The sequence below is a fragment of the Rhinolophus sinicus genome, linkage group LG06 (genome assembly GCF_036562045.2).
Source record: "Rhinolophus sinicus isolate RSC01 linkage group LG06, ASM3656204v1, whole genome shotgun sequence".
In the NCBI taxonomy this organism is placed as follows: Eukaryota; Metazoa; Chordata; class Mammalia; order Chiroptera; family Rhinolophidae; genus Rhinolophus; species Rhinolophus sinicus.
In genome coordinates this window covers 7,257,178-7,368,933 of record NC_133756.1, presented here as the reverse complement: position 1 = coordinate 7,368,933, position 111,756 = coordinate 7,257,178, and the positions used below count along the sequence as shown (strand labels likewise).

The following is a 111,756-nucleotide window of genomic DNA, read 5'->3' as shown; positions in this document are numbered from 1 at the left end:
CCAGGGAGAGCCGTTGTTCACAAACTAGCTGTAGGGGACCCAGCTCACTGGCCTATGTGGGAATCGAACCGGCGATCTCGGCTTTAGGAGCACAGCGCTCCAACCACCTGAGCCACTCAGCCGCCCCCTGGGGGATGGCGAACAATGTATTCCATTGGGGGAAGAACTTTCCCCATTCATTCATCCCTGGTGATAGTGCACTGGCTGGAAACGCACCTTTCATATGCAAACCAGCCAATCCAGGCCCATCCCCACCTCTACTGGGCTCTCACACCCCAGCCCAGTAACTCTCTGTGGTCACACAGCAGCCTAGCTGTCTGTCCCCCCCAGCCTTTCCCTAAGGAAAGAAGAAGTTGTGGGACTGTGCCTGTCTGGGATTGAGTTTATAATATCCTGAGTCTCTCCATCTGGTCTTCAAGAGAAGGGTCTGCGGTCAGTGATGAGTAAGATTCCTCGCGGGAGGGACAACTCAAGACAGACGGGACCCCGTAGAGACCCCAATGAGCTGTTATAAGAAATAATAGGAGGGAGCCTTGCCCCTCCTTCTTGTTCTTGTGGGAAGCTGCTGCTGGCCCCTGCCACTCCCTCTCACCTTATTGTGAGAGAGGCCCATTAGAGGATAAGATCAAGCTCTTTCTGCTCAGCTCATGGGACAGTTTCACCGCGAGAGACTCTCCCCCAGGGTGGTGCATACCGCACCTTAGTCATCTTGGGATGACATGCTTCGGCTGCTTTGGGACAAATAATTGGGTATTGAAATCATTTTTTTGAAATGGTGTAAGAGTTTCACAGACCCTGCCTCTAATCATGTGATGCTCATTGTTTGTAATCAATAAATACTGTCAGTGACCCGATTCGGGGCTCCAGTCTCTTGAGGCTGCGAGTCCCTTGGTCCTCTGTGATTTAACTGTATATGAGTCTCTGTCTCTTTATTATAGTTTAACCCTCGCCGCCTCCCTCGCCTTCCCACGGCTTGTGTTGTGCAGGTCGCAACATCTGGCGCCCAACGTGGGGCTCGAGGAGAGACTAATGACTAAGAGTCGTAGGGTCTGCAGATACGATTGAAGGGCCTCTGAGCATCCGTCGCGACAGCTACCTGGGGTGAGGAGGTAGTTTTTGGACTTGGAGAATTAAACCGAGGTAATTCAGAGAAGTCAACAGAGAACAAAATTACTAACATTTTCGTGTGGAAGAGTGTGACTGTGTGTGTGGATGCTTATAGCCCCACGATCTTCGTGATTAAGGGACTTGAGTGGGCTCGTCACCACGGTACCGTCACCATGTCATAAGGCGTAATGGCGACTTGGGGGTCTCCCCAACCAGGACTGGGGTTTATACAGTTGCGCCTTTGCCAAGACGGGTGCTAAGCTCCCGCGAGGGGAACGGCCGGCCGAGCCTCTGAGTGCCATTGAGTGAAAGTCCTTCCTTTTCCTTCCTGCTCCTTAACTAGCGTGGGTAATGCAGAAAGCAAGTATAGACCTTATGTTTGCCTGCTTAAGCAGCTCCTTAAAAAGGGGAAACATAAGACCTCAGAAAAAAGGTTAGAAGCACTCCTTAAAGTCACTGAGACTCACTGTTCCTGGTTTCCTAACCTAGGAACGTTAGATTTAGAAAAATGGGATGCGGTTGGCCGGGATCTCCGTGATTTACATGCCAACGGGACGTCCTTTCCCGGCTCAATCTGGGAGACGTTTGAACAGGTCCGGTCAGTCTTGGAACCACTCCAAACAGATTCAGAAGAAAAGGAAGACAGAGAAGGCAGTAAAGCTTCTCCCCAAAGGGTAAAGAAGGAGTTAGATGAGGATGAGGGGTCTGAGTCAAACTCCACAATTATTCCTAGAAACCTTCATCCTGACCTGGAGGAGTGTTTCGAGGAGGAATCTCCTCCCCTCCTCCGATTCACTGGCCCCCACCGCAGCCTTGCGGAGACCAGGCGTGGAATCCTCCAAAAACTTCGTATAGTCCTAAAAATCCTTTTAAAAAGGAACCTCCTCAGATAACAGTCAAACAATTCAGTTTTTAATTGTCAGCCTTAGAACAAGGCATACGTCAGGCTAAGTTAGAAGGAGATGTGGACGCTCTTCATTGTCCTGTGATTGTCAGGCAGGTGGAAGCACCTGATGCTGACCATCCTGAGGGGATTCATGAGGCGGCCTATGAACCTTTTCCTTTCAACCTACTCAAGGGACTAACACAGGCAGTGCTGCAGTTTGGGACCACTTCTCCCTATACTGTTGGCCTCGTAAAGGGTATTGCCAACGGCAACAGAATGATCCCAGCTGATTGGAATGCTTTGGCAAAGACGCGTCTCACCTCTGCTCAATTCCTCCAATTTAAAACCTGGTGGATTGAAGGTGCAGAAAATTTAGAAAGACAAAATCAGATTCGTAATATAAACATTACCGCTGATCAATTATTGGAAAAAGGAATTTGGGCGGCAACTCGTGATCAGCTAGATATGGAAGAATTGGCTATTGGACAATTAAAGCAAATCTGCCTGACAGCATGGGAAAAGATCGAGGTAGAGGGCAAAACCCATTCCTCCTTTCAAAAGATCCTTCAAGGACCTCAGGAACCTTATGCTGATTTCTTGGCGGGCCTACAGGAAGCTATTAATAAACAGATAAATAATGCTGTGGCCGCTGATGTTATTTTACAAATTATGGCCTTTGAAAATGCTAATAAAGATTGTCAGAGAGTTATTGGAGCTCAAAAAGGGAAAGACAGATGCCATGGGCTATTTACGTTTGTGCCAAGAAGTAGGGACAGAAGATCATAAGGCAGCGCTGTTAGCTAACGCTATTACAGGAGCCTTTCAGAAAAAACGATAAATTTTCTGGCACTTGCCATAGTTGTGGAAAGACAGGACATACTAAAAAAAGCTGCAGAGTCAAAAATAAAAATAATTTTCAGCCTCAACAGCCTGCTCCTCCCCAAGGCGTTAGACAGTCTGGGTTGTGTCCACACTTTCAAAAAGGAAATCATTGGGCATCAGCATGTAGATCCAAATATCGTAAGGATGGAACTCGCTTCAGGGAAACGGGAAGCAGGGGCAGCCCCAGGCCCAGACAACAACCGGGGCGTTGCGTTTGTGAGTCAGCCGGTCCCTCAACTGGGAATGTTTGCCAACCCGGCGGTGCCACAGAATTATCAGTCAGTGCCACCTCCTCAAAGTTATCAGTTGAGCAACTAACCTCTGTGTCATGCGGGAGACCCTGCTCGCTGCGCCATTTGTCGTGCAGGGAGGCCTGCGGGGTCTCTGGTCCCGCTCCCCATACAAGAACGCAGGATATGGTGAGGCCAAAAAGGAACACCCACGGAGCCATAGGTAGGGGAGTCACACCACTATATTCTCTCTGGCGGCACTATACTCTCACTGGAGGCTGGATCCACACTGTCCGCAAACCGCCATCCACGCTTGCCAGCCCAGCCGCCATCTTCTTGCTAGCCCCCATTTTCTCTCTCTTCTCTGCTAGCGTAGCCACAGCAGTTATATTAGTGGCCAATGGCTCACTGGTTACAGCTGACGGCCAACTAGCCACAGCTGATGGCCATGCAATCACAGTTGGCCATTTACTACCTGAGCCAGCACCTGTCTATGTGAGGCCGAGAGCCTGGAAACTGCTTTCTGGGGCTCTGCCCCCACACTCTGCCACTGAAGAAAGCGCTACAGTTGATGTGTGTACTGCTCAGGGTATGTTATTGCTTCCAGGAGAAACACCTCTCCGTGTGCCCACAGGCATAGTTGGACCAATTCCTAAAAATGCAGTTGGACTTCTCCTTGGTCGTTCAAACTTAACATCAAAAGGAGTTACAGTCCACACTGGAATAGTAGACCCAGATTTTAAAGGAGAAATTCAGACTGTTATGTCCTCCTCAGTTCCTTGGTCAGCAAAAAAGGGAGAGAGAGTTGCTCAGCTTCCTTTAATTCCTTACATTCCACCCAATTTACGAGGGACTCAAACAAGAACTGGAGGATTTGGAAGTACCGGCTCTGCAGGCACTTTCCTAGCAGAAAAAATTTCTAATATTCGCCCAATGTGCCATGTTAAATTTCAGGATAGAAAATTCTTGGGACTTATGGATACTGGTGCTGATAGTGTTGGGACGGTTTTTCCTGCAGGCCCCCCTAAGAGCTCAATCTCCCCCTTATTGGAGATGTCCCCGGCAAACTCCCCCTAAGAGCTCTGTCCCCCCCCTCCTCCCACACCTTATCAGAGATGACTCCTGCAGGCACCATAGTTAGAGGCCTCCCTGTCAAAACAAAGTTGAGGGATCACAGCTGCTAGGGGTGGCTCTCCCTGGCACCCCGGCCAGACTTCCCCCCTTCAACCAGAGGCCTAAGCATATAAAAGTAAAGCCCCTGACCCCTGTCAGTGCTCAGTTCTTTGGGAAATATCCCACTGGGCCCACTAGTGTAATAAAGCTGAGTTCTCCTTGCCCTCTGGGTGCCGCTTGTGTCTCTCGGTCCACGCCGTTTTTTGCAACTTTTGGTTCCCTGACCGGGAAACCCAACCATGATGGCCCCTTGCGCGACTGGTGTGGGGTGAGAGGCGGGCCGTGGGGCAACGGGAGGCCCGAGAAGGGTGTAGGTGCGCCCTGCCGATTTTGGCGGACCCCGGACTGGGCTTCCCCGGGCAGTCGTGGCCTGCGCCTCCCCAGCTAGACCGGCAGAGAGGGACCGAGGACAACCAGCCGGATCCACCCGTGGGACCAGGTAAGCCTCGAGGCCATTGTCCGGAGCCAGTCCTGTCCCATGTGACAGAAGCGGAGCCTGATCACCTCCTTGTAGGTTCTTATAACCTACCAGTCAGGGACACCCATGGAAGGGTGTCAATCCGGTGTGTGAGTGATTGTGTGTCTGTTTGTCTGATTCCATTGCTTTGGCTATGGAAACCTGGATATGCTTCGCCCTGATTCTCAAAGAGCGTCATTTGGCATAACGGTGATTCACTCTACGGAGTGGCCTGGTCTGTGAAATTATTCACAATACACTGTAGCCAAAAAAAATGCTCCTAAGTTCCCGCAAGGGACGCCGGCAGGGCAGCACCTGAGTAACTCCCCCTCCCCCATCTGCGACATCGTACACTACGGGAGGAGAGCAAAGTAAGCCTGCAGTCCTAGACTGCATGTTAAAGAATTTTAGAAAGGGTTTTTGCGGAAATTATGGAGTCTGCATGACCCCAGGAAAAATTAAGAACCCTCTGTGAATTAGAATAGCCCACTTTTAATGTAGGCTGGCAGTCAGAGGGAACCCTAGACCTGGCCGTCATCCATCATCCGGCGTGTTTACATTGTAGTGACCGGCAATCCTGCACCAAGTCAGTTTCCATACGTTAACTCCTGGTTGGAAATTGTCTAAGATCCTTGCACTTTGGGGTACGGTTCTGCCCTAGTAAAAGGGACAGTGCAGGATTCTGGTAACCCAGGCTCCGAAAGAAACTCCTAACGCCCCTCCCACAAAGCCCCTTCACCAAGAGCACACAAGAAAACTCCACTGAATGTTTGAGGACAGACGTCTGAGTGCCAGAAAAACATTTCGGGAGCCGCGATCCACTGTGTTTGGGGACAGTGCGAGTTGCAGCGCGAGCGGGAGCGCTGAGACGCGCCTCTGGAACGTAGAGTAACAATCACAACCCCGCATCCGGGGCGAGTGCGAGCGGGAGGGGAAGCGGCCCAAGGGCTGCGTGAGCGCCCTGCAGCCAACATAGAAGCCGGCAGCCGGTGGGGTGCCAGCCAGGCCTGGGGCGGCAAGAGCCTGCCTGTGCGCAGCTTTTCTCTGCTTTCGCGCGTCCTGGAAGCAACAGCCACAGCGGCTCCCTCCGGGCCTGCAAACCCAGGCCTCCAGGGGAGACTGTAATATAATGGAAGAGAGGTTTGTCTCTCGGCTGTCCCTCCCTACCCCAGTCCTGGGAAGCAGAGGTTTCGGTGAGACTGGATCCGGGCACCGGGTGGTGCTACACCCTCTGGCCTTTGCCCCAGGGAGCCTGGCGGAGAGCGGACGCAGCTCGTAGGGGGCGGGGGTGGGTGGGGGCAGAGGAGAAGGAAAGACAGCCCCTTTCGCGCTGCCACGCACCAGCCTCTCCGGGGAGAGGGCCAAAGCCAACGGCGGTCAGCACCCGCACTCCCCGCCCCTCTCCCCGGTCCTGAAGCTTTCAGCGGCGGCTCTCGGGTCCCTGGTCCCTGCTCCCTGCTCGGTCGCCGCTGAAGCAGCCCGGGGGCTTTCCCCCCACGGCCGCGCCCGCGCGCGCGCTCCCGTATTTGTCCCATAAACAAAGCCTCGGCCTGACAGCAGAGTCTCTGGCAGAGCCGTCTCAGTTCGGCTTGGGAACCCGGAACACCCTGGCGGCCACCCCAGCTGCCCCCACGCGCTCCGCCAGCGCAGCCTGGGCCTTGCCCAGCCCCCACACTACAAAAAAACCACAACAACCAATTTTGCTTGAGTAATGCGAGAGAAAAATAAATAAATAGAAAGAAAGAAAGAAAAAGGACGTCAAAGGAAGGCCCCGCCCAGCTTCCTACCTCTGGATTTCCCCTTCTTTAACGTTGCCACAATTGGGGCTCCCCTAGTAATGCAGCAGTAGAATTCTTGCCCGCTAAGCAGGAGACCCAAGTTTAATTCCCAGTTTAAACTTGGCGTACAAGTTAACTTTTAATTTTCGTATGAGGCGTTTTCTGCTTACAAACTCTGCAACAGGAATACCACTTTTTCTTGCTCAGGGATTAATTTTAGCAATGCGTGTGGCCTCTCCGTGATACATGGGTTGTTTGCCATAGTGAAAAGAGCCCAATGCTGTGAGTTGCTACAGCTTCTCTGTACTTGAAAAGGTGACAACGGCTCTGGATCTCATCTTCCCCACTTGTAATATGAATGTTAGGCTTCGTCAATGGTTTTCAAACCTCTTAGCCATGGAAACCTTCCTTTAAGTAAAGTATTGTGAGAACGTCTAAAATGCAAACTAGGTAGAGGTGGAGCTGCTCTGGCTAAGGTGGTAGGTAGCCCAGACCCCATCAGCTCCCCCCAAGTGCTAGGCCATGAGCAGTTCCTTGGAACTTGGAGAGCCAAACTAAACCAGACGGAGATCATCCCTAAGTGGATGAGTATTGACATGTATTTAAAATATTTACTTTGCCCATTGTTAAGATGTCTAGGATTGATTTTAAACACTTTAGCATAGACAGTGTGATATTTTATATGTGCAGGTTGGTTTAAACTCTGGGGAACTCTATTGCTCTAATTGGGATTTCATCATCCTGGGGTGGTTAGGTGATAAAATATCACTAAGACCACATTCCCGAGATTGTTATATCAAGTACTTCTGTTAGCCATAGCTCCGCCAACACGTGAGGCCTTGATGTTTGAAGAAATGTCAACAATAGGTGAAATAATGGGATGGACATTAGAAATAGCTTTTACTGATGGAATTAGAGGTGGTTAAAATATATAGATTGGTTAAAATATTTTAGAGACAATCCTCCACAAGTACAACTGGCCAAAGCCATGTTTACTTTAAATTTTTGAATTATTTTGGCTCTAGTAATAATACAGAGCCACACCTTGGGCACACAGCTACAAAAAGACATTTTAATAATCTCCATAGTCCTAAGGCTTTGGAGAATGTACCCATTTGGTAAAAAGACATAATCAATGACATCTAAAAACTTTACTAATGTGGGAAAGAGGCTTTGCTTGTATTTCTCCAGGTCCTGAAAAAAAACCTTTGTAGATTCCTGGTCGGTGTTAAACCATACCATGAGCAACAGCCCACAGAAGAGAAGACATCTATAAATACCTGTCCAAGCCCCTCGAGTGTGGGACGGCTCTCCCACTGTTCATATTGTTCTTCAATTGCTTCATAAGATATTACATAGAACTGAAAGATTTGTAGGATTGCTAATCACTGTTATTATGGGTAAAATTGCTATAACCACTGTCGCTGCTGTTTCTGGTGTTGCTCTACATCAAACTGTTCAAACCACTGAATTTGTACAAAAATGGCATGAAAATGCTAGTAAAACCTGGAATCAACAAGTTAAGATAGATCAAGAGATTAATGTCACATTAACTGATTTAGAAACAACTGTTGTTCTTCTGGGTGATCAATTGGAAAATCTGTGTATTATGATTACTCTTAAATGTGATTGGAATGTATCTACTTATTGTGTAACCCCATTTTCATATAATCAAACACGTATGCCTTGGAATGAGGTCCGCGCTCACCTTTTAGGACATATGCCTGATCTCACTGTAGACATTGTTCAGTTACAAGAGGAAGTTGATCAAATGTCTAGTGCTAAGCTCCAACTTCTCCCAGGAGAAGATATCCTGTCTGCTGCTGCAGAGAGACTTTCCACCTTAAACCCTGTTAATTGGGTAAAAAATTGGGGTGGTGGGTTTATTGGTATTATTGCTGTATTAATTGTTATATTTTGTTTGTTTCGTTTAGTCCTCGGATGCGGACAGGCCTCCCTCCGAAGGGCATTAAATGAAGAGACGGCACGGTCTGTGTTTCTTACACTACAAAAACAAAAAGGGGGAGATGTGGTCACACAGCAGCCTGGCCGTCTGTCCCCCCAAACCTTTCCCTAAGGAAAGAAGAAGTTGTGGGACTGTGCCTCTCTGGGGTTGAGTTTATAATATCCTGAGTCTCTCCATCTGGTCTTCAAGAGAAGGGTCTGCGGTCAAAGACGAGTAAGATTCCTCGCGGGAGGGACAACTCAAGCCAGATGGGACCCCGTTGAGACCCCAGTGAGCTGTTATAAGAAATAATAGCAGGGAGCCTTGCCCCTCCTTCCTGTGGTTCTTGTGGGAAGCTGCTGCTGGCCTCTGCCTCTCCCTCTCACCTTATTGTGAGAGAGGCCCATTAGAGCGATAAGATGTAGCTCTTACTGCTCAGCTCACGGGACAGTTTCACCGAGAGACTCTCCCCCAGGGTGGTGCGTACCACGCACCTTAGTCATCTTGGGACGACATGCTTCGGCTGCTTTGGGACAAATAATTGGGTATTGAAATCATTTTTTTGAAATGGCGTAAGAGTTTCACAGACCCTGCCTCTAATCATGTGATGCTCATTGTTTGTAATCAATAAATACTGTCAGTGACCCGATTCAGGGCTCCAGTCTCTTGAGGCTGCGAGTCCCTTGGTCCTCTGTGATTTAACTGTATATGAGTCTCTGTCTCTTCCCATGGCTTGTGTTGTGCAGGTCGCAACAACTCTCTGCCCTAATCACCCAGGGCCTACTGCCCAGAGCCCAGCTGCAATGATTCCTACTAGCCAGTCCTGGGTCTCGCCACCCGTCCCTGCCTTTCCCACAGAAAGCACAAGCAAGGCTCTTGCCCAAGTGTCCTCCTCCGTCTGCCTCCTGACTGGCCCTGGGCTTCCCCCAGTGGGGTGCCCCGCCCACACTGGGAGCTGTGAGCACCGAACTTTTCAGTGGCCGTTGTCTCCTGACCTGCTGTCCACATCATACCTGAATAATGGTAAAACTCAGGTTTTAAAACAAGGAGTGCTGCGTCTCACAACTGGGTGAAGGGCCCTGGAGGGACAGGGGCTGGGCTGCGGGCCACAGTGCCAGCTTCTGGGCCTGGGGACATGTGGCCACCCGCTGGGACTGGCAGCTCAGTTCCCTGAGAAGGAGCCTGGGATGGAGGTTGGGACCGTGGGTGGATGCTGACTCGTCCATCACTTCCTGGTGTGTCTTCCTGGTGTGTCACCGGCCTTGAATGGGTGTGTCCTCATGCACCGGGCCCTGGGTTGGAACTGACAGGGGCTGCCCCTTCCTGCTAAACAAGCCACTTCGCCCAGGGCAGGACGCAGCTACTGGTGCTACAGTGGTCAGCCCCCAGCCCATCACAGCACCAGACCCTTCCCCCAAGTCCTCCCAGAAGTGAAATTAGGTAGTGGCCCCAGGATTTTGGTGCCAGAGACTGCCCAGGAGGGGCTCCAGGTCAGCCTGGGCAGGGCGTCCAGCTATCAGCTCAGGAGCAGTGGTTCCCGTGGCTCCTGGGTCTGGTGAAGGCCTGATAGGGACCTTGCCGGGGCCTATGGGGTTGGATACACACTCAGGGTTGGGACCGGTCTGATTAGACCAAAGCCACCATGTTTAATTTGTTCTACAACCTCAGAGATAAAGGAGTCCGTGGGGGTGCCATGCCCATCCCATGGGCTGGGGGTACACACGTGATGTGGAAGTCAGGGGGCCGTGGGTACGGTTGACTCCCCCAGGCACTCCCCGTCTGGGCACCAGGGGTGGGTGGGCTGCCTTTCTCGAACTCCCCCTCCCCCACACCTGCCTCTTAGGGCACCAGGTGTGTGTGTGTGTGTGGGGAAGCTGCTCCCATAGTCCCCAGCTCTGGGGGTGGCTGTGTTTCTGGAAAGACCCAATGGGGAGAACCCCTTCTGGACAGGAAGACTGGGGTTTGGTTCTGAGAAGTTTTCACCATGAGACCCTGGGCAAGGTCATGTCTCTTTCTGAGGCCTAATTTCCCCATCTATAACATAAAAGTAAAAACCACCCAGCCCCATGACCTCCTGGACAGATGGGGTTGTGAACGCATGCGTGGGGGGAGCCTCCCTGTGTAGTCAAGGATGACGGAACGCCCCCCGCCCGCACCCCCACAGGGGCTCAGGGTGCTGTGGGAACAGTGGCCTTGAGCACAGCCAAGCTCCGAATGTGAAGGTGGAAACAGTCCAGCCAGCCCTCCAGGTAGCAGTGGGGACCCAGCAGAACCACACTGCCTGAAAGCGAGGTGTCACGCAGGGTGTCAGGCAGGGTCTCTAGTCTCGCTCCCCGCACAAGAACGCAAGATATGGCGAGGCCGTAAAGGAACATCCACGGAGCCACAGATAGGGGAGTCACACCACTATAGTCTCGCTGGCGGCTGGGTTGGAGCCACAGGAAGCAGGAGCCACATGATCCGCAAACTGCAGTCCACTTGTCTCTGCCAACCAACCTCACTTGCTAACTGCAATCCGCCTCTCTGCAATCCGCAATCCACACTCCTCTGCTTGCTAGCTCAGCCACCACTTCTTGCTAGCCCACATTTGCTGCTAGCGTAGCCACAGCAGTTGTATTAGTGGCCAATGGCTCACTGGTTACAGCTGACAGCCAACTAGCCACAGCTGATGGCCATCCAATCACAGTTGAGGGCCATTTACTACCTGAGCCAGCACCTTTCCCTGAGAGCCTGGAAATTGCACTCCTGGCTCTGTCCCTACACTCCACCCTTATAGGGTCTCGCCTCACAATCTACGCGACAAGCTTCTTCCGTGAGGGGCCCTGTGTGAGGAGCCGGGAAGTGAATGCAATATCCAGGACACAGCCAGGCTCTCATGGCACAGCCAGGCTTTCTCAGGGCACCACCGGTTCTGGGCACAGCCAGACTTCCTGGGCTTCTTAGGGTACCACCAGTCTCCCCGGGCACAGCCAGGGTTTCACAGGGCATCACCAGTTCTTCTGGGCACAGCCAGACTTCCTGGGCTTCCTAGGGACCTCTCAGGGCACTGCCACTCTCTCTGGGCACAGCCAGACTTCCTGGACACAGCCAGGGCTCTCAGGATACCGCCAGTCTTTCTGGACACAGCCAGTCTTCCTGGGCACAACTACGGTTTCTCAGGGTACCGCCAGCCCTCCAGCCCTGGACACAGCCGTGGCACAGCCAGAACCCATGGACACAGCCAGGGTCTCTCACATGTTCTCGATGGCAGCCAGTCCAAACACAAAAGCAAACATCTGCTAGTTCCACTACATGGTGGTACATCCCCAAGCAAACACTCAAGGGGTCCATTAAATTAGGGATGGAAGGCAATTCCCTATAGTCCATAGTCATTCGCCAGGGCTGTGCATTGGCCCCACAACCTGTGCCCACGCCGCAGGGCGAGGGCTCCAAGTCCTCCCCAACCGGGGGGTGAGGGCCTCAGCAAGCACTTCCCTGGCCACAGGGCATAGCGACCTTTGCTTTCAACGGCCTGTGCTGGTTGGCGAACCATCCATGTCCTCCCACCCTCCACAAGGGTCCAGCTCTCTGGCAGCTGCTCCTCCTGGTCTTCCTGAGACTGAGTGTTCATACGCACAAACTGCTCCACCGTCCTTCGGGGAGCTTTGGCCGGCACCGTAACCTGCTCGCTGCTTCATTTGTCACGCAGGGTGTCATGTGGGGTGCTGGTCCCACTCCCCACATAAGAACGCAGGACATGGTGAGGCCGAAAAGGAACACCCACGGACCCACAGATAGGGAAGTCATACCACTATAGTCTCACTGGAGGCTGGGTTGGGGACATAGGAAGCAGGAGCCACATGATCTGCAACCTGCCATCCACTTCTCTGCCAACCAACCAACCCCACTTGCTAGCTGCAATCCGCCGTTGCTAGCTCAGCCATCATCTTCTTTCTAGCCCCCATTTTCTGCTAGTGTAGCCACAACAGTTATATTAGCGGCCAATGGCCATTCACTACCTGAGCCAGCACCTTTCCATGTGAGGCTGAGAGCCTGGAAACTGCACTCCTGGCTCTGTCCCCGAACGAGGTTTCTCTGGATGGGACTGTTACCCCATTTCTGTAGCTGCTGACACAGGTGACAGGAAGCCAGGGAGGGCTTTGTGCTAGGGAGCAGCAGGCGGGCTCTCAGGGGAAGTGCAGCTGCCATTTGGGGCACCCACTTCTACTGGAAACTCAAGGGGGGGCTGCTACTGGACAGGAGGGGCCAGGGGAACTGCTGGGTCAGACGCTGGGCTCACCCACTGGGACAGGGGGGTCGGTGAGGAAGGCTGTGCTGCAGGCCCCACCTCTGAATTCAGCCTTTATTCCCATGGCCCACCCCCTGCCCCCACTTTGCCTGGTCATCTCCTGGGTCCAGAGAGCCCAGCCTGACATGGTGAGCTCCTGGGCAGCTGTGCTCTGGAGGAAAGAGTTGCTACCTCTGATCCTCACAATGAGTTTCTCTTTCACTTTCTCTTCTAGGAAGTTAGAGCACAGGAAGACCAAGTCACTCTCTTGCTGGCAGGGGTCCTGGGACCGGGGCCAGGGAATGAGGAATTCTGAGGAGGGACATGGAACTGCTGCCAGGCTGGGGGCCGCCCACCTGGAGCCCCGCATCCAAGGCCGAATCCTGAGTCTGGTGAGTCCTGTGAACCTCGTCTGTCCCCCCGGCCCGTTCCTGTCACCTGAGTGTGCCCAGGTCTCCCCCTCCTGCCCAGTGTCTGCCCTGGGCTGTGCCCCCGTCCCATCCACATACCAGACTTTGCCCCAGCTGCCCAGCTACTTGGGCTGTCCTAGCCTGGCACATGCAGTTCCTTGGTCACAGGCAGGAAAGCCATTCTCAACCACAGGAACTCCCCATCGGCAGCCCCCTTTCAGGGCAGAAGGCCAGGGACCTGCCATTGGCTGGGAGCCTGGCAGGGGCTGATCCCTCCCCACCGCCTGCAGCCTGTCCTGGGACTCGATCATCTCCAATGTCTGTGCATTGGGGTGACGCTCCTGGCCGGCGGTCACCCCCTCAACCCCCTCCCGCACGCCCCCCTGACTGCCAGGGCCCCCAGCACGGCCTCCTTCGCCTGTGTGCTGCAGGGCAAGAGAGACCCTGGGCGCTGTCCCTGCCAGCTCCGAGGGCTCAGGGGACCAGCACGGGGCAGCAGGGAGGCCCAGAGGCTGTCCAGGCCAGAGGAGGTCTGGCCTTCCCGGGTGTGGGGACCCCTCTGGTGAGCAGGGGCCCGAGTGGGGAGCTGGGCAGTCCCCACCCCAGGCTCTTAGGGTCGTTCGTGGACAAGAGACCATTCCCAGAGCTTGTCCTGGGCCCACCTTGACACCCCTGCAGGGCACTGCTGCCACAGGGACCCTGGGACTGAGCCTGGGGCCCCCCTGGCAGCTCCTGCCCCAACACCCTGTCCTCTGCTCCCTTAGGCTCTCTACTTCCTGCTCCTGGGGTCCCCCCACTGCACTGAGACGATGCCCCCATGCAAAGAGGAGGAATACCCAGTGGGGGACGAGTGCTGCCCCAAGTGCCGCCCAGGTGGGTGCTGCCCTGCTGGGACCCCTGTGGGGGCAGGGCTGTGGTCCAGGGACACCTGTGCAGGTACTAGGGACAGGGCAGGCACTCCTGCCCCCTCCCTGGCCTGGAACCCCTGTGTTCAGAGAACCCACCACCATGGGAAGCATGGAGCTTCTGGGGCACAGAGGAGGGTGGGGCCTTGAACCCCAGGATGGCCCCTGCGGCTTCCACGCTTTCCCACGAGGCCCCCACTACACTGCACAGAGGTGGGGCTGTGGGATGTGGCCAATCCATTTGCGGCCAAAGGACTGGGGTTCAGACAGGGCACCACATCAGAGCCAGGTCTCCATGTCCCGGGAGACCCCACATTGTGCCAGAAAATTCCCACTTACCCCAAGCTGGCTCACTGGTGTGGTGGGAGACAGCTTAGCAAAACGCATGGCCTGGGGGCCTCCCAGGTGCCTTTCAGTCCCTGTGGGAGGTGTCACACCTGCCTCCAGGTGGCAGTGATGTGAGAGCTCCTGAGGGCCCGCCCCCATCCTGACTGTGGGAACCCTCTGGGCTGCAGGTTACTATTTGAAGCAGGCTTGTGGGGAGTTCACGGGCACATTGTGTGCTCCCTGCACCCCGGGAACCTACACTGCCCACGTCAATGGCCTGAGTGAGTGTCTGCAGTGCCGTGTCTGTGACCCAGGTAAGACCTGAAATCCCACTGTCCCAGCACACAGAGCTGTCCTGGGCCAGGCCCCGCCACATCTCCCAGCGGTGCTCCTTGCGGGGGACCCTTCAAAGGAGCCTCAGGCCCATGGTCCCTCCTGCCTCTTCCTGAGAGGGTCTGGAGCGTCTCCCCCCATCACCCCACCACCTAGGCATTCCGGAGCTCAGGGACCCTATCCCAAAGCTAGGGCACCCCAGCTTGGGGCAAACCCTGACTTAGCAGAGGGTTACACCCGCCTCTGCCATCCTGTGGGTCCCCTGCACCTGCAGTGTGCAGGTTCTCAGGACCCTCAGCTCCCCCCACCCCCCCAACACACACACCCTAGGACCCTCCTAGGGCTGAGCACTGGAGCCTGGGCCCTCTTCCTGCCCACGGCGGGTGGTCTGGAGGGCGTTTCCCAGGAGGAAGGGCAGCACAGAGATGGAGGCCAGAATGCTTTGGGCTTCAGCGAGGTGGGGCTGAGGGGCTCTGAGCCTGGCGCTGCACCCACAGATCTTTCTGAAGAAAGCACCTGCCTGACGGGGCCGAGGTGGGGGCAGGGGTCACTGAGGTGTCCCTTAGGAGGGTTCAGGGTGGACCAGGCCCCCCTTGCTACCCTAACCCCCACCAGCTGAGGGTGGCTCTGCGTCCTGTCAGTGCCATCTGACTAGCCTGGTTTGCAGGATGGGAACCTGTCTGAGGGTCAGGTCTTCAGGGTTGGGTGGCCTGCGCTGGCACCCGCCTCCTCGCCCGCCCCCGTGCTGACTTGTTCTCACTTCCTGTCTGGGCCTAAGCTGGGAGGACTTCTCACTTTTCCCAGAGGCCTGACCCACCTAGAAGACCCTCCTGCCGTCACCCCTTCCCCTTGAGTCTGGGCCTTCCCTTCCTGCTGCTGCTCATGTCCCTCAGAGCCCCTTTGGGACTCACCCCCTGTGTCTGGCACCTCTGGGCCTGTGTTTCAGCTGAGCTGGGGGTGCACTTGGCAGGGACCCAGACACCCCCCCCAGGGCTGCACAGCTGGGCTGGGGTCCTGTCACCCAGTGCACTCACCAAACCCCGGGCAGGAGCCCTCAGGCCTGCAGGTGCTGTGCAGCCCTCAGCTTGGTTTCCTCCAGTGACGGGGCACTCACCACCACCATGGCAGTCCTTGATGCTGCTCTCGGCTCCTTCTCTTGCATCCCAGCCATGGGCCTGGTGACCCGGCGGAAGTGCTCCAGCACGGAGAACGCTGTGTGCAGCTGCGACCAAGGCCACTTCTGCACGACGGAGGACGGGGACGACTGTGCCTCATGCAGGCCCCACAGTGTCTGCAGGCCAGGCCAGAGGGTGCAGGAAAGAGGTGAGCCACAGGCTGGGCCCTCCCCCAGCTCCCTCTGCCTGGTGCCCAGCGTCAGTGAAGAGACAGACCCCAGACCCGAACCCAAGGGGTGGGGGAAGCCCAGCTCCCCTCCAGGCCTGGGCCCCGAGGCCCCCTCTGCCCGCCCCTCTTGTTTCTCAGGCACCGAGCGGCAGGACACAAAGTGTGCAGACTGCCCGCCCGGGACCTTCTCTCTCAACGGAAGCCTGGCAGAGTGTCAGCCCTGGACCAAGTAGGTGATCCCGGTGGTGTGAGCCCTGTGTCCCCAGGAGGGGGCTCCTCAGTCTTTCCCTGGGAGATAAGGGCCCTCCCCCATCAGAGAGACGCTGGGCCAGCCCTGGCCACACCTACTAGAACCCTGTGGCTTTCATACAACATGCCACGTTGGCCAAGAGCCCGTGTCAGCTCCTCATAGTTCCCAGAGTGAGAACGAGCTTTCCTGGAGGAGGGTGGGCTGCTGCTGCCAGAGCCCCCCAATCCTGTGCTCTGGGTGTCCCCCAGTGTCAGGGCAAAGAGGCTACCCTGTGATGCTGGAGTCAGGAGAGGCTATAAGCGGGGCTCTCAAAGTGAGCACCCCACGCGCCCAGCAGCAGGACCCCCGAAAGCAGATCCCTGGGTCCCAGCCCTGACCTGAGTGCTCAGATCCTGGCAGGAGCCTGGGGTGACCATATGGCAGGAGCCTGGGGTGACCATATGGCAGGAGCCTGGGTCCTCACTGCCACACTGGTCCTCTGTCTCCACCCTCCCCTGCCCCTCCTGTCCCCTCCCCAGGTCTGTCCCTCTGTCCCCACCCTCCTCCCTCCTCCCTGTCCCCTCCCAGGTCTGTACTGGCTTTAGCAGTTTTCTGTCCCTGACACCAGGCCTGCCTTCGTACTCTGTCTCCTTTGCTGCTCCTCTCTGTGCCCGGGGTCTCTAGCTGTCTCTGTCTTCTCTCCCTCTCCCCTGTCATGTGTCCCTGTTCCATCCTGGTTCTCCTTCCTCTTCCTCCCCCGCCCTATCTCCCCGTAGCTGGGGGACATGGGGAGTCAGACAGACCCACGATGGCCCCGAGAGCTGCCCTGTCGCTGGGCCAGCCTGGCTGTGCAGCGGGCCCCTCGTGGGTCCTGTGATCGTGGCCAGCCTGGTGCCTGTGTTGCTGCCTGCGTCCCTACCACCCCTCTGTCCTAGGTGCAGCGGCCTGCTGCAGGTGGAAACAAACCCCGGGACCAGCAGCACAGATGCCACCTGCTCCTCCTGGCGATTGTGGGTCTTGCTCTGTGTCCTCATCCTGGTTCCCGTTCTTCTGCTCCTTTGCTACATCGGGGTGAAAGCCAGAAAGTCATGTGGTGAGCAATGGCTCAGGTCCCAGCACTCTCATCCCAGACACCGTCCCTGGCTCTGTCCCTCACATTCAGGGGCCTGGGTACCGGCTGCCTGGGAGGGCAGGACCTCCTGGAGCGTTGGGCCACCCCAGTGCCCGCTGACTGCCGCTGAGCTCCCGTCTGCCTTTAGGGGACAGAGAAGCAAGGGGAGGGCTGAAGTCAGCTGGGAAGGCACCGGGTCACCAAGTGGCGATATCATTCATCCCTACATTCACTCGCTCGTGCAGTGTCCACCCTACTCTGGGCTCTTTGTCTGGGCCACGCCCCAGCTGGTCACCAGGATCGAGCTGTATAGACCCACCACCTCTGGCCTTGGGGAGCCCGAGAAGGCCCAAGGGGGAGCAAGCCCTGAGCAAAGACATGCAAAGGGGAGAGGTCAGCAAGGTCCTTGGGGTGCTGTCAGCACAGCTGTCCTGTGTCCTCACCTTGTGCCCCAGGCTGCAGGCAGGTCTCAGGGTCCCAGGCTGTGAGAAAGCTGGGCAGTGGCTCGTGTCCCTTACCTCCCAGTTCTGGGGCACCTGCTCCTTGAGGGGTGGGGGACCGTCCTCTGTGAAGTGCTCACACCTCTGATGGGTTGATGGTCAAATGGGGTGAGTGAGGGACGGGTTTGGTAGCTGAGGAGGTGGTGCCCCCACGTCATTTCACCTGTCCTGGCGCCCTGGTCAGGCCTGGCAAGGAGCCCTGTCCACATCAGTCTCGCCAGCCTCGGAGAGGGTCAGTCTCTGGGCAAAGGTCGCACTGCCAGAAGCAGGAACCCTGGGTCTCCCCACTGCTGTGTGGCTCCTCCCTGACACGTGTGTCTCTGTTTTGCAGGAGGACACACCAAATGTGAATATCTCCTCACGTAGGTTGCTGTTCCCCACGTCGGAGGTGATGCTGCTGAGCCGGGTGGGAGCCCCAGTTCCCTGAGGGTGCCGAGTCCTTAGGCCACAGCCGTGCTCACTTGGGAGGGAGGCCACAGCCCCTCCCCCTGGGGACCGGTTGCCCCTGAGCATCATGGGCCCACAGTGTTCATGCTAAATGTACCCGGCAGCTGAAGAGACAGCGGGCAGAAGGGAACGCCGCAGCCGTCCAGATGCTGCCAACATCACAGCTCCTGCCAGACGTCACTACGGTGGCCGTGGAGGAGTCAGCATCCATGTCTTTGAATCTATGACCTTTAGAAGGGACCGACGAACTGATAAATGGCTCCAGGACAGACATACACATGACTGAGCAATCTCCACTGTGCCTGTTGAAAGCTGCCAGGCCCCCGAGGACCAAATGTGGGTGCCAAAGGAGCTGGTGGGACCCACTCCTGGAGTAGAGGAAGAGGAAGAGACGTGGCCACAGCACGAGGTTGGGGGGGAGGTTGGGAGGGTCCCCGATGGAGGGCACCTCTCCCCTCCCTGGACACCAAGACCCCTGCCCTCGGCAACCAGAGCTGTGTGATGGGAGCATGCATTCCACCGAGGCAGCCCTGGGGACCAGCCAACCCACGCAGCTCCCTGTGCCCCAGGGGGAGCAGCTGCCCTGGAAATGGACCAAGGATGGCGGAGACCCCACACGCCTCCCCATTAAACTCCCAGCGAGTCCCCGTGACTCCTGGCAGCCAGCGTCTGCCAACCGCTCACGGCAGCACAGCTCCAGGGAGAGCCGTTGTTCACAAACTAGCTGTAGGGGACCCAGCTCACTGGCCTATGTGGGAATCGAACCGGCGACCTCGGCTTTAGGAGCACAGAGCTCCAACCACCTGAGCCACTCAGCTGCCCCCTGGGGGATGGCGAACAATGTATTCCATTGGGGGGAAGAACTTTCCCCATTCATTCATCCCTGGTGATAGTGCACTGGCCTGGAAACGCACCTTTCATATGCAAACCAGCCAATGCAGGCCCATCTCCACCTCTACTGGGCTCTCACACCTCAGCCCAGTAACTCTCTGCCCTAATCACCCAGGGCCTACTGCCCATTGCCCAGCTGGAATGATTCCTACTAGCCAGTCCTCGGTCTGCTGGCCACCTGTCCCTGCCTTTCCCACAGAAAGCACAAGCAAGGCTCTTGCCCAAGTGTCCTCCTCCGTCTGCCTCCTGACTGGCCTGAGGCTTCCCCAAGTGGGGTGCCCACCCCTCGCTGGGACCTGTGAGCACCAAACTCTTCAGTGGCCGTTGTCTCCTGACCTACTGGCCACATCCTACCTGAATAATGGTAAAACCCATGTTTTAAAACAAGGAGTGTTGGGCCGGCTCGGTGGCTCAGGTGGGTAGAGCTCCATGATCCTAACTCCGAAGGCTGCCGGTTCGATTCCCACATGGGCCAGTGGGCTCTCAACCACAAGTGTTGCCAGTTCAACTCCTCGAGTCCCTCAAGGGATGGTGGGCAGCGCCCCCTGCAACTAGCAACAGCAACTGGACCTGGAGCTGAGCTGTGCCCTCCACAACTAAGACTGAAAGGACAACAGCTTGACTTGGAAAAAAGTCCTGGAAGTACACACTGTTCCCCAATAAAGTCCTGTTCCCCTTCCTTAATAAAATCTTATATAGAAAAATAAAATAAGCAGTGCTGCGTCTACAGCTGGGTGAAGGGCCCTGAAGGGACAGGGATAGGGGCTGGGCTGGGGGCCACAGGGCCAGCTTTTGGGCCTGGGGATGCTCGGCGTCCCGCTGGGACGGGCAGCTCAGTTCCCTGAGAAGGAGCCCGGGATGGAGGTTGGGACCATGGGGGGACTCTGACCCGTCCACTCTGCATCACTTCCTGGTGTGTCAACGGCCTTGCCTGGGTGTATCCTCATGCTCTGGGCCCTGGGTGGCAGCTGACAGGGGCTGCCCCTTCCTGCTCAACGAGGCCCCTTCGCTGAGGGCAGGACACAGCTGCTGGTGCTGGCTGGGGGCATCACCTGCTTCGAGTTCTGAGCCTGGGGCAGCTCCTGGGGTTGATGTGGGCCACCCGGGCTGGCGACCTTGCCTTCTGCCTGCTGGGTCAAGGAGAGTTCTAGAACTTTACTGCGAGGGTGCCTGTCTGCTATCTGCCACAGCTGGACCTGGAGTTCCAAGAGCTGCCCTGAGGACCTGGGGGGCAGGGAGACTCTCTTGGATCAGGGTCCGGGACACTCCCCAGGACTGAGACTGCCCTCCAGCTACTGGTCTTTTTGCAAGAGGAGACCCACGTGATCAGCTGGTGGCCACAGGACGAGGTTGGGAGGGTCGCCAGTGGTGGGCCCCTCTCCCTGCCCTGGGCACCAGGACCCCTACCCTCAGCAACCAGAGCTGCGTGATGGGAACATGCATTCCACCGAGGCAGCCCTGGGGACCAGCCAACCCACGCAGCTCACTGTGCCCCAGGGGGAGCAGCTGCCCTGGAAATGGACCAAGGATGGGGAAGACCCTCCAGAGTGGAGGCCTGGGTCCAGGGGAGACAGCCCGCCCAGTAAGGAGTACAGCTCTGTGGGGGGGTGGGGGGACCCAGGACTCAGCCAGGCACGAATGAGCTGGGACATCAGGCCCCAGTGACACTGGCTGCAGATTCCCAATGGGTGGCAGCTCCAGAGTCGGGGCTCTTGCCTGGAGGTGCCTGGCCTATGTGCTGGTCAGCCTCCTATCCCCAGAAACTCAGCTGCACAGACTGACCCCCAGCCAGAAGGTGCCCATGACCCCAGGCCGCCTGCTGCTGGAAGGGGGCGTGCTGCTAGCAGGTGGCACCCAGGGCCTGTCCCTCTCCCTCAGGACACTGGGTGGGGGAAGTGGCCTGGAGGAGACAGAGGCAGGAACACAAAGAGCTTGCTACAATCAAGAAATGAGGAGGGGTAGGGTTTGGAGATTAGGAGTGGGCTCAGGTCTGCTGGGTGGGCAGCCACTGGAGGGCTCAGGGTGGGGATAAGGGGTGAGGCCCCTCCACCCTGAGTAGGGAGCCCTTCTCCACTGCGCCCATAGATGGGCCTGCCTTGTCCTGTCCCATGACCTCCCTCAGGACACCCCATAACCAGTTGTACCCCTGGATTGAAAAAGGAGTGCCACATCACAGAAGCACAAAATAAATACATCAATTCAAGAGCCCGTGGGTACCTCTGTCACAGGAGATGTGGGCGCTGCAGACCGGTCCAGCGGGCACTGCCCACACAGTGGGTTTTCACTGCTGCTGACGTCACTGGGCTGAGGACCCGTCCCCTCTTCCCCTCTATCCCCTTCCCCCATATACCTGAGCTCCTGGCACAGACCCTGAGCTTCAGGTGTCCAGGCAACCTGTGTGCTGCAGCTCAAACCCTGGTCTGTATTTGTATAAAAGAAGTCCCTAGGAGAGTTTGGGGTCTTGTGAAACTGGTTTGAGATGTTTCGTTTTGGCCTTTGTGGTGCTCTCGGAGGTTTCACAGTTGTTGTATCCAGCACGATGAGGATTGTGGGGAGGGAGAAGGGTGGCGCAGGGTTAACAAAAGACAATAGCCATGAATTGAATTGGAGCGCGGGTCAAGGGGATCAGTCTCAGGGACTGACCTCTGAATTGGGCCAATGTGTAGTTTTTATTGGTAAACTTCTAAAGAGGTAAAAGATTGTTAATCTCAAGATCTGTGTGTTGGTAGCCTGCTGGCTGTTTTTCCAAAAGTTCCCATCGTGTTCTAGCTTGTATTTTGCCTTCAAACTGGCAAATCTGCAAGGAATCCATTGATATAATTCCATCCGGCCTCAGTTTGCTGAAGCACTCCCTTGAGAAATCCTGGGAAGAGTGCAGGTGAACAAACAGTTTGGCAGCTCTAAGGCAACACAGAGTGACTGTGATGTGTCCATTTCTCACTGTAGACCTGATGCCTTCTTGGCTGGAAAATAAGTCTCCGTCTTGGTGGCCTTGGCCCTCACCCACACTGGTGAGCCCAACAGTGTTGGGGACCTGCCAGCCTGGACAAGCATGTTCAAGCAGCACCGGGAGGCTGGCAACCCGATCCCTGTGACAGGCAAAGGAAAACTGTCTGCTACACAGTCAAGAACTGGGTGTTTCTGCTCCAAGGGCATTTAAAGCTCTGGGCATCGGATCGGCAGGGAGGGGCCCAGGCAGCTCTGCTTCATGGCAGGCGATGAGGAGCGAGGCCGAGAAGCGAGCCCTGAGGGCTGGGGTTGATCCAGCACCTTCACCCACCCCCACTAGACCTAACCCCACCTAGAAGGAACGGGGACCCTTGTCCCCTGAGGGGGTCATGCACAGGTCAAGGTATGCTGGGATTTGATGGTGACTCCTGGCTGCCCAAGGTTGCTTCCTTCTGCACTTGGGGAGGAGGCACTGTCCTGGCAGGCGGGAAAGTAACATACGTGAATTTGAACGTGATTCTCAGGTTGGGTATAGATGGACGGGACGTTGTGGGGGTACTTTTTGGGGCCCACACACAGAGAGGTGTTGAGTTGTGAGCGCCACCCTTGGACGTTAGGACCTGGACCCCGGACCCACCACTTATCCAAGGAGTCCTGGCTGTTTTGATGAAGGATGGTTTTAGAGGCCACCGTGTGCTGCCGGAGTACTCATTGTCACTGGGATGGCATGCTTTGAGTGTCTCTTGGTGGACATGGTAGGGAATGTGGATCACAAAGTGAGTGAAGGCTGTCTTGTGAGACACATCTGGGACAATTTTAGCACCAAAATAAATGACGATAGCCATGGATTAGAGCCACTGAATAAAGTGAGAAATCATGAGGCCGACTAACTACAATGGAGAGAGAGCAAACTGTGTCACCCTTGGGTGGCCCAGTAGTCACTGTCCAGGTAATATCATCAATGGGGGACGGTGGTGGCTAGTCTCAAAGCATCTTTCCAAAATACAGTTTGTTTTAGATGAAGCATGTGAATGTTTCATTTATCCTTAGATCCCAGCTCCCAGGGGGTGACAGCCACAGGTCTTGTAGAGGCAGCACCCCCCCACCCCACCATCATGACCCATCCTGGCCTCCGGAGCCTGCACTCCTGGGCTCTTCCCCTCTCTTCCTCCCTCCAAGGTGGGCAACGGCCCCTGGGCTATTAATTTCTGGGTGGCCTCCCCTTCCTCTTTTTGCTTTCCCTGCATTCAAAACCCCAGGAGATGAACTCCCTCTTTTTAACCCAGGGACTCGGTTCTGGTCTGGTACCTGGACCTTCAGCGCTACCCATAGGCTGAGGCGGCAGCAGGAAAACAGAGGGCTGGGGCCTTCTCTACTGTGGGTGCCGTGCAACGCAGTGTGGGCTCTCCCTCCCCAAAGCCAGGGCTGGGGGCCGCCTTTCCTCCTCCAGCCTGCTACAGGCCCTGGAGTGGTGCGCGGACCCTGGGAGGCAGGCCACGACCCTGCAGGAGGGCGGGGCACGTCCAGATGGGACGCCACTGTCTGTCACGTCGGGCTCCACCCTCTTGGCTTGGGCCTCCACCTGAGGGCCTGGGGCCCTCAGCAGTAAGGGGGGGTCACACTGGTGTCACAGGGCTGTCGTGAGGAATAAACAAGGCAAACTCCTTAGGCACCGAGTAGCTGCTGCTATCTCCTTCGGATTCTTTTTACCCTAAGTTGGGGGTTAAAGGCAGATATTTAGCTGGCATGAAATTGATAGAATTTTATGGTTAAAGAGAACACCGACGTGTAGTTGAGAAAGCGCTGCATTCCATAGCCTCCTGGCCTCCACACTCGCGATACGGGGGCTCACACTGCTCGCCTTCACTCTGTCCTGCAAACCACGTACTACGACGCTGTCTCTACTTCCTCTGCTTTGGTTCGAGACCCCGGGACACAAGCTCCGCCCCTCCGCACGCATCCCACCAGGACTCGCCGGCCCAGAACCGGCGCAGCACTGCACCGGCGCAGGCCTGCAGTCCGCCGTCAAGCTCCGCCCGCCGCCAGCGCTGTGGCGCCATTGGTCGAATGGCTTATGCATATGCAAACTAGGTGACTGAACGCAGGTTTTGCGGTAATAGGGGCGGGGAAGCGTTCTGGGGACTTGGACTGCGCGGAGAGGAGGCGATCTGAATCTGGACCTGGGCGGAGAGAAGGTCTAGGGGCGGGGAGGCGGTCTGGGGGCGTGGCCGGGGCGTGGCCCTGCCTGGAGCCCGGCTCCCGCGGATACCTCAGGTGGAGCGCGGCGGGTCGGGAGCGCTCACTGCAGCAGGAGGCCGAAGCGAGCGGCCGTCATGAACTCCGTAGATCTTGCCCGCGTGGGCGCGTGTGTCCTGAAGCATGCGGTGACTGGGGAGGTGCGGTCCGATGGGTGCAGGGCGGTGGGCGTCCCCCCAATACCTGCCCGGGAGCCCCGGCAGCGGCACCTGGGGCTGCCGTTGGGGCGTCGTGGGTAGGTCGTAGGGGGCGGAGGTTGTGCGGGCCCAGTTATGGCCGCTGGGCCCGGGCGCGGGGTCGGCTCCGGCCCGAGCAGGTCACCGAGCTGAACACGGTGGGGGCGGGGCTGGGGGCGCGGACGATGCGGAGGTCGGGCAGTGGTCCCGCGGCTCCCCTTATTCGTCCCCGCGCAGGCCGTGGAGCTGCGGAGCCTGTGGCAGGAGCAGGCGTGCGTGGTGGTCGGTCTGCGGCGCTTCGGCTGCATCGTGTGTCGCTGGATCGCCCGGGACCTCAGCAGCCTCAAGGGACTCCTGGACCTGCACGGCGTGCGCCTGGTGGGCGTGGGGCCCGAGGCCCGGGGCCTGCAGGAATTCCTGGACGGGGGCTACTTTTCCGGAGGTGCCTGCGATGCCGCCCCTCCCACCCCAGAGCCTCCCCCTCAGCCTCTCCCTTGCCCTGTCCCCACACTCAGGGCATTGGGACCCCCCTCCGTGCCCAGCCCCTTCTCTCTCCAGGTGGGCCTTGCTTCTGTTTCAGTTCTCCTCATCTCTCCTGCTCCCTGCAGCTGTGGCTCTCATCTGCACCCCCTGCCCTGATGTCCCTCCCACTGTGGACGACAGAGTAGCAGGTCCCAGTGGTGACTCTGGCCTGATCAGGACCAAGGGTCTTTAGTGGGTCAGCTGCGAATCTCTTCCCCACCTCCCCCCTCTGGTCACTGTAGATGAGACACTGAACTTCCCAGATGCCCCCTCTGCAGGAGAAGCCAGGACAAGAGCCTAGGCTGAGCTGCCCCACTTCTGTGTCCCAGGACCCCTCCCCGGGCACCCAGGATGTGCCCTCGCAGAGCCCTGAGCACAGTGGCAGAGTCCAGGCCACTCCTGCTCCTCCCTTTCCGCCTGTCCCTTCTGGGCTTCAGCCCTGCTCTGCACCTCCCCACCCCGGGTGGGCAAGCTGGGAACTGAGGGTGGAGTGAAGGCTGGATGCAGGAGGGCGCCTGGCGGTGGTGTGGGCCTGGGGCACATACCTGTGGCCTCTGCTTTCAGAGCTCTACCTGGATGAGAGCAAGCAGTTCTACAAGCAGCTGAGCTTCAAGCGGTGAGGGGGCGATGGGCCCATTGCTGATTGTTCCTCTCCCTGGGCAAGTGGGCTCCGGGAGCAGCCACCGCTCTGACCAGCCTTTCTGCCGGGCTCTCTCGGGTACTGTCTCTCATGGGCTGTGGGTCTGTCTTCTCACCCAAGACCTACCCCCCACAGGCTGCAGAAGTGGCTGGGAGCCTAGAGCCCCGTAGGGCCACTCCAGTCACACAGGCTGGCTAACCCTCGTGATTGATGGTGCCAGCTAAGCCAGATCCCCAGACTTACACAGGCTGGGGCCCTGTCCATGCTCCCAGCACCCTCTGCCGGATGGCAGCTCGTCAGCCCCTGGCTGGGTGCCCCAGGGCTCCAGCAACTGCTGCTCGCTGGGCAGGTGCTTCTGTGGACCCGCACGGCTGGTTGCTGGCCGGGCTGCTCTGTGCCTCCTCTGAGCGCCTGTTGAGATGGGGTGGGGTCTGCTTGTGAGAACTGGTCTGTGCATCCTGTGGAGACTGGGGGCAGGCGCTGGGGCTCAGTGTCCCCTAAGCATCAGAGCCTGGACAAGCCGGCTGTGTCTTCGCAGGTACAACAGCTTGAGCATCCTGCCAGCCGCCCTGCAGAAGCCAGTGCGTGATGTGGCCTTGAAGGTCTGTGACAGCCAGGGTCCCTGGGGATTGGGCGTGGCCTCCTGAGGGCTCCTGTCTAGGGCTGACCTGGGCCTGCTCCCCTCCCTCCAGGCCATGGCTGTCGGCATCTGGGGGAACCTGTCTGGGGACCTGCTGCAGAGCGGAGGCCTTTTGGTGGTCAGCAAAGGTGGGATGGGGCTGAGGGATGTCAGGGGCCAATGCCTGGTCACGTGGGTGCCAGGGCCACATCCTCAGGGAGAAAGTCTTGGTGAGCTTGGTGACCATGCGTGATCCCCCCTCCCTCTGGCTGTCAGCCTGGTGGCAGCTCTTCCTCTATGGTGTGGCCTGGCTCCAAGTGTGGGCTTAGATGGGTGGGGTGTGGCAGAACAGCTCACTCGAGTCAGCAAGCAGGTGGGGTCGTGGCTGGAGGCTGCGTCCCTCCTCCTGGCACCAGGGGCACCCTGACCACCCCCTGTTGCTGCAGGTGGTAACAAAGTGCTGCTACACTTCATCCAGAAGTCCGTAGGCAACTACGTTCCCCAGGAGAGTGTCCTGAAGGCCCTGGGCATCTCTGCGGAGGTCTGTGCCAGCAAGCCGCCCCAGGTGAGTTCCGACCTGGGCAGGCTCTACCTGCTAAGAAAACCCCACCACACACGCACCCAACTCTCCTGGGTCGAGCGCTTGGCATGCTCAGGGGCTGAGCTGGATCCTGAGGGCTTTAGGTCACCCCAGGATGTTAATGTCACCACACTTCGTAGAGGAGAAACAGGCTGAGAGCAGGGAACATCAGGGGCAGGGTGGCTGGATGGCAGACACAGCAGGGCCACACAGAGGGCGGTGACTGCCTGGCCTGCAGGCCTGTCTACCCGTCCTCTCAGCCTTAGGAGGGTTGGGTTTGTCCAAGGTGACTAGCTGGCATTAGGGTGGTCCTGGTGGCTGATGTCCTGTGTCCCAAATGGAGAAGAGTGGCCAGCACGCTCCTTCCTCTACTTGGGCCAGAGATGGCCGTGGGTGGCCCCAGGTGCTCTTGGCCCTGGGGAGTGGCTGGCCTGATGGGGTTTCTGCTGCCTCCACAGTGTGAAGAGGAGACGGGCTCGAGGCAAAGGCCCCAGGCTTCTGAGGATGTGGGAGGCATCTGCTGTGCTGGGCACAATGGAAGTTGGATGTGAAGAATTGTTCTGCAATTTCTGGCCTGGCATGCTGCACCCTGCGTGGGCAGCGGGTAACTGAGCATTACACTGCGGTTTCTGTTACTGGGCAGTGTTTTCTTCATCCGCTGGGAGCCTGCGTCCTCAAGGCCAGTGGGGCTGCCTCCTTGGAGACCTCAGGCCTTTGGTCAGGGGTCGGGAAACTCCCCAGGACCTGGACGGGAGCCCTGCCCCGTGTCTGACGGGGGCTAAATGGGTTTCACGGAGGACATGGTCTCCATTGCTCCACTGGAATTGGGCAGAAAATCAGAGACTTTGTGGGGAAGGGCTGGTCTGCCCCAAGGACCTTCCCTGATGTGAGAATTGTCATTTGCTCCCTGCTAGGAAGGGAGGCTGGGTGGGGCCGTCTTGGCTGGTACATCCGGCCCCCCACACACACTCCTTCCCTTAGGGGTGCAACAAGCACCTGGAACCCAACCGGTCCAAAGCAGAACGCTGCCCGCACCTCCTCTCGGGCGCTCTCTGGTCTGAGTGGGTTCAGATGACCTTCTCAGGTCCTCCCTTGCACCCCTCTGGTCTGAGCCTCGACGACCACAGTGGCCTCTTAGCTGGCGGTCCTGCTTACCTCCACCTCCCTCCTGGATCCAGTCCTCCTCCTCAGTGGTCATTTAGAGGCCCAGGGCAGGTGACAATGGCCCCTTGTGGTTTAACCTCTCCACTGGCTTCTAATTCCATAAAACCCCAAATCTAGATTCTGTGCTCTGGCCCTGGGTCCCCTCCCCCCACCCCTGACCTGGGCCCCTTCCTGTCAGTAGCCCCTCCCCACATCTGAATGTGTGGTCCTGGAGGGCGGGCATTTGGTGGCATCCTGGTCACTGCTGTGCCCCCAGCACAGAGACCCTGGGGGGACGGGCGTGTGAGGAATGCCCCTCCTTCTCCAGTAGCCCTGCAGTTTCCCCACGTGGCCGCTGTCTTGCCCAAGGCCGGCAGTTGTCAGCGGCAGAACCAGATGCAGTGGCTGGACAGAGGGCGCTTACGTTCTGGTCCCTGCTACCGGACGCCTGCCCCGCCTGCTGGACAGACAAGGCAGCGGACTTCTTTGCAGTGTTTACTTAGCTCAAGTCGGAAGCTCATGGACATCTGACAAAGACGCACTTTGGCTGGGCGGATGACAGTTAAACGTGTCTACAGGGCTTCGACAGGGCCGCGTGGACCCTAGCGAACGGATGTGGAGGGGGCTCCACTCACTCCCCGGTTCCCCAGGGCAGCGGCTGCATTCGGGCAGGTTGTGGAGGCTGGGCGTGGCGCGGCTCCGGCGCAATTCCCCACTGGCTGCACTGTCTCCGCGGAAGCCTAGGGCGGCGGGTGGTTGTGGGCCGCACAGCGCGGCTCAGCCTGGGCTACCAGACGCGGCATCGCACCTGTGGGTGCATGGGGGTGCCCCGGGCGCAGTGGAATGCGTTCGCGAAGGCGGCTAAATTCTGCAGCGAGCCCAGCACCCTGTGGGAGGAAGAAGGGGTCTGAGAAGGCGCTGGCCCGAGCGGGGGACGCGGGGGACGGGAGACGCAGAGGCTACTTGCCTGTACTTCAGGGGACTGTGAACGTCAGTCTTGATGGACTGGACTGCGAACTCGGGCCGATAAGATCCGCACCAAACCTGTGGGTGCGCGAGGGGCGTGGCTGCGGGACTCGGGAGGGGAGGGCCTGGGGGGAGAGGGTCGGGTCTTGGGGATGGGACGAGGAATAAGGGGGACCTGAGCGGATCAAGGAGGGGGGCGGCCATGGTAGCGGGGAAGGGCAGTGTGGTGTCATTTCTCTCCAGGCAGGAAGGAGTCCTGCTAGCCTCCCGCTCCTTCTTGGGTGGACGGAGGGAAGCCCGCAGGCTCCGCCCCTTCCTCCCGGTAGCAGTCTGGGCAGGTTATTTCTGATTCTGCCTGGTTTGCGGCCCACGGTGTCCCTGGAGACACCCCACAGTGGGAGCGCTCCACAGATGTGAGTGGGGAGCCAGGCTGGTGGGAAGGGGCCTCAGGGCTCCTACCTGGGCATAGTTGATAAAGAACAGCTGGTCGTAGGTCATCTTCAGTCCTGGCAGCTGCTGATTCTTGCCGCCGTCTGCCACCCACTTTCGGTAAGCCTGCAAGCACCAAGCGGGGGCTGGGCCTGCACCTGCCCTCCTCCTGGGACAGCACCGCCCTGGCAGACGGAGGTCCTGCCTCTGCAGCTTAGGGCCCTTGGAGCACCCTGGGGGCAAGGGGTGCTCGCCACCTTACTCGGTGGCTATCTAGATGCCTACACTGGCTGGGCTCCCTTCCCAGGTATCCCCCCTACACGGCGCCCAACTAGAATGGGCTTCTGCCTCCCAATGCTTGAGGCTGTGGTGATTTCACTGTCTTGGAGGTGGACAGTGCCTCCCTAAGTGTGGAAGCCTCAGCTAAGGTTGGGGTGAAATGTGGGCAGAGCAGCCACCGTGCCTGCCCACCTACGGCTAGGCGGGCCCCCACAGGGCACTGCTGCCTCCCAGTGCAGACGGTGAAGGGTCGGTCCCAGGAAGCACCTTGGCTGGGCGGGGGGCAGTCCCTGCCATGCTGAGGCCCCCACCCCACCTCCTCCACCCACCTTGTACGCCTGCCGCACCCCTCCATTGTCAGCGATGTTCTCCCCAAGAGTGCTGAAGCCGTTCACCTGCACACAGGAGATGGCATGGCTGGGCCGCGCCCTGCACCTCCCCCCGCTGGGGCACGGTCCTGGGTGGGGGGCGAGTGGCTGCACTGCTGACGGCTCGCTCACATGTTGCCCCTCAGCCAGGTCCCAGGAGTAGTTCGCATACTGGTAGACCATGCACTCCGACTGCTTCCGGAAGTGCTGGGCGGAGAAGTCACTCCACCAGTCCAGCATGTTGCCGTCCTTGTCGAAATTCCGGCCTGGGGGAGGGACGGGGGCAGAGGTGGGCTGTCTGAGTGGCCCTGCCTGCCCAGCGCCCCAGCGTCCTGCAGGAACCCGAGAGTCTGGAGCTCATGTTTGTTAGCAGAGAATGGGCCCTGCTCACAGGTGTTGGCACGTTGTCACAGACAATGGCTCAGGCCCCAGGAGAGAGAGGGCTTAGGTGGTCTTTCATGCCACTCCCGAGCTTAGGACCTGGGGTCTCAGGTCCCAGAGGCACTGTGGTTCAATGACACTTCTTGATGTGCAGACACTTTAAACCCTGAGTGAGGGTGGGTGCGGTCCCTGGAGACATGGGGCTGCCCTCGGAAAGTGCCCATGGTCAAGCTTTATGGGAGAAGCAGCCTCCCTGGGTTGCAGCTGAGTCCGTGCCTGGTCACAGGCCACTAGAACCAGGCAGGATATCGTCACCCAGACGTGGGAAGCGAGAATGTCCGGTCAGTACAAGCCTAGGCTGGAGGCTGCTAGCTGACCTGGAATACACTGGGCCAGGCTCCCATGCCAGCCCAGGACACGGAGCTTCACTGTGCTCCAACAGTGTCGCTGTCCCCATTGCACAGGCGCAGGGAGGGGACTGGCCAGTTAATGCAGTGGAGTCAGGATCAGGTGCTGGAGCCCTTGGGCCCCCTCCTCCCTCCCTCTGCCCGGAGCCGGAGCACCGACCAGGGGTGCTCTGCCACTGTAGCTCCTCTGGGGACCCGGCAAGTCCTTTCCATGCTCTGGGCCTCAGTGTCCCCTCCTAAATCACAAAGAGGTTGGATGGATAGCCCCAGGGCCCCTTCCTGGCGGCCTGACTTGGCGCTCAGTCCCCTTTCAGGGCTGCTGCTTGGTGCAGGGGGGCACGTGACTTGGAGGTACAGTTCTGACCCCCCAGCAGCCCCCTACCATTGTCGTCAAAGCCGTGGGTGATCTCGTGCCCGATCACCATGCCGATGCCTCCGAAATTCAGGGCCTGTGGCTGCTCCTTGCTGAAGAACGGGGGCTGCAGGATCCCGGCAGGAAACACTGCCCCGGGGCAGGCATGCGGGGACAAGGACAGCTGTGAGTGGCACACCTCCTGTGTGCCGGGACCTCTAGGGATCCTGCCACTTCATCCCACAGCCCGGGAGGTAGAGGTCAGGACACACCCCCATGTCACAGCTGAGAAAGCTCCGAGCCTGGGGGCAGGGCTCGGGTGGGGCAGGTCCAGGTTCTCTCCACCTTTCTGTGCTGCCTTCTGGGGGGAATAGTCTTTGCTGCCCCCCCCCCCCGCCCTGATCACAGACACAGGAGGGGGACTTCCCTGAGGGTGGGGTGAGGGCGTGAAGTTCCTACAGGTGTGAGAGGTGGTACCTTCACCCCTTCCAAGAACAGGCTGCGGGTGACCTCAGGAGGAAGGGTGGGGGCTGCTCAATGCAGGCTTACCTTTGGCACTGGAGGGGTGGGGGTGGACGGGGAGGGGGTGGACATACCAATCTGGTTCCGGTTTGGGGAGTAGAATGCGTTGACCACGGCGGCCCCAATGATCCAGCTGGGATAAATGAGTGGGTCATTTGCAGCCTGCACCTTTGGGACCCACCCCCTGGGCTCCCTACCTGGCTGACCAAAGCCCACCCTGAGGACCCATGCTACTGTGGCCACACCACGGGACCAGTGCTGCCGACAGCCACGGCAGGGTCTGGGCCAGTCCAGAGACCTGCCTTCTGCCTGAGCACCCCTTGCAAGTGGTGTGGCGGGGGTGGGCTCTGAGTCAGACCCAGCTGCCCTCCCCAGCTGCCCCCATGTGCCCCACTTACAGGTTCTGGTCCACCTTTTCCCGCAGTTTCTTGAGGCTCCGCTGGGCACCAGCCTTGAGGTTCTGCAGGCCATTCTCAAAGTACAGGTCCTCCGAGAAGTTCAGCTACAGGAGAGGGGAAGTCACTGCCAGGCGTGTGGGTGCATCTTCAAGGGGCCCGGAGAGGGGGAAGCCCAAGGGCAGATGGGGACTGGCCTCGCTGGGCAGGCTGACTGTGACTAACAGCTCTGGGTGCAGAGAGACTGGGCTGGGCGTCAAACGTGGCTCTGCACATTTACGTGACTCTGAGCAGGTTCCTTCATTCCCCTGGACTCAGTTTCCCCATCCATAACAGAGGGTAATGCTAGAGTCTCCCCAGCACATGGTGACGTGGCCAAGTTAGTGACAGAGCACCCCTCCCCACCCCAGGTAACCAAGAGCCCTTGGTCCACAGGGGCTGGTTCAGGGGCAGATCGGTTTGGGAGAGGTGACACGCGGGGCTCTTGAGTGCCCCTTGGCTGGGGGAGGGGCTCACATTGGAATATTCCTCATCCAGGTGCTTGTTCCTCTCCTCCAAGATATAGTCGGGGTACCCAATCTGCTCCCGGATGCTCATGGCCTGGGGAGGAGAGGGCGCCAGGCCCTGTTGCCCCACTGTGGGCATCCTGGCTCTGCCCTCCACCATGTGGGTAAAGGACTAGGGGACTCACACCCCCTTGCAGGCTGCGGGGGCATTTAATGGGTGCAGAATGTGGAGTGACTCGGCTCCAGGCCACCTTTGCACTGACAGGCAGCCTGGGATCTGGTGGGGTGACGGCCAGGCAGAGTCACTTGGCTTCTGTTTGTCACACTGGCCTAGAGGGGCTCCTGGTAGGTCCTGAGCTCAATGCTGGGTGCCCTGCTCCCTGAGGCCATAGCCGCCCCCCCCCATTTCTGGGGTGCTGGAGGGTCTCCCAGGCTTAGCTTCCAGTCCTGTCTCCGCCCACACTTCCCTCCGGAGCCAGCCACCTCCAGCCTCACTGTCCTCACTCTAAGGGGGTGTGGTGGTGATCACCCCGGGGGCTGCCCTCTGCTGGTGGGAGGCCCTGATCTCGACACTCCAGGGCCCGCCCACCTTCTCCTGGGCCTTCTTCTTGGATGCCGTGTCCATCCAGCTCAGCTCGTCCAGGGTCTCCACAAACACTGCCCGCACCTTGTCAATGAGCTCTCTGACCTGGGGGAGCACATGGCCCTTGTACCTGGATGACCAGCATTGGGGTCTCTGCAGGAGTCTGGTCCAAAACACAGCTCCCAGCTGCGGGCTGCTCCGGGTGGGGTTGGGATGAATGACCCCCCCGGGACAGGGTCCCTGCTGCTGCTCTCTGTCTTAGGGGGCCTCCCACCCCAGGACTCACACTTGTACCCTTTCCCAGGCAGTCTGCAGAGTCAGGGTAGGGGGCTGATGCCTGGCTGGGAGCCAGAGGCCCCGGATGGGCAGGGCTTCCCCTGGCCTCCCCTGTGTGATGGGGCACAGGGCAAATGTGAGCTCCCCACTCCAATCCCTGTGCCACTGAGTGCACATGTGCTGCTGGGGGGCGAGCAGGGCCCCCTCCAGGAGCCTGGAGTCACAGTGCCTGATGGTAGTGATTGGGCCTGTGCCCGACCCGTCTGGCCGTCCCCTGCGGGTTGCCTGGCCATGTCCGAGTACCGAGCGAGCACCCACCACGTTCTTGCTTTCTCCGGGGAAGGCCTCCTTGACGTACAGGGATCCCACGGCGCTCTCCATGTTGCTATTAACATAGCTGACACACTCCCGCCAGCGTACCTCCTCCACGGTGATGCCGTACAGCGCCTGGCGGGCATTCATTCATTCATTCATTCATTCCATCACACCTACCGACATCTACTTCCCCAGCCTCGGCCTCAGGCGGCCCCGGGGCTGGTAGGGGACACAGGATGAACTCAGAGATGTGCCTTTGAATGCCGGGTGTGGGCATGGCGAGGACGGAGTGTGCAGTTTTGAGGTGGGGCCCTGACCCAGGCAGGGCGTTGGGCCATCACCCCAGAGGGTGGTAGGGGCCCCAACCAGTGTCAAGCTCCTCCTCGTCCATTCTCTGTCCTCGCCACCCTGGCCTGGCTATCTGGCCGGACTCTGCCCTCCAAGACTCCAGCCCCTCCCCAAAGCACACTTGGCACTAATTCCAGAGTGGCCCTAGGGACCACGTCCAGCTCGGCCACTGGCTGTCTGGGCCCCTGTTTTCTCTCATTACCCAAGTGACAATGAAAACACCTGCCCATCTGTCCCCAGGAGTACAAGGGCACAAGATGGAAATACGTTTCCATCAGATTCCTGGCCCCAAATCGGCCAGCCCAGAGCTCCGCCCGGCGATGGGCTACACCTTCCTGGGCTGTGGGGTTTCCTGCCCCCCAAGAAGTCAGCGTGACTCTTTTCCTTTCCCCAGAGCTCTGGGAATCAGCTCCCTCCCCAATGTTTGGCTAGTGCATGTCTCCAGCCCAATGTGCAGGAGCCTGGATGTGCCCCAACCTGCTCTGCCCAGTGCCCCATCGCAGTGGAGGGCATCCACCCAGCCTATTTGCCTGCAGAGACCCTCGCAGTCCCCCTGACGCTTGCGTCCCTTGTCCCCCGTATTGGGTATACATGCCTCGCCCGTCTGTCAGCAGCATCTCAAGCCTCTCCTGAAGCCATGCACCACCCACACCCTGGTCCAGCCCATCATCCCACTGGATGATTGCACCAGCCTCCACTCTGCCTCCACTCCAACGCCACAGCCCACAGCTCATTGTTCCAGAACAGACACCATGACCACAGGGCCTCCAGGCGGGTCCCCTGCCTCTACCCTGTGACCCCAGCAGGCAGCCAGACCACACAAGCAGCACTTCAGACTGTGGTTCCCACTCTTAACACCCGGCGGCTTCCATGCATGGGGGTCGGCGCTCTGCATGGCCCTGGTGGCAGCCCCTGCCTCCTTCCCTGACCTGCCTCCTTCCCCGAGCTGGCCCGGGGCGCCCTGCTGCCAAACCTCTGTGCTGGCTGTTTCTGCTGCCGGGGAATCTGCCCCAGTCTCTTCACGCCCGCATCACCTTTTCCTTAAGGTCTCTGGCATCACCTCCATGGAAAGGTCGCCCCTGCCCTCACCCCTGCCCTTACCCCCACCCTCATGGCATACTGGTTGGTTCTAAAAGAGTGACTCTCTGGTTTGTTCCCTTCCTGTTGTCCACCGGCCTCGTCCATGGCTCTGACCCCGTGGCCATAGTGCCTGCCTGCCCACAGCCGTGCTCAGTATCATGAACCGTATGCATGAGGGAATGACGGCCGCCTCTGCGGGGTCTCACGCACCTTGCGATAATTGGCGCGTGCGTCCTTGAACCGCTGGCTCAGGCTGCTGAGACGATCCAGCACCAGACGCCAGACCAGGTAGTTCTGCACGGTCCTGCAGGCGGGAGCAGACGGCAGAGCGCTGGCTCAGGGAGGGTATGCAGCGCCCGGCCCTGGCCAGCAGGTGCTGCTCCAAGCAGGGAGGGCAGGTGCCAGAGAAAACCTCCACAACAGCCCCCAGGCAGAGCCTGTCTACCCCGGAATGCTTGCAGTGCCTCAGGAGGGGCTCACATCTCCAAGGGAAGGCTCCACTGGCCAGTAGTACTTATCTCTCCACGTCCCTCATGCCTTAGAGTCAGTGCTCTGTGGGGCCCTCTCCTGAGAGGAGGAGCTATTGGGGAGGGGACAGCAGGGGCAGAGACGCTGAGGCTTCCTGCGACCCTCCCTGGGCCTCACCTGGCTGAGTAGATATCAATGATCTCTTCAAGATTCTGCAGGTAGGGGATGCCATAGACCACCACTTCCTCATCTGGCAGCAGCTCGATTGCGACAGAAGATAGCACAGATTGTATGAAGAGGGTCCAGTTAAATCCCTGGGAAAAGAGGGAGTGTGTGTGTGTGTGTGTGTGTGTGTGTGTGTGTGTGTGAGAGAGAGAGAGAGAGACAGAGAGAGACAGAGAGACAGAGAGAGAGGCAGTGCCTGGGCATCCAAGAAACCCAGCCCCACAAAAGACTATTCAAGAAATCAGGCACAAATAACTAGAATGAGGGAAAATGTGGGTGACATCACTACAGAGCCAACAGACCATGAAATGATAAGATTAGGCCAATATATTTGAAAAATGTACTGGAAAGATTCCTAGAAAAACACAACTTACCAAAAATGACTAAAGAAGAAATAGAAAATATAGTCTTATGTGCAATAAACTGGATCTTTAATTTGAAATATTCCCATGTAGAAATTTCTAGACGCATCTGGCTTTCCAGTGGGTACTACCATGTTTTCCCGAAAATAAGACCAGGTCTTATATTAAGGTTTGCTCCAAAAGACACATTAGGGCTTATGTTCAGGGTATGTCATCCTGAAAAGTCATGCTAGGGCTTGTTTTCTGATTAGGTCTTATTTTCGGGGAAACATGGTATCTGATGTTCAAGGAAGACATACTGCCAATCTTACTCAAACTTTCCAGAGAAGAATAAAAACTCTTCTCAACTTACGTTATGGGGCCAAGAATAACATATACCAAGCTAAGGATATTACAAGAGAAGAAAATAATAGGCCAGTCTCATGATCATAAATAACAAAAATGTAAGCAAAATATCAGCAACTAGAATCCATCCATACCTATGGATGGATGACACATCACAGCCAAATTAGATTTATTCAAGGAATTCAATTTGGTGCAACATTTGGAAAATCAAATCAATATATTCTGAATAAAGGAGGGAAATCTTTTTTGATAACTGAATAAAGGAAGAAAATCATATGATAATTTCAAAAGCTGCAGAAAGTCCTTTAATACCAGTTGTCAGCTATTCATGGTAACACCTCTTATCGGATTAGAAATAGAAGATAAATTTCATAATCTGACACAGGGCGTCTACATAGCAGCAGCAACAAACATACACACGAGCTTTTCTTTTGAGATCAGGAAGGAAACAAGATGTCAGCACTAAGCTGAACTTTCTAGCCAGTTCAGTAAGAGAAGTAAACGAAATGAGGTCAGTAAGTCTTGAAAGGGAAGAAATAAAACTTTTCCTTTGCACAAAGGACATGATTTTGTATTCATAAAATCTGAAAGGATCTACAAAGTGTTAGAACTAATACGTGCATTGAATTAAACTGCTGTATCCAAGGTCAGTATTTCTGTATACTATCAACAAAGAGGAAGGTAAATTATAAAACACCATTTACAACAATACATTTAAAAAAGAAACTAGGACTAAATCTAATGAAAGATATATAAGGCCTTGAAATAGAAAACTATAAAACTATAAAAAGAGAAATGAAAGAAAATGTAAATATGTGCGTGTATATGTTTCATGGATTGGAAAGCTCAACACTAAAGACGCTGATTTTCCCCACACTGATACTAGATTCCAAGCCATGCCTATGGACATCGTGGCAGGTTTCTGTGTGGCATTGGCAAGCTGACTCTGAGTTCTGTGAGAAAATGCAAAAGATGAGGAATCAAGACGACCCAGAAGGACCACTTGGTAGACTTACTCTGGCTAGTGAGACTTATCCTAAAGCTGCAATGAGGGAGAGCATTCACACACAGGTGCACACACAATCACACACACACACACACACACACACACACACACACACACACACAGAGACGTGGAGACACACCACACGACACACAAACATGTGATTTTTTAAAACAGAGGTGACCTGCCAAGCAGCGTCGAGCGGAAGTCTTTTCAAGAAATGGTGCTGTGTCACCCAGACACCCTCATCTGGACATTCGTAGGGAAGAAAGGAAATGATTCCTACATTGTTCCTTAAAAAAATTAACTCGAGGCTGATCGAAGACCTAGTGACCTTGAGGGAGGCAACGATTCCTCACCCAGAACACAAAGGACACTAGCCATGAAGAAAAGATGGATCTGTCTTTGCTAAGTCAATACGTTGGATTATTTTAAACCTGCCTTCTTCCGTCTCACCTTGAGTCTGTCCCCACCTGTGCCCTCCTCCCTCTGACTTTGGCCCCATCTCCACCCATGCCCTCCACCCTCTGTGTGGCCACAGTTGGTGGAGGCAAGAGCAGTCTTTCTGCCCCTCCTTTTGCAGGAGGAGGCTGCTCCACGAGGCCGGCCCATCAGGACTCAGTCCCTGTGTGTAAGGTCTGGACACAGGGAGGGAAGAGCCCGAGGGCCTGGTCGTGGGGGGTGGTCCTCAGTCAGGGACTGGCAGAATGGTGGGCACAGCCGTGCTGCGGTTCTGAGCAGGACCTGAGCCCTGGGTGGGGGTTTCCAAGACAAGGTCGCATCAGCAACCCCTCCCAGCCTGTTTCCTATTCAGAAAACGGGTCATCACAGCAGTCACCTCACTGATGGAGTGGCCGCCCCCCATTCCCAGACAACCCAGTTGACATCTGCTGTCTGGTGGGAAGTGTCCCTGTTTGGGTGACCAATTACATGGCACCCTTGCTATTTCTGAGGCTTAAATGAGAAAGGCAGAAAGTATGGGGTGGGCGGAGGCCAGGGTCTGCCCCATAGGTGGCCTCCTTCCGCCAATGCCTGGTACCACAGGGATGCCCGGCCTTACCTTCAGGTGAAACTTATTCTGGAGCTCGGCCACCTCCATCCTGTGGTACAGGGCGGTGACATCGTGCCTCTCCTCCTGGGGGACCGTGGCCTGTACCAGGGCGGGGTGTGGTCACAAGGGGTGGGTGGCCAGGGCCCCGGTCCCGCCCTCTGTCCGCGGACCAGGCCTCACATTCGCCAGCTGCGTCTCCAGGTTCAGCACCTGTGCCATGTCCTCCCACACCAGGTAACTGTTCTCAGAGAGGTTCATGTCCGCCCGCAGCATCGTGGCCACCGACACCATGAACTGCAGGTAGGCGTCCCGCACCTGGGCCAAAGGACACAGGATGGAGCTGGGCGGCCTGAGCATCCTTGGCCCTCGTCAAGCTGTCTGTGGGGGTGGGGTGGGCGTACAACAGAGCAGGCTTCCAGGACGCTCAGCGGCCAACCTGGGCCAGCAGGCGTTGGCTGTCCCGGTGGGGGCGCTGGGAGGGGCATGTCAGACGGCCACGCCCTCCCAGGCCAGGCCCTCAGCTGTCACTCACACTCCCTGATAAGCCTGCCCCTGGGTGGACTGTGCCCGGTTCCCAGACCCATGCTGGAGGCCCACGTGGAGGCCACGCCCACACAGCGCAGGCGTGAGCATCCCGCTTCAGCCCTTCCAGGGCATGACCCCGTGCCCCTGAGCTTCTGCATGACCAGGAGTCTTATTTTGCTGGACTGCGTGGCCACACACGGTGCTGGCCAAGGTCCAGGGCCCCAGGGCCATCAGGTGCCAGGGTTACATCAGGGTGGGCTGCTCTAGCCAGGCTGGCCTCAGCCCAGGGATCAGGACTGGGTCCTGAGGACGTGACATATGCCCTGCCTGGGCCCGCCGCCGTCGTGCTCCATGGTGGGGGCTCCTTGTTGCGGCAGGAGCCACAGAGGCATGACCGCTGCCTGGCCTGACCCATGGCCGCTGGGCGGGAGCCCTTCCAGAGGGCCCAGGCCTGGCTGCTGAGTGCGCTCCCTTGGTCTGGTTCCCCGCCCATGGCGCCTTCTTTTTGCCACAATCGCCTTTCCTCCTGGCTTACCCATCCTCCACAGCCTCGCTCCTGGCTACCTCTGCCAGGAGGCCCACTTGTTGCTCCCCGCGAGCCTGTGGGTCATTTCACACCTCCTGCTCTTCCTTCCCAACTCTCCCTCCACCCCCGGCTGGCCCTGGTCCTGCCTGCTTTGCCACTGCTTGGTTTCTCTCCTCCCTGGATGCAGAATGGCTAAGGGAGCAGGTCCAGGGGCCGGGCACGTGCATCCACGTTTCTATGGGCCCCACACAGAAAACTGGCAGTGTGGACCGCAGTCCTGATGGTGAGATGGGCCTGGCAGGGTGTGTTCCTCTGAGCCGCTGGGCTGAGCTGAGCTGATCCCCGAGGGTTTGGGGACAATCCCTACGAAGGTTACAAAGCTCGTCCTCAGCCGTCAGCGCCAGGCTCCCCTCATCCAGGTGCTCACAAAGGCGAGCTGTGGGGGCCAGGGCCAAGCAGTACACATGGGGATTGGGCCCCAGTGGACCCTGAAGTGATGGGAAGAGGGGCCCAGAACAGAGGGGGCAGGCAGGACAGGGGCTGGGGGCAGGGGCTCTGCCCAGACTCACCTTCTGGTTGCTGCCCTTGTTGAAATAGTACTCTCGGGACGGCATGCCCAAGGTGGGCTGGTCTATCTGGAGACACAGAGGCTGTGAACCTGGGCCAGGCACCAGGGGTCCCCACAGCCTGGCTGAGGCGGGCAGCAGCCCTCTCCCCTCCCCCTAGGATCTAGAAGGGGGTGATGCTGGGGTGCATACAGGTACCCTGGTGCCCAAGCCCTGGTTGGTGAGTGACGGGCAGAGGGCCACCGGGGACGGGCTGAGGGGGTGTGGGCATCTGCAGGGTCAAGGAGCACATTCGCCACAGGGTTCCCTTTGGCTTTCCAGCTATGGCAGTGGTGGCTCTTTGAGGTCAGGCTTCCTGCCTGGGCACCAAAGGCCTGGACGGCTGGTCCTGAGAACCAGCTCAGCACATGGACCTCTGATCAGGACACGGGGCCTTGGCAGCTGGTTCCCCACACCACAGCCATGGACCAGCGCAGGGGCCTGGGAGCATACCCAGGTCTCGCCTGCCCCTCTGGCCATGGCCCTGGCCATCTCCCCACTGTGCTGGGGGAGCCCAGCCCGACAGGGGGACCCGGCACCCTCCCCATGGTGCAGCTCATACGTAGATGATGTGCCGGCTGGAGTTCTGGTCATCGTTCCAGATGAAGAGGTCGATGAGGACACGCCTGTTGAACTGCGTGTTCATCACAGCGAGCTGCTCCTCCAGCGCCCAGGTGGGGCCTGGGGAGACAGTGCCAGCGCTGGGGACCGGCCGGGCCCCTGGGTCCCAGCCCAGCCCCTCGTCCGACAGTGGATCCCAGCCTCCTAAGCCCAGACCTCGGAGGGCAGAGGAGCACATGGGGGTGCACTTCCCCACAGTCCACAGGGAACAACAGGGTCCTGAGAGCAGCATGTGTGCCGGGGGCTGCCCGCTGTGGGTGCCTGGCCCCTGACTTGGAGCGGAGCCAGAATGCAGAGCCCACACCCAGAGCTGGGAGCCCTGGGTCCCCGGGCTCAGGGCCCCCTGTCTGTGAAAGGCTGCCCAGGCCCTGGCCTTACCTACAGTGTCATTCCACGCGTCCATGGCCACCGGCCAGCCTCCCACCTCCTCTAAGATACGCAGCAGCGGCTGAGAGTCTCGTTTCTCTATCACACCTCGGGGGAGGAACAGTGGGTGGTCAGCCCCCCCCCCCCCACACACACACACAGACGTGCAGGAAGTCCACACGCCAAGCCAAAGCCCGACCCTCCCGTCAGACTATAGGACACGGAAGGGCCTGGAAAGAGCAGAGATGAGACCCAGACGTCAAGGGCGGCTTGGGCACTGATAAAAGCACGGCACCCCCAGGACAAAGAGGGCAGGAAAGGAGGACAGGCCTGGGGCTAATAGCAGGTGAGTGGGTTGGGGGGTGAGCCAGCCTGAGAGGGGCCTGGGGGCCAGGAGTGGAGACGCTCAGAGCCGCCCAGGGAATACAGTGGGTGGCCTAGAAGGGGGTGAGGGGTCAGTCTGGGTAGGAGTGCCAGCATGGGGCAGAGTGTAAAACATCACGCCTCCAGGGCCGTGACGATCTGGCAAGAAGCGTGGGAGAACTTGACCGGAAGACTAAGTGAATGTGCGAACACAGTGGGGAAACAAAGTGAGATGCCCAAATGAGAAAAGCAGGGACATCAGGGCGGGCAGCAGAGGGGGAGAACCTCACTGGGGGAGAAAGGGGCTCTAGGAGAGCCCTGATGGAGATGCAGTCGGGGGGCTGAGTGTGTGGCTTGGGGAGCTGGGGGGTGTGGTCTGTGATCTGGGGCGTGGCCTGTGGGGCTGGGGTGTGGCCTGTGGTCTGGGGAACTGGGGGTGTGGCCTGGGATGCTGAGGGTGTGGCCTGTGGTCTGGGGCGTGGCCTGGGGTGTGGCCTGGGGAACTGGAAGCATTGGCTAGAAGCGGGTGTCCCACGTGATGGGTTGTGGGCACCCTTGGCTCCTCTGGCTGGTCCTGGATTGAAAGTGGGGACAGCACTCAGGAAGCTGCCATCTTGGGCCCATTGTTAGAGGGCTATGTTTGGCTGCCTGGGCTGGATCCCAGAGAGGATGGGTTGGCTTCCTGGTGGAGGTCTTGGATCAGAGTTGTCTTTTAATATCCGGTTTTGCCATTGTCCTTTCGTATAGTCAGTCTCTCAGGCCAGAAATGCCATACAAGTGGGAGCACAGGAAGTCCCCTGGGTGCTGGCCAGTCTGGATAACTGAACTTCTGTGTCCATTGGGAGGAGAGGAGACAAGCCTGGGTGTGTGCAAGCCGTGGGGCTCATGGAGGCGTCCCCTTATAGCTGGAGTCCCAACGAGCCCTGCTGTCAGTACATGACAAACAAATCTCATCCTCCAGGAGACCCCTGGGAAAACAGCCGGCCTGAACCTTGGCGCTAAGGAGGGGCACCAGTTCCCCAGAGCAGCTGACCCACAGACTGGGTTTGCAAGCCCCCATGCAGGGACAGAGGAGCAGACAGGCCAGGTTTCCCAAGTGTGTAAGTCCTCTTAATAGAAACTAAAGCACCGAGAAATCCTGCAACACCCTCCCCACAGCGCGCACACACACACACACACACTCTTTTTTGACCAGACTTTACTCAGGCCTGTGCACTTCCTTATAAAACCCAGTTTTAACAAGAACCCTGCGGAGTCAGTTTAACCAGAACTCCCACCCTCCATATCTGGTCAGGGTCCTCATCCCTCCCCCCCCCCAGGTGACTTCTGACCACCTGGTTCGCCTTCAGTAAGACTTCTGTTGGGGTGGATTAGCCAGAATCCCTCCTCAGCCCTGAGGTTTCCTCTGGGTAATTTTCCATCCACTGACTCCACCTGCCCCTTGGCTATAAGGTCCCCGCTTATCCGGGCTGTACTTGGGGTTGAGCCCATGTCTGTCCCCCAAGGCAAAACCCCATCCCAGTGGTTCCCACACCTACTGAGATGGCCCTGAGGAAACTCTGCCTCACCAATTTTAACAAGGGTCAGGAATCATTTTTTCTTTAACACACACATTTATACACATATGCACTCATACATAGACACACATATACACATGCACACACACATACATATACACACAGACACTTTTCTTGGGGCCCCCAGCAGGCCTCTCACTGTCTTCCTCTTACCTGAACAGTGTGCTCTGTGCTGGGGGCATGGGCAGCTGGCTGTAAGTCTGTGTGCTTTGGGGGGCCTGGACCAGTGGCCGGGTGGGGGGCACAGCACACAGCTCTCTGGCCTGAGTCCTGAGGGGCACCCATTCCTCCATGCTCTGCTGCAGGGGCCAGCTCCCAGGCCCCCCACGCTCACTTTCATTAATGCATACCCCCCCCACATACACTCACTGTGGTTCATGCGTATACCCCCACGCCTACTCTCGTTCATGCCTCCTGCCTCCCCAGCCCCCCACACTCACCCTCATTCATGCAGGAGCGGTACAGCATCTTCGCCTTCTGCACGGCCGGCCGGTCCTTGCTGGTGGAATTCTCCAGCAACCCTGTGGGCCGAGGAGAAAGCTGGACAGAGGCCTGGGTGGCTGATGGGGGGCCAAGTCGAAGATCTCCACACTCAGTGAGAGATGGTCCCTCTGTTCCAGCCAGGCCTTTATCTCAGGGGATCCTCTCTCCCCTGTGCCCACTGGACAGAGGGCTCAGCAGACTGTCCCCATGGGCCCCAAGTCTGCCCTCTTGTGGGGCAGACACATAGCCTCACCAGGTGCACCCCCAGGTGGCAGCCGGCTCACCTTTGAGGATGACCTCCAGCTTGTCCCGCAGGATGTCGAAGACGCTGTACCGGGAGTTGGTCTCAGGGATCACGTGGCGCCATAACCAGCCTCCGCACGCGTACTGGTAGAAGTCGTCACAGGGTTCCTGGGACAGGTCCATGTTCTGGAGGATCCTGGCGGCTGCACACCCCCAAGTTGGCAAGGAAGAAGGGGGACCCAGCTGTGGATGCCTGAAGGGCTGTCCAACATTCAATTGTAGCTGTGTGCCCTTGGGAGTGTTAATCACTCTCTCTGAGCCTCAGTGGGGTCAGAAGCAGGGGATTCAACTTCTAGGGCCACCATATATCAGCCACATGACCTGGATCCCCATGACCTCTCTGATCCTCCATGTCTCCCTCTGCAAATCCAGGAAGCCAGCAGTCTGACAAGCGTGCCAAGGGAATGGGCCGAGGCTGCAGGCTCACAGGAGGTGCTCGTCTGGTGGCCCTGCTCTGTCAGCTCCTGGTTAGGGCCTTCTGCCCAGACTCTGTCCTTGGGGTGGTGGTGGTGGTGGGGGTGGCTCTCACCCACCACATGGGGGTTGCTTTCTGTCACAGGGCATGGCTTTGCCGCAGAACCTTGAGCATGCAGGGCCAGTGGGAGCCAGTTCCTGGCTGAATGCTCTCAGGGGAGTTGGTGGGCTGCCCCCCCAGGTCCGCCAGGCCCCCCAGGGCCCCCGTGCCTTCTAATCCACTTGGTTGGGATCTCAAAGGAAGTACCACCACAACTACCCACAACCCCAATGTGGGCAGAAAGACCGTATGTCTGAGTTTTGTCACTAGTATTTCCTCACACTAGTTCCACTTTTTTTTTTTTTTTTAAATCTGCAAGTAGCAGCATAGGGCCCCCAATTTTAAGACGAATTCCTGGGAGGAAACTTGATTAAGGATGTTCATTTGTGTGGCTTTTCTTTCTGTGAATGCAGAGGAGACCCTGGGGTTGGGTGAAGACAGGGACCTGAGCAGGTGGGAGGGTCCGGGGGGTCCAGGTTTGTGTATGTGACAAATGGGAGCAGAACCCGCTTTCTTCACCCACTGCAGTCCCGCCAGCCTGCAGGGCCAAGGCCTGCCCACCGGCCGCAATGCCCCTTGGCCTCAGGCAGGGCTGTGGGAGGTGTGGAGGGGCGGGGCTTACCTGCTATCACACAACCTGGGGTGGTGCAGATGTCACCCTTCTCCACCGGCTCCTTGATGGCTGTAGGCAAGGAGCAGACTGAGCACATAGAGGCAGATGGCACAGGTGAGGTGGGGGGGCAGGACAGGGGTGGGGCCCAGGGTGGAACAGTTGGGGCCTGGTCTCCACACCATCTCCAGCCCCCATGGGCCTCCCCATGGGACCCTGAGGGCCAGTCTGGAGGGCTGTCACACGGTGGCCCAGGCCTGAGGCCTTGATGTGGGTGAACCTCATTCTGTCTTGACTCCTGCAGTGACATGGATGCTCCTTTACACCCTCTGCCTCCACTGACCCCACAGCTGCCCCAGGCCCCCAGGGTGGAAGCTGGCCACGGTGCCCTCCTGCTGTCTGTCCAGCCAGCTCTCACCTCATCGGGGGCCAGCTCCTCCAGGCAGCCTGCCTGTACTGCCTGGCTCAGCACACCCCCTTGTGCAAATGAGCACCTGCCAGGCTCAGCAGCAGTGCCTGAGCCTGGGGGACAGTGTGACTTGTGCGACGGCTGCATCCCTGCCACTGTCCTCTGTTCCCATGGGACTCTGGGTGTCCCAGGCAGGGCCCCGCCCGCTGCCGAACACCCTGGGCCTGCCGCAAACCTGGCCTGGCCATGGGTTCCCTGCCCTTCCGCTGAGGGCCCAGCCCAGCCCGCTGGAGGCCCTGTTCCCGCCCCTGCTTGGGCGTGCTGGATGTGGGGGCAGGCTACCTCGGGGTTGTCTTTCTACAGCCATCTCCTCTTCTTGCGAGAAGCAAAGCCGGCTAGTAAGGAGTGACAGCTGCTTCCCTGGGGAGAGACAGCTCTCAGCACTGGCCTCCAGCTGGGGCAACGTGGGACAGCACTGGCATTCCCCTGTGCCCTGGGGCTCCCTGCATGGCACTGCGGCCCTCCCCTCTGCAGGGAGGGCTGGTCACCAGGGAACCAACACACGGGGACCCCAGCAGCACTCATCTCCGACCCTCTCCTAGCTTGCCAGCCCACTCCTGGACCCTCCCCACCGTGGGCCCTGCATCTGCCAGGGCCCAGGGGCCTCCTGAGACAGGACCTCTTGCCCCCAGAGAAGTTCTGCGGATGCTCTGTCCCACCTCATGCAGGGCAGGCAGCTCCTGAGGTCCTACCATGGCAGGAACAGGCTCGTTTAGGGGAAAGGATGTCCTGTGGGGGGGTCACTGTCAGACCCCTTGGCCACCCCCAGCTCCACTGTCCGCTGAAGGTGCACAGCCATCGTTCCTTCATCCCTGCTCTACACGGGGCAGGTGGGGGGGGGGACACTGCCGATCAGTGGCAGGACCTTTTGTGGTGGGCTGTCACCTCTAGCTGGAGGAGGGTGAGGGGGACGAGGAACAAGGCGGAGGGAAGGGGAGAATCAGGTCATGGGACAGTGCACGCCAGGCCTGGCCACCTTCCAGCCTGGCTGTGGCTGAATTTCCCACCGAGAGGCGTGGGCACCTGGCGGGAAGGAGGGCCGAGGACAGGGCTTGTCTGGGTCAGGGCTGGGGGCAGGGGTGAGTCCTGGTTCAGCCCTGGCCACAGAGTCTTCAGAGGGCGTGGGCAGCCAGGAAATGTGGGGTCACAGCCATTTGCAGGAATGTTAGGAAACGTGTGGTCTGGGGTGGGTGGGAGGTGTTTCTGCTGCTCTTCTGTTTGTCGCATGTTTATCCATTACACCTACACCTGCTGATGGTCAGCCAGCCAGGTGCTGGGCCCTGGAAACTCAGCCAGGAGCCTGGCACGGGGCCTGCGCTCCAGGAGCCCTCAGTGCAGCGGAAAGGAGAGAAAAGTGCTGCATGATACATGCATGGAGGCAAATCTGAGCTCCGGAGCGGAGGACAGTCCACCGATCAGAAACAGAAGAGAAGTGGTGAGTGGCTGCCGAGTCCCCACACTGCCTGCCAATCTCAGTAGCCCAGAGCTTTGGGACAAGAGATGAGATGTGACCTCAAGGGCCACGCGCTCACTGACAGAGTGGATGAGGACAAAAACGACAGGGATGAGGAGGATTTCGGCTGCTGATGAGGACGAGATGGCAGCCGTGGCCCCAACACGCAGCTGGAGACACTGCACTGCAGAGCTTTTAGAAAGCCAGCAGGGGGCTGAGGACACGAAGAAACCTAAATGGATGGTATTCCACAAAGGGATGAGCCCTCACAGGACAGAAGGGACCTGTGGCAGCTTTCACCTTGGCCAGGGCAGGGGGAGGGGGAGACTGAAGCTGGAGGAACTTGTCACAAGCCTTTTGCACCTGCACAAGGGCTGGCGTGGGGGTCACAGCGTGCCAGTCCTTTTTCACGGGGCCTCCCCTGAGGGCATGGTGGGGATGACTGAAGGCGGGGCCAGGGCAAGAAAGCTGGGAGCAACCCTATCATATGAAGAATCAGGCAAATGAGACCCCCAATCAAGAAACAAAACAAAACAAAAAAAACAAAACAACCCAAAGAATTGACTCAGAGGTGACCAGATGTCAGAGTTAGCAGACAAGGGGCCTAAAATCGCTATGATAATTAAGTGAAGGGGTCTTGTTCAGAAGATGGCAACATATGTCGATATGCGATACATTTACCAGATAAATGGAAACTAAAAAAAGAACTGAATGTAAATGCAATATAAGAAGTGAAGAATTTACTTTATAAGTTTAACGGAACTCTGAATACAGCAAAAGAAAGAATTAAATGTCGACATATTTAGGTCCATAGAAACTATCCAAAGTGAAGCATAAAGAAAAACGACGAAAAAACCGGAACTGAGGAAAACATCTACAAACCCCCAGAGCTAACATTATAGTTAATGGTGAGAGACTGGATCATTTCCCGAAGACTGGGACTAGTCAACATCGTACCAGAGGTCCTGCTAGTTCAATAAGACAAGAAAAGGAAATAAAAGGTATACAGATAGGAAAAAAAGTAATTAAACTCTCTCTATTTGCAGATGACATGGTCATCTATGTGGAAAACTCCAAAGAATCAAACAAACAAACAAAAAACTCCTAGAACTAATAAGATACTACAGCAGGTGGCTGGACACAAGGTTAATATACAAAGTCAATCACTTTCTTATGTATCAACAATGAATAATTGGAATTTGAAATTATAAAAACAATACCATTTATAATAGCACCCAAAACTGAAACAGTTAGGTGTAACTCTAACAACATATGTATAGGACCGATATGCGGAAAATTACAAAACACTAATGAAAAAAGTCAAGTACTTAAATACATGGAGGACTATTCTGTGTTCACGGATTGGAAGACAAGTTTATGAGGTGTCAGTTCTTCCTAACTTGATCTATAGATTCATAATAATACCAATCAAAGTCCCAGCAAGTCATTTTGTAGATACTGACCAAATGATTCTAAAATTTCTATGGAAAGACAAAAGGCCTAGAATAGACAACACAATGATGAAGAAAAATGAAGTTGGAAGACACACATGACTGATTTCAGTACCTATTGTAAGTCTACATGTAGTCAAGACAGTAGACTATGGGCAAAAGGAGAGACAGGTAGATCAGGGGAACAGAATGAAGAGCCCAGAAACAGAGCCACACAAATATTGCCAACTGATGACAAAGGAGCAAGCAACTCAATGGAGAAAGGATAGTCATTCAGTAAGAATTCCGAATAGGACAACTACACATCCATATACAAAACAAACTGAAAGTCTCAGACACAGACCCTACACCTTATACAAAAATTAACTTAGAATGAGCCACAGATATAAATACAGTATGCAAAGCTATAAAACTTCTTGAAGAAAACACAGGAGAAAATCTACATGGCCTTGCCATTGGTGCTGACTTTGAAAATACAACACAAATAGCACAATCCATGCAAGGAAAAAAAATTGGTAAGTTAGACTTGATTAAAATTAAAAACTTCTGCTCTGTGAAAGACTTGTGAAGAGAATGAAAAGATGGGACAAAATATCTACAAACATATATCTGATAAAATTCTTGTATCCAAAATGTACAAAGAACTCTTAAAACTCAACAATGAGAAAAGAAACATTCCAATTAAAAAAGATATGGAAAGACATGTCACCACAGAAAAGACACAGTTGGAAAGTAAACATCCACCCAGTCTAGTTTCCTTCCGTCACCATATGTTTGACCCCCTTTACGCACTTCGCCCTCCCTCCGACCCCTTCCCCTCTAGTGAGCAACCCTTGGTTGCCTGTATCTATGAGTTTATTTTCATTTGTTTTGTCAGTCCACTTGTTACTTTCTGTTTTGCATCCCATATATGAGTGAAATCATACAATTCTGTCCTTTTCCACCTGACTTACTTCACTTCGCATAATATTCTCAAGATCTATCCTTGCTGCAAATGGCAGTGTTTCATCTTTTTTATAGCTGAGTAATATTCGTGTGTGTGTGTGTGTGTGTGTGTGTGTGTGTGTGTGTCTCACATCTTCTTTATCCATTCATCCATCAATGAACACGTAGGTTGTTTCCATGTCTCGGATATTGTAAATAAGGCTGCTACGAATATAAGGGTACATATATCATTGTGAATACGTGTTTTCATAGTTTTTGGATAAAGACCCAGGAATGGAATTGCCGGGTCATCAGGTAGCTCTATTCGTCAATTTTTGAGGCGCCTCCACACTGTTGTGCATCACGGCTGCACCCATTTACACTCCCACCGTCAGTGCACGAGCGCTCCTTCTTCCCCACATCCTCGCCAATGCTTTGTTATCTCTTGTCTTTTTGATGACTGCCATTCTAACAGGGGTGAAGTGGCATCTCATTGTGGTCTTGATAGCAAAAATATATCTAAAAGTTGAAAGTAAACTAAAGACATGTCAGATGCAAGCTGAGAGAATGTGTCTGCATCACACGTGCACTACAACAAACGCTGAAGACCTATCTTCATACAGAAAGAACATGAAACCAGTTGGAAGCCCAGATTGGTGGGAAGAAACATCGAGCGCCGGAAAGCGAAAACAAGGGTAAGTTGGGTGAATACAGTGTTACGGAGATCAGAAGCACTGTTTCCGGTCTCGTTTCCAGTCTAGTCAGACACATCAAGAACACAGTACCCGCGCTGAAGAGGTTCACACCGCCTCCATACTTGCATCCCTTTCTGATTATCTCCACGCCTTCCCAGCACAGGCTGCCACAGCCTCCCCATCGGGGGAATTCCTGGGCTCAGTTTATCAGGTGCAGCCTCTTGAGCTCCCTGAAGATACACTGGGCTCTTGCGGCCACATTTCCCAAAGTGACACAGGCGAGAGAGAGAGTCGTTTTCCACCTTGCCCTTTAACTTATGTTGCCTCATTCAATTGTCACAAGAAGTGTGCACAATTCACCATTTCCATTTTGCTCACAAGAAAACTGACAGGGAGGTGGGGCGATGCACCCAAGTCCCCAGGACTGGCAGAGTTTGGATTCCCAGTGCTCACATTCTCATTCCAAACCTTCGTTCTCCCAAGCGTAAGAGAAAGCAGAACAGCAAAGCCCTTCGGACACAAAAGCTGAACAGAAACGAAGTCTTCCTCTACTGCTAACATAGGATCAACAGGAAGCACGACCAACAGACCCCACACAAGGATATTGGTCTCCTTCATTATTCCAGAAGGGACTTGCTTTCCTGACTACCCAGTCGACATATAATCTGCTCTGTGTTCTTGCATATTTGCATATAATATGCAAATTATTTTCAAATAGACTCTACCTTAAAAAACAATTTTGCCATTTCCTCTGAAAGTTTTGTTCTCTTCTAAAGGTTGGCCTTGATTTAAACACTTTATGTTTCCTGTCTCTGTCTCTCTCCTCTTCCTGTTTCTCTCTCTCAAAAAATAAGAAAGAGGGTTACGAAGAAGTGTGATGGGTGGAAAGTAACCATCATCCCCAGGAAACGTGTAACCACAGGCTGGCTGTCATGCAGGTGTGAGGTGTGGGTGTACAGACTGTGTGGTCCAGGAAACCTGCAGCTGAGAAGTTCATTTCAAGTATTCCAGGCTGGTAACATCCCAGGTCCCCGAGGGAAACAAACACACATATTCTCCAGAGGAAAACTTCTCAGCCTTGGTAACACAGGATTCCCAAGGTAAAGCCAATTAGAACATGAATTCATACCTATGAAAAGACAAGCTTCCCTGAGTGAGAAACAACAAACAGACTAGAACCCCAAAGATTTCATAGCTTGGGATTATCTGATCCAGATGTATGGAAGATGGAATCAGGGGCCCAAATCTCGACTCCTCTCCGCATCCAGGCCTTTGCCACGTGACTTCACAGTTATTCCCAAAGGGACACAGGACACGTACCCCTCTCTCTGCTGTTTGTTTTCCCCTGAGGTTTGCTTGGCCAGTAGGACGAGGTGAGAAGGACATATTCCCGTTCTGCACCTAGGTCCTAAGAGGCCTGTGTGCTTTACCTTGTCCTCTCGAGCTTCTGCCAGGGGAGGGATATGCCCAAGCCTGCTTGCTGGTCCTCGCAGGATGACAAAATGCACATGGAACAGAGCTGCCCCAGCTGAGGCTGACCTAGATCAGCTGACCCCAGCCAACCTAGGGTATGTCTCATGGTAAACAGTTGTTGTTTTAAGCCCCTGAGTGTTGGGGTGGTTTGTTAAGCAACAATAGCTAGCCGGTGCAGGAAATAATCCAAGTATGTTTGAAATACTGAAAGAAGTAAAAGAACTGAAAACGAGGGCAAGAAACGATTTTAAAAGAATCAATTTGAAAATCAACTGAAAATTCTAGAAACAAACAAAAATATAGTTGCCGAGATTAAATTTTTTAAAAATCCAAAATGGACAGGGTAAGTAGCAGATATAACAGCTGAAGAGAGATTCAGTGATTTGAAATGTAGTTCTAAAGAATTTACCCAGAATGCAGGACAAAGTCAAAGAGATGGGAACTTTTTCCAAAGAGACATGGAGAGGAGAGAAAATTTGATCATACATGTAAGGAGGATTTTTTAAGGGAAGCACAGAAATAATGTGGAAGACACAATACTCAAAAAGATAGTGGTGACCGTTTTCCAAAATGAATCAATGTTATAATGATTAGATGCAGGAATCGCAACAGACCCAAAGTGGAACAAATAAAAGGAACGTCATAGCTAGACACCTCATGGAATACCAAAGACAAAGAGAAACCAGATCAGAGGGAAGGACACTAAACCTGAAGAAAGAACTACAGTTATATTGCACCAGATTTCTGAACAGCAGCAATGAAAGTGAGAAGACAGTGACACAAAATCTTGAAGCTATTGAGAGAAAACAACTAAGCCCAGAATTGTTTAACCAGTTAAAGTGTCACTGAAGGTTGAGTACTAAATAATTAATAAACAAAAACTAAGAGTTTACTGCTGAGAGCTTGTTATAGCACAGATTCAGAGGTCTTACCCTGCACAGCCTGTTATGGTCTGAATGCTTGTGTTCTCCCCCTAATTCCTATATTGGAGCCCCAAACCCCAAATGTGACTGTATTTGGAGAGAGAGCCTGGGATAAAGGTTAAATGAGATCACAAGGGTGGGGCCCTCATCTGATAGGGTTGGTGCACTTAGAAGAAAGAAGAAGAGACACCAGACCTCTCTCTCCACCATATGAGGACACAGCGAGAAGGCGGCCGTCTGCAAGCCCAGAAGAGAGACCTCACCAGGAACTGAATTGGCCAGTATCTTGACCCTGGATGTCTTCCTTCCAGAACTGTGGAAGGAATTTCTCTTGCTTAAGTCACCCAGCCTATGGTGTTTCCTTATGTCAGCCCGAGCAGACTGAGACAGGGCCCAAGGTCTGGATTTTTAACAATTGCCTTGGTTATTCTGATTATCAAGCAAGTTTGGCAAACACTGTCCTAAAGCAGTGCTTCCCAAACTTCAGTGCCGGTGAATTACCTGGGGATCAAATGTAGATTCTCATCCAGTAGCCTGGGCTGGGCCCTGAGTTTCTGAATCTGTAACAAGCTCCCAGGTGACGCCGGCACCTCTGCTCCATGGACCGCACTTTGAGTATGTGTACTTCAGAAAGAAGAAAAGTTATTTCATAAGGACTGCCTGACATGTAAGAGGGATGATGAGCAAAAGGATTGACTAGGATTGGGAAAATCTAAATTAGCATTGACTGTATTGAATAACGTTGCCTATGTGTAGTCAATAAAAGAATTAAAAACCAAATACATACCCACAATAACGCGATTGGGACGGAGGCTGAGAAGAGAAACTGTCCTAAATGCTTGTGTTGTTTGGAGAAATATGGAGATACTGATTAGCTGAATATTTTATCAAGTTAAATATGCATACAGAAATTTAAGGTACAGTAGTGCTGCTTTCTGCTTAGGCCATCACAAGCCATAGTAGACTTCCATTCCCATCCTAACAAGAAAATTCCAGATAATCTACAAAAATCACAACTTTCCGGGAGCCCATCTAGGACCTGAGGTCAGAAGGTAACCAGGAAAACAATCGCAGAGAGACAAGCCCCTCCCAGGAGAGACAGGACACATGAACTATGTCACCTTTGAGAGGACGCAGAAATAAGACATGGGCACCATACAAGTGAGTAAGAAGAAACCAGATAAAATTGTAACAAATTCCTAAAAATCAAGCGTAAGTTAGCTTGCCAGTTTGGACAACTGGGGCTCGCAACGTAAGAAGATTTCTGATTCACAAGTGCTTTCCATGGGTCTTTAGCAGGTGCCAATGAGAAAGACTGTAGCTAGGTCTCAGGTGATCATAGAGAGGACCTTGGTGGCGCAGGCACTCAGCAGGTCATCTGCTTCTATTCAGGCACAGGCACGAGGCTCCTCCTGCTTGCCTGGACCTCCTCATGTCGGAAGCAAGAGCTTGAGGCCACTGGCTAAGGATAGTGAACAATGTCACCCCTGGGGACCAGGAGGAATCCACTGCTCCATAGGAGGGTCAGCAGTAAAGAGTTCCTGCCTATGGGAGAGGGACAGGAGACTCTTGTGGTTCCCAGATCTTAGGCTGACATAAAGTTGAGGTCTGCTGCCACTAGGAGAGGGGCAGGGAAATTGGGGAGAAGGCAAAGTTTGATGACCATGGGGATCAGGGATGCTGAGATAGCTCCACTCCAGGGCCTGGGCACAACAGGCATGCCAAAGTCTGAGATTGGGCCAGGGTACCAGAGATTCCCCCCACCCCAGCATGAGCCCAGGACTGAGGGTAACAAGAGTGAAATCAACCCCCCAAATCAGCTAACTCCTGACAAGATTAATTCAATCCTGCACACGAACTGACTAATAGAAGAACAGGTGTGTCTATTTCTGGGTGTAAATACTGTTTACCTCAGTCTCTACTCTTCGTCTCATCATGTCCAACATTCAGTAAAAATGTATGAGACACACACATGCAAAAGCAAGAAAAAGCAACCCACTGCCACAAGATAAAGCAATCAATAGAACTAGACTCAGAGACACCCCAGATATTGGCTCTATCAGAGAAGGATTTTAACTGATTAATATGTTAAAGGTTCCAATGGAAAAGGTGGATAACATTCATGAACAGATAAGAAATTTCAGCAAAGAGCTGAAAACTATAAAAAGGAGTCATACAGAAATACCAGAAATTAAAAGCACATTGTTAGAAGTGAAGAATTTCTTTGGCTGGCTGACCAGCATACTGGATACAGCTGAGGGAAGAGACAGTTAACTTGAAGACTAATTAGAGTCAAACTCTTTAAACTGTATCACAAAGAATAAAAGAGTGAACAAAAACTGAACAGAGCACCCAAATACTGTGGGATAACATAAGCCATCCAACAGACATGTATGTGGAGTCCTGGGAAGAGAGAAACGATGTACCTGTGTCAAGAGGGTGGGGTTCTGGGCTGCTGAAGGAGTTAAATCTGCCTTCTATTTGGGACGTCAATAACAACATTGATAATGGGTCAACGACAACATCTGATATTTTGTCATTAAATATGATCATGAATAGCACAATAGACTTTTTTTCCTAAGTGTTATTGATGTATTAAATCATTCAACACCAAGGTGAGCCTCTAATATTGTACTATATTATGTTCCATTATACAGATGAGGAAACTGAGGCACAGAGGTGCGAAGGAAACCTTCCAAGATCACACAGATGGGATGTGAGAGAGCTGGCCTGCCCAGCTGTCAGACTGAGGAGCCTGGGTGATAACCACAACCTTATAGTGTGTGCCCATGACCTGACACTGATACTAAAGAAAGAAGGCCCAAGAGCAGGCTTAGAACACGAGAAGACACTCCAGTCCAGGAACTGGCAATATTTTTCCGTAAAGGGCCAGATAGTTAAGTATGTTAGGCTGTGGTCCACAAACTGTCTCACCTGTTCACTTAGCTCTTGTAGCATGAAGACATCCATAGACAATACATAAATGAACGGCACAGCTGTGTGCCAATAAAACTTTATTTACAAAAACAGGCAGTGGGCCAGATTTGTGGGCCTCTGCACTAGACAATGAACATGGCAGGAGTTGCAGGCATGGGATTGTATTTCCCACTGTAATTTTTATAAAAACATTTGATTTTCTGAAAAGGATTGCTCTGTAACTTTTATTTTATTTTATTTTTAAATATTAAAACAAAACAAAAAAACGAAGATAACCATGAAAAGGACAGAAATGTCAAACTTCCAAGCTAGTTGGGAGAAAATGGGAGTGAAAAATAATAGATCAATCCAAAAAAAAAGGCAAGAAAAGAGGCAAAAGAAGCACAAAAGAACACAATAGGGAAACCGTACATTTCAGACACCACAGAGAACGCAGACTAAATCTTCCAGATAAAAGGCAGGTAAAGACCAGCTATCTCCCTATTGCAAGAGACACAGCGGAAGCTAATGACACAAAATTTCAACAAAAAGGATTGGAAAAATAGACAACACAAATGCTAATGAATACTTATGTATTAGGCTTATATCAGACAAAGGAGCATTGAAAACCAAACAGAATTTACGGCAAAAAGCATTGCTAAGATAGAAAGGGTCAGAACATAATTCTATGTAGTGGTAGACATACTAGTTCTAAATTTCAATTCACATAATAATGTAGCCTTAGAATCGGTGAATTGATACTTGACGTAACTATAACTACAGGGAAAAATGGTAGTTCTCAGGTGCAAGGTTTTAACACACATCCTTCAATAATAGAAAGATCAAGAAAATGAGTAAAGCAAGCGTATAGAAGATTTGATTAATCTAATGGATCTGTCTCTCTCTTTCTCTCTCTGTCCGTCTCCATCTCCATCTCTGTATCTTCGTTTTCATCTAACAGTTAGTGATTGGCTGTATTCCACAAGCACACTTGGATTGCTTATAAAACTGACCATGCGTTAGCCTTTAAATAAGCAAGCCTCAGCAAATATCAAAGGATCAATCACATCACATAAACCATGGTTTCTGATAATGCAATTAAGTTAGAAACCAATTTAGAAAAAGGTAACTAAAAACATCACCACGCATCTGGAAATTACAATAACAAAGATTTCCAAATCGCTCATGAATCAAAAATTCATAGTGGAAATGAGAAAATACTTAGAAATAAATCGTAACACTGCATGCAAACCTGTCCATGAGCTCAACCCGGACCTGAGGCTGAGAACAGCTGTGGGGTCATTTTTGGGAGTCTGGGCACAGCAGTCCTGACTGGATCCCTGGCAGAGACCCCACTTGTATTTAGGGAATGGTGAGGAGGGGGAGGCAAGATGGGCAGGGAGGGTCCCTCCTGTTGGGGTGGGCTCTGTGCTCTGCACAACCCAGGAGAAGATGGGGCCCCTTGTACCCACAGCGGGGTTGGGTGGGGTCAGCCCTGTCCCCAGGAAGCCTCTAAGCTGGGAGTTTTCAGCCCAGGGAGCCCTGAATAGAGGTTTCCTGGGGCCTGGGCTTCCTGGCGCTCTCTGTGCAGCAAGTGAGCCTTTCCTTGCCACATGTCCATGGAGCTGGCAGTGCCCATCTGCAGTGGCAGGAGCCCAAGAGAGCCCAGGAGGGGCCAGAGAGCACAGCAGCTGGCACCTGGTCAGGCCAAGAACAGCAGGGGGTGGTGCCCACCACATCCACAGGCTGCACCCACTTCAGGTTCATAGAAACAGCCTTGCCCAGAGACCCATGGAGCCCCACCGTGGGGCAGACGGCTTTGGCCAGTGAGGGAACATTCCAGGAACAAAGGCTGTGCTGCCCTATTCTTGAGAGTGCAGCGGAAGGGAGTGCTTCTGTTGATTCTCCTGAGTCTTGACCCTCCACCCGCGGGAAGAGCAACACAGCACCTGCCGGCAGCTGGACACCTGATGGAGACGCCCCCCTCCCCCCAGAGGGTAGCATGGCCCAGCTGGGATTTGACCCGGGCTGCCTGGTGCCCAGGTGTATGTACGTGAGTCCCTGGACCTGAGAGGAGGACAGTCCCGGATCCTCCACGTGGCCTGAGGGGTGAAGGGGTTGGGCCGCGGACTGTGATTGGGGGTGTTCCTGCAGGGCAGCCCTAGCCTCGCCGCCATCTCTCCGGGACCCCAGCCCGGCTCCCTCCCACCCTCTTGCAATAAGAGAGCCTGTCTAGGAAGCCACGAGGCCAGGGGAAGAGGCTAAGATCCCCGTAGGTCCTTGCCCCAGGGTGGCCATGGAGGTGCCGCGGGGCCCTAGCAGCGGAGTGCGGGCTCCTGCTGCTGGGCCGGCTGGGAACTGCAGCGCACCGTGCGGGAGGGGAGGGGGCCGAGCGAGGGGCGGGGGACGTGGTATGCGGCATCTCGGCAGCCCGCAGAAGCGGGGGGTTCAGAGGCTGCATAAGCAGCCATGCCCTAGGCCGTGCTTGGGCAGAGCCTTCTGGAAGGGGCCCCGGAACCCCCGCAGGTCAGTGACCCTCCTCCCGAGTCCGTGGCACAGCCCTGCGGTCTCCGGTGCCCAGTGAGACCTCGCCTGCCCCACCTGACAGGGCTGGCTCCTCTTGGGTGGGTGGGCACGAAGACCTTTTGGCGGGCGCTGGGGGCCAGCCACTGTGAGCAGTGTCCTGGGGCGGCGGGCCTGAGGGAGGGGCCACTTCACTCACCTCTGCTGTGGGCATAGAGGACGCCCAGGGTCACCAGGGCGCCTGTCACCAGGAGCAGCAGGAGCAGCAGCACCCCCTCCAGGAAGCCTGGGCGCTTCTGCCCCGAGGGGCCGGCAATCTCCACCATCCCCATTGGGCTTTCGGGCCTCCCCATCACCAAGTCTCTAAAAGGGGGACAGTGCACAGCTGAGCAACCCCAAGGCCAAGGGCAGGAACAGCGTCCACCCAGGGCAGGGGAGAGGCAGTATGGAGCTTTTGAGTTCCTGTCCGAGGCTGGAAGGGCCCGAAGCTGGTTGGGAGCAGTGTCGGGTCCTTTTGGGGTGCTCAGCCCCTCTCTCCATTGCCAAGTACACAGCCGGCCCAGGAGCCTGTCTCAGGGCTTTCCACACCTACTTGGGTTGGAGTCTCTGAGTGCCCGGAAGTCCCTGGAATGCAGGAGCCCAGCCTGCTGGCCCTGGTGGCAGTCTCTTCTAGAGGCCTGCCTCTCCAAGCCCACTCTCTGGCACGCGGTGGTCTGGGGACCCTCTGATCACAGCTTGGGGTCCAGGTGCCAGACCCAGGAGGCCCAGCTCTCTGTGTTTGTCGAGGGGCCACTGCAGTGGAGCCTGCCTGGGGCACACTCACATGCATGCACACACCCACATGCACTCAAGCACATGCATGTGATTGTGCACGTGTGCTCCCATGTGTGCATGTGTGCATGTGCACACATCTGCATGTGAGTCACGCACATGTGTAGGAGAGTGTGAGCATGTGTGCACGTGCTCCTTTGTGTGTGTCACGTGTGTGCATGTGTGTGTGCACACCTTTGCTGGCACGCAGAGCCCTGCCCCTGAAAGCTGCCCGGGCACCTGGGCAGCAGCTGGCTGCTGTCTTCACCACAGGACCTGCTCACACCCCTGATGTCTGCGCCCCAGTGCCCAGCCCTGCACGAGGGGGGCTGGCACTCTGAGAGAAGCCTGAGGAGACAAACCCAGTCTTGCACTTGGTGGGTCACGTGGGGCTGTCGAGACCCCCCAGGGCTGTGTTAGATGTTCTCACCGGCCAGCACCCGAGGTTCTGCCTGTGTTCAGTTCCCACTCACAGGGGGTCTTAGGCGGGTCTCTTACTTTTCTGGGCATCCCCTGCCACATGCCCCACCTTAGAGAAGGCAGGCCTGCTCTGACTTCAGGGTCCTCTGGCCCCCCATCAGCTCTCACGGTGCCCCCTGCTGTCCTCCCTTCCCCAGATCCCTGCCTGCTGCCCAGCTCTCCCTGAAAGTCTCTGCTCAAGGTCACTCCCAGTGAGGCGAGGTCTTCCCTGGGCTCCCAGTTCTTCCACACAGCCCCCCCCCGCCCCCCCACACTCCAGACCTGACTTCGGTTTCACCACCAGGTATACGCCCCTTATTTCTGTTTCCATTTCCATCTCCCCCTCAGGAACATCACCATCAGAGGCTCCATCTGCCTGGGTCCCAGCACCTAGATTGGTGTCCACCACCCCAAGGCATCAACCAACATTTGGTGAATGAATGAATGGTGAATGAATGAATGAATCAATTAGGTTGGACAGGTCCAGATTGTCTTACTTTAATCAGGACAAATGAATTCTCTCACTTATTCTGGTATTCCACTTCATTCTGTCCTGCTGACTGCTGGGGACTCACATGACAAAAAGGCACATACTCGATAAAACCCTTCAAATCCAGGGCTGGGGGCAAAGCCAAGCTTTCTGCTAGAGCAGCAGCAGGGGGGCCACTGAGAGCCTCACCTGAGGCCTCTCCAGGCTGTTGAGGCCTGGAAGACGAGGGCCTGACAGAACTATGCCGGGGTTGGGAGCTACCTGCCCAAGTCCCAGTGAAGCTGAACACAAAATGCCTCGCCCGCCCCCTGTAAATTGGGCTGGGCGCTTGGAAGTTGTTCTCAGGGTGCTGCCCAGGAGAGCTGGCCCGGCAGGCAGGCCCCTCGCTTTGCTCACCTTCAGGTCACTCGGGAATGGCTCTCACCTGCAGGCAGGCAGGTCTCCGCAGGCTGGGTCAGGATGGCCTAGAGTTTTGGTGAGTCAGGGTCAGGTGGGAGGGGCTCCCAGGGGCAGGAGAGCAGTGGCTTCAGGAGGGTTAAGTGAAGCTGGTGCTGGCTTCAGGCTTCCGGGCCTCCTTTGTGATGTAGGTGTGGTTCCCTGAGGGCAGTGACCCTCTCCTAGTTACAGTCAATGAGTTCCATCTGGGATTGGTGTGGGGGGAGGGATCAGAGAGCAGCTCCTGGGGCCTGGCTCCCGCTACGTGGGTGTCCCTTCCAGGGCCTCTGGCCCTGCCAGCTGACCCCTGTGCTCCCTCACTTTGACCCTGCAGTCCAGAGGGCCCCAGGGGCTGCTGGGAAGGAAGGCCAGAGCCTTCGCCCACCCTGCCCATCTTGCCTGAACTGTCGGGACCAGAGAACCACGTTAGCTGTTGCTGGGGTTTTCAAAGACCCCGCGTGGGGTTCCTTCCCCTTTAGTCTCCAGTGAGGATGCTGGGTTCTGGGGGTCTTGCCAGGTGTAGGGGAAGTGGGCGTTCCTACTTATTATGATAGGGGGTGGGGCTGCCAAGGAAGGTCCCCACCTAGAGATGCCCACATTCAACTAGCCTGGGGCTCAGTCTCCTCTGTCCCTGGGGGCTCAAGGCTCAGATGCTAATCCCCAGGGGGCTGGAAGCCCTGGCGGGGGGAGCAGAGAGGGACTTCTGGGCTTGGCAGGTGCCCCAGATTGTGAATCAGCCTCCTCAGCTCTGCTGTCAGGGGCCGGGGGCTCTGGGCAGAGCAGGCCCTTCAGAACCCAGACTCCTTTCTCCAGGCCTGACTCTGTTACCAGTGCCGTCCTGCTTCCTTTTCAGAATCCTATGAAAGAGTGGTCCCCCCAGGACTCTCTGAGGGTGTCTGGGTGGGGCTGGGTCACTCACCAGATGGCCCGTGCTGGGTCCTGTTGGAAGCACGGGGTCATGTTCAGGTTGCCTCAGGTTAAACCAGGCCCTGGGAGGGCAGCACTGTGGGGGCTCAGATCCCCCACACCACCCCCAGAGCCCAGGGGACACTCTCCTCAGCCCCCTGGCTGTCTCCCAGCAGCCCCATCAGAAGGCCCAGAAACCCACCCACGGCTGCACGTGGTGACAGTGAAGTACAGGCAGCAGCAGGGCGGTCCCGTGCATCGGACCCTCCCAAGTGTCCTGGGGCACTTACGGGGAGAAAAGGATCTGCTGGGGTCTCCGCAGGCTCAGCTCCAGTCACAGCCAGTCAGAGAAGCCCACGGCGGCCCCGAAGGTCCCTGTGTCTCAAAGCCTCAGGGCTGGTATTGCTCAAAGCCAAACACACACTTGGTCCTGCACGTGGCATGGTTACAATGTCGGCTGCATTTACAATTTTTCACCAAGTTTCTTATGAAAAGTGAGGGCACTGATGGGGGAAGGAATGGGACCCTGAAACTAGGACGGAGAATGTCTGGTCTCACTCAGATGAAGCTGAGAACCTTGAACCCCCAAGTCCTCTGAACCCCTCGTTACAAACCTGTGAGAACCTCCCATGGGTTGGGGGCCTAGAAAGTGGATGTTTATCCTACTCAACCCTTCCCCCCACCAGCTGCTGACTCTAGACCCAAAAGTAAGGTTGGATCTCAGCATGCTGGGGGGCGGGGGTCAAGTGCAAAGGCTGACCCAGGAGGAAATAGCATATGCACCCCACCAACTGCAGGATTTCATTAACTCACCCTGAGAAACCTGGGAATTCCATGTGGGAGCAGAGTGTATGGGGGTCGGGCCAAGGCAGAGGGAACACAGCACTGGGCTGGCTCTGTCCACACGGGTACACCCGCCAGAGATACTGAAGGTCACAGGTTGGCTCACATCCACTGCCGAAGTGACTGATGGCTCACTTGGTGGCCCCTGTTAGTGGAGACGCCGGGAGGGACCCCAAAGTTCCAGGGAGATAACGTGTGGAGTGGATGATCCTGTGTGACCAGGGCATCCCACGACAGCCCCCACGAGGGTCACAGGCCTTATTTCTTCTTAGCTCTATTGCTGCGATAAACCACAGGAACACACTTCTGAATTCTGAACTGTCCTTGCATTCTGGGTACTCTGCTCATGCTGTATTAGCCTTTAAATGTGCCATTGGATTTGGCTTTGTTGGGGTTGCACTTAAGATTTTGGAACTGGTAATTGATAAATGAATTTGGTTGTGGCTCTCACTTGGTTGAGATTATGCTTTCTTTGAAAAAGAACTTTGAAGCCTTTCTTCTTGGCTATGGAGAAGCTCAAAGTGGCCTGGAGTCGACTGTTCTGGCTGCTGGATTTTCCCGACGCCACCAGCATTTGGCCTGCTCCGCGGGGAGCTCCTTCACGACCTTCTCTTTCCCTCCTTGGTAACTTGCCTGTGTAAGCGCTATGTCTATCCTGGCGATGTGGGAGAGCTCCCTCACTACAAAAGTCTTAAGCCTCCCTCACTATAGAAAATTTAAGTCTCCTTTTCCCTGGTTTCTCAGCTCCTTAGCCCCGGGCTTTGATTACTCTTCTGATCAGTGTCTGAATCCTAGACTAAAGATTTCTCTTAGCCTGAATCACAGAATGTCTCTCAGGTAACTGCTTAAAAGCCTGTGACTTCCCATCATCCCCCAAGCCATTCCGGACCTAACTCTTGGCCATCCCAGAAACCAAATAGTCTTTAACATTCCCCCAGGCCAGGATACTTGTTGATTGTAATCACTGAAGCCTAATGTTCTTTCCAACCCATTCTGGGCCCAGCTTGAGGACAACTGAAGCCACCTAAATGACTGGTTGAATGGCCACAGGCTCAATAGAGCTAACGGATTTATTAATTAAAATCTATTTTTCCTCATTCAGGGGCCTTGGGAATACAGAGGATAACCCAGCAAGATTGCCAGTCGCAACCAAAGAAGCCAATACGATCTTCCAGTTGGATCCTGAGACCCCCTTCCTCTCATCTGAGATCAGACAGGGTGAGAGTTCCGTGAATCCCCCAAGAGGTAGGGACAGCTCTACGCCGCTGCCCAGCAGGAAGCAGATACAGAACAGACCTGTCCCTCACCTTCCCACAGAGATTTTTACGGGGATCACCGTTTCTCAAGGGAAAAACAAGGCAGGCAGTTAGAGATAGGCATGGGTCTCTGCATTACCACCCAGAAGACCTCCCCTCTCTGTCCCCCTCTCTGTCCGAAACTTCCCCTTTTCATTGTAAACAAATGGGTACAAGATACCCAACCAGATCAAACCGGCCACTCCCACCTGCGCAGCTTAAAACAGATGACGTAATAGCCTCTTGTCAATCACAGGTGTCAATGAAATGGTCCCACGCCCAGAAAGGAACAGCCCATTCTAGAGAAAAAAGGATAAAATCTCCAAGTCCTCGCCAGTCAGGCCCCTTTTTAGCCCGGGCCCTTGGCCCTTTGGGCCTTTGCCTTTTGAGCCTCTCCTTTTGCTCGGCCTGCTCCAAACTCTTTGGAGTGTGTTTTTTCTCCTAATAATGTCACCTGGGGCCCTTGAGCCAGTGACTACTGCTTAGGTCCGCTTCTATTTCTTGGACATGTTCTATCTCTTCTAATATACTACGCTTTCACCACTTTATTTCTGTGTCTCGTTCAATTCCAAGAAGGGCCCACCCTCCAGTAACACTGGAGTCAGTTTAGTTAGGTAATATTTTCCTAGGAACTAATCCATTTCATCCAGGCCTTCAATTTTTAGAGCTGAGAAAAGTAATTTCTTACAATTCTTTTCGTTTCCTTTGTCTCTGTCACTTTGTCCTTGTCACTTTTAAAAATTTTGTGCCTGTCATGTAAGTGCCTGACTTTAAGCTTTGGATTGCCATTTCGGAAGACATCCATCTCAAATAAACTTATCGCCAGCTTGCACAACCCCCAGATAAGGAACTAGGCCACCCTCACACAAGAAGTTCCTCTTTCAGAAAATCCTGGGGACCCAGATGACTGATGGCTTAGGTGACCTGCCTCTAGTTGCCAGAGACCTAATCGCTTCTCTTATGCTCCAGATTAGACAATAATGAAGGACCCCCCAAAACCCAACACTCCACTCGAGGACCCTCATCAAGGGAGAGCCCCAGGCCCACACACTTTCTCTACCCTTGACCTTGCTGTGCGGCCCAGGTGAGCTGCACACCCTCCAGGACCTGTGAGTAATAAATCTTGTTCTTCCACGTTCCCTGATGGCTTTTGCTGAGGTGTGTCCTGACATCACACTAACTGCAACACTGGCTCCGAAAGGGGACATGTCTGTGGGGCCCAGGGAAGGGCCCCAGGCATTCCTAGCCGAGCGTCACTGTCAGCAGGCTAGGGTGACACAAACGTCTCTGTGCTTTTTCCTTCCTTCTTGTCGGCGATTGGCTCATCTATTTTATCGTATTTTTGAATAATCATATTTTGGATTTAGTAGTGCTTCCAGTTTTCTATTCCGAATTTACTCATTCCCGCTTTATCCTTGCAAATTCCTGCCTTCTGATGTCATTTGTGTGCCAGAATAAGGGGAACTCTCGAGGCCCAACCCAACCCTGGCAGTGCTGTAGCTATACCCATGTGTGCTTCCAACTGTTTTTGTTACTATGCGTATTTTTCAGACATTCTGCAATTCCAGATTTGATTCCCGTTGGACTCAAGAGTTGTTTCACGTGCAGGTAACTTTTAAAAATTAACTTATCGCTTTAATTGTTCAGATTGGAGATGCAGCCTATATCATATCGTGACTATTTTCTCAGAAACCCAGTATCTGGTGACTTTGTGAAAAGCAGGTGCAGCCTCTCTTCTCGGATAGCAGTTCGATTTCCCTCCGTCTGTCCCACCTTAGCATTTTGCTACAGAGGCCGTCCGGGGCCTGCTAGTTTTGTCCAGTTGCATGCCATGGTGTGATGTTGGGGTAACCGTCAGCTGTCACATGTACCTGCAGACAGTGGATGTGGGACAGTCCCCTGAGGCAGGCTGGGGCTGGAGGGGAGGGCATGTGGCATGATAGACTTTGTCTGAGGAGCTGGGGAGGGTGAGTCCCTCTGGAGGGTCCCAGGTTGTCTTCTGCTGAGGAACCCACCCCAAGCTGGGAGCTGGGGTATGGCTCCTCAACAGCCTACTAGCTTGACTGTGACTGTATGAATCGCTGGAACTTTCCAGCCTCAGCTTTGCAAATGGGACGAGGCTACTTCACAGGGTTTCCAGGTAGAAAGAGAAAGCAATCACTTTCTTTGTTTGGCATGGTCTCCAAGGCCATGGGTGGTGGCCTTGGGAACTGGGCTCCCCAGGAGAACTTGATGAAAGCATGGGTCTCAGCTGGGTGGCCTGGCTGAGGAGTTCGGTCTTAGGGGGGCCCGGAGCCCCCCAGTGCTGCAGGAGCCTGGTGTCAAAGGCCACCTCACAGGGCTTCCTGGGCGGCACCATCTCTCCAGGGCCGCGAGGGGGCCGGCATTCATCCTGTCCAACTAAACCCAGAGGCCAAGAACTGAGGCTGCGTCTTGCAGCAAGGGGCTCTGAGCCTCCCAGACCAGTCACATTCCAGGCCAGCGGGATGTTCTCTGCTCTCCAAGGCTGCTTGTTCAACACTGACCCAACCCAGGGCCAGGAAGGCTGGGAGGGTGGGGTGAGCACGTCCCTGATTTGAGGGCAGGGTGCACTCCGGGGTCTGGATATCGGATGAGGATGACAGGGCGGCCCTGTGACCGGGCCTGGGGAGGGTGGGGTCAGTGGAGCCGGCAGCCTGAGGTTGCCAACCTCCGGATTCTTGCCTTCAGCCTCTTCAGGCCGCTGTGCTCGGGGTCCACGAGGAGGCCGCTCTCTGCTGCCGTCCAGGCCTCTGTGTAGCGCTGCTCCTCCAGGCAGCGCTGCCCATGACACAGGAACACGCAGGCGGTGGGGCCCCGGCCTGGCCGCTCCCACAGGCTGCTCTGGGCTGAGGAGGGTGACAGCTTGAGGGCCTGTGCGAAGGACCGTGCGGCCCTGGCCTCGTCCCCCAGGCTTAGGAGCAGGCGGCCCCTGGAGCACAAGTCCTCAGCCCTTATCTGGACGTCACAGTCCCCTGTACCCTCCCGGAGCACGCGGTCCAGGTCCCCAAGTGCCCGGCCAAACTCCTGCAGCTCCGTCAGGCAGGTGACCCTCAGGCGCAGGTGACGGGTCCTGCCACCACTAGCCAGGACGGCCAGTGAGCAGTAGCCCAGTGCCTGGCAGGGCTGCGCTGAGTTCAGGAGGGCGCTGGCTTCCTGGGCTGCTGTCTGCAGAAGTGAGACAGGGAGAGCGGCTCAGTCCAGAACACGGCAGCCCCTCCCTGCAATCCCACCACCCTGAAGCTCTCCAGCCTGCTGGGCTCCCCTCCTGCCTCCCTGGTGCCCCCCCTTTTCACAGCCCTACTGCTCCCCTCACTTGGGGGACCTCCTTCTGCTACTCTCTGCACTCACCTCTCCACAGGTCCTTCTGATGGGCCACTGTCCTGGCCGACCTCCCACCCTGCCTGCCCTCCCAAGGTTGCCCCACCCTGGGGAAAAGTAGCAAAGCCATCCTGCCAGCCTGGTCCTTGAGTCCAAGGTCAGGAGGGGCCTTCTGAGCACTGGGGGTTTCTCACTATCTTCCACAGAGTGTCCGAGTTGGGGAGAAAATTCGGTCCTGCCCGCTCCCTTCACCCTGTGCCCACGCATTTTGCTCCAGCATCTGCCAGCACGACCCCGGGTGCTAGGGCTCCCCGATTGCCCCTCGGGCTCACCTTCCTTTTCTGAGCGTGGCTAAAGCCCACCCCCTAAACCACCCCTCTCCAACCACCTAGCGGCTAAGTCCACTGGCCTCATATGGCTCCTCTTCCCAAGGTCCCACTGTGACGCCCCCTGAAGGATAAGGCACATAAAAGCCTGCCTTCCCCACTGTCCCTCCTTTTCTCCGCAGCCAGCCGGCTTGTACCAATGACCCCTCCCCGCCATGTGACGTAGGCACAGGGCACCCCAGCACTCAGCAGGGACGCTGTCTGGGGGTGCAAACGCCAGGTTGGGATGCAGATATGTGCGCTGGGAGGGGGACGGAGGCGCGGCCGGGATCAGTGTCCAGTGCTCGCGGCCTTGCTGTTGGGGTTGCCTCCCGGGGTTCGTGGTTCTCTTTCCGCACCAGACGGACAGCGCACAGAGAGAGCGGGGCGCCTGGGACCGGGTGGAGCCCATCTCGCCTCCCTGCTGTGTGACACTGACCAGCGGCTCGACCTCTCTGTGCTGAACCGCCTCGCAGAGGTAGCATCCTCCCGACCGGCTCCGCGGAATCCCGGCTCAGGGCAGAGGCCGCCGGAAGCGGGGCCCGACCACTTCCGGTTCCCTTCCGTGTGCGTCTGCGTCGCCGGGCAACGGCCGCGCGTCACGCCTATTCTCCCGGAAGCCGAAACCAGCCTTCGGGCGGCCGGGCGCAGCCCCGTCTGTGCTCGGGACCCCGGCAGGCCACTCCCCTGGGACCCCCGGGCTCCGCGGCCCCTCCTGAGCCCTTGGTACTGATGACACTGTCACTGGTTGGCTCCCTCAGCCCGGGGGGCAGCTGTCCCCTCCGCATTACCAATTGCTCTTTCTGTCCCTAACGCCCGCGCGGCCGTTCCTCTATTAACGCCCCTCGCTGAAGCGCCCAGTGTGGTTTCTTTCCCGGTGGGCCGCGCTGATACAGCCCACTAGAGCCGTGGGCAAAAGGCAGCATAGGGAGGTGAGAGTTGCCCGGGCAGCACTGGGTTCCAGTCCGAGGCTCCCTGACTCAGCCTCCTGGGCTCCCGGCCGCCCCTGCTGGTGGTCCCTTCACTTCCCTCCCCTCAAAAGGCCAAATTCAGCCACTGCAGCTTTAGTTCCCCAGCCCTGCCCTCCCACCCACCTGGAGGGTCCTGCCTCCAGCCAGTGAAGGGGCAAGGTGGGCAGCCCACAATCCAGGACAGCTTGCCCTCTGCCCGCCCCCGGTCCCCAGCCCCACATGCTCCTGTCACACTGGCTTCTGTTACAGCTTGGGCTAGAAACCTCACACACCCCCCCCACACACACACTGCAGCCCTCTTCACGCCAGCGGAACCATGTCAGCCCCTTTCTTGAACATTCTGAGCTGTCGTTGCCTTGGCCTGTCACCATCAGGGTCTCACCTCCAGTGCCACCTCACTACCCACTGCTCTGTTCTAGGGTCTTCCTGACACACTTTCGGAAGCGAATCCCCCACTGTCTTCCCTGAGATTCCAGGGCTACGGGGCGGGCCTGGGACAGTACCTGGTGGCAGGTACATTCTTGTCAAATAAACAGTGGAAGGAAGTATCAGCCAGTCAAAGAGGCAGCAACCCAGCCCATTCCTTCAGGGCCCCTCAGCTCACCACCTGCAGGAACCCACCTCCCCACTCATGCTCTCACAGGGAGGGACATGACTCTCCTGGCCTGGCCTGGGCTTGGGTGGGCTTCCTGTGAGGGCCAGGTGCTCCTGGACGGCTTGGCGTGGCTCTGAGGAGGGGGTTTCCTCCTTCTCCCCCTCCCAAGTCAGCTGACGCTTATTTGTCTCATGCAAAGAAGCTGGAAGGTCACTGGGGATGTCAGGGCTTGAGATGGCCAGACCTGGGTTCCTCCTGCTTGCACCCCCACCCATTCCACACCCGAGTGGAATTAGCACACAGGGAGTGCAGAGCTGCCCCAAGCCCTGGGTGCTGGTGTTGGGGGGGCTGGAGTGGGGCTCCAAGGGGTGCTGTGCACACCTGGGCGAGGCTCTGCCGCTCCGAGGTCTCCAGGAGATGCAGCAGGAAACTGAGGTCCCTGGTATCCGTCTCTGCCAGGCACTGCAGGTCCCGTGCCGCGGCTGGCACATCTCCCTTCTTGAGGCTGAGCAGGCCCCGCCGGGCCTGGGCTGCCTCTGACGGTGGTGTGGGGTGCAGGATTTTTTGCAGGCGGGCACCAGCCTCCTCATAGCTGCCTATCAGGGATTCAGGAAGGAAGAGTCAGGGTGGGGCTGGGGCTGGGGCTGGGGGCAGGGATGTGGGATTCGCCTGCAGCAGCCCTTCTTACTGTGTGTTGGCTTGGGGAGCAGCAGGCTGATGGAGGGCTCAGCCCCGGGAGGAGGAGCCCGGAGCAGAGGGACATGGTGACACCATGCCTGTCACATGGACTCTCCTTCTACCAGTAACCCCACCTGGGTTGGTCACTAGAGTCCGTGACCCCCAGGCTGGGCAGCACCGTCTGAGCCCCTCACTGTAGTTACCACAAAGGTCTGCTTTCCCCCAGGCATCTGTGAGCAGGGCAGCATGGGGTGGGAGCAACCCCCGGGGCCCCTGAAGGTGCGCACACCTCACAGGCTTGGAGGTGAGGATGACAGGCCAGGGAAATGCAGGCTGCACAGAGCCCGCCCCTTTCAAGTTAGTGCTGAAACATGGTCAGGATTTTGCAGGAAAGGCTGACATTGTGGCACATGTGAGCGTAAGACAATCCCGCTGGAAGGGACCTGAGTCCTGGTCAATATCTGCTGAATAAGCGAGTTACTGAGGAGGCCTGGACATTGGAGCCTCGTCTGAAGCCCAAAATCACTCCTTCGTTTCTCCTCCCTACAGGCAAAGTAACATAGGTGACCGAGAGCTAGAGACACGTACACACCAGGCCCACACAGGGACCAGGTCCCAGGAACCGGGGTTTGGGGTGGAAGGGACCTTAGAAGCCACCGAGTCCAGGGCCTCATTCTCTCGTTTTACAGAAGAGACTCCAGGGGTGAGAGGAGCCGGGACACATACCACGCTGCCCACGCTCATGCGTACCCATGGCAATGAGCACATCTGCCAGGAGGATGTGCCAGCTCAGCTGCTGGGCATCGATTTGGATCAGCGCCTCCCCCGCAGCAAGGAGGCCTTGGAAGTTGCCATCGCTGAGGGGGGCCCTGGTGTCTGGCAGTTGGCTCAGGAGGGCCCGGCAGCGGGAGGACAGACCCTGTGTGATGAGGGCCTGGGCCTCTGGCTTCAGAGAGCGGATCTCAGGGACCGCAGCATGTGAGTCGAGCTTCAGAGCTGAGAAGATGTCGTCCACGGCCTCCTGTAAGGGGCAGGGCAGGGTGGATGGCAGAAGTCATCCCAGCTGGATATTTGTCAAGTGTTTGTTCCCCAGTGTCTGGGCATTGGCGACACCAGGAAGGGTAGATAGCCCTGTCCCTGTCCTCCCACAAATGGGGGGCGGGGCTCAGCCAAAACGAGGGCCCATCTGGTGAGCGATACAGGGCAGAGCAGGGGAACACGATGGCACATGTATCAGAGCTCTGGGAGGGACAAATGGTCTGGAACCAGGTTTGCACTGATAAAGAACCTGCTATGGCACAGAAGGAGGGCTTGAGTTGGCACCTGTAGGGCAGCGAGCACGTGGGTGGGACAGCCAGGCTGAGGACACAACTTGGGGACAGGAGGCTGGGAGGGGTCCTGAGGCCCGGACTCTGCTGGGGAAGCATAAGACAGCCTTGACGGTCGGTGAGTCATTTGTATCTGACCTCGGACCTGGCCAGCAGGCAGGAACCATGGAGTCATCTTCAGGTCCATCCTTGTTTTTCTAGTTGTCTTTTGTGTGTGTGTGTGTGTGTGTGTGTGTGTGTGCCTTTGTTTCTCCCTTTCTACATTCTTTTAGATCAACTGAGTATTTTTAGTATTTTCTTTTAGTCCCTCCGTTGGCCTTTTAACTCTGCCTCTTTTTAATATTTTTTTAGCAGTTGCCCCACAAATTACTACATGTACCTTTAACTTACCACAGTGCATGCAGAGTGAAAGTACTACTTCCTGGAGGACGTAAGAACCACACAGTACATCTCAGTCACCCTCATCCTTTCTGATGTAGATAGTTTCATTCAAAGAAAGTCAGACAAGGAATAAATGTATTCTCTTGTATTTAAATACGCTCCTTATTTCTTCCAGCAGAGAATTTCCATCAGGTGTCAGTTCTTTTCAACTTCATCCACTTTCGCATCTCGTCTGCTGGCGATGAATTTCCTCAGCTTTCATTTTTCTGAAAACATCTTTAATTTCACTCTTATTTTTTGAACGTATTTTAACTGGACAGAGAATTCTGGGTAATCTTTTTTTTTTTTTTTTTAGTGCTTTAAAGATACCACACCATCCCAGTCTTCTGGCTTCCATGGCTTCCGTGACAAGTCAAGTCAGTTCTGCTATGCTGGATGTGACATTTCTCTTTCCCGCCAGCTGCCTTTGCGATGTTCTCTTTACCTTCAGTTTTCAGAAATTTGACCAAGCTGTGCCTAGTGTGGTTCTCTTCGTGGTCATCACATATCAGTACATATGTATGTGAAGAAATAATGGTGGCGAGTTTCCCAAGAAGCACAGCAACCCCCAAGATGACGGACATGAAGAGAACCACAGCTGGGCATGTGTTGGTTATATACGTATATCTCCCATTCTTTCTCCTCTGGGACTCCAATTACACATATGCTGGACTGCTTGGAGTTGTCCCAGAGTTCACTGAAGCTCTCATTTTAAAAAAAATCCCTTTCCCCATCTCTGTCCTTCAGACTGGGTAATTTATCCATCCTTACTTTCACTGACCCTTTCTTTGCCAGTTTCCAATCAGCTGTTTAGTCCATCAGTACATTTCAAATTTTAGATATTATACCTTTCAGTTCCAGGATTTCCATTTGATTCTTCTTTACAGTTTCCATTTCTCTGCTGGGATTCCCCATCTGTTCATTCATTATAACAAGTTTTTCCTTTAAGTCCTCTGCATGTTTATAATCGCTGCTTTAATGCCTTTTTCTAAGCCCAATATCTGAGCCACCTCGAGGTCTGTTTGTATGGAGTACTTATTTTCCTGACTATTGGTCACATTTCCCTGGTGCTCCGTGCATCTCGCAGTTTGAGTTGTGCTGGACTTTGTGGATGGTATGTTGTAGAGAGTCTGGATTACACTGCTGCCCGGTAAAGGGTGTTGAGTTTTGTTCTGGTGGGCAGTCAGATCACTGGTGGATCGTTTTGGTCCTCCTAGACTTGGTTTTGTTCCTTGTGGGGGCAGGTCCATTTCAGTTTTGAACAGTCCTAGAGATGATCTTTAGTTTAGGGTCTGGCCTTTGCTTGACTTAGAGCGTGGTCTCCACTGACTGCCCAATGTGTTCAGAAAGGTCTCTGCTCTGGCTGAGTCTCCAGCCCTGCCTGACCCTGGGGTCGCCATTCAGCTGTCAGCCCCCACACAGGTGAGATCTGCTGTCTCCTGTGTCTTGCCCTCACATGCAGCCCAGCCCTCAGACAAGGATCCACTGGGAATTCCATGAGGATGTCCGTCCTCTGAGTGGTCCCCTCTTGTCCTTTGTCTTTCCTTGCAATTCCAGCCACCGCAGCAGCCTGGAACGCCAGTCTCTGCCCCCTCAGCTCAGCAAGCCCACCTCCTTGTGCAGTGGTGACAGGAATGGCTCCCAGGCAGAAAGGCAGGTTAGCGTGGGGCTCGCATGGGGCTCACCTCATGCGGTTTCCCTTCTCTTGGGGGTCATAGCTCCCACTGCCTGCTGTCTAAGACCTGAAGACAGTTGTCACATATTTTATCCAGCTATTTTGCTTCCAGCAGGCCAATACCAGTTATTCCCTCCTACACATGCCCAGATGTGTTTCAAGTCCAGGTATGAGTTCTCCTGGAGCAGGTGTGTGGGGATGCCGGTCCTGAAGACACAGAGCCCTGAGGGGGGACGCTGGAAGGACGGTCCTCTCCGACCTTCCCACACCATGGCCTGGGCCCATCCTGTCCGTAGTGCTGGCCACTGGTAACCCCTGATTGGCTGGTCACCTTTGCAGAGTAAAAACCCAATTCTGTGCTGACTCGTGGGAATCCCAGCTGCCACGCACATTACAGACCAGACACCAGGCTGAGTGTCTGGCAACACTGACCAGGAGCAGGAAGGTCCCGGGCTGGAGGGGGTTGGGGCAGGCCCTGCTCCCACCCTCACTCCCACATCCTGACTCTCGACATCCAGGCTGGCTTTCCCTGCCACGTGTCCTGTTGCCCTGCACAGAGTGGGAGGGGAGACATTTCTGAGGAGCTGCTGGCATGTTGAGAGCACCCAGGGCTGGGTTTCCAAGGACCCCCTGCAGCAGGGGCCTTCCTGGCCGAATCCCTTGTTTGTTTAGTGGGCTTGTTCCTGTGAGCCACAGATGCTTGCCCAGCACAGGAAGAGGCATGCAGGGAGGGTTGGGCTCCCAACCACAAAAGCACCCAGACTGGGACAGACATCAGGCTCTCAGCGCCCTTGGGGAAACATGCACATCCTGCCGGCTGGAACAAGCACCATCTCAAGAAGCTGTCATGTCAGTGGCAGCTTGCATTGTTTGTCTTGCCTCCTAGGACTCCAACCCTTAAGCAAATTAAGGAACCTGGCAGGCAGGTTGCCTCTGGGCTGCTCTTTCACCCAGCGAAGCATCAGGCAGACAGCCAATTTCAGTCAGTGACATTGCTCTTGGCTGAAAAGTGCCCTTGTCCAGTGCCATCCATTCAGCTGTGGCTGCCTCTGGGCACGTCTTCTCTGTGATAGGCACCTGCCCGGGGCCTGGTAGTGGACCCCTCCCGCCCTGCCCCTGCACAGTGACCATCTGAATCTACAGGCCCTGTGCAGACAGCTGAGGGAAGCACCCAAAATGGCAGCCGGGCTCTCACTATTTTAAGCCGGTGCGCCCCTGGTAGCTCTGAGGATTTTCACATCCATCCAGGCTGGGAGGCACGAGCGCTCTTCAGAGGAAAGGAAAGGACTCCCCAAAGCCAGGGATGTGACAAAAAGCTTCCCATGAGCTCCAGGGGTTTTGATAGGCATCTCATAGTCAAGATGGCCTGCCTCTGCGCCTGCCCCCTTTGTCCTCGGGGAGTTAGAAGGAAGGCAGCACCTGCCCCAAAGCACCCCCAGCCCACCTGCCCTGTCCCAGGTCGAGAGGGTGGGGCTGGTACCTCCTGCTGGTCCAGGGCCAGGCGCAGCAGTGCCCGTCCACACAGCGCCTGTACGTTCCCCGGCTCGGCCCGCAGCACAGAGTTGAAGTCGAACATGGCAGTCTTTTTCTGGCCCAGGAGCCCATAGCAGCGGGCACGCGTGAGCAGGGACTCAGTTGCCTGACTCCCTGGAGGAAGAGGTGTATGGCGTCAGGACCATTTGCTGGCCACGGATGGGAAAAGGTGGGCACAGTGCCTCTGTCTTCATCCAGCATTTACTGTGCCCTTCCTGGTGCCAGGTGGTGGGGAGAACCAGAGGGTGCTCAGGCTCTGGGGTCAGCTCAGGGAGCCCACAAAACCCTGGGCACCAAGATACAAGGGGCGCAGCCCGGGTTGACCTGGGGCATTGGCAGCCTGACCAGGAGGGGTGGCATCTGGAAGGCCTGGTAGACAGTCAGAGGGGGCTTCCAGAAGGAGGCGGCAGTGCAGTTGCATCTGAGGTGAGGCGCTGGGAGGAGGAAGTCAGGGCTGGGCATGGAATCGCTGCAAGCATGAAGGTACCGGGAGGGTAGGGAGGAGCCCTCCGAATTCTGGGCACAGGAGGCCTCTCCCCAGAGAGGATGCCACCACCATGCTCCTTCCGGGCGTATGTCCACTGATGGACACAGAGAACCATGCTTTGGGCTCTGTAGGACTTTGGGTCATGTCCCCTTCCCCGCTAATGTGTGCAGGGTGCGAACTCTGTGCCAGGCAGTGACCCGGCTGTCTGAGAACTAGCCCCCTTAATCCTCACTGCCCACCCCACACGCTGTCTCTGTCACCCCACTTGGAGAAGAGGGAGAGAGGGCGTGCCCCGTAAGTGCAGAGCCAGGAGTCCATCAGCCTTACGATCCGAAGTCCATACTTTGAATCCCACGCACCCCAGGAACTTGCCATGCATACTTGGGAATGTCCCTTCTAGTCACTTTGCGAGGCTCTGGCCAGGCCTCTGCCTGGCACCCAGGGTGGGGCAAGCAGGTTGGCTGGGTGAGGGGGAGGCCAGGCACACACACACACAACAGCGAGACGCCCTCACTTTTGCCGGAAAGGGCTTGGGAGCTGGGCCCTCACTTCCCCCGGTTGGAAGGAGAGGAGCTGGGCCACAGCTGTCCCTCCCCCCCTCAGGGCCCAGGGTGTGGGGAAGGCCTAGCTCAGGTCCCAGCGCGTCCAGCCCCTCTCCCAGGCTTTAGCATGCTCTCCTGGACTGCCAGGGCCCGGGTGCAGGATGCCCTCAGGGAGTGGTCCATGCCCTGTCCACCCAATGGATGTTCTCCGGTGTGCACACACCCGAGAGCCCTCGACCTGAGGGTCTGCCCGGAAACCCTGCCCCCCACCCCCAGCATGGCAGAGGCGCCCATGACCCCGTGTACCTGCCACAAGATGGGAGCCCTGTGGGCGGTGGGCAGCTCCTACCTGCCGCAAAGATGGCCAGAGAGAGGTAGGAGATGGCCTCCCTGGCGTGGGCCCCGCCCTCGGCCCCGCCTTGCCGCGCCCGCAGGATGGCCAGGGCCCGAGTATGGCAGTGGCAGCGCAGCAGCTGCCGGTCCTCGTTGCGGAAGACATCCAGGGTGGGCTGGAGGCAGGCCGTATCCCCAGACTGGACCACCTTCTTCACCAGCTGCAGGGGCAGGAAAGTCACCAGTTCCTGCCCGTGCTTTACTTCCAGCCCATTCCACTCCCAGGCTCTTTGCAGGGCAGGGCTCACAGGGGCCTGGCTCATTGGATGTGGCTCAGAAGGCCGTGGTTTGCGCAGGCGCGCAGGCCTGGCGAACAGGGGCGTGGCGAACAAGGGCGTGGCTCTTGGGGGCGTGGCTCACGAAGCCAGTGCCCAGGAACTGCGTGTCCCCATCGTGGAGCACAGGGAACACTGGGGGCCAGGAGGTGTGAGCGCCCCTCTGGCCTGCTCCTCTCTACTTCGTGGCGTGGGCATTGGCGCCTTAGTGTCCCTGAGCCTTGCCTCCTTCTCTGTGACATGGAGGTAGAAATATTGACTGATGGGTCCACTTCCCGCAGGTACAAATGAGAAGTGAGAGGAAAGGGGCCTTTCAAATCATAAAGTGACAGAGGGCACCAGGAGTCCTTCAAAAGGCGCTGAGCAAATGCCCTGGGACCAGCGCCCGCTCTGTGTGGAGCGAGCCCCAGAATGGACATGACCTTGGCAATCAGAGGGGCTCCACCCCAAAGAGACCCCATGATGCTCCTGCTGGCCGCTCACTGAGGACACAGGTCCCAAAGCACCCTTTTCTCCCACCTGTAAGGCCCAGTGCAGGGAGACCAGGCATCCAAACCAGGCCAGAGGGGAAGGAGGACTCTGACAGGAGACAGCCCCACATCTCCCCCTGGGATGTCACCCTCTGACCCTGTCCCAACAGGAAGCCTCATAACGCCCGAGGAAGGAGAAGTTCTGCTTTTCCTGGGAGCAGAGGGATCTTGGAGCAGGTCAAGGCACGCAGGGCCTGAGGGCCTGGGGGCCCCTCTGCCATGCCCTCTTCCCGGGGCAGGGTAAATCCAAGCCGAGTTTACATGGGAGATTTAGGATGAAGCTCGGCCTACACTCGACTCTTGGCCCCTTCTCTTCATAACAACAAAAGCAAATCCAGAGCGCCTACTGCCTGCTGGGGGCCTGCTGGGCCCTGGGGCACCTGCTCCAGCTCATTCCTATGACAACTGGCAAGACCAGGCCCAGATGAGGAGCCTGAGAAGTGAGGGACCTGCCAGAGGGGGCAGAGCTGGGGCTGGGACAGGCTGTGCCTGCTCCAACATCCGGGTGTGGGAGCAGAGTGGGGCGTCACGAGGCCTGGTGCCCTGTGCAGAGCGGGGCCCCATTTCCACCTGCCCTGCTGTGGCCCACCGCCCTCACCTGGTTGGCGTCGTAGAAGAAGCCTCTTCGAAGTTGCAGCAGGGCCAGCCGCACCAGCACAGGTGCTGCCTGGGGCCTCCGGGGCGGGGCCACCAGCAGCACCTTGTGGGCCTCGTCCAGGCGGCCCAGGCGGTACAGGGCGTCTGCCACCAGGAGGCGCGGAGCCTCGTCCTCCGAGTCCAGCTCCATCAGGAGCGTGGCCAGATGGTACACACCTTGGGCGTCCCTGCAGAGAGAGCGCAGGGGAGTGCCGGGCCCTCCTCTAGCACTTCCACCTGCCCAGGTCGGCCAGCCACAGGCAAGTCCTGTCCGTGTGCCTGGCCCAGGCAGCGCCCTTCCTGCTGGACTGCACACACCTGGGTGCTATGGAAGGACCCTCGGCTCTCACTCCCTTTCTATCTGCTACCACCCTGTGGGGCAGGCATCTTACAGGTGGGGAAGGAGGCTGTGTGTCCACCCTGAGCCAGCCCTGCCTTAGTTCCCTTTTCTGCAAAACCAGGATAACAATATGGGCTTCAGAGGCCTGTTGGAGGCAGAGCGAGGGAACACAGCGCTTGTTAGGCTGCTGGTGCCCTGGGAATGGGAGTGCATGCCCGCTGGGAGAAGGGCCAATTCCTAGAGAACAAATACGAGGGGCCCCAACCACACACGTGACAGTGCCTCCTCACCAGCAAGTCAAAGCAATGCAAACCAAGCAACCAGGGGACAGAGGAAGTGTGTGTGTGTGTGTGTGTGTGTGTGTGTGTGGTGACGTCGCACATGCCCCCCACTTAGCCCCCAGCTCAGGGATTGAGCTTTGCCACCTCTGGGCAATCAGAGGAGCGCACATGAGAGCAGCTGCGGGCTCACCACTGAACTGGCAGGGAATTTGTAAAGGAACCTCAGGGCTGGGTGTGGGGCCACGTGGGGAGCACCCAGAGTCAAGGGCCTGATGGGGCGTGCTCCCTGACCCGGGACGCCTCCTCTGACTCCATCTTACGGGACGTCTCCCGGGATGGTTATAACTAAGAGCAGCCCTGGCTGACGGTGCTCTGGGCTGCGGGAAACAGGTCTCGCTGCAAAGGAGTCTCATCATCTCCTGAGTGGAAAAGGTGGGATGCAAATTGCACATACAGCACAATCTGGGTTGTGAGCTGTATTTTATATGCACAAAGAGAACCAACTAGAAAGGGTTGCTAACGGTGGGATGATGGGTTTCATTTTTTCATTTCCGTGTTTGAGTTTCTAATTTTCTGCAAGTCGGTCCTTCAATGCATCGCTGTTGGGGACTGAGGTCTGGGCCCCTGCCCTAAATCTGCCACCCATGATTTAGGGAAATCACCCACCTGCTCCCTGCCTCAGTTTGCTCATCTGTAAGCCTGGAAGAAACACACCCTGGCTACGTGGCAGGAGCCCAGAATGAAGCAGCCCCAGGCGAGCGCAGGGCTAGTTTTTACCCTTCCTGTGCAGCAGGGCTGTCCATCTCCGAGGCCTTACTCCGGCGGCCTTGCGCGCCCAAGGGTCCTGGGTCCGGCTTCCGCTGTAGCATCCTGCGGCCCTCCTCCCGCAGCACCGTCAGCAGCAGCCCCCGCTGGTTCCAGGGCACGTAGGCCTTGGCGACGAGCAGAGCCTCGTCGGGCCGCAGACGGCAGGCGGTGACATAGTCCAGCGCGCCCAGAAATGCGCTGCCCGCCAGCACTCGCAGCAGCCCGCGTCCGCACAGTGCACGCACACAGCCGCTCGGGTGCGGCGGCCCCTGCTCCACCACTGCCTGGAAGTCCTCCCGGGCCCGCACCGCGTCGCCGACGTGCAGCGCGCAGAAGCCGCGAAGCACCAATAGGGGAGCGCGGTCGTCCGCATGGTCCCTGGGGTTCAAGGGCCGCAGCAGGCGCTCGCACAGCGTCTGAGCGCCCGCCGCGTTCCCGGCCAACAGCAGGCACTCGGCCAGGCGGGCGCCCAGGGCCGGACGCTCCCGGGGCGGTGCCACACGCAGCAGAACTCGGAGCGCCCGGGTCACCGGGGCCAGCAGCTCGCGGCCTGAGTCCTCCCGAAGCTCGGGGCGACTCCGTACCGCCTCCTGGAAGTGGGCAAAACCCATGTCCGCGGCCTCCTGTGCCTGCACCCGCACCCGCGCCCGGTCCTCGGTCGAGAGGACAGCCTCGAATTGCCTTCGCGCCCCTGAGGGGCTTTCACGGAAGGCCTGGTGCAGGTCCCCAAGCAGGTCCTGGACCCCGCTGTCCAGGAAGAAGGCTGCGGCCGCTCGGGTGACCAGCAGGGCGGCCAGACGCTCACCTGGGGAAGAGAACAGAGGCGTTGGTCCTGCCTGTTGGGCCGGTCCTACCCGGGTGCACCTCTAGCGCCCCAACTGACCCTCTGCAGCACTACTGCTCAGGGATTCTCCCTCTCTCCCAGGACAGAGCACCAGGATGAGAGCAGGCAGGAGGCGGGGAAGCTCTTTGATGCAGGAGCAGGACCAGAAGCAGGTGGGACAGCAGGCGTGGCAGCTGCCCTGGCTGCCAACACAGCACCTGCTCTCAGCGTGGTTCAAAGTCAGTGCCAGGGTTCAGCCAACACAGACATTTAGTTACAATGCCTCTTCCTCCCGCCTCCACCTGTTAGTGATGGATTTCAGGACTGAGTTCCTTCTCCTGCCATCAGCCCTAGGACAGAGCTGAGGTCTGACCCTGTGACCTTGGTAGGGACTAGTCACTGCAGCATCTTTGTTTCTTGCCTTCTTTGGGCTCTGTTGTGACTCAACACTTCCCTTCTCTGAAACAGAGATCTCCCTTATCAGGTCCAGGAAAGAGGGCATGACGTGCCCAATGCCACTTACAGAGTGGGGGACTCGGGCCACTTACTGAGTCTTCTGTGCCTCAGTTTCCTCTTTTGCTTTGTAATGGGATGACATGGTCTACACTCACAGGGCTGTGAGGATTAAATGGATGAATGCACGTCCAGTGCCTGGAACAGGGCCTGGTGGGCAGTGTTACTCAGTGAGGTTTCCCATCACTGACAGCGTCACCTCCCCCAGTGGCACACTTTATGTCTGAACACCTTGAACATGCTCAGTTGATCTCGGGCTTCTGATTGGTGAAGAAAGCTGAGCCGCCCCATCCCCAACTGGGCCCCCGGCAGGCACACACTATTGAGGGAATCCTAGGAAACTCAGTGCTGGCAGGAGCTCCAGGTCATGGGCCTCCCCCCTTATATTACAGGTTTAGAAAGTGTTGGTGGGGAGAGGACATTCTCCAAGCCCCAACGAGTCTCGATCCCAGGTCTCTGAACCTTTAGTGCTTTTTGCACAGCCCTGCAGAATTCTCAAGGAGCTTTTCCTTATAACCTAATGCAGTCGCCACGGCAATAATAACCTTTTACATTGAAACAGGAGAGGACAAAGCACTTTCACTTCTGCATGGAAGCAAAACTGCCGCCGCCCTGCCCTGCTGCCATTGTGGGTAAGTGTCACATTACAGCCCAGAGCCAAGTAAAAACAGCATCTTGTACCCTGAGGTCAACCAACCAACAAGGCAGCCAGCAGCAGGGTCACCCTGTCCAGTCCTGGTGGCCAAAGTAAAAGAAACTTTCAGCCTTTCCCGTCAGTTACTTGGTCCTAATAACACAACTCTAGCCCCAATTTGTGCAGCAGTTCATGGAGCCCCTGGGATCTGGGGGGGGGGGGCAGCTATTTCTTTACATGTAGAAGTGTGTTCTCTGCTCTGCTTCTGAGACCCCACTTCCACATGTTAGACTTCTAGGCGTTGTCCTATAAGGCACTGAGACTCGGTACATTTTCCGTCTGTTCTTCACATTGGATAATTTCTCTTCTGTCTTGAAGTTCACTGCTTCTCCTGCTGTTTCCAACATGAATTTTTCATTTCAGATTTTCAATTCTAGAATTTTCATTTTTAATGGTTTCTATTTATCTCCTGAGATTGCAGATCTATTCATTCATTATGACTATATTTTCCTTTAGTCCTGAGTATATGTCTAACAGTTCCTTTAAAGTCTTTTGAATGCTAATTTTAGCACCTGGAGTATCCCAAGGTCAGTTTCTATTGACTCCTTTTTCTGTTGACTGTTGCTCACATTTTTTTTCCCTGTCTCTTTGCATGTCTAGTCACTCTTTATTGTGCACTAGGCATCTGGCAGATGCTTTGTAGAGACTCTGGATTCAGTTAAGTTCCTCTGAAGAAAACATACTTTTATTTTAATAGGCAGTTAAACTGGATAGAATCAAACTCCATATTTTGTCTCTTTGGTGGGCAGCAGTTGAAATCGCCATTTAGTTCTTGGACCTCCTAATGGCTGCTTTTTCAAGCCACCCAGTGTCTCCCATGTATGTATAGTTTGGTGGTCAGCTGAGGATCTGAATAGATTTAATACACAGATTTTGGGTCTCACCCCCTCTGTGGCTTCCTCCTTTGTAGGACTTCCCTCCTAATCTTCCAGCCACTTTTTTTTTCCAGCCTTGAACTCTGTCCTATGACATCTTAAACCAGTAAAACTGCAGCTTTCTGTTTCACGTGGATAAAACCTGGATTGAGGAGTTTCTTTACGCAAAAAGCTGCAAGCATGCAGTGTCATCCTGCATAGTCCTCATCTTTCCACTTCCAGTTTCTGCCTGCATTTGCTCACTGTTCAGTACCTTCAAATGGTTGCATTTTATATTTTGTCTAAATTTTATTGTTGTTATCTGTGGGACACATGGTCTGGTCAAACTAATTCACCATTACTGGAAGCCAGACTCTTCTACTGTTAGACTTAAAAATTTTGGCAATCTGGGGGATATGAAATGCTATCCATTGTTATTTTAATTTTAATTTTCCCGATTACTAACAAGGCTCATTTATTTAAAAATACTTTTTCCCCCTACAATCTGGTGGATATCTCATTTTAATTCACATTTGTATCATTACTATGATGTTGGACATTTTCCACATGTTTATAGCCATCTGTATTTTCTCTTTTGGGAAATGCTTTTGCCAAATCTAGTACCGCATTTTTTTTTCATTATTGATATGTAGGAATTCTTCAAATACTCTGGGTGCTAATTTTTCCTCATTGTACATTTTGCAAACATTCTGTCTCTGTTGTGGGTTGTCCTTTCATTTTCTATAGTTATGGGCAAAACAGAAGTTTAAAAATTTTAATTTAGCCAAAGGTATCAAATTATCCTTTATTCTTTCCACTTTTGGTATCTTACGAAGCCCAGCTGGTCACAGAAGTCTTAGTGATATCCTCTTATACTTTCTTTCAGAAACTGTAAAACTTAGCGATTGACATAATCCCTTTGGATTTTCGTTTTTTGCGTGGTTTGAAGTAGATAATCAGCACCACCTGCTGGACAGTGGTCCCCTTCTTTCCTATGCTCGCTCTTACGTATTAAGTTCCAGATGTCTGTGGGTCTGTTTCTGGCCTAACCTGTTTTATTCATCTTTCTATCTATCCCTTAGCTCTGTAACCTTCTGTATTGGTTGCTACAGCCTTGCATTAACTGGTAGAGCACATCTTTACACCACCACCACCACCTCCATCTTCTCCCTTCCTCTCCCTCCTCCTCCCTTTCCTCGTCCTCCTTCTTCCTTGTCTTGTCTATTATTGGTCTTTTGCTGTTCTGTCATATCATCAAAACTTTCTAACAATCGACATTGCATCTCTCTGCTTATATAGGTATTCTTTATTATCTTTTAATAAAGTTTTACAATTTTCTCCTTAAAGTCATATGACTCTGAAATAAATTATTTTCTGATGCTATAGTAAGCAGTATATTTTTAAAACATAAAGTTTCTGTTTGTTGCTGGTGTCTTTAAATATAAATGCTTCTTGTATATCCTGTTAAATTCTGTTCCTATGTTTAATACATTTTTGTTTTTTTTTGCGGGGGAGTTTCTACATAGCTAATCATATTCTCTGGAATAGTGATAACTTTGTTTCTTCCCTTCTAGTCTTACATGTTTTTCCCCCTTCTTATTGTATTGCATTGGCTAGCATCTCTGGTACAATGATGGGTAACTGGGAAAGTGGACAGCCACCTCATTTTTTATTTTAAATGGAAGACTTCTAAAATATCACCACCAAGTATGATATATTTGGTGAGTTTTTGATAGATATTATCTTTCTGCATAGTTCTTAATGAAAAACTTTGAATGCGTGGGCAATGGTTGCCCTGGGTGCTTTGGGAGGACAAGCGCTCAGGGAACCCCGGCACGTGGATGCTTACACACTGGGAGGCTTGAGTTAAAGCTGTCTTATTCTGCATTGAGTGTCCCTGTGTGTCTAGTTACTGAAAAGGGCAGAACACTTCCCAAATTATAGAAGCGTTGCTCAGTGTTTCCAAGGACTTTTGATAAATAACCTTGAGATTAGAATACATTTGTTATGGGAACTACATTTATAAAAAGTTTGTGATAGGAAATTTATTTGTTTACATCATAAGGCACGCTGTGCTGCTGGTGGTGATAAGGTGACTCCCTGTGACATAGATGACTTAGGTTTAATTGACACAGTGAGTCTTAGGGAAGATGCTCTTGTCCAGTTCACAGCCAAGGCTGGACAGAGCCAAGCTTCCTGAGGGGGTGGGAGTGGGGAGAAGCAATGACTTGTCTCCTGAGGCTGTAGTCATCTGGAGGTTCTGGATTTCTGCAGGGTCTCTACTGGTCATTAAAGTGGAAGACCCCTCTACCATGGGAGTTTCTGAATGTCCTCAGCCTGTGTGCCATTGGCCACTGCTCACCAGCCACTGCATGTTTGTGCTTTGGGCATGGAGGGTCCCCTAGTTTCTCATAAGCTCAAGATTCTTTGTGACTCTGTTGAACATTTTTATACCTTTTACAGTGGGAGGATTTCAGGGTATCTGGTCTAGCATATTTCTAGAAACAAATTTACCCGCTCACTTTTCAGTTCTCTCTGTCTGGTCCCCCTCCCACACTGGGGTCACCATAACCTTCCCGCAGCACACTTAACAGATGCTTTCTGTCTTCTTTTCGTGGACGTCACAGCAGCAGCTGTCAGTGCAGTGCACCCCTCTTCATCCTGCAAACACCCTCAGTGTCTGGCCCTCACCATCACCCTGCAGGCCTCTCAGTTCCCTCCTTCTTCTTGTCCTCCTGTCCTCTTTCCTGGGTCTTATTTTGGGGGGCAGTATGGTGGGTGGTTAGGAGCACCCCGGGGGTCAAATTTCAGCCTAACGTAAACACTCCGGGAGTCCCGGCAGTGCCCTTGGGCACTGGGGATGTGGTTGCACCTATCACCAACGGGGGCTGAGCGAATGCAATGAAAATGTGTATCAAACCCTTAAAATGGGCTTCACCCTTAGTGTTCAATGGTGACCAGTAACATGCCGTTCCCCGCCTGTGGGTGTCCGGCTGCCCTCCTCCCTCCTCCCTGCTCACTCCCTATCTGGATCCTTGACTTTAAATCCCTTCTCTGTGTGGACACATCCAAAACCACTTCTTCAAACCAAGCCCGCTCTCATCGCAAGGCTCATGTTTTCGGCTGCCTAGTGACACCTGCACTTGATTGGCTCAAGGGACACGTTTTTGAGCACTTAGTGGTGACACCATTTTAAGGATTTTGATACTCGTTTTCACTGAATCTGCCCAGCAACCCTCAGAAGTGGGTGCAGCCACCATCCCCTCGGGGAAAACCCCACAGAGAGGCCACGCAGTTGGGGGGCAGCTCAGACTGCTCATGCTGGGGGCAGTGTGGCCCCTGACACCCACCCCACTGCCTAGTCCCCACAGAAGGAGGACCGACAAAGGAGCCTCAGGAGCACTATCGCAAACGGGGTGTGTGTAAAACCCCTGACACCCCCTTTCTTGTCTGCTCCTCCCCTACCCACTGCAATCCAATTGCTGAAGGCGAATTCTTAAAATCATCCTTGACCTTTCTCCACACTCCTCTCTCCACCGTGAACACCAAGCACAACCTTATCATCTCTAATTCAGTGATATCTCAGAACCATCACCTCTCTCCGACCTGTTTGATCTGAGCGTCCACAATCTCTTGCCTTCTAGCCTCCCGGCCGGGTCCTCCTCCCAGCCCCCAGCAGGTGTGGTTCTCACCCCGGCTCCCACAGCACGTTCTGCACACAGCAGCCAGAGGAAACTTTCCACATGCAACCCAGTGCACCTCACTTCATAGTTTAAAACTTGCCATGGCTTCTTGCTGCTCTGAGGACAATCCAAAGTCCTTTGAAGGCCAGCAGGGCCTTCTGTCTCCCTCTGTCCCCTCCCTTCTGTCAGCCACCCCAGCTCCGTTCAGTGGCATGGACACCCCAAGTTTTTTCTCCCTTAGGGGCCTGGCACATTCTGCTTCTGCTGCCTGGCATCAGCTCAGACGACACCTCCGAGAAGCCTTCCCTGACCACCTGGCTAAAGGAGTACGTTGCACGTTCCATTTCCCAAAGCACGTGTTTTGTTTGCTTCTTTTCTTGGGTGCTCCGTTTGTAAGGGCAGGGGCCTGACCATCTTGTTACTGTGGTGTCCTGGCCCCAGCACCAGCCCCACACCCACCGTAACGAGGACTTAACCATGCTGTGAAGGAATGGCCCTTACGGGGATGTGATCGGCACTCCTACCTTGCGGTCTGCTGCCCGTCGGGTCAGACTCAAGGGCCCGGCTACATGCCGCCCGGCAGTCCTCATACCTGCCACCGCGGAGCAGAGTTTCAGGTGACAGGGCATCGCTCCAGGTGCCTTCGGGGTCCAGGGCTGCCAGGAGTCTGTGGGGGTCGGTCTCCTGCTGGCAGCTGCTGTGCCCAGCCTGCTGGCTCCTTGAGATGTGGTCCTGGAGGCTGCTGACAAGCACGGGGAGGTAAGGCTGCTGGTGGGTGCGGACAAACGCCACAGTCCTGTCGGCGCTTGAGGTGAAGGCCTGGATATAGTCGGCCAGGCCAGCGTCCACCTGCGCCCCGGACAGGACCCAGGCTAGGGCGCGGGTCAGTCGCAGCTCCAGGCTTTGCTGGGTGTGAGCGTCTAGCAGGGCGCCACACCGCCGCACGACCTCCTGGTGGTGCCCGTGTGCCAGCAGGCCGGCCAAGGAGTGCAGGACGGCGGCCGGGTGGTCCGGGCAGAGGGTGGCCAGGAAGGCAGAGGCCAAGGTCCCAGTCAGGGAGACCACCGCCATGCCGTCCCAGTGGATGGCCGGGATCTGACTGTCACCGCGGCACCAGGCCTCCAGGGTGGCCAGCACGGGTGCCCCCCGAGCCGCGGCCAGGGCTGCTCGGACGCTCCGCACGGCCGAGGGGGCGTGGCAGCTGAAGGCGGCCAGGTAGAAGGCGGTGGCCAGTGGGGGCTCCCCCAGGGCCAGGTGCTGGTCCCCCTCGCGGCAGAGGCTGGCCACAAGCTCCTGGGCCGACATCACGCCCTTGCCCCCGATGGGTCCATGTCCAGTCCTCGCGGGCACCTGCATGGGGGGCGTGGTTACTGCAAAGGCGGTTGTCAGCCAGACAGCCCCGCCCCCCCTCACTGAGACCTCAGGGTCCACTCTGCCCCTGCCCGCTGAGTGAGAGTAAGGTGGTGCTTGTTCTGCAGGCGGTTTCCGTGGGGCTGGGGGCTGCACCAGGGTGCCCAGCCAGGCTCCCAGCCAGCTACTTGCCTCTGGGCCTCAGCTTCCCCCTCTGCAGAATGGGACTGGGACTCCGCTCAGCAATGTACCATCTAGGGACACCTGACCCCTGAGTACCCACGTGGGGAGGAGTCGGGTGGCCTCAGGGGTCAGAGACCTCAAGTCCTCGCTTCACCTCCTGCCCCCCCCCAGCACAGTGCCCCCTGGGAAGGCGGATACCCTCTACCCCAATCAATCCAGTTCACACAGGCGTCCCCCAGCCATCTCAGCACTGAGACTCCACACACCTGCCAGCCCTCAGGGTCACACCCCTGCTCACCTCTCACACCTGAGCAATGTGGGATGGGGCCCAGGTGCTGGGGTGGTGAGGGGCTCTACCTGGCTCTTGAGTGGAGAGCAATTTGGCCCAGGCCAGAGGTCAGTTCTGGGGTCGGTTTGGGGACCAGCCCTGCCATGCACCTGTCCCCTTCCCAAACCTTCTTACCTGAAGAACTAACTACTCACAGCCCTTTCTCTCCTTGCCCCCCAAGTGCCTGCAGACAAGTCCCGCACCCAATAAATGCTCTCTGACACACACAGACACGCACTCACGCACGCGCACACACGTGTACACACAGGCACACACTCACACATGCACACACACATGCATATGGCATACAAACATATATAGGCACACACACTCACACTCGCCTGTGCTCGGGGGTTGTGTCCAGCGCTCGGGGAAGGAAAAGGCGCTCGAGACCCAAATTCGCTCGCGGCGCGGTGGAGGAGCTGTGGGCGCGGTTCCTCCCGACGGTCAGTGGGGCTGGGCTCCCTGTCGCCCCACCGCCGCTGCTCGGGTGGACCGGGGTGGCGGGTGCGTTTCCCAGGAGAGCGTCAACACCCCACCGCCCGCTGCTCAGCGGCGCCCCCAGCGGCCGCGCGCTCCCGCCGCGGACCCTGCCCTCCCCACCCGTCACCTGCGACCCTGCTCCCTTCTCCGCCCCGCCCTCCCCACAGGCGGGAGCTCAAGGAGGGGAGAGCCGACCCTGCAGGGCCCGGATTTGAGCAGCTTCGGATCAGGGAACCCATCCTGCGGGGGGTTCGGGGTGCGGAGCCCCTGGGCGGTAGAGTGGAGCTGCCGGCACTGTAGAGCCAGCCCTCACCCGCAGCCCAGGAGGAAGCTCCCGGAGGGGGCGTCCTGGCCCCTTCCATCCCCAGAACTCTGCCTGGCAGCTCCCCAGCCCCTTTCTACCCAGCCTGCGCAGCGCCCCGGTCCCTCCTCCTGCAGTTTGCTTCCAGGAAAACTGCCCCAGGCCACCCTGTCCACCTGGGTTCCTGTGGATCTTCCCACTGGACTTGGGCGCCCTCCCCACAGGCTGCTCCTGGCACTGTAGGCAGACTGGGACCCTCTGCAAGCTCATCCCCTTTCCCACCAGCTTCTGCCCTCTGGCACTGGGCTTGTCCTGAGCAGAGGGCCTGTCCCTCTTTGCACCTATGTAGGCCCAGAAGGTGGCTGTAAGCTGTGACACGAGTCTGTAGTACCAGGTGATATCTTAGGAATCCCTTCCCTGCCCCCAGCAGCAAGAAGGAAAGGTGTGAGATGCTGAGTCCGGCTGGCACAGACCCCTGCGCTGGGGTGGGGGCCCTGGGGAGGGGAGGGGAGTTGCAGGTCCCTGCAGAAAAGGGGCTGCTTTGGGCAAGGGCCTCTCCGGACTCTAGATGCCAAGGTGCCCAGATGTCAGGCAAAGTCCAGGTCCTCTGTGTGCCTCAGGGAGCCAGGTGGGGTGCCTGCTGGGTGGGGGGGAGGGCCTGTGAGGCAGGGAGGGTGGGGGCACCGAGAGTGTGGGGTGCTGTGTCTCTGACGTCTTTCCCAGGGTCTGGGCCTCCTGGGATGTGGTCTGCTGGCCGTTAGGGAGTGTGGGTCAAATTCTGCAGCAGGGAGACAGGTGTGGTCAGCAGGGCCTGGTCTTCCTGTCCAGCCCCTGGCCTGCTCTGCAGCTCCCTGACCTGCACAAAGGCACAGCACCCAAGCGAGGAGCACTGTGCTGACAGTTTATGAAAACATTTCCCATTGCTTTGATTACTTTCATTTTAATTACCCTAATTAGGTGAGAGCCATAATGGAGCAGGGCTGTCACGAGGGCTGTGGGAAGGGCCCGGGGCGAGGAGGCAGCCGGGCTGCACCACATCCGTCTCACATTAGCCCTGATGGGTCCCCCGAGTCTCTGCCCTGCACGGTGCCCATGGACCTGCAGGCGCTGGCCAGATAAGCCTGGTGGCCTCGGCAGATCACAAGCTGTGATCGCAGCCCCCATCTGAGAGCAGCACACCCAAGGCAGGTAACCTCTGGGCTTTGTGCCATGGCAGGGGTGGGGGTGGGGGTGTCAGGCTGCAAGACCATGAGTAGGTATGGAGCATACGGATGGACGTGTGTTTCTTTAGGCCCCAGGTAAAGACCAAATTTGGAAGGCGGCTGACTTCCTCAGCTGCAGTGGGAGGGTTCCCCGTTTCTGACGTGTGTCCGGTGGCGGTGATTCTGAGCACTTGCCCTTTGCACTGCTGTGCCCGTCAAAAGCTCGATGGGACAGGACAGGTGGCATCTTTGTGGGAGGTTCATGGCTCACACACAGCTTTAGGGGCAAACAGGGTCTCACTGTGACGGGAGCATTAGACTCCAACTGAACACATGTGTGCATATGTTGACGCCCTGCTGTGCCAGGAACCCAGCAAGAGCCCACCTGCAGCCCAGGGCCAAGGTCATCACCAAGCCCGACAAGAATACGGGCCCAAGGAATGTTCTGACGCCCCACCGGCCGTCCCTCCTGCCCCGTGCATTCTGCCTGCCAGTGGCCCAGTTTATGTGGTCAGACCTGGTCGGGTTTAGGGAGGGACAGTCTGCGGCCACTAGCCCCTGCAGGGATACCCTGCACGCCCCAAAGTGGCCATGACACGACACGCCGCCCTGAGGTGCATGGCCACCGTGTTGGGTCTCAGCTGGAGCACCCAGTCCCTTCTCAGGAAGCTGTCCAGGTCATCCCCTGAACCTGGGATAAAGACCAGCCAGCTGGAAGGACGGCCTGAGCACCATTGCCGAGTTTCCTTCGGTCCCAGCAGAGGCACAGCAGGGAAGTTGGAAATGGAAGTAGTTTATGAAAGTGGATGGTTGGCGATGGCTTGCGGTGACCTTGTGTTTTTGGGGCTTTCCCCTGTGCAGGGTGGGGTGGGTAGGCACTTGTAGGTCCTGTCTGCAGATGCGCAGAGCAGTGAGGTCCCCTTCCTGGGACGAAGCGCTCATGCTGAATCTTCACGACTCCTCAGGTGTACCCTGAGGGGGACTAGAGGCCATCAGGTTGGGGAAGTCCACTTTACCCATCACCTTTATTATAAGCAGCTGTGTTTTCCTCACCTTGCTCACTGCCTGTCCTCCAGGCACCTGAGAGCTCCCCAAGGTCAGGTTGGAGCCCAGTGCTGGGCCCAAAAATCAGGAAGTGGGTGCCAGCCCAGGTCCCTGCCTGTAGCCCCTGCTGTGGCCCCAGAAGGACCAGGGGTTCCCAGGTGGCTCCTCCCAGAGGGAAGTCTGTGTTCTCCTGACACCCATGAGCCAACATCAATGCCAGGGCCCAGGGCAGGGCTCCCAAGCGGGGACCCTTTGCATGACCGGGGAGGCAAGCTGGGCAGGCCTTGCACCCACCCGCAGTGGCCCCGAGGGAGGGCAGGGCCCACACAGCCCCAGACTGGAGCTTGTGCTTGCTCCCTGTGGGCTCCCCTGAGACACCCCGCCCTCCCCTCTTCTGCAGATACCCAACCCCGGAAGACAGACTCATTTCATCTCAGCCAATCCCAACTGGAAGGGAGAACCCTTAGCAATAGCCCATGACTGTACCCAACACCCCAAAAAGATGACCTTGGGCTCTCTCAGGGGTGCTTCTCGCTCTCCCCCACCGGGAGCCAGGTGCAGCTCCGGTCATTTCTCTAGGCTCAGCTCACACAGTCCCGCACACCCCAGTGTGCCCTCTGAGGGTGTGAGAGCTTAGCCAGAGCCCCCTGGCTGCAGGACTCAGAACACCCCACGGCTCTCAGCAGCCCCTTGGCCCTGGGGTGAGGGGGCTTACCTGTGGCTGTAGTGGCCTGACACCTGTAGGGATCCAGGGGACCAGGGTTGGTGGGACCTGGTTGTGACCAGATGAAATTTCAGCCTCAGGTCCCTGCTGCCAGACAGTGGACCCAGTGGTGGGGAGTTCAGTCCTTGGGAGCGGGGAGCGGGGAGCCTGGGAGGAGAGGCCTGTTTTTTTGGGGCCCTTCCTCCTGGCCCCTGACCACCCACAGTCCTGAACCCCCTCCTCACTGGCCTTGCTGAGCTTGCTAGCCTGGCAGCAGGTGCGTGGGCGGGGCCACACCTGTCACAGGTGGCTCTCCCTTCTATCGCTGATCAATAATGCAGTGGGGGAGGAGCCCCTCACCCACCTGCCCACCTGTCGCTCTGGGAGTGTTTTGATCTCAATTACAGGGGTGGTGGTTTGCCGAGGGCCACCTCCGCGTTAGGGGTGCTATTGTGGGTAAACCTCCTGGCTAGGGGAGCAGGTTTGAGGTATTATATCCTAGTGCTGTGGAGATGGCCCTTCTGTTTTTATCAGTCTTCTATGCCTCCCCTAAACTAACAGCTCCTGTTCATGGGACCTGCCGCTCCCCTCTCCTGCCCATCTCCCAGCACCCTGGTCACTCAGCCCAGCCACACTAGCCCTCTTGCTTGCCTGACTTCACCCGTTCCCTGGCAAGCCTGTGTCTGCCTCAGGGCTTCTGCACTGCCAGCCCCTCATCCCCCGTACTTCCTCCCTCACTTCTTTCAGGTCTCTGCTAGAGGCACCTTTGCTGACCCCCCTCATTTCAAATAGCTCCCCATTCCTCTCTGCCCGTTCCATTACCCAGCACCATTCACTTGTCTATTGTTGGCTTTTCTTGTTGGGATGGTGGCTCCAGGAGGGTGGGGTTGGGCTGCCACTGCCCAGCAGGAACCTGGCAGGTGGGAGAGGAAGGAGGAGGGAGGGAGACAAGTATGGCAGGAATGCAGCCAGGCCTCGGCCTCTGTCACCTTGGGGCTGCCATGCAGGGAGGACTTGGGCTCCTACAGAGGGGTCGGCCTCGATCCGTAGATCTCCCCAAATCCAGCGCCTTAAACAGATACCATCTGTTGTTGCTCAGAGCAGATTCGGAGCAGCCCTAAAGGCAGGAAGTTTGGGAAGTTCACTTTCCCCCGTAGCCGGCCTACTTTCTCCTCTGCCTTTTCCTTCCTCTGAAACTTGGTAACCAACAGGGGATGGGAGATTAATGGGCCGAACTGCCGGCCGCCTTGTGTACAGAGCCTTTATTGGTTTGCACTAACGAAGTTTATCAACTAGGCACGGAATCATCAATCATGCAGAAAAATAACACAGCGAAATGACTTTTCAAAATGTCGTTGGTATAATTATCATCTTGCCCATTACACTAAATGCCGCCATTTATATCTGCGATGCTTAAGTATGCAAACAGTAATTAACGTGGTAATGAACCGGGGGCCCCAGAGCCTCCCCTCCCAGAGCTAATTTACATGTTAATTATCATTAGCGACCAGGGAAACAAGTTATAAACAGCCTAATTAGCAGCCAGATCATTTTTACAAGAAATTGTGTGCACTTTGACACGTGAGCGAGTGTTAGATTAATGAAGTCAGGTGGCAGTGCCCGTCCTGGGGGTGGGGTGCCCTCAGTGCGGAGGCCTCGGTGGCCTCACTGGCCGTGGTGGCATCAGTAGGTGGGTGCTGTTAGGTGTGGGCATCATGGCTGGATGCAGAGCCGCTCAGCGGGTACTAGGGATGGGGCCCAGAGAGAGCAGTCGAGGCTGAAGTGTCAGGCGGCCCCTGGCATTGCCCAGGGCATGGCCTCTCCCTCCTGCTCAGGCTGTGGTCTCAGGATGGACAGGCGGAGCCAGGACTCCAGCCTGGGCTGGGTGAGCCGGGGGGGGGTGGGGTGGTCCCTGTGAGAGAAAACATTCTGACACTGAAACTGGAAGGAAGTTTTTATGCAAGACTACTGCAGCAGGGGAGAGAGTGAGCTCCACACAACACAGCACAGACAAGCGGTTTACAGCCCAGGAGCAGCGCGAGGGTGTCAGCGGGTGGAAAATGACATCAGGGTGCAGGGGTTCCTGCAGAAGGCAGGTCAGGGTGAATGGACATCAAGGGTGGGCACAGGGAATTTGATCCACTACCAAGGGGAGGGAGGTTTCCCCCTAACTGACTTAGTAGGAGTTTTGATGCCACTGGACTCAGCATGCTGGGGATAGGACCCAAGGACGGGGCCCAGTGAACAAGGGGGCTCAAAGAGCCTGTCTGAAGTGTGGTGAAGAGAGCTTTGTCACCACAATGTCTGCATTTCCTGCTTTTGCACCATCCCCCTCTCCTGGACCCGTATCTCCTCGGCCAAACTGGGTCTTGCTCCACACACAAGGTGACATTTACCCAGCTCCTATTATGTGTCCCTTACTGTACTGGCTTCTCGCCCACAGAACAGCCCTGGGAAGGGAAGACTGTGATCACCCTTCAGCACAGAGAGATGAGGAACCTGCCCGAGAGACCTGGTCGCCTCTCTGATGGCACTGGCCTCCAGGCAGGTTCCTGCCCCAGGGCCTTTGCACCTGCCATCCTGTCTCTCCAAGCACCTCCTCCAGATGCTGGTATAGCTCGCTCTCACCACTCAAGTCTCTACGAGGAGCTTCCTCTTCAGAGAGACTGTCTGTCTACCCCACCCAAAACCCACCCATCATGCATGTTACTCTCTGTCTCCTGGGCCAGAATGTCAGCTCAACAGGACCTGGAGCAGCCTGGCATATGCAGGACTCATGGGGACTGGGGTTACCTCTGGCCTGTGTTCCTCCAAAGCCGGGGGTGGGTGGCCCCGATAGTAGATAGTTTATGCTTTGTGGGCCAGACAGTTTCTGTCACAACTCCTCAACGCTGCTGTTTCAGCACAGAAGTGGCCCAGATACCTGCAAACAAGTGGGAGTGGCCGTGTGCCCCCAAACCGCATTTCCAGAGGGTGACACTTACATAAGTCTCATTCTTTTCATGTGTCATAAGATATTACTCTTTTTTGGATGTTTTCCAACTGTTAAGAAACATGCATTGAGAGACCGGCGTGGCACGGCACCCCTCATGCCTTGGGCCAGTTTGCTCTCAGCCCAGCCCGTCTGCCTTCTGCTCACCTGGGAGAACTACCTGTGGCAACAGGTGACCGTCTCTTTAACTGCCATCCAGCTCTTAGTCTTTTCCCCTTTCAAAATGTAATTTTTGAAATGATTAGAAAAATGTATAAACCACCATTAGCTCCTGGGCTGCCCCAAAGCAGCGGGTGGTCAGATTCGGTCATTGTTCTGTGTTGTTTCCTTTTCCTGGGAACTTTCACATCTGATGGGCTCCAATGAAAGGATGCATGGCATATTTTAGGGGGATTTTATTATGTTTATTCGTTTATTGAGGAAGGCTTACCGTTTTCATATAGATCTTGCACATTCTGGGGAGCCCTCCCCCTCCAGCTGCATCCCGTACCCCCAGGCTGAGACCGGCTGGTGGGCAGCATGTGGTCCTGGGCTGTTCTCTGAACAGAAGCTCACAGGGACACCCACAGCCTGGTCATTAGTACTCTGTGTTCAGCCAAACACCCTTTTATTTGCTCTTCACCCTCCTGCCAGCTTTGGGGACCTGAGGCCCATCTCTGGTCAGTCCATCCATCCTCGTCCCTTCTGGGGCTCTGGGCTCTGTCTCATGTGTCCTGTAAGAGGCAGGTCCAACCTGGAAAACCTTCCCTTTGCTTCTATACAGACCCTCGGCTGCCTCTCTCATCCCACCCATGATGATTTGGGACCCGTCTCAGGGTGTCAGGCCCTACCTCCGGGCAGCCCTCCCTGACTGCTCAGGCTCCACCCTGGAGATGGGAGAGGGGTCCTCCTGGATTGTACAGGTGGGCTCCATGTCATCACAAGGGCCCTCAGGGACCAGCAAGGTTAGTCAGAAAGAAGTTATGGTGAATGCCAAGGGCAGAGAGGAGAGGAAGGCTGCCCTGCTGACTCTGAAGATGGAGGAAGGGGCCACAAGCCATGGCATGCAGGCCCTTCTAGGAGCTGGAAAGCCCAGGAACAGATCCTCCCCAGAGCCTCCAGAAGGAGCCTGACTGCCCACATCTGGATTTTAATCCAGGGAGAGCCATTTGGGACTTCAGACCTCCAGAACTGTGAGATAATAAATTTCAGTTGTTTTAAGCCACCACGTTCATGACAGTTTTTTGCAGCAGCCACAGGAAGCTGATAGAGGAGGGAAAGGATGAGGGGCAGAGCCACTCTCCTGATGGGGGGCTGCGAACGAACATGTGTGCCACACCCCATATTTTGCTACATCGTGACATGGGTCTCCATGCTTCCAGCCTCCTGAGAGCTTTCTCTCCGCCAAAGCCAACGTCACGATGCTGGCATTGTTGGGGTAGCACCCACTTCTGGGGTAGCACCCATTTCTGTATCAGTCAGCTTTTGCCGCAGGAACAGACGGGCCCAGCATCTGGTGGCCTCCAACAGCCATGTGTTTCTTGGTCGCGTGACATGAGGACTGCAGGTTGGCTGCTGGAAGTGGAGGGAGGGAGACGGAAGGGCAGAGCTGGCCCTCACCAGAACGCGACCAGCGACGCGATTGCTCCCCTTCCATCAGCTGAAGCAAGTAACGTGGCCAAGCCAAGGTCAGAAGGATGGAAAGCCCTGCCCACGTGGGGCTTTGCAGGGGTGGGGAGGGAAGATAATTGTGAACAAATGACAGTCTTCAACAGGGGTTACATGAAAACAATGTAACATGTTTGGGAGAATGCAAGGTGAAATACACTTACAGGTGTTCCCTTATTGCAGGACTTCTCAGAGCCTTGAAGCCTTTAATAATCTAATGTGTTGTGATATTCTTGAGGGGCGCCCTCAAGAAGGAAGCCTCTCCCAAACACCTTTGATCACAAACCATCCCCATGACTCACAGAACTTACTAACATGCTGCAGGGCCCATCTGGGAGCCGCTGTTGTCACATACAACGAGCGATGTTGAAATCGCCTACAAGGTGACTACCATGATGGCGCCTAGATATTTTGTAGAGCGGTGTGCAGCGTGACTGAAAGCCAAGGTGGGTGGGCAGCATTTGAGGCTGGTGCTGCTCGGTTGCCCGTGGGAGTTGTGGGAAAATGAGAAGAATCCGGGTTCAGAGGAGCTGGGTGCGTTATAGAGGGGCTGCAGGATGCGATGTGAGGGTGAGGTGTGTGCAGTGCTGGCTGGGAGGCAATGGAACGTACCCCAGGCAGCTTCTGCCGCAGAGACAAGCAGGCCCAGCCTGTCAGGGCTTACGACAGCCCTGTGCTTCTTGGCCACATGGTGGGAGGCCTGTAGGCTGACAGCACTTCCGCCGGTCCTGGTGGAGGTGGCTCTGGGCACTGGGGCCAGCTCACATGAGGGGGGCCGACTTCTGGGTCGCTGAAGGATGACACTTGCACGGTGAGACCAACCCTTTTTAGGTCTGGAGCCCATAGCATGGTGGCTATAAAAAGCTCGGCCCGGGATCATGAGAAAGGTCGCTTAGGGGGTGGGGTGAGCAAGTCACCATTTCCCTGGAGAGTAACCATCCCTGTCCCCTTGGAGAACGGGAATGAAGCAAAGGGATGACACAGCAAAACTGTCATGTTCTGACTTGTTAAATTTAGAAATGTTCTCTCTAGGTTGGGTATTTTACGTCTTCTCAAAGGTTGAGGATCTGGCATATTAGATTGTCCGACAGACCAGTCTTATGCTTTCACATTTTAAATAATAGACCCAGATTTGTAATTTTAACTTGAACAACGTAAGGGAACTTTACGACGTTCATGAAAGCATGGAGTTCTAAGAGAATTTAGGTTTCTCTGTATTCATCAGTTTAATTCACCAGAATTATGTTATTTAACAAGTACTCAGGGGTGGGGGGAGGGTTGCTTTATCAGAATCCGGAAGTATTTAAAAAGGAAATATAATTTATTCCTTTATATATGTGTAAAATGTTTAAAGGAATTTAATTATACTATCTCCTTTAAAAATGTGGTGGTTGCATTTTTCTTAAGCAATTTTTTTTTTTTTTTTTAATTGGGGAATACTGGGGAACAGTGTGTTTCTCCAGGGCCCATCAGCTCCAAGTCAAGTCGTTGTCCTTCAATCTAGTTGTGGAGGGTGCAGCTCAACTCCAAGTGCAGTCACCATTTTCAATCTTTAGATGCAGGAGGCACAGCCTACCATCCCATGTGGGAATTGAACCGACAACCTTGTTGAGAGCTCGCGCTCTAACCAACTGAGCCATCCGGCCGCCCTGGGGGTTGCATTTTAATATCAGAAAATAGTAAGATTTCTGTGTCACCCAACAGCTTGCAGAAGACCTGGGTTCTAACATAGAAAGGGCGGGACCGCTGGCCCAGAAGCAGCTGGCACCACGGGCAGAGGGCCGGAGGCTGTGAAGGCAGCAGGTGCCTCCACCTGACCCAGGTTGTCTCTGGCTCCCTGGCTGGGGACGTGGCTGACCCTGCCCTTGCCAGCCCATCCTGGGCTGCATTCTCTGCCCAGAGGTCAAGCAGAAATGGGTCTGACCAAGCAGCTCAGACCCCAGTGGGCCTGGTGCAGCCCAGCGCCCCATTGTGGGGTGGGAAGACCTGGGGTCTGAGGTCTGGGATTGGGTGGAGTGCTGGCCAGGGGTTTGTTCTCAGTGTGGGGTGCAGTCTGGGCTGTGACAGCAGCAACTGCCGAGCCACTGCAAAAGGGCGGTTCTGCGGTCTTGGTGTGTATTGCCCACAGTACCGAAATGGCATATTATTTTAAAGGTATCCATGTTTCATTTAGAAAAATCAGAGAGACGAATTTCTTTGAGATATAAAAATGCTTGTCACTATTACAAAAGGGAGCTGAAATATTAATTCATGCAGTGATAAACATCAAACATATACTATTATTCTGAAATAAAGTATTAGCACATAACTGAATTGCAAAGGTATTTTATAAAACAATCTGGAGAACAGCTCACTCTGAGGACTGTAGAAAGCGGTGGGGAGAGTCTCATTCTCCACAGATTTGTCTCTGACTCTTGTCTTCGAGGGAGCCCACCCGTGTCAGTTAGCAACAGCTGCGTAACGAGCCACCTGACACTGACACTCAGGGCCTGAAAACAGTCAGTGCTGCGTATCGTGCACGTGGCTCAGGGAGGGTGACTGCAGATCCCGGCGGGGCCTTCTGTGTTTTTGGGGTTGGCGGGCTGTTAGCTGGGGACATGTCCACTCTGCACGTGGTGTCTCATCCTCCAACTGGCCAGCTTGTTCTCACGGCAGAAGCAGGGCTGAGAGGGAGAGAGGCAAAAAGGGACGCTGTTCACCCAGACCACTTTGAACTTGCGTGTTGTATTCCAGGTCAGCCCACAGTCCAAGGGTGGGGTGGACTCTGCCTCTTGTGGGGTCCCTGCAGAGCCTTGCAAACACCGGGGTGTGGGGGTGGAGGACCAACATTCTACTATGCCAGGACTTTGTGGACTTTGAGACACTCCAGTGATTTTTAAGGGACGGCCCTTTCTGTCCTGGTAGCAAGTGGTCATTGTTTAGAGAGAGGGTTCCCAGTCTGTCTTTGTTCTTTGGGTTTCGTGGGGTCTGCGTGGAGATTCTGACAATGAGAAATGTATCAGCCCCTTTCCATGAAGTACATGGCTCACCCCTCTGGAAACCCTTTGCACTGGAGCTGGCAGTGTTCTCACACAGACCACCCCTCGGTGTTGGCTCCAGGGGCTTTTTGGGGCCCCTTAGGACTGACCACTGCAGAGACCCAGGCCCACCGACAGACCCTCTGGTGCCCTGCTCCCGGGGTGCTCGGGGAAAGTGGGTGTTGCTGTGCTGGGCACCCCAGACTTGGGCCTGGCCTCCATCAGGCTCTGGCTTCATGTCTCACACACCTTACACACCCCTTCACGTCTTTCTCACCAGGATGCTCTGAGCTTCTGAAAGCACCAGAAACATAAAAGCTCCTTGCACACCTGTGTGCATGTATGTGCACACATGTGTGTGTGCTGTATGCCTGCATGTAAGCGTGCATGTATGCTGGTGTGTGCATATGCACATGGGCACAAACGTGTGTGCCTGTGCTAGGTGTGGTCATGTGTGTGTTGTTCATGTGTGTGCACACACACATACATGTATGATTTGCACTTGAGTGTGGGCATAGGTATGCGTGTGTGCACACACGTGCATGTATTCATGTGTGCATGCCCCACGTGTGAGTGTATGCACGTGTGCATGTGTGTGTGAGCCGTGTGTTAGTGAGAGCTGATGCCTGTCTAACCTGTGATGTGCTCGCGTTGCTCTCAGGCCCTCGGCGCAGGGATAATCATCCCACTGGGACAGACTCACGTGAAAGCGAGCCCCAGTGTCTTCACCTACATAGGCCCCTCCAAGGGCCTCCGCTCAGTTTTATGTTCTTCCTCTTAAAGTGGACCCAACTTGAAAAGTGTCAGTCCCACAAACCCTGGATCGGCTCGAGCCCCATTTTACAATGGAGGAAACTGAGGCGCAGAGGAGCCCAGCCTAGGAAGGGACTGTGGGCTAGAGACATCTGTGCTTCTAACCATCCACCCCTCCCTGGGTGGGCATGCTTGCTCACTGCTGCCACCCAGGCCAGCTTTTCCTGGGGACACATGAGGCCGGGATCAACACGGCCTCCTCCCTGGGGGCTTCTCTCACCCACAACGGGCCCTTCCCTCCCTCAGTGGCTGAGATGCTGGGCCCTCCCTGGAAATGGCCCACCAGCCCCACCGGCCCCACCGCCCATGTCCCACCCTGGGTGTAGCCTGGCACACCAGTGTCCCTTAGCTCTGTGCCCGATTCTCCTCGTGACCCCCTCCCAGGAGGGAGTGAGGGTACATGAGATGGTTTGACGACTGCCTCTTGTTGTTTCACGGCTGACCTGCAGGAGCTCCGTGACCTGTCTTAAACTCAGCAGCCGCCATTTTCCCCCCACAGTGGTGCCCCTGAACTCACTGGTGTGGGGACACTCAATGAATGACGGAGTGACTGAGTGGAGGCTTTCCTGGGAGTGAAGGATGGTGCTGTCCTTGTCCCCAGCTGTCTGCAGGCCAGGATGGGATGGGGGACCAAGGGCCAGGCCATGGGGTCCCGGGGACGCAGGGAGGTGACCCCATGCCCCCAGCGAGCCAGGCCTCAGGCAGGGGTGCAGGTGAGCTCAGGCCCAGCCAACCCGGGCCGGTATTCTGTAGCAGCCCCTACTCAGGATGATGGCACAGTGGGTGGGAACTGCCCAGCTTTTGCTGTCAGGACAGATGAACAGCTGGCCCTGCCGTTCATCCCTATTGAGACCCCCAGCCCCTCTCCGAGCCATCGGGTGGCCTAAGAGAGCAATGAGAAAAGCCCTTTGTCTGCCTGGCGGTGAGCTCCGTGGCTGCCTGCTGCAGCTGGCTTCTTGGGGGAGGTGGCAACTGGGTGGCCAGGCTCGGCATTTGGCTCTGGGGAGCAGTACAGCCAGCCCGGGGGTCGGGGTGGGGTGCTGGGGCCTCTAGTGGCTTCTGGGAGCAGGAAGTTGGGTGTGGGGTGGGCAGGTTGGGAGCCTGGGTGGCATTGGACACTGGTAGGGTGTGGGGTCAGGCTTTGAGCACAGAGGCCCACATTGGGGAGGGTGAGGGTGCTGCAGAGCTGCCTGGGGAGGCACCTAGGGGAGGGGTCATCTAGGAGCATGTTCGCTGACCCGTGGGTGGTCAGTGCTGGGGAGCCGGGCTCTAGGGACAGGCCCAGCAACGTGTAGACAGGACCCGGCCCGGCCCAACGCCGGCAGCCTGCAGCTGGCGCCTCCCCTCACCTCCTCACCTCTCACCTCCGGCCTGTGCTTCCAGCCCCACCCACAGCTGCTTTGGGAAGAAGCCACGTGGGGTGGGAGGGTGGCGTCCAGGCCCCAGCAGCAGAGGTCCGCTCCCGCTTGTCCTCCTCCCTGTGACCAGCCGCCTCCCTCCAGAGTGCCCCAGATCAGCAGCCTTCAGAGGAAAGAGTTCCAGACGGACTGATGGGTGACTGTGCCTCCGTTTCTCCATCTGGGCGACAGGGGAGGATGCCCTGATAATTTTGATGCTTGTGTGGCTCTCCCTGTCCAGGGGCAGACAGTGACCTCCCACCGAGCACGGCCCCACCTCCAGCTCACCGTCTGCTCCTGTTTCCTTCCTGAACCAGGGTGAGGGGACCAGGAGGTCAGGCAGCCTGTCCTGTAGAACTCCTTGTGCCTGTGTGCAGTGAAGCACTGGGCCTTGCAGGGCCCAGCCTGTGGTCCTGGCCAGGTGGAGGGGGCCAGCGTTCGCAGACCCCACCGTCCAACGCCTGGGTATGAGCCGGCACCCCCACCCCATGACCACCCAGATTCCCTCCTGTGGTCATTGCACACAGGCGCCAGCAGAGGGAGCCCGAGCTCCATGCACAGATGGGGTCTGAGCACAGTGGCTCCTCCAGTGTGTGTGTGTGGGGGGGGGGGGGGGAGGAAGGAGCGGGGAAGGGAGGGCAGGCCCTCAGCAGCACAAAGGTGGGGTTGGGGGGCTCTGCCATCTGCAGGGACTGGGAAGGGGAGACAACTGGTCTCCGAGATGTTGCCATGACAGGGGTGAGAAGCCATCCACTCCTGGCTGGGCTTGCCCTCCGAATGTCCACACATGACCTCATGAAGCTTGGGCCGGGGGCCAGTGCACAGGAGGCACGCAGGCCACCCCAGGCTGCTCCAGGGCATGCGGGGTGGTGGTGGGTGGGACTGAGGCAGGTGGCGCTAGGGGCTTTCTCAGGGCCACACACCTGCAGCTCCCATGGGCCCTGGACTGGAGGCCGCCTGGGCAACACCCGTCTGGGTTCTACTCATGGGAGCGTCTGGGGAAGGGGGAGGGGTCCCGACTATTGACACCCACAGAAGGGGTTTTATACACCATCTTGTTCTGGTCACACAGTCTCTGTTCCATGGGAACCGACGTTGGCGGAACACGCCTGGGGTGGGCGCCGGCCTCCACAGGTGACATGCTCTGCGAGCAGCTGCCTCTCCCGGCTGGGGACGCAGAGTGGACAGTGCACCTGGCACGTCTGGAGAGAGAACAGCCTCTGCAGTCCGAGCGCTGCGGCCGATGGTGCTCCCCTGCCGTGGCCTAGGGTCCCGGACGGTCTCGGGCCGTGTCACAGGCTGCGTGTGGGTGGGAGCCAGGCAGGCAGGCTGTCTTCGAGCTGAGGGCGTGCCTGTGTGTCCAGCAGTTTTATCAAGTGTGGACCCCACGGCAGTGGGGTCAGACTCAACCTGAGGTACATGCTGCAAATGACCCTGACTGCTGCCCGTAGTTCTGCAGAAGATTCAAGACTGACCAGCAGCCTGGCTGCTGCTTGTTGGAAAAAAACCCAAAGCTGGTAACAAAAAGGAACAAAACTCGCTTTGGAACCCTCAGGGCTGTTTAAGGGATATGTCGGGGTTTGACGAAGCTGAGTTCGAGTGTGTGGGGGCCGCACTGGAACGAGGGGACTGCTCCCGGGGAGCAGGCGGGCAGGCTTCTCTCTGATTCTCTCTCTGCTCCTGCTGCTACCTGAGCCCAGGTGGCTGCCACACGGCGCCCTCTAAATAACCCGAATTTTTAAATGTGTCCCCTGCTTACCCAACCCTGTTCTACTGGAATGATGGGCGATTTGGAGGAAGGTTCTGTGAGGTTCCTGCAGGGGTCTTGAGAGAGAGTGAAGGAAGGAGAGGAGGAGAGGAGGGAAGAGGAGAAGAGAGGAGGGAGCGAGGGAGGGGAGGGGAGGGGAGCGCTGGGGCTGACAACCCACGCGTCACTGCTTCCTTGGGTCCAGTTGCCCAGCAGGATTGGCAGCACCTTCCAAGAGTCGGGCCCTGACATGGACAAAGCCCCGCCCAGCGGAAGTTCCTTTCTGAGCCTCACCCAGGGTCCTCCAGCTTCCCCTGCCGGAAGGAAGGGCGACCTGGGCTCCATCTGCCTGCCACTGGACCCCCACGCGGGACCCAAGGACATTCTGCCTCTGTGTCAGCACACCCAGGCCCCACGGGCCATGAATGGGCTTCCCAGTGGGTCCATCTGTGTCTTGTCCTCTGGGAGCTCTAAGGGTGGGTGACCAGATGTCCCTAGAGCAGGACTCAGGGTGGCCCAAAGCGCACAGAATCTCGTTGGGTGACCCTGCAGGGGACGAATTCCACAGGGCACACTCCTGCTGGACAGTTGGGGGCCCCAAGGCCAGAGGTGGGGGCCCTTGAGGTCTCCCCGTGAGGTCCTCAGGGCCTGACCCCCCGTCCCGCTTGTCTCCCTGAGGAGGGAGGGGGTGGGGATTCCTTGTCAGCATCAGCTGGTCTCTCTCCAGGCGCCTCCTGCCCAAGGACCCCACTCGGATCCCTGGGGACCAGATGAGCCCCCGGGCGGGTAGGTCCCAGGGTGGGCACCGTCACAGGGGCTGTGGTTTAACGAGCAGCACGTGTGGGTCCGGGCGCTGGCTTCCTGTGCGTTCCCCATGCGCACAGAGGACGCTGTTTTGTGGCGATGGAAGAATTTGGCTCCTCTCCCGTGTGCCTGCCACGGGGTCTCCACCCCGGCAGCGAGGGTCTTGGCATCTGAGTTTGCCAGACACAGGCATGGTGGCTCAGTGGTGGCTGTTGGGGGCACGCACCCAAATTTGGGTGGAAATCCAAGAGTAGGAACAGTGTGGACGGAGAGGTGCCTCGGCATAGGAGCCATTAACCAGGTAACAGATTTGATTAATTTTGTGCCTGGAGGGTTTTTTTTCTTTTCCCAAAGAATCAGAGAAAACAAAATATTTTTCTAATTAAATAAATCTACGGTGCACGCTAATGGAGCCCGTCTGTGGGCTTGTGACAGGGCAGGGGAGACGTGGGATAATGATTTTATTTTTTCATTAAATAGAATTATAGGCAGTTACTCAAAGCAACGCTGAGCCTAATTGAAAGAAACCCATTTCTCCTTAATTTACTTTCACGGTTTTGGATGATAAAAGAGTGTGTTCGTTGGAAAATTAAATAAAAAACACAACACAAGGAAAGGGGTTCCTTTAGGTGCGGTAATAGCTCCTTCAAGTTTTAAGTGATGGTCCCCAGGCTCAGGTGAGGAAGGGGGAGGAGGCTCAGGCCTGAGGTTCTGCTGGGGGTTTCGGGGAGGGGGAGGAAGCACGCGGTAGCAGCGAGACCCTGAGACCACCAGGCTCTGTAGGGCCATGTCTCCCCTCCGTGGGACCCTCTGTCCACTGTCTCATGTGGCACAGACTGTCCAGAGTCCACCCTGGATCCCCTCACCTCCTACTTCCCTGGGGTCTGGATCCCCCTCCCCAAAGCACGTCTGCTCATTAGAATTGTCTAGAAGTTTGCCAGCCAGAAGATAGGGGCCATCATGACTGCCGGTCAACACGTGTCCCTAGGGGTCTGTGTACACCTTGATCAGCATCATTCTCACTGCCTGCCTCGTTGCCAGATGGTCCACTTCTTCCAGGAAGCCCTCCCTGACCAGCCCCTCCCTGTCACTCATCCACCGTGCCCAGCTCTGGGTGCGCCCCCCACCACAGGCGGCAAATGAGGACACATCTCTTGGAGTATTTACTGAGCTCCTACTGTGTACAGGGGAGCCCTCGGAGACCCAGGGCAGAGGTGCTGCACAAGGGCTGTGAGTCAGAGCTTTGTACAATGCTGGGAACGTCCTGTATCTGCACGTTCCGAGGGTGGCTGCTGGCCACTTGTGGCTGTTCAGCATTTGAGATAGAGCTAGTGCGACTCAGGAGCTGAGTTTTACATTTTATTTATTCTAATTAATTTAAGTGGAAGTTGCCACATCTGGCTGGTGGTTACGGTATTGCATGGCAGTCTGTAATTCTGGCGAGAGCCTCATGCGTTAGATACCACCTCCTGACTCGGAGAGGAGGTCCCAGATATCTGTAGCACCCACACCCTCCTTCCTCACTCAGTTAGAGGGCAGACAGCATTTCTTGGGTGAGAGAAATGTACGCTCAGACAAGCGTGAGGGTATTTATTTTTAATTGAATTATTTTTTTAAAAACATAATACGAAGTTCAGAATGCACAACAGTCTCCAGGGAGAATCTCCGTCCACTCCCCTCACCCGGGCTGCCAGCCGCCCCTGTCTGAGTGTCTCTGCCCATCTGATTCTGTATCCACGCGAGTCACAATAAAGGGGTGAAGGTGTCTTTGGAGGGCCAAGTGCCTCTGGTACTCCCGCCACCGAGATGCCAGCCACAGCAGGATAATCTCGGCCAACTCAAACCTCCACTGGGGCTCTCTCCCTTCCCTGAGCTTTCCTAGGTAATGACCCAGTGGGGCTCCTTCCCCTGTAAGGCGCTATTTGAAATTGAAGCTGCCGGGGACACCCAGGCAGGGGTGGCACAGACCAAGGGCCTCCCTGGGGTCTCTCTGGCTTTTCTGGCTGTGGCCCCGTTGTGTTTGGGCTCTGAGCTGCCTGAGGCCGAGGGCTGCTCTGGAGGGGAGAGCTACTACGGTGGCCCCTGGGCACCCTGCACCGTCCTTGCACAGTCCCCGAGGTCACTCGGGCCCCCCTGGCCCTGCGAGGGGATGCTGGGAGCAGGCCTGGGGCTGACAGGGGTCTGGGGCCTCCTGGTGGGGCCCCATCTGTCCACGATGCTGTGTCAGGTGGTCACCTCGGGGCCACTTTGCAGGGAGGATCTCCACACTCACCGCTTCCCAGGACGGCCCATGGCCTCAGACCGCGGCTCCTGCCTCCCCGGGATGCTCGCTGTCCCCCCAGCCTGCGCCCATCAGACCCCCGGAGCCCCTGTCCCCTGAAGTGGCCTGAACTGCCCCAGGGAGACACCAACTGCTCTCACAGGACCTGGGCCGGAGGGAGGGACCTGCGATGGTCCTGCCTGGACGGGAGTGGCCTCTGGGCTGTCTGTGAGTGGGATGCTAGGTCCTCTCCAGGCAGGAGGCAGGGGCTTCACAAAGACTCCTTACTGAGCTGTCACGGCCACCCACAGGCACTTATTAAGCACCTGCTGTGTGCCCAGCCCTGGGCTGGGGCCTGTGGCAGAGGTGGGTGCACGGGCTCGGGGTGGGTGCACGGGCTCGGGGTGGGTGCACGGCTCGGGGTGGGCGCACGGGCTCGGGGTGGGTGCACGGGCTCGGGGTGGGTGCACGGGCTCACCAAGAGTACAGCTGCATGCACTCTGCATTCACACTTCCTTTCTGAGGGGAAACTGAAAAACTCCAGCCTGCCCCTGCCCAGTCCTGTTTCCCACATAAAAGTCAGACACCTGGCCAGATTCCATCATGCGCCCACTCTGACCAGCTGGCCTGGTCACCTGGCCCTTGGGTGGGGAGGGTTCTGACTGGTTCGGGGCTCAGCACCAGTGCATTGATTGGTGATCGGTTGGTGCTGTCTGCCACGTGTGCGGGAAGCAGTGAGTGCCAGCGGGTACCTGCCGGCTGTCAGTCCCCAAATCATTTCTTATCCTGCCCAGCCCTTGCCATTTGTGAGTTGGTGAAGGTGGGTGCTGCTGGGAACCCCCCACCCCAGGGCCTGATAGCCTGGTCACCAGCTCTTTTCATTGCCAGCAGCATCTTTCCCAGAGTGTTCATAAATTTCACAGACTCCCAACACGTACTGATAAGCACGCGTGCAGAACAAAGCTGTGAGTGTGTGAGTGTGTGTGTGTGTGTGTGTGTGTGTGTGTGTGTGTGTATGCACACGTGCACGTGTGTGTCGGGGTGGGGCGGTGACCAGAGTCAGGGAGAGGGACTGATGTGTGTCCCACCAGGTGGAGAGGACCGTGTGCTACCAGCTGTGGGGTGGGGAATGGGGGCAGGAGGGAGCCCTGGGGCAGGAGGTGGCCAGGCTGCCCGAGCGGAGAGCCGCTCTGTGCCGGGATGAGCTGTAGCTCGGCCTCAGAGCCTGGCCTGGGATCCTTAGGGGTCTTGGTGCCCCCGGCCTCACCCACGCATCCTCCCTGGTGGCCTCCGACCCCCTGGGACATTATGGGGTGAGGCTGACTGACTCACTGTGGAGGCTCGCCTCAGGGCATGATAAATAGGGGCCACCGTCCTGCAAGGCCGTGACAAATGTCCCTCTCACTCGCAGGCTCACTTTGGAATCCTCTAATACTCCTCGAAGGTGAAGTCCCATTTTTCCCCTGTAATCACAGTATTAAACTTTAATATCCAGTATTAATAAAACATATTCTTCTTAATAGAGCCAGCGAGGCTGGGAGCAAGTGAGTGCCAGGAAGGTCCCTGGGCGATCATCTTTAAGTCTCTCCCTGCCGTCCTAGTGCTGGGGGGACAGCAGCACTGAGGGGGCCGTGCTGATGGTGGGAGCAGCTCCGACGGGCGTCTCCTGACCCCTTTCTCCCGCTGGCAGCGCTGTCTCCCTAACAAGAAATGTGGGGCTTCTCCAAGTAGGTGGGCAGGGGCCAAGGCTCTGAGGACCAGGCGTGGCCCTCAGCCTGCAGGAGGGTCACTGTTTCTGCTGGAGCCTACCTTCCAGGCAGAGACATTGGAGAGACGAGCCCCATCCTACTCACTGACTCCCCCCACCCACGTGCTGTCACCAGGCCTGTCGTGACCTTCCGTCCAGATGCAGGGTCACCCACAACAGCGTGTGCAGACGGACATTGCAGGGTGCTATCCACTGTTGGCCAGGTCAGGGGGTGGAACCGGGTGCCAGCCAGGGAACCAGATGCCATCTAGGGAACTGGGTGTCTCTTCACCCTATCTCTCGCTCTGTTCAGGGAACTGCCCACTCCCCCTGCCTGCTCAATGCCACCCCAAGCCGGGCGTCAGGGCCACCCGCTCCCTGGAGCGTTTCTCAGCCCTGCTGGGCCCGTACCCATCGCGTGTGTGGCCTGAAGACGCCCTGAGGTCAGGGGGCCTGGCTGCAGCCCGGCCAGACGCAGGTCAGGTGGAGGAAGGACAGCTCCAGCTGGAGGACCCGCCTGCTCCCCGGGCGTCCCTGAGACCCGGGTGGTGTGGGGGGGCTGGGTGACCAGCAGGCGCCCAGAGGCGTCCGTGCCGTTTGGGATGCTTCGTGTCTCCCAGACAAGGCTTTATTTAGTTTATTTTTGAGATGAGTCCCATGTGACACAATTCACTCTTTCCAAACGTATAGTTGGTGAGTTTCAGTGGAGTCGAGCCTCCTTTACCGTGGGTTTGTACTCACAAACCTGCCCACGTGCTGGCAATCATTTGTGGCCCCAAACACGAGAGTGCGTGGTCCTTCCTGCTCATCCAGTGTGGTGAGAACTCTGGGTCACCCGCCACGTGTGCTTCCGGCTGAGGGTTAACGAGGCGACATTTTGCCTCTTGTTTCTGCTCAGAAGGTCACAAGTCTCCTTTCTGTGGTCTATTTAGTGCCATGATTCTCACATTTTCATTGGTGATTTTGCCGTTTGAAATGGCTCAAGCGTCGTCCTGGTGCCATCCAGCCTGCGTGCCAGCCTCATGCGGCCGACCACAAACACTGCCAATGCCTGGAGATGGAGAGGCCCCCACGGGCAGACCTGTGCTGCCACCTGCAATTCTTGTCCTGGGACAATGTCGGTCAACACTCACCACGCCCAGACACTGTCAGTCTCACTGACCCTTTGCCGGCCTCTGAGGAGATGAGGGCATCGAGTTCCTCTCCTCGGGCACCTGGGCAGCCAGGAGGAGGGCTGGTGTCTCCAGGCAGGCCTGACCCGATTCATCTCTGCTGCCTCCAAATGCCAGCCAGTCGTGGGCATAAAGAGTGGGAGGAGGGAGACAGGACCCTCGGGGTGTGCAGGCTGGCGGGGTGGGGTGGAGGGGGGGTTGGAGGTCCGCTGCCCCTCAGCCCCCAGGCCTGGGGGGTTGAGGTGTTTATAGAGGCAGAGGCAGCCAGGAAGTGGGGGACAAAGAGGCTTTGCTGGGAGGAGCAGCCCGAGCAGTGATGGGAAAACCTTCATGGAAAATGTGGGCCTGGCCATCCAGCTCCCTGGAGGGAGGGCGGTAGGAGAGGAGAATGGGGGCTTTGTGTGCACTGCCCTCAACCCGACCACGGGCGCCCCGCCTGGCAGCACGGGGCTCCCCGCCTGCATTCCTCCACCTGGAGCCTTCCAGAAACTCAGCCTCCTTCTGGCTGGAGCCAGGCTGTGTGGTTGGGGCGCGAGGCCCCAGGGACCCCGAAGGTTGTCAATTCCAGGATTGTGGGTTTGGAGTCCAGGTTTCAAGGCCATGCCCTGGGGCGCCTGAGTGGGTGGGGAGAGAGGGCGATGGGCCAGGGGGAGTCCAGCCCTCAGAGAGCCATTTGGAACCCCAGCTGGAGTCCCCTGGAAAAAATCCTGACCCCTGTGAGGTCATCTGGGAAAAATCAAGAGGGCCATTGAGGAAGGTTTCCCTCCCTAGGCCTAATGTCACTCTGGCGTCCAGGCTTTTGCTCTCGCAAGAACCCTGCCCCTGGGGCACCACACCTGGTGGCCTGTCGCCTCCCTGCCTGGGCGGTCCAGCAGCCCCTGGCCCTGCTCTGCCACCCTAGACCCTGCACATAAAACCACAGAGCCTCGTCTGCTGCCACGGTGTCCGTCCTGGTGCCACCAGCCTCCCCCCTGCACTCTGGGCCCCAGACTTGGGGCCACGGGCAGTCCCCAGCCACCACCAGTGGTCTTCAGGCAGCATGATGGTTTACGATGAAAAAGTGGGGAAGCAGAAAGGTTCCCCTGTACCCACTGCCGCGAGATTGAAGATGAATTATGATTTCCACAGAAATCCCATTATGCAAGCAATCGTCATTCTCTTCTGAAGGGCCGTGCAGCCTGCGGGCACCCAGATCCATCTCCCGACCCCCAGGGCGTTGTCTGTTGTGACACTTTGTCACGCACGGGCTCGGAGTCCTTGAAGCTTTCTCATCTTTCCAAAAAACGCTCAGGGACCTCTGGGTAAAACCGATTGTGTGTGCATTTTCTTCCCCCAGAACAACTGCAAAATGCTTTTCAGGTTTAAGTGGAAGAATTTTGTTGCTACCGGCTGAGAAGAAATCAAAACTCCACTAGAATGGCATAAAACAAGTACCCTGCTCCATGGCTGAGGAGGTGGCAGGACAAACCACAAAGCCGAGTGGCTCTGGGCGCAGCCCTCAGGCGGGGCGGGTGGCAGCCGTGAGTTAGCGCCTGGCCCCAAGGGCTGCAGGAGTGCTTCCCGCCCTTGTCCTTCTGTCACAGCAACTTGTGATAGCAGAAGGGGAATTTCATTCTGTCCTCATTGCTTTGGGAAGGTCACTGTAGGACCAGCCTGGTTTATGTGTCCCCCCTCAGAGGTGGGAGGTCGCCCTGTAATCTGGGGAACACGGTGACTTACGCACAGAGGAGGGAGGCAGGCGAGCATCTCCTTGGTCTTCCTGCAGAGCCCGGGAAGCTGAATGGGACCCTGAGCTGTGTATCTTTTTGACGTGCTCCCTAGGGACATGGGAGGTGTGCCCAGCCCCGGCTCTTCCACATGGGGAGGAATCACGCAGTCCACGTGATGAGTGATGAGCCGGAAGGAGTTTTAATCACACGAATCGCATTAATGAATCTGAGTTCCGTGAGTCCCAGCGTGCGGCTTGGGGGAACGCTGAGTATCTTTGCCCAAGAGCACGAGGGATAAAAGGCACCAGCTTTCTTTTCCACCTTTGCTAGTGAAACCCGAAGCCAAAAACTGCACCGTCCTAAGGAACACACTCAAAAAACCACCACCCAGCTCAGGAGACTGAGCACCTCCACCCACCATGTCCATCCCGGTTACTTTTCCAAGTTCCTCCCCAATGTACCCACCACCTTGACTCCCCGCAACACACCCCGGACTCTCGTCTTTCTGACTGTCAGGTACATGGAGTGACACACGTGGCCACTTCGTGCCTGGCTCCTTTCTCTCGGTGTTGGGGCTGTGAGATTTGGTTAACTTTCTTGCTATAGAGTATTCCATCACCTCTAGAGCTTGGTTCCTTTGTCGGTCCTACTGCCCAGGGACATTTTGGCTGTGCCCACCTTGGGGCTCTGGCTGGTGGTGCTGCTCTGGACGTAAGTGTCCGTGTCTGTAGGTGACCATGTGCACGTGTGTCCACTGAGCACACAGCTAGGAGTGGGTCGCTGGGTCGCCTCCAGGGAGCACCACTGCTCAGTTTCCCAGAGCTGCACCAGTTTGCTTTCTCATGAGCCATGTGTGTCCCAGGGCCCCCTCTCCCACCCACAGTGGGTACCTTCGGTCTTTAATCTTAGCATTCAGGTAGGTGTGGAGGGGGTCTCGTTGTACTTTTAACTTGCATTTCCCTGATGAGTCGTGACATTGAGCACCTCCCCACTCCCTCCCTCCCTCCCCCAATGCTTATAGGATAACTTTTGTGAAATGCCTGTTCAGGTCCTTTAGCCATTTTTTATTATTGGGCTGTCTTGGCGGGAGGTCAGCATGTATCCTGGCTGTGAGGCCTTTACCAGACAGCCTGTGGTTTCCTTTTTTTCTTTCTTATCTTGTGGTCAGTGTTTGCGAATTCTATTTGAGAAACCTCACTCCACCCCCAAAGTCCTGCTACGTATCTTCCGGGGCTTTGTTTTTTTATCTTTCATATTTAGAATTCACATTGTCCCAGGAATCGACATTTATGAGTGGTGTGATGTAGGGTCAAGATTTACTGTTTCCATATTGATAAGCAAGTAACCCATCTCCCCCCTGCGACACTGCCAGGCCACCTTGTCCTACGCCCGGTGACGGTTTCTGTGGGGTCTGTGTCTGTCCTTGCACCAGCGCCACAATCCCTTAGCAACTGCAGCGTCTTAATAAGTGCCGGTATCTGATCGTGTGGGTCCTTCTGCGTGGTTCTTCTCCGGTAAGATTCTTGGCTGTTCCTGACCCTTTTCATTTTCATGTACGTGTTGATGCTGGTTTGTCAACTTCCGCCCATAAAAACCTGCTGGGATTTAGAAATTAACGTTGGATTGAACGTATGTATTAACTCAGCGATAACTCACCTCTTTATGGCAGTGCTTTTTCAATATGTGACCGTGGTGTTTATTTACGTTCTTCATCACCTTTGCAAAACAATGTTTTGTCGTTTTCTGAGAGAGGTATTGCACATTTTAAA

The 111,756-nt window shown here is 56.1% G+C and overlaps 4 protein-coding genes and 2 long non-coding RNA genes across 16 annotated transcripts; 4 read left to right on the top strand and 2 right to left on the bottom strand.

Annotated features, from left to right (window-relative positions):
- Window positions 1-12,436: 12,436 nt before the first annotated feature.
- LOC109434778 (tumor necrosis factor receptor superfamily member 14) lies at window positions 12,437-19,932 on the top strand. Of its 2 annotated transcripts, none has more exons than XM_074334242.1 (8): window positions 12,437-12,574; window positions 12,961-13,117; window positions 13,900-14,008; window positions 14,556-14,681; window positions 15,868-16,023; window positions 16,183-16,273; window positions 17,209-17,366; window positions 18,216-19,932. In XM_074334242.1, exons 2-8 carry the CDS (start codon window positions 13,028-13,030, stop codon window positions 18,248-18,250), a joined length of 765 nt encoding a protein of 254 aa, XP_074190343.1. In that variant the 5' UTR covers window positions 12,437-12,574; window positions 12,961-13,027; the 3' UTR covers window positions 18,251-19,932. The 2 variants fall into 2 exon arrangements, with proteins under 2 accessions (XP_074190343.1, XP_074190344.1); XM_074334243.1 differs by lacking the exon at window positions 12,437-12,574 and adding an exon at window positions 12,730-12,874.
- A 3,764-nt stretch (window positions 19,933-23,696) lies between these two features.
- PRXL2B (peroxiredoxin like 2B) lies at window positions 23,697-27,599 on the top strand. The gene is made up of 7 exons (XM_019757113.2): window positions 23,697-24,567; window positions 24,841-25,045; window positions 25,690-25,741; window positions 26,304-26,367; window positions 26,458-26,533; window positions 26,831-26,949; window positions 27,423-27,599. The coding sequence occupies exons 1-7, from the start codon at window positions 24,505-24,507 to the stop codon at window positions 27,513-27,515; spliced, it is 672 nt and encodes a 223-aa protein (XP_019612672.2). The 5' UTR covers window positions 23,697-24,504; the 3' UTR covers window positions 27,516-27,599.
- A 120-nt stretch (window positions 27,600-27,719) lies between these two features.
- MMEL1 (membrane metalloendopeptidase like 1) lies at window positions 27,720-58,906 on the bottom strand. 5 transcript variants are annotated; one of them, XM_074334235.1, is made up of 23 exons: window positions 58,288-58,890; window positions 46,013-46,090; window positions 45,274-45,333; window positions 44,119-44,280; window positions 43,792-43,872; window positions 41,424-41,519; window positions 40,987-41,105; window positions 40,389-40,454; window positions 38,949-39,083; window positions 38,778-38,867; window positions 35,960-36,096; window positions 35,525-35,618; window positions 33,890-34,018; window positions 33,302-33,400; window positions 32,723-32,806; window positions 32,210-32,313; window positions 31,886-31,944; window positions 31,320-31,439; window positions 30,282-30,415; window positions 30,111-30,176; window positions 29,533-29,628; window positions 29,075-29,151; window positions 27,720-28,994 (listed from the first exon to the last, which is right to left on the bottom strand). In XM_074334235.1, exons 1-23 carry the CDS (start codon window positions 58,439-58,441, stop codon window positions 28,895-28,897), a joined length of 2,340 nt encoding a protein of 779 aa, XP_074190336.1. In that variant the 5' UTR covers window positions 58,442-58,890; the 3' UTR covers window positions 27,720-28,894. The 5 variants fall into 5 exon arrangements, 4 of the variants coding, with proteins under 4 accessions (XP_074190336.1, XP_074190334.1, XP_074190333.1 ...); XM_074334233.1 differs by lacking the exon at window positions 46,013-46,090 and having other exon boundaries at window positions 29,075-29,198; window positions 58,288-58,901; XM_074334232.1 differs by lacking the exon at window positions 46,013-46,090 and having other exon boundaries at window positions 58,288-58,889.
- Window positions 41,868-44,281, top strand: LOC141572061 (uncharacterized). The gene is made up of 4 exons (XR_012497102.1): window positions 41,868-42,001; window positions 42,522-42,637; window positions 42,736-42,874; window positions 44,150-44,281. It is a non-coding gene; the product is annotated as an uncharacterized LOC141572061 (long non-coding RNA).
- On the top strand, window positions 57,977-72,037 carry LOC141572060 (uncharacterized). Of its 6 annotated transcripts, none has more exons than XR_012497099.1 (4): window positions 57,977-58,091; window positions 63,134-64,435; window positions 69,964-70,297; window positions 71,339-72,037. It is a non-coding gene; the product is annotated as an uncharacterized LOC141572060 (long non-coding RNA). The 6 variants fall into 6 exon arrangements; XR_012497098.1 differs by having other exon boundaries at window positions 62,513-64,435; XR_012497097.1 differs by lacking the exon at window positions 57,977-58,091 and adding an exon at window positions 64,878-64,934 and having other exon boundaries at window positions 61,801-64,435.
- Window positions 64,938-87,449, bottom strand: TTC34 (tetratricopeptide repeat domain 34). Its single transcript, XM_019757131.2, has 9 exons — window positions 87,285-87,449; window positions 85,613-86,438; window positions 78,492-79,326; window positions 77,056-77,281; window positions 75,609-75,813; window positions 74,178-74,344; window positions 70,025-70,295; window positions 68,978-69,192; window positions 64,938-66,512 (listed from the first exon to the last, which is right to left on the bottom strand). The coding sequence occupies exons 2-9, from the start codon at window positions 86,391-86,393 to the stop codon at window positions 65,985-65,987; spliced, it is 3,228 nt and encodes a 1,075-aa protein (XP_019612690.2). The 5' UTR covers window positions 86,394-86,438; window positions 87,285-87,449; the 3' UTR covers window positions 64,938-65,984.
- Between the last annotated feature and the right edge of the window lie 24,307 nt (window positions 87,450-111,756).

Bases quoted from the DNA above. Each gene is read 5' to 3' on its own strand.
- PRXL2B (XM_019757113.2), top strand. From the start codon at position 24,505: ATGAACTCCGTAGATCTTGCCCGCGTGGGCGCGTGTGTCCTGAAGCAT. The intron at 24,568-24,840 runs GTGCGGTCCGAT...GTCCCCGCGCAG, and splicing joins AGCATGCGGTGACTGGGGAG to GCCGTGGAGCTGCGGAGCCT. The intron at 25,742-26,303 runs GTGAGGGGGCGA...GTGTCTTCGCAG, and splicing joins AAGCAGCTGAGCTTCAAGCG to GTACAACAGCTTGAGCATCC.
- TTC34 (XM_019757131.2), bottom strand. From the start codon at position 86,393: ATGTCGGCCCAGGAGCTTGTGGCCAGCCTCTGCCGCGAGGGGGACCAG. The intron at 77,282-78,491 runs GTAAAAACTAGC...CTCTCTCTGCAG, and splicing joins AGCCCTGCTGCACAGGAAGG to GGACGCCCAAGGTGTGTACC. The intron at 66,513-68,977 runs GTGTGCACAGCA...TCACTTCTGCAG, and splicing joins AGCGGCAGAGCCTCGCCCAG to ACAGCAGCCCAGGAAGCCAG.
- LOC109434778 (XM_074334242.1), top strand. From the start codon at position 13,028: ATGAGGAATTCTGAGGAGGGACATGGAACTGCTGCCAGGCTGGGGGCC. The intron at 14,009-14,555 runs GTGGGTGCTGCC...TCTGGGCTGCAG, and splicing joins CTGCCCCAAGTGCCGCCCAG to GTTACTATTTGAAGCAGGCT. The intron at 16,024-16,182 runs GTGAGCCACAGG...CTTGTTTCTCAG, and splicing joins CCAGAGGGTGCAGGAAAGAG to GCACCGAGCGGCAGGACACA.
- MMEL1 (XM_074334235.1), bottom strand. From the start codon at position 58,441: ATGGGGAGGCCCGAAAGCCCAATGGGGATGGTGGAGATTGCCGGCCCC. The intron at 32,807-33,301 runs GTGGGCGGGCCC...TCTCCTCCCCAG, and splicing joins AGAAGAAGGCCCAGGAGAAG to GCCATGAGCATCCGGGAGCA. The intron at 31,440-31,885 runs GTATGTCCACCC...GCCCCGGGGCAG, and splicing joins CCCAAACCGGAACCAGATTG to TGTTTCCTGCCGGGATCCTG.